Below are 115209 nucleotides of genomic sequence, written 5' to 3'. Positions count from 1 at the left end.
TAACGGGCTACATTCCATAGGGTTGCAAAGAGTCGGACAAGACTGAGTGAGTAACATACACAAAAGAAGGAAAGGTCATTGAAGATGGTGCTGAGTTGGGAATATCCCTTGGGAATTCACTTGTGAATCCCCGCACCCAGGCCCATTATGCCGCAGATCTTCTGTAAGGGTTTCCCAAGAAATGAACACCAATACCTGGAATTAGAAATCTTGAGACTCACAGTTAAGGAAACTGCCAGAGGAAGATCATCTTCAAAGCAGTGCACTTTTTCATCATTTCGTACTCTATCTTTGGCATTAGTATAACTTCATTGGAAAAGAAAAATGGTGAGTTATACAAATGAATACTTTTACATCAGCAAATAAGCAAATAAAAAAACCCAAAACTAAAGCTAGAGTTACCATTCCTTCTTCTCTTCATCCTTCTCCTCTAACTGTCCTTTACACCATAGCCCCCACTTTAAACAAAGCCTGTGAAAATGGTACACGGTAGGTCTCTTGAACTTTAGGCAGTTGCCATCGTTCCCTCTATGAAATAAAGTTCATATTTTATGGCAAGACAAGAAAACTACACATAAAAAATTTTCTCTGCCCTTTGGCCTCCTCTCTCCTATTCTGCATCATGTGCATTAGGCATCAACCGAACCTCCTCATCAGCAGAAATGTCTGCCCACCAAAAAGAGCAACATTCTCCTAACACCATCAAGACAATTCCTTAAAAGATAACATTTCTTCTTGATCTTATGAGGGGCCAAGATGATGCTTAGCTCAGATCAGGATTGTGTAAATTGTTGATACAACATTTAATGTAGGGCCCTCTGCCTCAAACAGAGAAGGCAATGGCAACCCACCCCCACACTCTTGCCTGGAAAACCCCATGGACGGAGGAGCCTTGTAGGCCGCAGTCCATGGGGTTGCACAGAATCGGACACAACTGAAGCGACTTAGCAGCAGCAGCAGCAGCCTCTGCCTCAAAAAGTTATTTGACTGTGCCTTAAGGCTATGGTTTTTCCTGTGGTCACGTATGGATGTGAGAGTTGGACTGTGAAGAAGGCTGAGCGCCGAAGAATTGATGCTTTTGAACTGTGGTATTGGAGAAGACTCTTGAGAGTCCCTTGGACTGCAAGGAGATCCAACCAGTCCATTCTGAAGGAGATCAGCCCTGGGATTTCTTTGGAAGGAATGATGCTAAAGCTGAAACTCCAGTACTTTGGCCACTTCATGCAAAGAGCTGACTCACTGGAAAAGACTCTGATGCTGGGAGGGATTGAGGGCAGGAGGAGAAGGGGACGACAGAGGATGAGATGGCTGGATGGCATCACTGACTCGATGGACGTGAGTCTGGGTGAACTCCAGGAGTTGGTAATGGACAGGGAGGCCTGGCGTGCTGCGATTCATGGGGTCGCAAAGAGTCGGACACGACTGAGCGACTGAACTGAACTGAACTAACTTCTAATGGGTATAAGCTTCTCAGAGCTTTCTGAGATGCTACCCCTGAGTTATAATCTTCAATTTGTCTCAAATAATATTTTCTGTTTCTTTCTTCAATTGACTGATTAATTTGCTGTTGACACCACTGACCCTCAGCCACAGATTCTATCTGTGCTAGCCTTATCCTAACCAATAATTTCCATGATATCACAGTTTGGTGGAGAAATCGTATTGTTTTAAAATTATACAGTCATTACATTTAAATCTACCGATGTATAGAGAAACACTGTCCTGTTCCACTGTTCACAAACGTATCACACTTTGGGAAATTGGGTTAGGGTATTGGGCTGGTGTTAGAAGACCAGAGGTCTAGAACTTACTCTGCCCCTCAAGGAGCTGTGCTTTTGGAAAGTATGTGTGCATGTGTGCTTCAGTTGTGTCTAACTCTGTGACCCTATGGACTGTCTGCCAGTCTCCCCTGTCCATGGGGATTCTCAGTGGGTTCCCAAGATCCAGGGGATCTTCCCAACCCAGGGATTGAACCTGCGTCTCTTACATCTCATGCATTTGCCTGGGGGTTCTTTACCACTAGCACCACCTGGGAAGCCTGGGAAGCCCTAATAAGCTGGGAAGCATAGGTAAATGTTTCCCTGAGCTCTGTGAGCCATTCTAGCAAATTACTAAATTCAGGGAAGCAGTCATGGGAACCCGTTTTAAGCCCATGAGTCAGAAGTACAGGTCACAACCAGGATTTCAGTTGGTGTCTAAAGTAGGGGTGGTCTTACAGGACTGAGCCCTAACCTGTGGGATCTGACCTATTGTTACCAAATTAGACAGCCTCTATCTTACAGTCCTAGCTGAACTGAAGCCTTCTGGCTTGGTCAGAAAGTTCTTATCTCCTCAGGATCATATTGCCAATAATAAAACAGTTTGGTGCAAGCAAGGCAGCCTTTTATTCGATGACCAGAGAATGGAGAAGGGGAGCTCATGCTCTAAAAGCACCTTCTCCTGAAGGGATGAAAGTGGGAGACTTTTAAGCAGTAAGTGGCAGACAGGTAATCAGGGCTATAGGAAAAGTGTGGAGATTTCCAGGGGCAGCTGCAGGCAGCCTGGGCTTTTGTAGTCTTCCAGGCTCCAGGCATTCCTGTAGAGAAATCAGGGCTGGTTGAGGGTGGTTTACCACTGTATATCTCTGAAAGCACACCTCTCTCAAAGACAAGTGCAAAGCATCTCTGCCAAACACCAGGTACATTTGAAATGAACACAGAGATGAATCAGGGCGTGTCGTTCAGTTCTTAGGGGTATAGAGACAGAAAGAAAATAAATGAAGGCAAGGGATATGCTGACAAAAAACAAGCAAAAAACCAAAAAGCAACCCACAGATCTGTTGCCCGGGCTGCACAGTACAGGTGATACCATCTCCGGGTGATACTATCTCTATTTCTCTGTTCATGAGACATGGTGGTGGGAAGCAAACCATGCACTGATTACTTTGCATCTCTCAACTGTTTTGTCTCTACCCTGTATCTCTAGAAGGAAGCAAGATGGCCTTTCACCTAGAAGGCTTGCTAAAAGCTGGGTGAGCCTTATTTCTGCTATGCTACTTTCCACTATCCAAAGTGGATAATGGCCAGTAATTCACAAGAGACGATCCTAAGAAAAATGAGCTAATTTTACAAAGCTGAAATGTGAACTCTCAGATACTGAATATTAAAAAGCCGATGCTTTCTGCAGGAGCCATTCAGCGGCACTCCAGGGGACACTTGATTTGTCTGAATAATAATAAACTATAATGATAATAGCCAAGCGCACCTCACAGGAGTACTAAGCTTTAATGATTCAATATTTGTGGAACCCTTTGAGCACCTCCAAAGTTATGTAAGCACAAATGAATAGGTAGGGACACTATATACCATTGTTATTTCTACATTAAATCTCTCGGTAATTTCCTATCTTATAATGTCTTGTAAGGTAGGTACTGTATGAGACTAATATATGAACAAAATTATGGAAGAAATAAAGTATAAAATAATATATAGTAGTGATTTCCAATGAAATTATTATAATTTCATATTAGTGAAAGAGAATGGAGTCGTTAATAGCATCTCTAAAAAGTCATTCCTAGGTTGTAAAATAGAAAAATGAAAATCTGGAATAGACCCTTAAGATTTAAATGTCTGAAAAGAGTTTGAAGACACACTTGCTAGTTTTTCTTATGAAGGAGACACCTAAGATTTTAGTTGGTTTTTTTTCCACACTGAAGAAATTATAATGATGTTTTCTCTGTTTATTTCCTAGCAGAAATTGTACACATTATTTTCATACATCTGTCTTTTCATCTTCTCCTCCATCACCAGCATAATTTATGCAATGTGATAGTACATTTAATATTCCTAGTTTAAAAAATATATCTTCACAGTTCAGTTATCCTCATATTTTCCAAAATGCACCATTGTGATTTTGATACTGTCCCTAACTTCCATGAGGTAGCTATGTACAAACTGCATTGACCCAAACAGTCTCCAACAAATTTTCCTCTGACACCAGATCTCCACCAACGAAAGACTCATTTCTTCCAGTGAGTACTGCCTATAAAAACTCCTCTCAGAGGACACTGTGAAAGACAGTGCTCTTCCTGTCCTGGCCTTTTCCCTTTCACCTAGCTGACATCACATTCTTTAAGACCCAGGGTGTTTCCAGGGGTGATGAGGAAAGGAAAAAAGAGCAAGGTTACCTCTTTGAGGAGTGTAATTCTGAGTAGGACAACACTGCACCAGGTTTTGAACAGGTTCCTCATCCTGAGAGAGGGAAGAAGGGACAAAGAGAGGTCGCCGCCGCTAAGTCGCTTCAGTCGTGTCCGACTCTGCGCGACCCCATAGATGGCAGCCCACCAGGCTCCCCCGTCCCTGGGATTCTCCAGGCAAGAACACTGGAGTGGGTTGCCATTTCCTTCTCCAATGCATGAGAGTGAAAAGTGAAAGGGAAGTCACTCAGTCGTGTCCGACTCCTAGAGACCCCATGGACTGCAGCCTACCAGGCTCCTCCGTCCATGGGCTTTTCCAGGCAAGAGTACTGGAGTGGGGTGCCATTGTCTTCTCCACAAAGACAGGTAGGAGGACATTAATACAAAACCCACATGCTTTGTGTTCTAAGACCATGTGATGGCCTGCAAGCATCGGTCATAGGATTATTTTCCATTCACTGAATATTCTTGTCAATGTTCTGCCTTTTCTTTACAGCACTGATGTTTTGTACACAGTTAATATTTTTACATCCTAATACCCTGTTGAACCTCCTAAGTTTTGTCATTCCAGTAGTACTTTTTTAAGATAGCCATTCTCTTATTTATTTATGTGTGCATTTATTTACTGGCCTGGACCGGGTCTTAGTTGCGGCACTCAGGATCTTCTATCTTTGCTGTGGCATGCAGGATCTTCTTAAACTACCTCATGTAGGATGGTTTTAGATGTGGAACGTGGGAGTTTTAGCTGGAGCCTGCGAACTTTTGGTTGCAGCCTGTGAATTCAGTGGCAGCATGTGGGATCTAGTTCCCTGACCAGGGACTGAATCTGGACTCCCTGCACTGGGGGCACGGTCATAGCCACTGGACCACCAGGGAAGTCCCAGTCCAGTAGTACTGGGATCAACACAACTCTTAGACTTGGACAAGAGGGGTGTCTATTCCAGCACATACAGAAGCTGCCATTTTCCATGTCACAGCCTGTAGGACCAAAGGTATGTGACCACTCAGAGACAGTGTTCCACCTTCTAAACCATACCATGGTACCTGGGACTCTGAATTGTCTGTTCTACAATCCCTGAGCCCATTCTTCATCCCTATGGGAGCTCTTTCCTGGAGTCTCTCTTCCTGTTGACCTGCTTACAGTGGGCATCTTCCTCCCTAGACACTAGGGGTAGAGAGACAGCTGTTAGCAAAGATGTCTTGGATCCTAGTTGTGAGGGTGCCTTGTGGGCATTGGAGACCCCTCAAGTGTGAAGTGATACTGGGGTGGGAAGAGACAAAGAGGAAAAATGGATGGTGGAGTTGGGAGAACTGGAGGCAGGGGACGTGCCATCATCATATTCAGTTGTAGAACACAGAAAATTCTGAAAAGTCTCAATGAAAACCTTGCCTCAGCCTCAGACTTTTTCCAAGAGTTTTTAAAAAGAGTCCTGGAGGTAGGATCTGAACTCATCATGTGGGCAGAAAATTCCAGGAATGTACCAGATAGCATGGGCTTCTCGGGTGGTGCTAGTGGTAAAGAACCCACCTGACAATACAGGAGATACAAGGGATGCAGTTTCGATCCCTGGGTCAGGAAGATCCTCTGGAGGAGGGCACAGCAATTCATTTCAGTTTAGAATTCCATGCACAGAGGAGCCTGGCGGGCTACAATCCACAGGGTAGCAAAGAGTCTGACACGACTGAAGTGACAGCACGCAGACAGCAGGTGGCATAAAGAGAAACCTCATTTCTTTTTCATTTCTTTTTTCTCCTTTCCTGCCTTTCTTCCTCTCTCTCTTTTTTCTTTTCTTCCAGACAAAGGAAAGCTTCCTCTTTTGATCAAAGAATGGAGACGCAAGCACCTGCTTTACAATATGTGCTCTCCCTGACAGGCTGCTGCGGGGATCCTTTACAGGGGTCTTGTCAGCAGGGTGATGCCATCCAACCATCTCATCCTCTGTCGTCCCCTTCTCCTCCTGCGCTCAATCTTTCCCAGCATCAGGGTCTTTTCTAATGAGTCGACACTTTGCATCAGGTGGCCAAAGTATTGGAGCTTCAGCTTCAGTCCTTCCAGTGAATATTCAGGGTTGATTTCCTTGAGGATTGACCGCTGTGATCTCCTTGTTAGCAGGGAGGGGCGGAGTTCTTGCAGATTGGCCCAGGTGTGCTGTTGGCTGCCGGAGGCTCCTGGCAGCGCAGGCGCAGCACCTCTGCGCACAGCCCACAGCGGCCATCTTGAACGTCAGGTGTCGCCTTTGCCCTCTGAGAACTCTGGACCGAAGTGCTGGGTGCGAGGCCTCTGTACACGACTTCCATTGAGCAGATCAAACAAGACTAAGCCAACAGGAAAAGAAAAACAGGTTAGACTTTATTTTCTCACCCACGTTCTATTTTTATTTTCTGGGTATTATTAATGGGCTGTGCTAGTGACAAATCCCCCTTCTGCCTTTTGCCCTGCCCCTCATTCTTGAGGGGCACTGAGGGGCACAGGTTGTTTTCTGTAAGTGCTTCCTGTTGAGTGTAGACGTTGTCATCACCCCAGTGGAGCAGCGGGACTTTCCCCCAGCTGCCTTCAGATATGTGTGATGATCCCAAGGCCTCAGCCAGAACTCTCTATCCCTGAGCGACCACCTTTTGTCTTACCTTTTGGAAACAAAGGGCATCAGACAATTTAAGATACTTGGCCCAAATAATAACAAGAGAATAATGGTCATATGTCATATTTTCCTTAAAGTGAAGGTATCTATGTCTTTTACCTGTAGGCAAGTGTCCCCTGACATTGAGACTCACTGCTGTGGCCAGAGTATCCCTGGTCACACTTGGGTTTTGTTCTAGAAGAGAAGCTTCAGGTCAGAAAGAGGTTCACATGCATACTCAAGGGGAGTCTGTTGCCCTAGGTTGTTTCGCTGGAGGTTGGGGCTCAGGAGCCTCTTCCCTTGAGTTTGATGGCCCCCAGAGTGATCCCCTGCAACTTTAGGACAGAGTGGGTGGTTAGCATCACCAGGTGGGGGCCTCCTGCCTGGTATCACTTGTGCCAATAGAATAAGACTGAGTGGTTCAAAAGCAAACAAAAGTTCTATGCTTTGATTAGAGAATGGAGAAGTGCAAGCTTGAGCTCTGGAGGACAAGCTTTCCTGACAGGTGCCCAGTCCAGCTGCTTCATATTGTTCCCTTCAGCGGGGACAGGGCCAGAGTTCTGGTGTGTGTGTGTTTGGGGGGGCGGGGGGCGGGGTGCGGTTTGCTGCTCAGTTCCAGGCTGCCTGTCTTCATCATGCTGTTTGTCAAGAAATAAAACTAATTTTGAAATTGTGCTATTAATTTTCCTGTTCCTTTACCCCATGAAAAAATCTTGTTGTAAAGCTATATCTGTTTTTTAACAAAAGTAGAAAATATTTAACAGTTTGTAGTTTTGGTTTTTGTATCTTTTATATTTGGACAAGCTGGATCTAATTATGTAACAGAGCCCTCACCTGTTTCCAGGGTACAGTTTTTTGTATAGGATTGAGAGGAAACTAGGGGGCTTCCCAGATGGCAATAATGGTAAAGAACCCACCTGTCAATGCAGGAGACATAAGAGAGGCAGGTTCGATCCCTAGGTCGGGAAGATCCCCTGGAGATGAGCATGGCAACCCACTCCAGTATTCTTGTCTGGAGAATCCCATGGACAGAGGAACCTGGTAGGCTACAGTCCATGAGTTGGACATGACTGAAGCGACTTAGCAGCAGCAGCAGCAGAGAAGAAATTACTGGTTTAGATGAGTAGTTTTATAACCAGACACAGTGTGCAGCAATGAGCATAATGTAGTCAGTCTCTATGCTAAAGAAAATATAGAATATTTTCATGCTACATATGAAAAAGGGAGAGAGAATGGAGAAATCTAATGCATACTATGATGTGTTCTTTTTCTTTCTTTTATTGGGAATGGGGGAACAGAAAACCACAATTTATTAAAGAGGTTTAAATTTGTTATGTAAGTTGTAACAGTGATCTATGACCACTGTAAGGCTGGATAGCATGCTCCCTAATATTTGGTGGCTTGATACAAGTCTAGGCCTAGGGACATGAAAGAGAAGTAATGAGGATTCCAGAGCTGCACTAGTAGTTTAAAGAGAAGCCCCAGAAGCTATGATGTTTTCTTAAAGTAGGGGGTGCGTGCATGCTCAGTCATGTCCAACTCTTTGTGACCCCATGGACTGTAGCCCAACAAGGCTCTTCTGTGTATGGAATTTTCCATGCAAGAATACTGAAGTGGGTTGCTATTTTCTACTCCAGGGGATCTTCCCAAACCAAGGATCAAACCTGCACCTCTTGCATCTCCTGCATTGGTAGGCGAATTCTTTACCACTGAGCCACTGCCGCATATAGCAAAATGGCTCTCTTTTCCTCATAGTTAGCAAAGAACTCATCTATGCATAAAATGAAAAGCTGATTAAATTTCTAATAAGTGCACCTATGTAAGTGACTGCTATGGAGAAATCATAATATGGTACATTAAGAAGTTATTGTGGAACTTTCTCTAAGCAATAGAATGGAATAACTTTAGAAATAACACTTTACTTTGTATGTAGAAGGAAGTTAAAGAGCACTTCAGCCAGTGCTCTGTAATTAAATAGTGTTGATGCCAGATTCGTAATATGAGGAGCTTTTGCTATAATCACTCCCAAATGGCTGATCCATCTTTATTTTTTTTAATTTTATTTTATTTTTAAACTTTACATAATTGTATTAGTTTTGCCAAATATCAAAATGAATCCATCATTATTAATACAAATCCCAAGATGAAAATTGATATTGTGTACATGTTGTATTTCTGTTAAACTAATGTAAACTTCCCCTTGTTCCATATCTCTAGATTCCTGGTTTGCTACACTATTGCTAAATTGTTTAGCTGGAATTGACTGACTAAGCAAATATTCTGCAAACTTAAGGAAAACTATATACAAAGGGTTAACTGGTAGTTATGATCTTTTGTTCTTAATTAAAGGACTTGTCACTAGTCAATGAGGGGACCACCAAATTAGACATTTTAGTTGGAGAACAATATTGCAATGGAAACTTCTATTCAAACTAGAAATGTGTTTGCTGTAAATCTTTGACTAGTGTCACACTGCCGCTTCTCAATATTTGACAAAAAAAAAAGAAAAAGTAAATAAATGGAGGAGATGGTTCTGTATAACTTGGCAGGAGGTAGATTCAGTTTTTTACAACATGAACAATCAAAAGGAAGCTTAATGTTATTATTATGAAAAATAATATTAGCATTTAAACTTTAAAGAAAAATATGCTTTGTATTTTGAAGATAATATTTCTATTTGGCCTATGCAGCAAGACAAAAAAATTGATTGTTTGAGGAGCAAAGATTTCAACCTTATATTTATTTCAGTTGATTGAAAGTGACAATGTATCTTTTTAAAAAAATTGGGATGTAACTTACCCAATATAAAGTGCTCAAATTGTAAAGATACAGTTGATATAGTTTTATACTTTGATTCATTCATGTAACCACTACCCTAATCAAGATACAAAACACTGTAGACTTCCTTGAAGATTCCCTCCTGTCACTAACCAGACAGTACTCCCCACCACACACGCACCACCATCCTGATTTTATCACCATTTTAGTTTCTTTTTGAACTTCCTGTAAATAGGCTCATACATCACATACTCCTGTGTCTGGCTCGACATTAAGTTTCTTAAATTCATACAGGTTGTTGGGTGTATCAGTAATAAGCTGTTTTTCATTGAAATCGGTAGGTTGAAGATTATGTGTGGCATTTGTTGGAAAAGGTAGATATTTTCCCAGATTGCTAATACCAGGAAAAGTTCTATTTGCTCCACACCTTCACCTGTTGTCTTTTGATATTTTTTAATTTACCTATTTTGGTGGATATAGAGTGGTTTTAACTTGTAGTCCTCTGAAAACTAATTTTTTGAGGATCTTTTTATATACATTTATTGGCCACTTTGATATTCTCTCTTTTAGGAAGTATTGTTAATGTCCCATTAACAGTTGAATGACCTCTTCCTCATTTAATAGGAATTCTTCATATGTTCTGGAAATGAGCTTGTTGATACCTATATATTGAGGTTATTTTCTTTCTGTTTTATCTTATCTTTCATTCTCTTAATAATTTATTTTAGTGAACCAAAGTTCTTAATTTTAGCAAATCTCGTTATTTTTAGAGCTACCATGGATATATTTTACTTTGTATTCATGTAGAGGCTTGTTTGTTTTAGCTTTCACATTTAAGTCTGTGACCCATATTGGAGTAATTTTGTATGTGATTTAAAATACAGCTCCAGGTTCTTTTAAATTTAAATATGCATTATTGAGAAGATTGTCATATGAAATTGTAGTAGAGACACATGAAAGAATCGAGTATAGACATAGTATTTCCTTTGGATGAGATTGAATCTCAAAAAAAAAAGAAAAAGGTAAAAGGGACATTCTGAGAAATGTCTCTTTATTTGATATTAGGGACATTTTAGATTTGGCTTAAGAGATAAATTCTGAAAAAGACATTAATGTTATAAAATAAAAATATTTATTTAAAGATGTATGCAGATTTCCAGTTTCAACTCTGACATGCAAGGAAATTAGAAGTCATCATTCTTACCCTTATAAGAAAAATGATGGGGAAAAAAATCTGAAAATCAATGACTTATCTTAGGCTTATCAAAGAATTGAGGTTACAGGGCAAAGTGAAAATTGAAAGTGTTAGTTGCTCAGTCATATGCAAATCTGCGACCCCATGGACTGTAGCCTGCCAGGCTCCTCTGTCCATGGGATTTCCCAGGCAAGAATACTAGAGTGGGTTGCCATTTCCTTCTTCAGGGGATCTTCCCAACACAGGGATGGAAACTTGCAAACCACTGACCAAAACCTGAGAGAAATGCAAACATAAAAAGTCATAGATAAGATAAAGTTTCCTGGGACAGAAGCTGCTGTAGCTACAAGCTGGTTTCAGAAACACTTAAATGTCACTTTTGATGAATTGTGGGAGGCAGACCTAGTGTGAAAAGGAGAAACTTCTGAAGGCCACAGTTTTAGAGAAGATCCCCCACACTTTTTTGGAGGGGTTAAAAGAGCTTCTTGATGAGGGTGAAAGATGAGAATGAAAAAGCTGGGTTAAAACTCAATGTTTAAAAAACTAATATCATGGCATCCAGTCCCATCACTTCATGGCAAATGAAAGGACCATAAGGGGAAGCAGTAACAGATTTTATTTTCTGGGGCTCCAAAATCACTGCAGAAGGTGACTGCAGCCCTGAGATTAAAAGACTGCAGCTCCTTGGAAGGAAAGCTATGCCAAACCTAGACAGCGTATCAAAAAACAGAGACATCACTTTGCCAACAAATGTCCAGATAGTCAAGAGGACAGTCACTCAGTCGTGTTTGACTCTTTGCTACCCCATGGACTATACAGGTCATGGAATTCTCCAGGCCAGAATATGGAGTGGGTAGCCATTCCCTTCTCCAGGGAATCTTCATAACCCAGGGATCAAATCCAGGTCTCCTGCATTGTAGGTGGATTCTTTACCATCTGAGCCACCAGGGAAGGCTCAACAGTGAAAGCTATGGTTTTACCAGTAGTCATGTACAGATGTGAGAGTTGGACAATAAGAAAGGCTGAGCACTGAAGAATTGATGCTTTCAAATTATAGTGCTGGAGAAGACTCTCGAGAGTCCCTTGGACTGCAAGGAGATCAAACCAATCAACCCTAAAGGAAATCAACCCTGAATACTCACTGGAACGACTGATGCTGAAGTTCCAGTACTTTGGCTTCTTGGTGCGAAGAGCCAACTCATTGGAAAAGACCCTGATGCTGTGGAAGATTGAAGGCAAAAAGAGAAGTGGGTGGCAGAAGATGAGATGGCTAGATAGCATCACTGAATCAGTGTACATGAATCTGAGCAAACTCTGGGAGATAGTGAAGGACAGGGGAGCCTGTCATGCTGCAGTCCACGGGATCCCAAAGAGTTGGCCATGACTTAGCATGACAACAGTCTCTATCTATACTCACTGATCTTGTCTTCTCTGTTCAGTGTGCTGTTAAAGTTATTCAATAAGTTATTAATCTCGGATACTATATTTTGGTGTTCTGTTGTTCTAAAATGTCCATTAAGATAATTTTATAGACTTTAATGTTCTAAAAAAGATCATTTTTCATTCCTCATTATTTTCTATTATCTTTAATATGTTACAGTAATTTTGAACTTGTTTTCTGCAACTCCATTTCCTTAATCATTACTGGGTTTGAACCTACATCTTGAATATGAGCAACTACCTGTTGTTTTTTGCTTGTTTAGTAATTTATAATTGTTTATAATAAACATTTGAATTATTTTATATGGGTGTTTATGGTTATATATATTCACCTATATTTTGTTATATTTTGCTCTGGCAAGGAGTAAATTACCAGCCTCTACTTTGAATGGCTTGATTGAAGAACTTATAGTCCTGGTCTATGCTAGTTATCCTTTTACTCCTAGCTTTTTGTCCTCAATTGCAAGGCTGACCTTTCTAGATGAAAAACCCTGTTTGGAAAAAATTTCTGTTCTAATGGGCCCAAAATCCAGTCTGTGAAGCTTCTAAAATCTCTACTCAAACTTTCAGTATCCCAACCGCTATTCTCTGCTAGATCTCCCAGTGTTTCATAATAAACATGAAAACTTTATGAGTTGGCCAAAGACCAGAAGAGTATGTTTTTTTAAACTTTTTATTTTGTATTGGGGTATAGATGATTAACAAACAATGTTGTAATAATTTCAGATGAACAGCAAAGGTACTTGGCCATACATATATATATATCCATTCTCCCCCAAACCCCCAGCCATCCAGGCTGCCACATAACATTGAGCAGAGTTCCAAGTGCTATATCGTAGGTTCTTGTTGTTATCCATTTTAAATATAGCAGTGTGTACGTGCCCATTTCAAACTGCCTAACGATCCCTTCTCCCTATGCTTCCCGCTAGCAACAATAGGCTTGTTCTTGAAGTCTCTGAGTCTGTTTTTGTTTTGTAACTTCATTTGCATCATTTCTTTTTAGATTCTGCATATGAGGGATGTCATACGATATTTCTCCTCCTCTGTCTGACTTACTTCACTCAATATGACACTCTCTAGGTCCATCCATGTTGTTGCAGTAGCATTATTTCATTCTTTTCAATGGCTGAGTAAAATTCCGTTGTATATGTGTACCACATTTTCTTTATCCATTCCTCTTTCAATGGATATTTAGATTGCTTCCATGTCTTAGCTATTGTAGACAGTACTGCAATGAACATTGGGGTGCATGTATTTTTTGGACCATACTTTTCTCCAGATATATACCCAGGAATGGGATTGCAGGGTCATATGGTAGCTCTATTTTTAGTTTTTTAAGGAACCTCTGTACTGTTCTCCATGATGGCAATGGCAGCCCACTCCAGTGTTCTTGCCTGGAGAATCCCAGGGACAGAGGAGCCTGTTGGGCTGCTGTCTATGGGATTGCACAGGGTCGGACATGACTAACGCAGCTTAGCAGTAGCAGCAGCATGCTGTTCTCCATAGTGGCTATACCAATTTACATGCCCACCAACATTGTAGGAGGGTTCCCTTCCCAGAGGGAAATTTTAATGCATATTTTTGGCCTCCTTGTGTTGGTCTTCTCTTTAGTATTCTGATCCTCTAATCCCAACCAGTTATGTAACCCAGAACTCTGATTTTTATTTTCTCCACCCAGTGAAACAGCACTCTCTGATTGTGTTCTATTTTCCTCGCTAACAGTTTGGAAAATGCCGCACTGAAAAAGCCAATGAGTGTAGGGCTCACCTCATCCTCCTCTCTTCTCTCAAGGATCATAAATAGCCCTGGGTGGTAGCTTTTCAAGGCTTACAAATTTTTTTTATATATATAAAATTTTCCAGTTTTATTGTGTTCATGATAGGAGTTTAAATTTGTTCCTAGTTACTCCATGGTAGCCAGAACTAGTCATTAAAATTTGAAAATGAATCTCCTACAAGAGAAAATTTATTTTAATATGTATTTTCAATCTGATAGTTATTTTAGGTATTTTTGAATCTTCTGTGTTTTAGTCAATGACCTTTTTCCTCCTAAAAAACTGTAAGATGAAATAGAGAACAGGAACTCAAATTTTCAACAATAATGCAGAGTGTTTGTTTCCTTTGAAATATAAAACAATTATAAGAAAATGTCATTTTAAAACTAGGTCTTCTTATGAAAGATTAATTTGTGAATACTTGGCCCCAAACCACTGAAGTTCTTGAGAAGATAAATGGGTGTTTGAGCTAGTCAGTGGCCTAGGAGGAAAATAATAAAGTAATACATCCAAACTGGGTAATTTGCCGAGTATTTAAAAAAAATGACTGTTTTTGAAAAGCATGTGGATAAAGTATAGGGAAAGCACAAGAAGTTGTACTGCACCTGAGACTGGTGAATCATGGCACTAATACCACCCTTAGGACAGAAGGAACAAAAAAACAAAAAGGGCTGTTTCAAGAGAAATTCCTCAATAGGAGCTGAGGTCTTTAGTCAAGGGGCTTGCCAACACATTTCACTCCACAAGAAAGAAGCCAGGAAGAAAAAGTACATTCAGATCTCATTTTCCTCCCTTCCCCTAAACTTCTGCTGGGCTTACCCAATTGAATAGAATGTCAGAGGACAAGGGAGCGTGTTGATGTAATCCACACAAGTTCAGTATTTCAGAATGTGGAGTAGGGTGGAGATAAGTAAGGAGTATCTCTAGTTGAGCAAACAAAGACTGTCCAACACAGCAATGACAGTGTTTTCTGCCTTAACAATAATTCCAGCTTGGATTTATTTTTCATCTCAAATGAGATAATAAATTTACAACACACCTGTGTAATATTTGTTACACCTCAGTTAAGTAATTAAAATGAAGTTTAATTTGGGAATATAATAGCTAATTATTTAAGAATTTATTAATTACCCACTGAACTAAACCGTTTTATAAACTGAAAATGAGAATTGCTGTTTATCCTATTTCAACTTTCTAGCTGATTTGAAGTTGTCAGAATAGTTAAATATTCTTTCACCTTACTTTTGACCTCTCTCTACTTTTCCCTTTTATTAAAATCTCAGAGATTTGAGGCCTGAGCCCAGTGGGTCTCTTCAATTATAATCTACTCAGAGTCTTAATACCTCAGGAAAAGACTTCCTATCCTATGAGGTCACTTAAAATACAGAATTACTTTCACAATACAAGTAATCTGTATAGAATATTTTGTACCTAAGAAAAAGATTTCACAGGAGGACAAATCCTTATAGCCAAGGAACCCATTTTAGTGGAGTTTAAATTGTTCTCCAAAGTGATCATAATTTGTCTTGAGACATCATATTAAAAAACAAATCACTCTGTGATTCTTTTGATTATATGGAAAGTTCCAGGTTTTTTTTTTTTTTTGTAGTTTTCAATACTTCTCAAACCATTTTTTAAAATTTTATTTTATTTTTAAACTTTACATAATTGTATTAGTTTTGCCAAATATCAAAATGAATCCACCACAGGTATACATGTGTTCCCCATCCTGAACCCTCCGCCCTCCTCCCTCCCCATACCATCCCCCTGGGTCGTCCCAGTGCACTAGCCCCAAGCATCCAGTATCGTGCATCGAACTTGGACTGGCAACTCGTTTCTTACATGATATTTTACATGTTTCAATGTCATTCTCCCAAATCTTCCCACCCTCTCCCTCTCCCACAGAGTCCATAAGACTGTTCTATACGTCAGTGTCTCTCTTGCTGTCTTGTACACTGGGTTATTGTTACCATCTTTTTAAATTCCATATATATGCATTAGTATACTGTATTGGTGTTTTTCCTTCTGGCTTACTTCACTCTGTATAATAGGCTCCAGTTTCATCCACCTCATTAGAACTGATTCAAATGTATTGTTTTTAATGGCTGAGTAATACTCCATTGTGTATATGTACCATAGCTTTCTTATCCATTCATCTGCTGATGGACATCTAGGTTGCTTCCATGTCCTGGCTATTTTTGATCTCCTCCTTTAAATAAGGAGAGAGTATTCTATTCAAGTTCAGAATCATCAGGGCCAAAGTCATTATCAAATGGACTCTATTAATTAATATGGTTATTTTGTTTTCTTATATTAATTTCTTTACAATTACAGTCTATTAAGAGCAAATTCCACCTGTTTAATATGCTTTGAACTGATTTCTCTCATATAGATTTAAGTAAAATAAGTCACTTTAAAGAAAATTATTAAGTTAATATAGTATAGACAGCATGAACATTTATGGCAAACATTATTAAGGTGATAATGAATGACTAAAGTTTCAGGGAAATGGACAGAGTCTTTGTTCTTGTTCACTGTTGAATTCACAAGTCTTTGAACAACCAACACATATTTTGGTGACTGAATCATTAATTGGAATTTAAGACAGAGCAGCAAGTAGGAATGTCCTTGGAGAAACAACCTCAAACTATATCATATAGACCAGTCTGTATTTTTTGTGTCCAGGAGATTGATCCTACTTGTTAAGAATGTATTGCTTATCTTCAAATTCTGTCTCACTATATAATTAAAAACATTTTTGAAATATAACAAATTTGAAATTTGTGCTATTACTAGGGACTTTTTAATACCCCTTAAAGTTTAATAAGTAATGTCTTACTTAACTGACTGTTTATCAGAGTAACAAAATATGAATTTTAACAATTTATGTTAAAAATAATGACTTTATAGATTATTTTGATCATTTGCAAGGTAAATCCCTACATATTTCCATTACATCTAAGCTTTTATTACTAAACCACAAAAATTAGCAGGCTGTTTGACTACAAAATTGAATTTTATTTCTGATAGTCATAAAATGATATGAAAATTAACTGCATGAGAGGGCCTTATTTTATCTTTAATTAGGCATCAAAATATGTTTAAATTAGGAAGACAAAGCCTTTGTAGGTCATTAAAGAGCAATGAATTTTCAGGGCTTTATACTAATTTATATATTAGTTAAAGGATTTTTTTAAAAAGAAAAAACCAAATGGCCAAATGTAACCTATCCTGTAAATATATATTTTACTGAGGATGCTGTCAGTGGAAGGATGGTTAAAACACACCTGTCTTTTGTTTCATTCCCTGTTTGATACAGCTAACATTTCATCAGTGGTTTGATGAATTGAACTCTTTCTAGTAGATGATATTAAATATGAGATATTTCTTACAGCATTCATGAGAAATTAACTTTTGATTGTGTTAGACTACTTAGATTTTACCATGGTTTATTCCGACAGCATTGCTAAGTCTACTTTGACTTATATAGTGTATGTAATATAATCTAATATATTTTAATAGTTATAGTAAAAGACTTGGCCCAAGAGAAACCTCATACCCATTAGCATTCACTTCCTATTCTTTACTCCCCTTGGCCCTTGGCAACCACTAATCTACTTTCTGGTAATATAGATTTTTTCTATTCTGGCCATTTCATGTAAACAGAATTATTCAGTATGTGACTGTGAATGACTTATTTTACTGAGAATAGTTTTTCAAGGTTCATTCATGTACTTCATTCCTCTTAGAGCTGAATAATATTCCATTTTATGCATATATTACATTTTGTTTATTCATTTATTTATGCACATTTGGATTGTTTCTATTGTATTTTTCAAGTTAATGCTTCTGTGAATATTTGAGTACAGTTTTTTATATGAACATGTATTTTCAGTTCTTTTGAATCTATACTGAAAATTGGAAGAGCTGGGTAATATAACTCTAAGTTTACTTTTTAAAAAAAAAAACAATGAAGCCATTTCCAAAGCATGTGCACCATTTTACATTCCCAGCAGTAATTTATGAAGATTCCTGTATTTCCACATTATCACTGACACTTGTTACTGTTCACCCTTTTAAATACAGACATTGTGGTAAGTGTAAAGTGGTATCTCCTTGTGGTTTTGACTTTGCATTTCTCTAATAACTAGTGATATTGATTATCATTTCATGTGCTTCTTGTATATCATCTTTGGAAAGATATCTCTTTTGATCTTGTGTCTACATTTTAATTGGTTCATTTACCTTTTAACCATTGAGTGGTATTTTTAAAATGTATTTTGGATACTAGTCCCTTATCAGAAATGTTCAATACAAATATTCTCTCCCTGTAATTTGATTTTAATTATAGAAAAACTTAAAAAGGTAGCGTGGGTGATGAAATGGGAGCGGTGAGGGAGGAAGAAGGAAAAACAATTATGACCTTACTGGAAAAGAGAGAAGTGACGAGGCAGTAGTGATACAAATGGAGAGGAAACGGGGGAAATTTTAGAGTTATTTTTCTATAGGATTTGATAATAACATGAGATAGATAAAAAGCTGGCTTTGTTGTGAGACAGTCTAAGTTGTAATCTTTGCTACTCTGCTTCCTAGCTGAATGATCATGGTGCTTATGGTGTTTGGAGAACATAAGTTGTACTCACAATTTTTATCTTAAAAATGGCTCATAAATATTACTTTATTGTTCAAATTTGCTCAAATAGTGAAGTTTGTGGGACATTTTAAGAAAAAAATTCTTAAGTGCTATGAGCAAATTTTAATGAAAACTATGCTTCTGGGAATTTTGAAATAAAAAGTGTATGTAACACCTATGTTCACCTCTGACTAGCTGTGTGATCTTGGGCAATTAATTAAATATCTTTGGAAATCAGTTCTCTCATCTGTGAAATTGGATATTTCTCCCATTTGGCATTAGAAAAAGAAAGTAATGTGGTAGTTAATAGCATCATTTTTGAACTCAAACTTAGGCCAGCTATGATCTGTGTTAACTTTGGGAAGTTAATAACTTACTGTACTTCAGTATCACCTGGAAAAGTGGAAATAGTGTTTAACATCAAAGTGATGTTATTAAAACTGAACAAATACAAGTTAAACTCAGTATGGTATATGATAAATGTAATTCCTGATGAATATTAGCTATTATTATAAATGTTACATAAAATAAGTAGAGTACTGATTTTAGAGTAATCAATACATGCTTGGTGCTATCCTTACAAAAACCATTATAACTAGATGTCAGAGAAAGAAAAATTGAGAGGTTGGGGATGAACATGGATTCTAGTTTGATAAAGATCATGCTGTCATTTGTTATTAAAGAAAAGTAGCAAGCTGAAAGGAAAATAAAGACAATGTTTGAGCATATTAATTCAGATAACTTAATAAAATGTCCAGTAGACAACTGATCATATTCATTTAAGGTATACTTAAAAGTAGAACTTTAAGATCACTTTAAATTTTTCCAAATTAGCAGATTTGTCATTCTAGGCTTTAGTTGGAGAGAGGGCTAATGTAATGGGAAAATACAGTATGTATGATCCTTGGTTCACTTGGAGGAAGCGGGGAGGATGAGAGAAGAGAAACACAAAAAAAGAAGTTCAAGGTAAACTGATAAAAGTGATATGAGGAAGTAGGGAAAAGGGTCTTTTGTTCAAAACTTTAGTCATCCATCCTGGATTTATAAGTGAAGGAGTGTGTGTCCAAGGAAGTTAACTGTAATAATTGTAAGTTATGAATTCAAAGCAGTTATTGGCCTTTATAACTTTTCTAGCTTTGGGGGCTTCCCTGGTGGCTCAGTGGTAAAGAATCCACCTGCCAAGTAGACGTGGGTTTGATCCCTGGATCGGGAATATCCCCTGGAGAAGGAAATGGCAGCCCATTCCAATATTCTAGTCTGGGAAATTCCATGGACAGAAGAGCCTGGCAGGCTACAGTCCATGGGGTTGCAAAGAGCTGGACCCAACTTAGCAACTAAATAACAACATGGTTTTTGTAATAGGGAAAATAAATATACTTAAAGTAATTACATTAGTCAGCGTCCTGGTAAGACACACATGTGGATTCAAGTTTAACAGTAAAGGAGAGCTTAGCAAAATGACTCTTTAGAATGGTGAAAAATCTTCAGAAAAATTTAGAAAATTTTTAGAATTTCTAAAATTTAGAAAATTTTAGAAAATTTTTAGACTCTTTAGAAAAATCAAGGTGGGGTGGGGGCGGCGTGTGCAACTAACAACCAGAGTGCCTTTACTAGCCATAGATTGAAAGAGGCAGGGGAAGTAGCAATGATCAGATCCTGGAGAAGGAGGTTTTAAAGAAGGTGATGTGTCTGCTGACCACAAACAACATGGGGGAATATGGAAGAATGAATATCTTCACACTAACCCCCGCGCTGCTCCCAGCTCTCTCTCATCTCCTGGCTTTGTCTCAATGCTGACGCCAAAGCCTGTGGGCAAGGAAATTGATGCCTACTAGGTTCAGCTCCCTGGGCCACAGAGAAAGATGGAGAAGGTATCTACAGAGATGTAAAAGTTAGTCAGCATAGCAATGGAAGCTAAACTTCAATATCTAAAACAAATTCCTGCCTCACACAGGAGAAAATCAGTTCAATGTATTAAAATATACAATAGTGGTTTAAATGAGGTTTCAAATTAGGCTTAATTTACTTTACCATACAACTCTGATGTGTCCCACAACTGAAAAATAAATTCATGGGAAGATTTAATCAGAAATACGAAAATTACTTTAGAAAAAAATCAATCTTCTTAATGGCTACATAATAAGCCAACAGACTTTAAAGTGTGGCTGCATAATAACCAACTTGCTGTGATTGTCCAAGCACTGCCGGGTTCAATATGAGTGCTATGAAGTGGAATGAAAGGATATGGTGAAACAGAATTGATTTTAATAACCTTTGAAATTAAAAATAGATGTTCTCTAACAAACAAATTTCTCAATTTTCTATTAAAGACTTATTACACTGTAGTTTTTCAAACAAGTTCTGGTATTAAAGAAAAGTGGATTTGTATATACAACTTATCTCATTTTTATTGTACAGTATCCATAACCCATTTTCTAATTTAGAAAATCATATTCCATAATGATAATGAATTATCATATAATCAGGTAAAGTAATAAGGATAACAATTAAATTTCTATACATTTTGATTGAATTTATAAATAGTTTTTCCTTAGTATCTTAAAATTGTTTTTATCAGTCTAGCATCACACTTTTCAGTTTTTCCCTTACCCATGTGATCACTGATTGTGCATGGTTTATTGTCCATTCACACTTACCACTGGAGATGAGGAGGCAGGAAGAGATACCCAACAGAACCATCTAAATTTCAGACCTGTTTTTCCCTGTGCCTGTCACTAGCACCAACCTTATCACTTTATGATAACCATGGCCCATTACTTTTCCCAGGATACTGACTTTCTCTTGCCTGCTTGTGTTTTGGTACCAGGAATCCAAAATGTCCAGGTGGCAACCAAAGCTGTAGATTTAGTGGCAAACCCTTGCTATGTCCCTTGATAGAAGCATTCCATCTCATACGCCTTCCCAAACCAGTGTCTGTAATCCAGTGGAGGCTAAAGTTGTGGGAGAGTTGAGCAAACATTCCCCAAGTGGGTTAGTAGCAGTGACGATGAGGGAGCTGATCGTTATGCCCATACCTTGGCCCCAACCCTAGGTATTAAGCTTTTGAGAAAATATCACCACACAGTGGCTTTTAGCTTAAAGTAAATACTGAATCTTGGGAATTCCCTGGTGGTCCGGTGAATCCATGCTTTCACTTAAGACTTAGGACTCCACTTAAGACTCCATGCTTTCACTTCTGAGGGCCCCAGGTTTGATCCCTGGTTGGGGAACTAAGATCCCACATGCTGTGTAGCTTGAAATGAAACTAGTATATATTGAATCTTGAAGAACAGTATCCCAACTTCCAACCACTCAGAGTGATTGGGCATCCCGGCTGAAGACTCAAGTTGGGCATTTAAGAGGCCATTGAAAATGTTACTAGCTTGGACGCTTTTAGGTGATAAGGTATATAGTAGGACCACTGGGGTCCATGGTCTTATGCTGTCTACTGTACCTCTTATGCCACAAAAAGGATCCTACGTATCAGTTACAGCTCAACCCTATAATTATTACTAACAGTCCTTGAAGAACTGCCATTTTCCACTTCTTTCCATGTGCATCTTTATGGATACTTGTCATGGATCCCTCTGGACAGACTGGGGAATATCTCCTATACCTGCTGTGGTGTGACAGAGTCCATCCTTAATGTTACCCACTATCCCTTTCAATTGGGAATGAGAAATGGCTTAGGTCTAGAAACTGAATAATGGATCAACAAGTTTTCCATCATTGCAGCTGACATTAGCCTTCTTGACACATGCTTTTGACATTTCTGGGGTATATATCAATAAATCAAGAAGTGCTATTACTAGTTGCTCCTCAATCTTGCTCCTAGAACTACCATAATATATAAGCCCTACTTCTTCTGATCATCAGCATGTACATTTATTTGCCAGAGGAATTTTTCTGGCTTCTTCACTTTGCCCATGCAGACTGGAATGCAGGTTAACTAGCGCTTGTCTCTCAGTCCCCCATAACATTCTTCAGACAATGACTACAGTAGTGGGAATTTGTAGATAAATACCACTGCCCCTTGGGCTTCCCTGGTGGTATAACGGTTAGAATCCACCTGCAGTACAGGAGATGCAGGAGTCATGGGATTGATCCCTGAGTCAGGAATATCCCCTGGAGAAGGGCATGGCAACCCACTCCAGTATTCTTGCCTAGAGAATCCCATTGCAGGTTACAGTCCAAAGGGTCACAAAGAGGCAGATATGACTGAGTGCATACTCACCCACCACTGCCCTCTCAGAGTCTCTTTTCCTTTTTTCTTCTCTCTCTCTCTCTTTTTTTCGTGGTGGCAGCATGCAAGGTCTTAGTTCCTCAACCAGGGATAGAACCCAAAACCCCTGCAGTGGAAACACAGAGTCTTAACCACTGGACTGCCAGGAAAATTCCTCATATTTTCAAAGAATAAGTTTGAACTGTGAATCCACTCTGTTAGATCAGGCTCCAGGTGACTGCAGTAGTAAATTTCTTAGTTAACTTTTCTTCGCTGTCTCATTTTTCCACTGAGCCTAAAGGTATTCATGGGTCCACCTCCCGGTAGACTACTAGCACTGAAATCCTTGTTTTAGGGTCTACTTGGGTTGAAGAAAAGTGAAATTAAATGCCAACAGAGTCCCATTGCTGGTGACAAATAGTGCCTGGGATTCTGTAGCATCACCAAGACTTTCATTTGTGGTGAACTGGGATGACATTCAGGTGGAAAGTGACGCGTGGGCTTATATAATATTACTAGCACTTGAGAGATACGAGATACATTATTATAAAGATTGGGCTGGTGCACTGGGACGGCCCAGAGGGATGGTATGGGGAGGGAGGAGGGAGGAGGGTTCGGGATGGGGAACACATGTATACCTGTGGCGGATTCATTTTTATATTTGGCAAAACTAATACAATTATGTAAAGTTTAAAAATAAAATAAAATTAGAGAAAAAAAAAAAAGAAAAAAAAAATTGTGAGGTTTGTTTGTGTTAATTGCCATTAAGTTATGGAAGGAAGAAAATGACAGCCTTACATCATCCAGTTCTTAAAGCAGTGCATAGTGGAACAACTCAAGAGTATTTAAAAGAACTTCACCTCCCATAATGGAGAAGCCAATGGCACCCTGCTCCAGCACTCTTGCCTGGAAAATCCCATGGATGGAAGAGCCTGGTGGGCTGCAGTCCATGGGGTCGCTAAGAGTCGGACATGACTGAGCAACTCCACTTTCACTTTTCACTTTAATGCATTAGAGAAGGAAATGGCAACCCACTCCAGTGTTCTTGCCTGGAGAATCCCAGGGACGGGAGCCTGGTGGGCTGCTGTCTATGGGGTCGCACAGAGTTAGACACGACTGAAACGACTTAGCAGCAGCAGCACCTCCTATGAATCTATTTTGTGTCATTTCTTTCCATCGTGGTACTGAAAAAGCTCTAAAAAATACCAGTGGACAACCACACTAAAACTGAAAAGTTGTGATGATGATATACACAAGCCACAATAATGTGAAAGAAAAGATCCCATGTCAATCAATATGGCTAGCACAACACTCTTAACTTTACATCACCCATTATGAAGATGTAAAATAATCATTTCCTCTTCTGATGTAGAGTGAACTGTGTACACATAAAAATTTTTTGCAGCTTCTTTTTGCAATTGTCTACTCTAGGGTACTTTAGAACCTAGAAACAGCTTTTAGTTTTTGTCATTGATAGATAACACTTTGTACCTAAAAATTGTTGGTATTTATATTTTGTCCCTCTAATAAATAGTTCCCAGTCCCAGGGAGAACAGAATTCTTATAAAGTGATTTGTAATTTGACCTCAGAGTCTTTGTGACAAAAATCCTACATGCTTGTCAGATTTTAGTATGATGACAATAAGCCAACAATTTGCACTGGGTACCTGAGAATCCTGCCTCTTTTAAAAACCTATAACAACATTTGAATGAATAAAAGTTAATATGAGAATCACCTATATTTTTTCTTGTAAAAATTACAGCTAGTTTCTAGAAGTTACATAATATGTTTTCTGAAAAAAGAATGTGATACTCTAAAGATTAGCATTAATTTATCATAATAACCAAGTGCTTATTTAAAAGTACTAATTTTAAAAAATCTTGTGTCGGTTTTAGTATAGTTAAAACGCTCTGCTGATTCCTTCATGAATCCGCGTGACATTTTCTGATCATCTCCTGTGTATGAGGCTAATGATTAAATAGAGTATGACACCACAGACATTGAAAATATGCACAAGGCTCTAGAAATGCAGATACTCAAGCTATCTGGAGGAGTAGTAAATTACTATTAAGAAAATAAAACTTGAGCCCAAATTAAAAGGCCTATAAAAGTTAGTCAGTGGTTTTTCAGTAGCTCAGCTGCAAGTATTAATAGTTCAGCCTGAGAGGATGGAGGAAGAGAGAAACCTGGAAAGGAAGGAGGACACCTGACTATTTGGACAAGATCTGAAGGAGGGCATACTACGTCAGAGAGCCTGCACTATCGGAGAGCCTTCATTCTCCTTTTCCTACTTTGGACAGTTCTGCCTGCCACGTCAGGAGTCTGGGCATTAGCCTTCCACAAGTTTCTAGGGCTTACCTGAAGATGTTTCATTCCCCCTATATTTGGATATTGAAATATGGGCAAACAGCTTCCACAAATTCCTGACTTTGATCCCAATGATTTCCTTATGATAACTGGCCTGAGAAATTCTTTCCTACCACTCCATTTTTTGGGCTACTTGCTAATAAAACCTAGCTTCTCTTCTACCCAAGGCATGATTTTGCCAACAGTTTTTCCCCCTCAAATGAAAATGGGTGAGAAATATATCATGTGTGATAGACACATTGTTCCTTTTGGTTTTATTCTCTTTTGAGTGGTTTAATAAATATATATATTAACTCCATTGTTTTGATTTAACTTAGAGTTATGTAATTAGCATTTTAGTTAATTGATTTTAAAAATGATATTAAAAGACTAGGTTTTAGCTTTTCCTCTTCCCTTCCATGAATAATTATAAATGTTAAAATAATTATAATGTTATAAATATGATATAGTTCATAATTATATATGGTATTCTATATTTATAATTAAATATTATTCCAGAGAAACTTATCCTTCTGCGATAATATTCAGTGCAAACAAAAATGTGAAAATAAGGCTATTCATATATTTCAAAACTAAATAGCAGTCACATTAGAATTTTTAACATGAAGATGCTACTCTGAAATGTGAAACTTAGCTGATTAGCAAAATGCAAGAAAACTTTTAAAGCTTAATAAAAAAGTCAACAAAAGCTCTTCTCAAATTAGAAAGCAAAGTGCAGATTAAAAAGAAAAAAGTCACAAGTTTCTGAAGAATTTTCTAGGACTTTGAAACTCAACTCATCAGATGGGACTTAAAAATACAGAACTTTGTATTAGAAGTAGATTTTTTTTTCCCCTGTAAATGGAAGGAACATCTGGGCAGACTCAAACAAAAACAGAATGCCACAATCAGCTTATAATACAAGCCAGTTCAAATGGAAAGAGACGATTCTCAAAAAAGAAAACCCATTTTGAGAATAAAGGAACATACTCAAAACCTACAATTTATTCTTAATGATGTTTCATTTTTCATTTGCTGTATAGCTGCCTTCTACCCAAGGGGCAAAGATTGACAGACTATTCCTTAGTCCCTTAATTTTAGCTGTCCCCTAACTATGACTCTGGGGCTGGAATGCACAAGCAGAACAATAAATCAAAGGAACAAAGAACCTTTAAAACTATAAGGCAGAGGGGAGAAGGAAAGTATGCTGAAAAATTCCCTTTACATGCATCCTTAATAATTGATAAAAAGTATCTAGTTTGCTGAGTCTAGTTATACATTTTTCAAGACAGATACATTTGTTCATTGTTTTCCCTGTCTAACTTTCAGCAACACAGAGAGTGCTGTTTCACATTTCCTCTTTCATGTTTTACTCTATCAAGTTATATAGAGTTGAAATATGTTGGGTTTGGTTTTATAAGTATTCATATTTGCCAAGTCCTCAGCACTTCAAGACATAAAGTGTACATCTTGTAGGTTAGAAGCAAACTTTCATTTAAATGTCATCTTTTATAAAGACATGTACACTGACGCTTTCCTCTTGAATTTAGGATTTCTCTTTAGATAAATGTAACACTCTCTGATTGCCAGGAGAAATATCAACAACCTCAGATATGCAGATGACACCACCCTTATGGCAGAAAGTGAAGAGGAACTCAAAAGCCTCTTGATGAAAGTGAAAGAGGAAAGTGAAAAAGTTGGCTCAAAGCTCAACATTCAGAAAACGAAGATCATGGCATCTGGTCCCATCACTTCATGGGAAATAGATGGGGAAAAGTGGAAACAGTGTCAGACTTTATTTTGGGGGGCTCCAAAATCACGGCAGATGGTGATTGCAGCCATGAAATTAAAAAACGCTCACTCCTTGGAAGGAAAGTTATGACCAACCTATATAGCATATTCAAAAGCAGAGACATTACTTTGCCAACAAAGGTCCGTCTAGTCAAGGCTATGGTTTTTCCAGTGGTCATGTATGGATGTGAGAGTTGGACTGTGAAGAAAGCTGAGCACCGAAGAATTGATGCTTTTGAACTATGGTGTTGGAGAAGACTCTTAAGAGTCCCTTGGACTGCAAGGAGATCCAACCAGTCCATCCTAAAGGAGATCAGTCCTGGGTGTTCATTGCAAGGACTGATGGTAAAGCTGAAACTCCAGCACTTTGGCCACCTCATGCGAAGAGTTGACTCATTGGAAAAGAGTCTGATGCTGGGAGGGATTGGGGGCAGGAGGAGAAGGGGAAGACAGAGGATGAGATGTCTGGATGGCATAAACTGACTCTATGAACATGAGTTTGAGTGAACTCTGGGAGTTGGTGATGGACAGGGAGGCCTGGCGTGCTGCGATTCATGAAGTCACAAAGAGTTAGACACGACTGAGCTACTGAACTGAACTGAACTGAACACTCTCTGAGGCCAGATTTGTTTGCCACCTCCAAAACATGAAAAACAGTGCTTTCTAGACTCTTGAATTGTTAGAGACCAGATCTCGTTAGACTTTTTCCTGATTTAAGTGTTTTATAATTTAGTAGTTGAGCCATGTTTTATATGTGCTGAAATATTATAGTTTCCTTTATACAGATAATAAAGTATCCTAGACCTAATAACTGCTGCTGCTGCTAAATCGCTTCAGTCGTGTCCGACTCTGTGCGACCCCATAGACGGCAGCCCACCAGGCTCCCCCATCCCTGGGATTCTCCAGGCAAGAACACTGGAGTGGGTTGCCATTTCCTTCTCCAGTGCATGAAAGTGAAAAGTGAAAGTAAAGTCGCTGAGTCGTGTCCGACTCTTAGTGACCCCATGGACTGCAACCTACCAGGCTCCTCTGCCCATGGGATTTTCCATGCAAGAGTACTGGAGTGGGGTGCCATTGCCTTCTCCAACCTAATAACTGGGTGCACAGATATCAAGACAAGCTGGTGTCATCCTAGTGTTCATAACTATTTTATTTCTGTCATTGTAGGATGGTTAAAAAGCACAGTTAGGTCAGATGGAATGCTCAAGAGTAAACTGTGGATGGTTGTTGATCTTTGGAAGCTCAAAAATTATTAGAGGTGCTTTGTAATGACCAAATTGACCTAGTTATTCACTGTTTCAAGAACCTTTGTTCAAGACTTTGACAGGTTAACATTAGTAAAATGATCATTGGATAGAACTGGGGAGTCTTGGTTAAGATTTCCTGCTACTAACTCAAAGTAGGGGTGTTGAGAATGAGAAAAGATGCTCTGGAAATGATATACACACGTGTCCACTGAACTTTTCAGGGAAACTGAAAATAAGTGTGGACTATGGCACTGCCCATTCTCAAGTTTATTATAAATTTAGCTGGTTAGGGAATAATTTTAAAATATAAATTGGGTGAAGAACTTTTGTGCCAATGCAGTGATTTTTGTGTACAGTATGTAAGTAGTTTCTTTAAGAATTGTTATTCTTAAATTTATAAGTTAACTCACAATCTCTCTATGTTATGTATGCCATTAATGTTGTAGTCAGATCAGATCAGATCAGATCGGTCTCTCAGTCATGTCTGACTCTTTGCGACCCCAGGAATCGCAGCACGCCAGGCCTCCCTGTCCATCACCAACTCCTGGAGTTCACCCAGACTCACGTCCATCGAGTCAGTAATGCCATCCAGCCATCTCATCCTCTGTTGTCCCCTTCTCCTCTTGCCCCCAATCCCTCCCATCATCAGAGTCTTTTCCAATGAGTCAACTCTTCGCATGAGGTGGCCAAGGTACTGGAGTTTCAGCTTTAGCATCATTCCTTCCAAAGAAATCCCAGGGCTGATCTCCTTCAGAATGGACTGGTTGGATCTCCTTGCAGTCCAAGGGACTCTCAAGAGTCTTCTCCAATACCACAGTTCAAAAGCATCAATTCTTCGGTGCTCAGCCTTCTTCACAGTCCAACTCTCACATCCATACATGACCACAGGAAAAACTATAGCCTTGACTAGATGAAACTTTGTTGGCAAAGTAATGTATCTGCTTTTGAATATGCTGTCTAGGTTGGTCATAACGTTCCTTCCAAGGAGTAAGCATCTTTTAATTTCATGGCTGCAGTCACCATCTGCAGTGATTTTGGAGCCCCCCAAAATAAAGTCTGACACTGTTTCCACTGTTTCCCCATCTATTTCCCATGAAGTGATGGGACCAGATGCCATGATCTTCGTTTTCTGAATGTTGAGCTTTAAGCCAACTTTTTTACTCTCCACTTTCACTTTCATCAAGAGGCTTTTTAGTTCCTCTTCACTTTCTGCCATAAGGGTGGTGTCATCTGCATATCTGAGGTTATTGATATTTCTCCCAGCAATCTTGAATGTTGTAGTAGTTGCATGTAAATAAGTAATAAAATATATGGAAAAGTAGCAAAGCATTTTTATGATTATCGTCTTTTATTTCAGATGGGAAAAAAAATCATGTTAGCTCATAAATTCCTTTTGGCAGTTTTTAGTTTTTCCTTTTCTGAAAGCTTTACATCACATTATGCCAAATCTCTAAACATTTTTTTTTTCTTTCTTGTAATCAGATTCTCCATCTTCATTCAACAATTCCCATTCTGTTACCAGATGTGATACATCTAAAGAGAATTGCTCTGCTTCTCTTCTTTAGATTGGAAAAGGATTTGCTTATTTATCTTTAACATTCTTGAAGCAATTTCACATAAAGTACTTAGTGATTATGGGCATGGTAATATTTAGATGATGCAAAATGATTTGTTTTTCCTGGTTATTTTGGAATTGTCATGATTCAGAAGAAAGCAGTTCAGTATTCGTTTAAGAAAAAATACCTTTTGTGCCTTTCATATACCAAGAATATATCCCAGCTTCATAACGAAGTAAAATGTTAACTCTCTCAAAATGAAAGTGTTATGATAACACAGGGAGACAAGAGGGGACTCAGTACCTGACATCTCCCTCCTCTTCCTCCTGAACTTAGGTCTGCTACTGATGGCTCCCCTTGTACTGGCTCCACCAGAAACTATAGGGAAGGAGCCTAGGTGGGACACTGTAAAGATCAAGTGCACTGTACAGAGTCAGGCACAGAATGCCTAATCAGCAACACTTGCAGATGAAATAGCAGATTAGACAAAACCTAAAAGATAATTAGTGATTCAGAGATAGATCTGCAAAATTACCCAGCAGCACATAGAAGCAAGGATTTGGAAAATAGGAAAGATTAGTTAATTGACATTTAGACTGGAATGGACAAGTGCTTTACATTCCTAATGGGTGTCCTAGAGGAAAGAATACAAGTAATGGCAGTGGTGGCGGGCAATATTAAGGAGAGGATAATAAAAGTTATCATTATTCAGTAACAATAAAACACAGACATGGTATCAATTATGTACAAAGTACTGTTCACAGCACTTGACTTTCATTAACTAAGTTAATGCTTGTAACAACCTTATGAGTAGGTATTGGATGATTCCATAGATACAATAAATATAATACTTACTGAGCAGTATAAATTAAAAATAAAATGACATTTTGACACCTTGTAGTCAAACTACAGAACAAATAAAAAAAGAAGAATAGGATAAGAACCAGAATAAAACAGAGTAACAATAATTAGGTTGATAAGATAAATTTTAGAAACAGTGAAATAATAGTTTCAGTGAATAGAAGGAAAATAACCATAAAACCAGAATTAAGTATCCAGCACAACTATTTTCAAGTAAGAGGGAATCATAATAGTACTTTAACATAAAAATAGAATATTTACCATCAATAGAAATTTACTAAAGGAACTTGTAAATGAATGTGCTTTGGGAGAAAAAAGTTGATTCCAAAATGAAGGTCAAGAGGCAAGAAAGAATGGAAAGCAAATTAGTAAACACTTAACTTAATCAAATGTTGTCTTTATAAAAGTAATAATTTCTAAATTAGAATATAAAGGAAGATAAAATTAAACAATAGCATGTAACTTGGAAAGAGACTGACAGGAATTAAACTGTTGAAAAAGTTAAATTTTTTGAAATGAGAGTGAAATTTTGTTTTTCAACTGCGAATTTCAAAGGCAATAATCATAAAGATCAAAATATATATTATGCCCAGGCCAGTTAAAGGGAAAAGAGGAAGCAAAATCCAAACAAATACAGCATCTCAATCAATCCAAAAGAAAGTATGAAAAGAGAAAAAATAGCAGAAGTGGAACACCTAGGAAAAACCAAAATGATAAGAAATAAGTCAAAATATTTGTAATTCATGATACACAATTTCTCCAATTAAAAGGCAAAATGACTAGTAGTAAAAAAAAAAAAAAATCAGCTTTGCATTGAATTCCAGAGGCACACATAAAACTTAAGGCTAGAGAAGCGTTGAAAGTACAGTAGAAAATGATTAGCCAGATAAATATATTTTTTCAGGAAAATTTAAATAAAGATGAGTAGCTTTCAAAATAATTTTTAGGTAACCTTTAATAACCATTCAGCAAAGAGCATTAGGGATAAATAAGTCACAACATATAGTGATTTACCAATAGTTCTATGTCAACTATTGCTGTCTGTGTAAAAGTATCAACTTGTTTAAACTACATTTAAATCCAACAGATAGATATTATTTATATTTCCTTTTTTTTTTTAGATGAGGAAATGAAGGGATGGAGGTTAAATAATTTGCTTCAGATCATGGCTTGTAAGGAATAAGATTAGGGTTCAAATGCAGAAGCCAGTTTGTCCCCAGAGTCCATCCACTTAACCAGTATGTTATGCCACCTAAGAAAAGGCCTGGTATACTAGAAACGTCTAGGCATCTAATTTAATGGCCTCAAGTATATAAAGGGAAATTTGATAAAATTACAAGAAGAACTAAGCCAATACAAAAAAGGAAAAAAAAAATTTCAGTACCTTTCTAAATTATAGAAGATTAGGCAGATAATAAATTCACAAGATGAAGAATAGAAAAAAAAAAACAGTTTAAAGTTTGGATTTAACAGAAATTAATAAACTTTTTGCTCTGTATCAAAACTTTATAAAGGTGAGGATAAACATTTGTTATCTAACAAGTTATTCCAAAAAATGGTGACTCAGAAAACATGATTTTCTTATATCACATTACCTGTGGGTCAGGAATTCAGGTGTGGTTTAAGTGCTTTGGCTCATGGTGTCTTTTGAGGTTTCAGTCAGGATGATGGTGTCATCTCAAGGTTTGACCTGGGGATGATCCACTCAAAAATCACTCTTGTGGTTTTTATCAAGATTCAGTTCCTCCTGGGTTGTTGGCCTCCGCTCTTCCTGGGTTGGCTGGAGGCTTCCCTCAGTTCATTGCTATATAGGCCTTCTTATGGGCAAACTGGTAGCATGGTAACTGGCTTTTCTCAGAGATGAAGAGAGGGAAAATGAGGAGAGTGGGAGAGAGAGAGAGAAGGGAAAGGGGATATGAAAGTAGGGAGAGAAGTTAGGTATCTTATAACCTAATTTTAGAAGTGATAGTCATTCCTTCTATCATATTCTGTTGGTTACAAATGAATCACTAAGTTCAGCATACCCTCAAAAGAAAGGGATCACATAAGGGTATTAGTATCAGGAAGTGGTGGTCATTGTCTTAAAGGTTGCCTGATATGGTGCTAGTGGTAAAGAACCCAGATGCCAATGCAGGAGACATAAGAGATGCAAGTTCAGTCCCTGAGTTGGGAAGATCCCCTGGAGGAGGGCATGGCAACCCACTCCAGAATTCTTACCTGGAGAATTCTATGGACAGAGGAGCCTGACAGGCTATAGTCCATGGAGTCTCAAAGAGTTGGACACGACTGAAGCGACTTAGCATGCATGTACAACACAGGTTATGAACACAAAATACAGGACAATAATTTGGAGTGGGGAGAAGCAAGATTATAAAAGGAGAACAGAAATAGGTGCAACTCTTTTGTCATTGGCATATTTCTGAATTGATTGAGTTGTAGGTGTCCATTTTGGTATTCTTTATCACTTCAGAGATACAGTGCCATTTTCTTTTGTATGTATCAAATATCACATATTTTTTCAAAAAGAAAGATAGTCGTCATTTTCTGTAACAAACTTATAAGTAGAAAATATACTTTGTGGATTTTTGGTCCCATGAATTTAAGCACATGTAAGCTTTTTACTTGAATTATTCAAGTAGTAAACTCAAGTGTTTGCTATAAATGTGATCTCTAAATGTTAGAACTATTGCAAACAAAAGAACTTGGTTCCATCGTTTTTATATGGAGGTTTTTTTTTTTTTTCTGCCCACCCACTTGCCTGGTATTATCAGAAGACAGTTTCATAACAAGAATCAAGCTAATAACATTAGCTTATGACTGATTAGCTGTCCAGTTTGGCCTCAGCTGAAAATTCTGAGCAATTCATTTTAATCTTATGATAATACTCAGAGGACTGTAAACCATTCTCCTTAATTTAAATACAACTGTTTACAACTTTAATCCATATGCAATAATGAGTTAGGAAAATTTTTTACTCTGAAAAAAGTACCACAACTGAAATTTTCTAAAATAACATATTAAATTTTTAATTAATTTTAATTGCCCCTTTTCAGTTAAGATAAACTGCAGTCATCCTTTGATTTTCAATTCATATTATTCTGAATGTCTCTTACTTGGTATTTCAAGAGAGCAGCATTGTTTGAAGCTAATTGAAGATTCTGCAAAAGTATACATTACAAAATTAAGATCACTAAAAAATTCTAAGCAGATGGTACAAATATATATAAGAAGTAATAAGTAACATCTATATAAATCATTCCTCAGCTCCTAATCATATTTTCTTAAGGTAACCAATTAAAAAAAAAAAGTATATGTCTTCATAGAAATTTTGTTATTAAAAACATATGTGCATGCAAACACATTTTAAAATGAGTGTAGTAGGATTGTCTGGAGAAGGCAATGGCACCCCACTCCAGTACTCTTGCCTGGAAAATCCCATGGATGGAGGAGCCTGGTAGGCTGCGGTCCATGGGGTTGCTAAGTGTCTGACACGAGTGAGCGACTTCACTTTCCCTTTTCACTTTCATGCATTGGAGAAGGAAATGGCAACCCACTCCAGTGTTCTTGCCTGGAGAATCCCAGGGACGGGGGAGCCTGGTGGGCTGCCGTCTATGGGGTCGCACAGAGTCAGACACGACTGAAGTGACTTAGCAGCAGCAGCAGTAGGATTGTCTAAAAGTTTGCCTTTTCATATTTTTCATTTAATATAACATAGCCATCTTTCAAAGATGTAAGATTAAGTTCTGCATGACTTACTGTTTCATATGGTCTATAGAAATTTCATAGCTGAATATGTAATAACTTTATTGATGTCACTTAAAATATTGTTATTCAAAGAGTAGTATATCAGAGGTTATTATTTAAAATTTTTATGTATTCTCTTAATTGGCTGTATCTCTCAAGATTTCCACTGACAGGTCCCGTTTTGTAGCACTGCTCTTAAAAGTGGATGTGATAATTCTTTAAATTTGGATCTCGATAAAATATTACAAATCTTGATTTTAATTTTCATTTAACTCAATTATAATTACATGTTGGCTAAAGTATTCATAACAATATGTCAATTTCAAGTCAAATGAACAGCTTAAAAATAACAGAGTTCGTCTTAAATATTTTATCTATTTTAGCATTAAAAATAATAATATGGTAGTGTTATAATGTTTACTCTTCTCTGACACTTTTGTGAATTATGATAAAGAATTTGCTTTTTGAAAAATAATGAGTAGCATCTTAATTAATTGCAATGTGGCTTTTACAAAGAGCTTGAGGCCTAATTAGTTAAAATCTCACATATGTATTTTCAGCACGAGAATTCTGTCAGAAGTTACAAACTGCTTATCCATCATGGTTTCAACCATGCTTGTCAGTTTAGTTTTCCCTGAGGAATGGGGAATGAAACAACTCCCTTTCTAGTCAGTTGTCTCACTAGGTTAGTTAGGGCTGAGTAATATAGACTGGCAGAGCCTGTTATCAACCTGCCTGTATGGGTTAATGAAGGAATTTTCTGTTTCAGTGGAAACTCAATAGATACTGGTTTGGAAGACTATCATGATGTTCAAACAATTAGAAACAGGACATTTCTCTTAATCATTTGGTTTAACAGCGACTGGAAGGTAAGGTCATCTAAGCAGAGCTGACAGGTAGTACAGTCTGGGATCCTTGTTTTCTCATTTCAGGAGAAAAACACCTCAGTGCATCTCCTGGCAGCCCCCTCCTTTTCAATGTAAATCTAATATTGGAAACATTTTAGAATATATTATGCTTCAGGACTTCATCATTACCCATAAACTGCCTTCTGTCTGCTTTAACTCATTGCCCTTCTTGACTCCAACCATATGGCTCTAGAAAAATCCCACTCTTGCTCTGCAGAGCCAAGCACACAGCCGTATGCCAACCCTCAAAATGAGCAATTCAAGTTTTATTTCTGGTAAGGTCAATTTCCATTTCCTACAGCTGTTTCTTCTTTTCTGGGGAGAAAAAGAAAACTAAAATATTTTTCTATCACTCATGTGAGACATGATACAAACGCTATGAGAAGGTGCCCCAGTTTTGGTTTTTTTTACGAAGTTCTGCTACTGCTTTATGTTTTTTTCTTGGTTTGAACCATTCTACTCTTCTTTGCAGGCCACTGTGTAGAAAATGAAGGGGTCAGACTATCCATAGCATTTCTGATGCTTTATTTATTTCACTTGTAATGCTGCAGGCAGGGTGCATTGATGATGACTTTACACTGAAAATGGCTTGAATCTTTAATATGGGGAGATAGATTTCAGGTCAGCTCCAAAGGAAGAATTGACTGTTGTCACAAAAAAGAATTTGAAAAAAAGTCCTGTTTATTTCTGGAGTCCTCAGAAATTGCAAGTTATCAGTGAGAGTGCATCAGCAGAGGACACTGATATGGCAACAAAGGGGTTGCTTCATAGATGAAGCACCTTGAAGCTGCCGTCTCCATAAACTAACGAAGGGGATATCATCAAGATCGTCCTTAGAAAAGAATGGCAGGTCTTTTTTTTTAATTTATGTATTTTAATTGGAGGCTAATTACTTTACAATATTGTAGTGGTTTTTGCCAAACATTGACAGGTCTTGATGGCTAAAAACACAACTTGGAGGCATGGAAACACAAACTCTAAGAATTTCCTTTGATTCATAATCAGAGCCCTCAACCAAGAGAGAACATCTCAGCTCAGGCAGAATTGAACCAAAGCAGTAAAGAAAATGCAGATGAAGATCTCGAGATCTTAGAATGAGAATCAAAACTAGATCCTAACAGTATCTCTTGGTCACATTAGCAAGGGCCACAGTTACTTGGTGAGCAAGATTTAAGTTTGATATCAGAGTCTACTATATATGTATGTATAGTATATGATCTATTTATCTTGCTGCCTGAGGGAGTTGGGAAATAAAGTGGAATTACTTTCACTGTACTGTTTTTGTCCAGTAAGTCTTAATACTTTTCTCAAGTTTCTAGTCTCTCAAGTCAAAGACTTTCCAGGTATTGTCATATGTAAGACATATAGCTGGGGGGAACCTGCTTACTTCAGATAAAATTATAGTGCCAAGAAGGAGTATATTCAGAAAACCATCATCCTTTACAAAGCCTTTTTTTCTCTCAGGGTGTACCACATATGGGACTTATGATTATTTGTCAATAATAGGAGAAAACATTATAACTTTGAAATACCTGAAAGTACTGACTGTTTGCATTTCTAGACTTTTCCAAGTTCAATGTACATATGAAAAACAAAGGTTTTCTGCTTACCCTAATAATTCTCACAGCAATTTAAATCTCATATAGATGGTCACTAAATCTTCAAATGCAATTCATCCTTTACTAGCACAATGGGAATTGTTAACTGCAGTCAGCCAAGTGGCTGAAATTATTGATTAATCACCAGGTGTAACAGATGATCTTTTCATAAGAAAGACCGATACTGTGTTAGCAAAGAAATTTATTTTTGAAAGATATCATGTCTGCATTAAATGTTTAATAAGCTGTCTTACCCAGTGGTCATCTTGCATTGCGTGTGTGGTATCTGGGAACTGAGGATCTAGCACCATCTGCAGGTGAAACTCTGCTAATTCCATCTGGCAGTTACAACATTTTTAAAAGATTGACAGCTGAGGTTAGTTGGTTTTCACATTGATGGACAAGACTGTCCTCAATTTTAAATAACTGTATGCCAGAGTTGATTGAAAATTTACATCCCCTTATTTTACCTTGCTTTTGACTCACATATTGTTTAATCAGTGCTTTTTAAAAGTAAACTCTTTAGTCAGAAACAAGAAACACCAATATACAATAATCATTGGAAAACCTAAAACCCAAATAGAGGAGTCTGTCATCTTTTCCTCAGCCTAGTGGTTCCACTAATTCGTTTTTAGCAACATATAATAACACTCATATATTGGGCATTTATTAGGTGACATTGTGAAAAATTATAATTATCTCATTTTAAATTAAAAATTATCCACTAATCTCTGAAATGAGAATTATTTATCCCTATCTTACAAATGAAGGAATTAAATATAGAAGCTCTTTGTGCAAGGCCACATAACTGGGAAAAGATGGCATGAAGATTTGGGGTTGAATTAAAACCCAGGTCTCCCCAATTCTAGAGGGTCAAAGAAAGGTTAAGAATATTTGATAATTCATATATTTCATTTAAATGTTAACACGAATAAACACAAAATAGCCAAGCATATTAAACAATGTTTAAGATCAGAATTCATTTTTAGAAGATAACATAAACACTGGAACTTACACATGTTGAAGTACTTTTGCCTAAATTCTCAAACACATTATCTTCAAAATATTCTCCAAATAGATTTTGGATAAAAGATTTTTCAAGTTAATAGATGTGAAAATATAACCAAGAAATAAGAAAAACTTAAATTACTTCTTCATAAATTTATCAAATTACTTGCTTTTCAAAGTTCACATTATATTTCTGAAAATTACTTCTATTTGCATGAGTCATTAGCTTTCATAAGGAATGCTTTTATATAAAATCTGTAAGCTGTAAACCATAGCATTTCTTCATTATTAGCCTATATAGGTCCATTAAATCTATTATAAATGCATAGTCTACTGATTAATATTTTAATTGCAGCTTGAGAGTCTTGGTGTGGATCTAGAAAATGTTTATAAAGATTTTAAAATCCTGGTTTAGACATTTCAGGATAAATACTTGAGCTATTATAACTTTTTAACTATAAAAAATATACATTGAAGATCAGCTTAGTAAGTTACTAATAAAATTGCAATACTGTATACTGAGCAAAGAAGGCAGAAGCAGATATAAAAATTATAGCTATTTCATTATGACAGCTTCTATAGGAATTTAATTCTAGTTATTAACTAAAAAATTATTCACTCTCATCTACTTTTTTCTTTCTAGCACTTATTTTCACAACAGATTACAAATTTAACCACATATAAATTATTAAAGGTTTATTTTGCATTTGTATTTCTATATTATTGGTAATAAAATAAGACATAGTAAAACATGTTATATTCTCTTAAATGATTCTTTATCTTTCAGCAAAGATGAAATGATAAAATCTCCTTAATTCTGACACTGAATGCATAGATTCTTATCAAAGTTAGGCAATAATTTTATTCTAACAATGTATTACTTTGTCTTGTAATTTTAGACATGGCCTAGGAATGCTTAGTCTTTCCATTTAAAAAAACAAAATGAGTTTTGTAAACTCATATGATTTAATAGGCATGTTCAAATTAAAATAAAATGTTTTTTAAAAAAGATAATGAAGTTTGAGGTCAAATATAATAGAGAAAAAGAAGTGTTATAACTCTAGTTAATGTATAATTATTTGCATCTCTGAAATAGAGCTTTCAGTTATTTATATATTCTTTGTTGACATTCCCACTTCTTTAACAATCATGTCAATCTAATTTTCTTTTATGAAGTATTCAAATCTCTTTTGATATTTATAGGCGGATTTGATTTTGTGACAGTTTCTTTCATTTCTGCATCAAAATAGATGATGGTACCGAAAAGAATGGATGAATAAAAGACCTTTTCACAGAAAACACAGTGACCAAATGAGTCTTTTAAAACTCCAAACTCCATTATTTCTTCCCCGCTCTCCAGAAATTGTACACGTCAGAGCAGCAGAAAGAGTAGAGATGAAAAATAAACAGACCAAACTAAACATGGTTTTTTATCACTGAAAAGTAATAACTTTACCTCCAGAATATAGTCCAAAGGAGTAAGATGCAGAGCTTTCAATATGTCCCGTGTGAGCTCACTTTTGTTCCCTTGGCATCACTGTCACTTCCTCCTAAGGATAGGAGCACATTTTCCAGAACCCCTTCTCTGCGTGGTTCTGGGTTAGAGTTCACCAATGAAAAGAGCCTTCCAGAGAGTTAGAAGCTGGGCATGAATAGGAAGCCATTATTTCTTCAAAGGTGTTTGCTGTTAGATGCTTGGAATTAAAGTGACATCTTCATTCTCAATTTCTCTGACCTTCAGCAGCTGCTTTCCTGACCTCTTCCCTAGCCTCCCCCATCCCCACTAAGGCTCTTCCAGCAGTCCTGAGAGTTCCTAATTTTGCATTAAGACTGTATATCTGGATACTTCAGATGCCTTCTGTGATGCTGACTGGTCCCACATGATAAAGACACTGTCACAGTAAAGACAGGGAAAACATTCAGTTTATTAAATATTGTGACTGTCAAAAACATCATTTCAATATGTTAATAACAAATCACGTCAAAGTAAAAATTTGATTATCTGGATTTCTCCTTTCCTTTTCTCTAACAATGACAACTAAGACCAGTCTGTTTTTATTAGTTTCTTCAACCTTTAAAAGAGCTTTAAGAATGATGTTCAAATAAACTTCAAGTATTAATAGTTAACTTCAACTTCTTCTGAATAAAAATGTCCATTCTTATACTTGATATTACTCAATGGTATTTGACCTGCAGTAGAAAGAGGGAAATCAAGTTTCAAAGAATATTAGAAAACTAGGTAATTCTGACTCATTATTTGCTGCCTTCTTCCTCCTGACATAAAGCATTAGAGACTAAGAACTGCTCTCATAAAATTGAGATCTAATCAAGATCATATTTAAATGTCAAAATACTTGTGACTTAATGGAGCTTGCATACAATTATATATGATTCCATCTTGGTAAAGGGTTATATTCAAGAAATATCCATGCTCCATAAAACCAAATAAGTATTTTTATATTCTCTAGGAAAAGACTTTTGACATTCATGTATTGCAAAATTTCCTCTCAGGTCTCTTTGTCCATCCTTTTCTTTCTCCACCTCTCTCTATTCCTCTATTCAGTGTAACCACCAACAAACTTACATAGTGTTTTCTACATGCCAGGCACTGTTCTAGGTACTTCACATATTTTAACATATTTAATCCTATGACAACCCCATATAAGCTCCATATTACAGATGAAAACAATTAAGGCTCAGGGTGGGGTGTAATACCTTGCCCAAGGTCACAGAGCAAACAAGTGGCAGGGATGTAAGAAATACACTTAGCAGTTAGGCAGCAGGTTATGAAATCTCTCAAAGCTGTTCATCAAACTACCCTCTCTAGCACCTCCCTTCCCCATTTCCTCTTTCTCCATGTCTTCTTTCTAGCTAGTAATTCTTTGTCTCTTTCATTGAAATTCTAGCAACCCATAAGAGCTTGGGAGAGCAGGTTACAACAGAGCAGGACATGTGGTCCTTGAGCTAACTCTTTTTGTTTCATTTGCCCCATGACCTCGTGTTTTTTCTTTCCTTAATATGGTTCGAGATGGATCTCAGAAACATAAATGGGGATGATGATCTGCTAGTAGTCATATGAGGAAGGATTTGGATAGTAAAGAAGTACATAAAAATAGAACATAGAGAAGTAGTTTAGTATGTCAAAGTGGACTTGAAAGCTTTTGAGGTCATAGGGTTTTCTGTGCCATAAAAAAATCTCAAATAAAGTATATTCAGACTGCCTTAACTCAAACTTTTATATTAAAATATTTATTTTTCTCAATAATAGCTGATCAAATACTCAGTAACTTTTGTTTTCTAGTTTTCAAACCATAATACTATTCCGATCTTGTTTTTCTCAAAACGGAGATGAGGAACACCATGATGAGGAACTTCCATAAGGAACACCAGTGCTAGGAGAAAGACATATATACATATCCACTTTGCCACCAAGCCAGTCTCATTCAGTATCTTCAGGAATAAAATTCCTTATCATTTTTCAAAATATAATATACTCCAGAGTACTCTGATATTCAAGACCCTTGGATTTTTTGAAGTGTTAAATAGCATATAATTGCTTTTTAAAAGGAAATCAAATAGATAGTAGCTCAGTTGATAAAAGAATCTGCCTGCAGTGCAGGAGACCCGGGTTCTATCCCTGGGTCGCGAAGATCCCCTGGAGAAGGAAATGGCAACCCACTCCAGTATTCTTGCTTGGAGAATCCCATGGACAGAGGAGCCTGGCAGGCTACAGTCTGTGGGGTCACAAGAGTCAGACACAACTTAGCAACTAAACCAATAGATTAAGAAATTTTTGGAGAGTTCTGCTGCAATTGTGATTGTGTAGGAATCAGGACTGAAAAAATACGTTGGCTGATGATATTTAGAAATTTAAAATTGGAGGCCTAAAAAATTCAATTTCATTTTACTAGTGCTGATACAATCATAGAAACTTTTAAAATAGATGTTTACATAGCACTGGCTTTATAGTTCACATGGGGGGGGTACAGCTTCAGAAACTGCAAGAAAGTCTTATTGCTTTCTTGATTTTCAAAATACAAATAAATCCTAATTCTAATGATATGAAGAGTTTTTAAAATTGTTTTCTCTGAAATAGTTTTTTGGCAACCTACTCCAGTTATTTTTGCCTGGAAAATCCCATGGACAGAGGAGCCTGGCAGGCTATAGTCCACAGAGTCACAAAGAGCAGGACACAACTGAACATACATCAAGTAAATGAAGAGAGGGGCTTCCCAGGTGGTGCTAGTTTTTCAGAACCTGCCTACCAATGCAGAAGACACAAGAGATGTGAGTTGCATCCCTGAGTTGGGAAGGTCCCCTGGAGGAGGGCACGGCGACCCACTCCAGTATTCTTGCCTGAGAAATCTCGTGGTCAGAGGAGCCTGGCAGGCTACAGTCCATGTTTGCAAAGAGCCAGACAGGACTGAAGTGACTTAGCATGCTTGCAGACAAATGAAGAGAGAGAACTATTATCAAGGAAAAGAATGAGGATATTCAATGCTTCAGTGGCATATGATCCGCTGAACATGTTTAGAAACACGCCTCCCCCCATCAATGAAGTAGTGATTCCCTGATGTAAAGGTGGTAAAATTTTTTTAAAGGGCGAAGGTGGTCTTTTTAACTAGTATTTGACCAAATATAAATTATTGGTGTCTTAAATCTATATTGTGAGATACTTGCTCTCTTTCAGCTCTGGTGTCATGAAATATTATATAATGTTTGATGGTTGTTATCTACACACTGAAATTCCATAAGCGCACATGAAAATTCTACAAGATAACTCTATAATGACACAAAAATGATACGATATCTAGTTTTAGAGGAAAACAGTAAAATCTTGTATATTTTCTATTTTAGAAGTAAAAGAACAAAAAGCATTAACAGGTATAAATTACTGTATCTATCAACTGAATATCCCAGTTGATGGCAGGTGTCAATATCTAATACAATCTTTGTTTAAACTGTAAAATACCTGTATTTTCTTTTCACATTTGACTCCAGAATATCCAGTGCGGCAAGAACATATGTTGGGGAGTACACATATGCCTCCATAAAGACATTTTGATTGCAAATTGCTGTAATACACAAGTTTTTACAGTTACTGTCTTTTAACACAAATGCTTCAGACAATTCCAAAGGCCTGAAGCCATTCAGCAACTTGGCTATAAAATAGTCGTAAGAATCAATGAATGACCAATTGCACTACTATATTTCTGCAACCAGTGTGCAACACAACACAACAGTTTTACTATTTCATAAAGATATCAATATTATTAAAGCAAACATTTTCATTGGCTATATTTTAAAGTATTTAAAACAGATCTTTTTGTTTTCTTTAGAGAGGAGATTCAAATCAGCATTCATAATTTGCTTTTTAGTAAAACTTTTTTAGCAAAAATTTAAAAGGGGCAACTCAGTACTGACCAACATATGGAAAAACAGACAATTTTATGTACTATTGATGGAAGTTTTATGTACTACTGATGGAAGGCTTCCCTGGTGGCTCAGAGATTTAAAGTGTCTGCCTCCAATGTGGGAGACCAGGGTTCGATCCCTGGGTCGGCAAGATCCCCTGGAGAAGGGAATGGCAACCCACTCCAGTATTCTTGCCTAGAGAATCCCATGGACAGAGGAGCCTGGTAGGCTACAGTCCATTGGGTCACAAAGAGTCGGACACAACTGAGCGACTTCACTTCACTTCAATGGAAGTTTAATGTGAAACCACTCTATTGGAAGCTTCCTAAAGATTTTCATATTATCTGTACTAGAAATTTCTTCTTTAAAATCTCTTCCTATGCAGCTTTAAAATACCTATATCTATTTCAATATCTGTTTATCTTTTGTCTTTTTTTTCCTCCATCATTTACCTACCTACCCACCTATAGAGAAAAATTCTTATAATAGTAGCAGTTTGTAAATAACAGAAATGTTCAACATGAGAGGAAAGGTCAAGTGAATTATAGTATTTATATTATGGAATTTAATATATCATTTAAAATTATGTTTCTAAGGACTCTGAAACACTTTTAAGTAATACTGACTAAATATAGGCATAATGTAAAATTATATACAATACAGTTATTTTTCACGGGAGAAGTATCTGTTTAAATAGCTCATATTTGAAGCTTGCATATATAAGAATAATACTCCCTCTAGTATAAATGCAACATTGAAAGATATGTTTTTATCAGAGCTATTGTGTACAGCTGAGCAGGTTGTGTAAAGGATGAGGTTCCACAGCTAACTAAACACTGTTCATATCACAGACATCATAGACTTAATATTTATTACAATTTTTCCAGAAGATGGCAGTAAAACAACTTGTATAAATAACATCATCAGTATTTAGACAGTTTCCAGACAGACAGAAGTAAAGCATTTTTGAGGAAGGGGACTTTTAAAAACTCACACAGAAGCTACAAGGTGCAAAAGCAGGGTGCACGTCTTCAGACTGTGCTCAAGTACCTGAGTTCACAAGCACTGGAGCGTATTTTCACATTCACGTGCTTTTAGCATCTCATCATTCTCTCATGGTCCACACAGCCCCTCCCAGAATGAGTAGGCCAAATCGAGGTTGAGTGTTCCTTTTTATAGCATTTTATCACATCTGACTTTCAATGTGAACTACTGACTTTTGAGCACATATTTCTTACATAAGTACTAGCACTTAATGATTTCTTTGAAAATATTTTACTAGATTGAGAAGTGAATAGTGATTAATAATAAAATAAACTCTAAGAGTCATAAAAATTATATGCAGAATCTCTGACAAATGGAAATGAGTGTGGTTCAAGCATACTGAAAAGCAGAGCAGGTATTTTTAGTAAAAAAATACAGTCATTTTACAATTGTATAATTTCAGTTTATAATACATTTGCATTACTAGTTTTTATATTATGTAGTTATTGAACATTTGAAAGTACTTTGAGGAGATTTTCTGTTTTTCCCATTAAGTCAATATTTGTTAATATTTTAAGATGTTATTTCAAGTTTACATAAATTTCAAAATTGCATAAAATTTGATTTTTCTCTTTAACATGAAATCCCATCTATATAAAAATTTATAACTAAAAGTGGAAATAGCTAAGATGAGAAAATCAAGGCATAAACTAGTTCTGGGTGAAGGAATTTGGAGAGATTTATTTTTAAAAAATTTTTCATATTTTCTCTGATTTCCATGATAGATATATATCTACCCTATAATATAGAAAAATATTTAAACTATATATTAAAACCTTCTTCATCTAATTCTCCCTTGGAGGAAAGCAGTCAAAAGTTACAAACTTCTAGTTAAATAACTACTGGGGATGAAATGTACAACATGATAAATATAATTACCACTGTACATTATATACAAAAGACATATACACAATGGAGTATTACTCAGCCATTAAAAAGAATACATTTGAATCAGTTCTAATGAGGTGGATGAAACTGGAGCCTATTATACAGAGTGAAGTAAGCCAGAAGGACAAACACCAATACAGTATACTAACGCATATATATAGAATTTAGAAAGATGGTAACAATAACCCTGTATACGAGACAGCAAAAGAGACACTGATGTATAGAACAGGCTTATGGACTCTGTGGGAGAGGGAGAGGGTGGGAAGATTTGGGAGAATGGCATTGAAACATGTGAAATGTCATGTATGAAACGAGATGCCAGTCCAGGTTCAATGCACAATGCTGGATGCTTGGGGCTGGTGCACTGGGACGACCCAGAGGGATGGTATGGGGATGGAGGAGGGAGGAGGGTTCAGGATGGGGAACACATGTATAATTTTTTAAATTAAAATTCAAAAAAAATAAATAAAATCAGGTTTTTGGTTTTTTATTTTAAAAAAAAAGAGAGTAAAAGTTCTCATCACAAGGGAAAGATACTTTTTAAAAAAATTCTTTAATGTACCTATATGAGATGAATATTCACTAAACATTGTGGTAATCATTTCATGATATATGTAAGTAAAATCATTATGTTGTACACCTTATACAGTGCAGAATGTCAATTATATTGCAATAAAACTAGAAGAAAAAGAAAGATCTTTTAAAATGAAAAACAAAAAATTCTTAAAAAATTCTTAAGTCCACCTAAGAGGAATTCACTGACACCCCACAGATTATACTTTGGATCTTTCTAAGTTACACAAAACATTAATATAACATACCCTACATTCCTTTTTAAATAGGTATAGAAATGGATAAGACATCCCTCCATTTCTAAAACTTTAATGAATCAGCATACTGGGATTTATTTTTCTATATATATTTCTCTTAAAGCTATACTTTATTTAATAATTAGAATAGATTCAAATTCAGAACACAGAGTAGAAAGTGAGTTGTGTAGGCTTAGGTGTTTGACACTGTGCTCCTGCCCGTGTGGTAGGACAATGGCATATGCAGGGAGCGATACATTCACCACCATTTTTACATTTCTGAAAGCAGATTGCTGCAAATGGAAATACAAATAAGTTTAAAACTTAATTTACTAGTCAAATCCTACCATAAGCCACAACAATTTTCATTAAAGAAAAAAGAGAAACAGTTAAAACATCAATGATTAAAGAATTTTTCCCCTTACCTTTTTCCCATTGTTAGACTTTTATGGAAAAAATGAAACATTTGAATGAGAACTGCCATCATCTCAAAAACTAGATTGAAAGCAATAAAACCTCTCAGGTTCTGAACTGGTCTGAGACAGGGCCAAGAAATCAGTAATTTTTTTAAAAACTTCCCCTGACTCCTACTTATAACTGAAACCAAGACTTAAATACATGTCATTTATCCTGGCAACTGTATTGGCTAGACTGGAAAATACAGGATACCCTGTACCTCTGCTAATTAGAAAGAAAGAGTTCAGAGGAACTGGCATTTTACTCTATTTTTAAAAGATATATATTTTTTTTAATTAAGTGATTTATTTTGATATAAGGCAGAGGAGTTTGATGTTAACATTCCAAGAGACATTTATGGAAAACAGTTTTAAAGTTGAAACACTGATGCAACTGATGCTAACTGAATTTCCTAGGAAGACTTATACATATTTTGTAATATGAAATTAGGACCTTTTTGATTTAGAAGTTTAGGCAAGTCCAGTAATAAACCAATGGAAGGAGGATTGCTTTGCACTGGGAAATGGAAGAAGAGTGAAATAAAAAGATTAATTCTAAAAAAAAAAAAAAAGATAAATTCTAAAGTAGGACTAAATAAGAAAAAATAAAAGCAAGGAAACAAAAAACAAGGAACATGCTCTTTGAAGTCCTGCTTTACGTTCCCATGTGGACTTTAGCGTTTTAAGGGCATTTCCCTTACATGTGTTGCACTGTTTCCCTGTCAGCCAGAAGGACAAGAGCAAAGGCTTGGTCCCACAAGCTTTCCTCCATTAATGCACATGGGAACACAGATACCTGGAGATAAAGGGATGAAGTATTAGTCCTTAAATATCAATAGCTTTGCTATTCATATGTTTGCTTTACCTGTAGCTGGCAAACATATTTAGTAGTGTCTTACTTTTTTGGCATCTCCTACCAGTGTATCCTTCAGGACAGACGAACACATTATTTCTCATGCAGTGACCACCATTCTTACAGGGAGGCTGGCAGATAGCTAAAAGAACATATGGCAGCAATCTGTGAATATCACATATTCACTTATTATATGTTGCATTATGTGTGTGTGATCTATGGGGACATAAGGCAGAGAAATGAGATAGTAAAATAAAAGATCACAACTGCAAGTTGTTAAAACCATCATTTCTAAGTCATAAAATACAGTGCTTATAGCCATACGTTGCTAGTGGGTTAGCAAACTTGGAAATATATTGGTGAAGTGTTCATAACCAATGGAGCCTTCAGTATGATAGTACAAATATTATGAATCTAATCTTATGTTTCACCAAACTCTAAAGTAAAGAGTGAAATCACCTGGGAAAAAAAAAACAAGAAAATAAGTCAAAACCAAGCTCAAAATAAGACCTGTTCCTATGGAAGTTAGAAAAATTGGTCATACAATTGGTCATATGTTTAGAAAAAACTTTAAAGTTACTTTTAGGTACCTACTGAGGTCATAGAGACAGAGCTTTATATGTGACTTATTCCTGTCAGGGCCTGGGAAAAAATCTTTTTAACAATAAATCATCAGCTTTTTCAAGAATAGTTATTGGATAATCCTGAATACAGTATACTAGTAACTTCTATGTATATGGTTCTGTTCCATGGAGTTCAGAAATAGATGTTTCTATCATTTATAGGATTTTTATTGTGTCATACTTCTTCCTGATGTGACAATTAAATTCAGTTATATAAAAATAGTAATACAAAGGCAAACTTGCCTATAAATTTTTAAATTTAATTTTCCTTAAGTGATGATTAAGTGGATTTTAGTTTTTGGTGTAAAAGTGAATGCCCAGTTGTTTTGTTTGGGTAATAACGTATTTGTGGACAGATTCCCCTTTTGAAAATTTCCAAACACTAAGAAAAATTCAGCTGATTTCAAGTAGATTCATAGGTGAAAATAATGTAACACTTTTTGTATAAAAACAATATAACTGAAAGATTTTAGCAAATGAATAATATCCATTATTTTAGACTGAGCCTTTTTTGGTTAATGATTGAGTTCCCTTTCTCTGGCATTTTTATTGGTACTTTTTATAATGGAGAAATGATCTTAAGTTTTCTGCGTTCTAATCCTTACACTGGAGAAGGAAATGGCAACCCACTCCAGTATTCTTGCTAGGAGAGTCCCATGGAGAGAGGAGCCTGGTGGGTTACAGTCCGTGGGGTCACAAAGAGTCAGACACGACTGAGCGACTGAACAACAACAATCCTTATTGAATTTAAGGTTATTTCTATTATTCATTACAAAAACACCACAAGAAATACCTGTGGTTAGGAATTTAACACTTAAAAATAAAAAGAATAAAAGACCTTTTTATAATGGGCAGTACTCATATACTCTATAAAACTTGATAAATACTACATCTATACAAAAAAGTATATATAATTAGAGTAATACAGGGAAATGGCATAAAACATGGACTTTATTGTGCCACCCCGAATCCCATTTTAAGAAAAGGAGGTTTAGGAGAATACCCATTCATGTGTACATATTTATGAGATTCTCCAGTCTCAGATGGATCTTCCATCAAACTCCAAAATGAGCCAAGTAATCTGGCCTTACTTTGTGTATAGAAAGAGCTCATGGCATTTAAGGGATGAAGGAAATTGGAAGATATGAGGCAGAAATATCAATAACCTCAGATATGCAGATGACACCACCCTTATGGCAGAAAGTGAAGAGGAACTAAAAAGCCTCTTGATGAAAGTGAAAGAGGAGAGTGAAAAAGTTGGCTTAAAGCTCAATAGTCAGAAAATGAAGATCATGGCATCCAGTCCCATCACTTCATGGGAAATAGATGGGGAAACAGTGTCAGACTTTATTTTTTTGGGCTCCAAAATCACTGCAGATGGTGACTGCAGCCATGAAATTAAAAGACGCTTACTCCTTGGAAGGAAATTTATGTCCAACCTAGATAGCATATTCAAAAGCAGAGACATTACTTTGCCAACAAAGGTCCGGCTAGTCAAGGCTGTGGTTTTTCCTGTGGTCATGTATGGATGTGAGAGTTGGACTGTGAAGAAAGCTGAGCGCCGAAGAATTGATGCTTTTGAACTGTGGTGTTGGAGAAGACTCTTGAGAGTCCCTTGGACTGCAAGGACATCCAACCAGTCCATTCTGAAGATCAGCCCTGGGATTTCTTTGGAAGGAATGATGCTAAAGCTGAAACTCCAGTACTTTGGCCACCTCATGTGAAGAGTTGACTCATTGGAAAAGACTCTGATGCTGGGAGGGATTGGGGGCAGGAGGAGAAGGGGACGACAGAGGATAAGATGGCTGGATGGCATCACTGACTCGATGGACATGAGTCTGGGTGAACTCCAGGAGTTGGTGATGGACAGGGAGGCCTGGTGTGCTGCGATTCATGGGGTCACAAAGAGTCAGACACGACTGAGCGACTGAACTGAACTGAACTGAGCCTCATGTTTTGGGCTTCCCTCATAGCTCAGTCTGCCTGCAATGCCAGAGACCTGGGTTTGATTCCTGAGTCGGGAAGATCCCCTGGAGAAGGAAATGGCAACCCACTCCAATATTCTTGCCTGGAGAATCCCATGGAGCCTGGCAGGCTACAGTCTATGGGGTCCCAAGAATTGGACACAACTGAGCAACTAACACACACACAGCCTCACATTTTAAGTCTTGCTTATTAATAGTTAACCTTTCGTGTTGTTTTCAGCTCAGTGTCTCTCTCCCTCTTTTGAAATGCTATAGAATACACAGTATATGCTCCTTATACTTATTTTAACCATATTCTGCCTAATTTATTCAGGGCTTTCAATATGTATACCATCTTCCCTTCCCTCTATTTGGGCTCAGAAGGGATGTGACTTAATAAAAATAAAGACCATATTTTTTCCTGCACTTTCTATAACGTATCATAACAATAATACCATTACTTAATGCCAAGTGCTGACTGTACTTGTATATGGTCTACTGTAGTCTCATTCACACTTGACAGCAACTGTCTAGCTCAAACTTGAAAGTAAAGGCCTGGAAACTATAAATTTGTCATATCCATGCCACTAAGAGATTATAAAGACTGATAACTCCAAAAATTTTAACATGACATGTTCATTAGACAATTTTTAGTTCAATTTAGTAATTTAGAGAGTCCCTGCTTAGTTATATAGTCAGCTTATACATTTTAGAGGATAAATTTTCTTAGTAAATCTTACACCTATTGCAAATAGCATTAGAAGCATAGCTTTTTATTTCCTTTCTCACATTCTCCACTCAAAATTCTACCTAAAACTCTTAAACATGCATTTAGTAATAATCTCCTAATTTTCAAGATCTGCCTTAACCTGGTCTTTGCATTCCATGTTCATACCCTAGCTTCTTAACAGAAATCTGAATTAGAAAAACTCATTTTGAATGCTTAATATATCTAGTATTAGAGTGATGGTTTCTTCTCCATCTCAGTGTCAATCTTAGAATCCTAACCTACCTCTAAGTGAAAAAACAAAACAAAACAGGATTGAAGTCAAACTGTAACATGACAAAGAAAGTATGTATTTTAGAAGTTAAATTATCACATCGTATACTAAAAATCCACTCTATATTCATATAGGCTCAAAACTACTAAGATGCAGAAAACAGATTTAAAACTTAATTTATTGACATTATTTCATGCCTGTGTGCTTAACTTCAGGTCATGCCCATTATTCTGAAAAAAAAAACAAAAACAGCTTATAGCATTAACTCAATGAGTGAAAGTGTTAAAGTCATAGGCCGTAAATGGGGTAAATGGTACATCTTTATGTCTCATATTACTGGGCACACTGCTGTGTGTAGCTGGCTCTTCATAAGTGTTTAATGAAACTAAAGTCAAGAGAGATCATGAGATAAAATTAGTAGTAGACATTAGATTGACTGTAAATAAAACATTTTTGCAGAGAAGGCAACAAAAATGACACCATTGCACATGAAAGACTGCAAGAGAGCTTGGCTTATTTGTTTCACACCTTGGTCCTACAAATGCACCAAGGCTGTGAGCCTAACATAAGTTGAATAAGTAAACATTTTACACAATAACTCATATATTTCTGTGAATTGGTAATTTGGTGACCAAAACTGCAATGTCACAAGAAATAGAGTAAATAAATAACATCTTCCCCTTTGAAAATTGTCTTATGTTTGTTTACTCAGAGCTCTGTTTGTGTCTAACTTTTCCTTTGCCTTTTTTGTTTGTTTGTTTTGTTTTGAACCAGTTTTTTATTTTATTTTTTTGTCACCCTGCTTATTTATTTATTTATTTTTTTTTTCTGAAAAATTTCACAATATAATGTTGATAGTTTACCATGAAGAAATTAAGAAAAGAGAATAGTTTCTAATGTTTATCCATGTATTGACTGTTCGTAGTGCTCTTTACTCCTTCCTGTATTTCCAAGTTTTGTTTTGATATTATCATCATTCATAAAGGACTTTATCATTTTTATAGCTCGTGCATGCTTCCTTAGCTTTCATTTCTCTGAAGGTGTTTTCACCCCATTTCAAAAGATACTTTCAATGAATATCTATTACAGAATTGACAGCTTTAATTTTTCAGCACTTTTTTTTTTTTTATTTGATAAATTTAACGCCTTTTATTGCCATACCTCATTTTACTGTGCTTTGCTTTAGTGAACTTTATAGATACATTTTTTTTTTTTCCTTGTTAATTTTCTGTTTAGTTGATCTATCCATAAGTGTGAGTGGGGTATTAAAGTCTCCCACTATTATTGTGTTATTGTTAATTTCTCCTTTCATACTTGTTAGAATTTGTCTTACATACTGCGGTGCTCCCATGTTGGGTGGATATATATTATATAATTGTTATATCTTCTTCTTGGATTGATCCTTTGATCATTATGTAGTGACCTTCTTTGTCTCTTTTCACAGCCTTTGTTTTAAAGTCTAATTTATCTGATATGAGTATTGTGACTCCTGCTTTCTTTTGGTCCCAATTTGCATGGAAAATCTTTTTCCAGCCCTTCACTTTCAGTCTGTATGTGTCCCCTGTTTTGAGGTGGGTCTCTTGTAGACAACATATGTAGGGTCTTGTTTTTGTATCCATTCAGCCAGTCTTTGTCTTTTGGTTGGGGCATTCAACCCATTTACATTTAAGGTAATTACTAATAAGTATGATCCCGTTGCCATTTACTTTATTGTTTTGGGTTCGAGTTTATACACCATTTTTGTGTTTCCTGTCTAGAGAATATCCTTTAGTATTTGTTGGAGAGCTGGTTTGGTGGTGCAGAATTCTCTCAGCTTTTGCTTGTCTGAAAAGCTTTTGATTTCTCCTTCATACTTGAATGAGATCCTTGCTGGCTACAATAATCTGGGCTGTAGGTTATTTTCTTTCATCATTTTAAGTATGTCTTGCCATTCCCTCCTGGCTTGAAGAGTTTCTATTGAAAGATCTCCTTTTAACAAGGACCTAGAAGAAATAAAAAGAGTCAATATATAATGAATAATGCAATAAATGAAATTAAAAACACTCTGGAGGCAACAAATAGTAGAATAACAGAGGCAGAAGATAGGATTAGTGAATTAGAAAATAGAATGGTAGAAATAAATGAATCAGAGAGGATAAAAGAAAAACGAATTAAAAGAAATGAGGACAATCTCAGAGACCTCCAGGACAATATTAAACGCCACAACATTCGAATCATAGGGGTTCCAGAAGAAGAAGACAAAAAGAAAGACCATGAGAAAATACTTGAGGAGATAATAGTTGAAAACTTCCCTAAAATGGGGAAGGAAATAATCACCCAAGTCCAAGAAACCCAGAGAGTCCCAAACAGGATAAACCCAAGGAGAAACACCCCAAGACACATATTAATCAAATTAACAAAGATCAAACACAAAGAACAAATATTAAAAGCAGCAAGGGAAAAACAACAAATAACACACAAGGGAATTCCCATAAGGATAACAGCTGATCCTTTGCCTTTTTATTTATAAAGAAAGAATAATTACCACTCTGACACTGTGTACCAAAGAATCCATTTGGACAGAAGTTGGTGATGGACAGGGAGGCCTAGCGTGCTGCAATTCATGGGGTCCCAAAGAGGCGGACACGACTGAGCGACTGAACTGAACTGAACTGAACTGAAAGTGTTTGGTTTATTACAGGAACCACCATTGAGGCAAACGGGGTCACACAAAGCTGGTAAACAGTAGGAGGGAGAAGGACCATAAAAGTTTTGTTATTTAAAAATGGAAGCTGCCCTGAAGTACAGAATGGTGCATAATGAAATATTTTATTTTTACTGCCATTTAAACCCATAACCTATAATTAATTAGACTTTTCCAAAATAAGAGGAGAGGAATAACCAGATAATAGCTTTGAAAGTTTGTTCATTAAGTTATTACCAAGCTAAGAATGTAGAGGCGGTTATTAGAATTCAGAATGCCCTTGGTAAGCATTGTTGGTAAAACAATTGGAAGTTAAGAGAAAGCAATTCAGCAACACAAACAGGATAGTCTGTAATCTGCTCAAATACATTCAGTCATGATTTTAAGTCATCTTCCCAATTCAAATAGGAACACTGCACTCAAGTCCTAGCACACTCAAAAACACACTTTGTTTTTGCTTCTTTCCCTTTGTTCCACTTTGAAAGTCACCCCAAATTCCATTTTTAATCCCGATTTTGCCAGTTCTCCAAAGTTTACAATTTTATTCCTAACTGCACCTGTCAGAATGAATTTCTCTTTCCTCTGCTTCCAGAAAGGTAAACATTTATTATGTCACTTGTTACCCAACTTGTAACATAGTGCTTTTTATAATTATAATCTGTATCTCCTTCACTAATGATATGCTACTTGTAATGGGAAAAAATCAAATTGATCTTTATTTCCCTTTGCATCATGCTTCACACATAGTTGTCAAGCTATAAACACTGAATTAAATTTATGTTGAGAAAAGTCCTTAGATCACAATGGATTAAACAGATAATGGCAAACACCACTGCCAAGGAATTAAGCCTGATACTGTAATAAATAGAATAACATTATGATGTCCAGTTAACTCAGAAGTGCTTGAATATTTAATGAAACAGAATGTCTGCATTGTGATTTTAAAAAATCTTCAAAGAGACCTGAATATGCAACACAAATATGTTTCTCTCCACCATAAGGCAGAGTATGAGGGAAAAATAAAAGCCAAAAAAGAAAGTATTGGTTGGGTTGGATAAGATTAAAGCTGGAATACATTCTATGGTTGTATACAAAGATAATGAATGAATATGAGAGACAGGGTTTTAAAATCTATCTGAAATAAAAACTCTATACCAATCTCATCTGATTAGTTTTATGTTTTGCAAGTCCTTATCCTTAAGCCATTGATGCACCTTAAACCACTGATGCACCTTGAATTTCTTTCAACTGACATATTTATTGAAAATATTTCTGATTTTACCTGGCTGTGCTACAGCCAGGCTTACACTCACAGACATCTGGTTTAAGACATTTGCTTCCATTTTCACAGTGCCTGTTACAGACAACTAAGATCATAGGATAAATTAAAAGAAAGGTAAGTTAGATTCGGTACTGGTCATATTACTGGCTATGACTTCAGTTCAGTTCAGTAGCTCAGTCGTGTCCAACTCTTTGCGACCCCATGAATCGAGAACCCCATGAACAGTATGAAAAGGCTATGACTTAGTGGCTCATAACTGCCGACCACAGTCTAATGAATAAGATTAAAGAGAAAGATAAAAAACATTTTATTTTTTGGCTTTAAATAGTTCGCAGTTTTCGTATTCAGTTACCTTTATTGTTTGCTGTTAATACAGATGGGGAAAGTAGAAAATCACTGAGATGAATAGTAAGCAAGAGTTGACTATTTGTGAAAACTGTTACTAATGAAAGCAATCATAGACATAGATTAAATGAGGTAAATTTGTATATAAGCCAACATATTAGAGGGGCTTCCCAGGTGGCACAAGTGCTAAAGAACCCAACCACCAATGCAGGAGATGCAAGAGACATGTTCAATCCGTGGGCTGGGAAGATCCCCTGGAGAAGGAAATGGAAACCTACTCCAGTATTTTTGCCTGGAGAATCCCACAGACAGAGGAGCCAGATGGGCTACAGATCATGGGGTCGCAGAGAGTTGGACGTGTCTGAGCAACTGTGCACACACAACAAATTAGAATTCTTATTATCTCAAAGTAATGGTCATGGACAGAGTCCAGAAAAGAGTTGTTTCTAAGAACAAGCTTCTTTATCTTACTTACTACTGGCACCCAGTGCTCTCAGTGGTATGCAGAATGGTAATCATCATAGCAAATCATGAAGGCATATATTTTGCATAGGGTTTGGGTTTATCTCAGTTAACATTAGAGCAATCAACTCTTCAAGGAGCAATTTCATTATACTAGACTGCAAGAGAGCTTTGCTTACTTGTTTCACACCTTATTCCTACAAAACCATACGGGCAAAAGCGGCGGTTTCCAGCTAAGTAGGTGCCACCATGTTGACAAGGTGGTCTCCAGCCTTCTGCAGACACAGATTGTGTTAAATCAGCTCCTAATTTGGAAACAGTCAGTTTATGTTTATGAAGCACAAGCACAATAAAACCTTCTGCTATGAGCAATTTATAGTAAACTTAGTTCTATTTTAGCATGAAATCTAGTTCTGTGGGATTGACTATGAGGTCACACTCTGTAGACACCTATAAATCATCAGCATGTTTTGGTTTATAAAACTTTTGGTTAACTGGATGGAAATACACAATCTAAGGTTTCTTCTGAAAAGTGAGACTTGGAGTTACACATTCTTGCCCTACAAAGAGAACACTTCTATATTTCTATAATTATTTTCATATGCTATTCATACTGTTTCTGTTAGTTCATTCTGTGTTTACTGTAATTTGTTAATTTGTGCCTTGCCTTGCCATGAAAACACAATAGGCTCTCAGTTTATTAATAATTATATATGTACAACTCACTAATATGTATTCTTTAAAAATATTACTTAAAAATTTAACAACTTTTTTTCTTTAAAGTATTATCCATTTTAGGAATGCCATTTCCTAAACTCTCCATTTAAGATTTCAACCAAGGCAATGAAATTATATGGCTATAAACATGTTTTTAAAAATGATTTTTTAGGTTTCTTTTTGCTACCTGATATCTTCTAATTATTTGGTAATAGCAGTTCCTTGGACCCATGTTTGCGAAATTATTCAATAGGCAGATATCCTTTGTTTGAAGCTAAAATATTTATAGGGATATGGTTCCATATAACTAAATATCAAAAAAAAATTTCTGCAGATACTTTTACCAAAGATATATGAGGTATTGTTTTTTGGTCCTCTGATTTGGCAAATTTAAATTTTTTAAATCTTCAATAAATTATTTTTAATAAACATTAACAAAACTTAGACTCCCTCACCAGCATTAATACATATTAATATGTACATATTAACATATACTGTGTACATATTAATATGTACACAGTAAAACTGAATTACCTTTAAAACACTTTTAAAAGATTGCATTATTTTGATTTTATTATTTGATTTTTAATTTGAATTATCACCTTCATCACAGATTGCTCCATGTCCTGGGGAACATTCACAAATGTTAGGCTTAATACATTTTCCATGGTTTTTGCAGTCAGGATGACATACAGCTGTAAAAAATAAAGCTCATGGCTTAGAAATATTAATTATCAATTAAATTCATTATGCAAACTAATAAAAGCTATACTTAATCAGTTTGGCAGTCAGAACCGGTGTAACCAGGTTTGCATTTGCATATGTTTGTGGCAACACACTCTCTGTTTCTTCCCCAAGGATGTTTACAAATGGCTGGAAAAATCAAGGCAAAAAGGCTGAATTGTAGATACAGTGTATACACATTGCCTGTAGACTTAATTCTGTAATAAAAGTAAAATTCTCTGAAATTGGAAAATTTGAAATTGCTATTAAACAATAATGACTGCAAACATTCACAAAATTATTTTTCCCCTTATATTTGTTTTACTACCAGGATGACTGAGGTAAATGATTAATAGGGTAAGAAAAACATACCATATGAGGAAATTAGTCCCATAGAAAATCTGCTGTTGGACATGGTGGCTGCTAACCATAAAAGGGATTACAGTCTTTCAGAGAGCAGTTTAGTGTCAGATACTAATTAGCTAAATGCTGGTGAATGGCAGGGAGAATCATAATGTCAAAGAGCAAAATGCCAGCAACACATCGTAAGCTTATATGTTCTTATTTCTTAAGCTTCTCTGACAACCCAATATACTCTATTAGGCATTTAACACTTTTTGAAGTAACTGAAATGATTGAGGTTGTTTTACTTGCTAATAAAAAGGAGTTTTATGTTATAAACATGTAAGAATTAAAGGTTATTATCATTATTCCTACAGAAAAAAAAAAAAAAACAATGAAGTTCCTCAAGGTAACTCAGAACAAAGGAACACCCTAACAGCTCTGTTTCTTAAGCTGGTCTCAAACAAATCAAAACACACACACACACAAAAGAAAATAATATGAACATTAAAATGTAACTTCTAAGCCAGAAGTTTTATTTGTATCAAAGAAAACTATGCTGATGATTGTGAAAAGAAGTAAACAATCCTTTCAAAATTAAAGTGATGCCTAACTTGTTTTATTGTTAAGAGCTGGAGGAATTACAGAGAAACTTAATTTATACAAATAATGCAGGATTAGTCATTTAAAGGCTAAATACCCTCTGTGAGCTGAAAAGAACCCAGACCACAGTGTTATTCATGCTGTTATTTTATACCTAGCTGCTTGCTACCAGGAGTGTCGGTTGGCCCTGTACGGTTGTGCTTTCTTTTCTGTATAACGGGAAAAATAATACCTAGTACATGGAGTCCTTGTGGATTATATGACATAATAGAAACGAAATATTTCCAAAGGCCCTAGAACAAGTAGGTACTTAATTCATATATTTGTAGTGTGTTATATAGTTATAATGTTTTTTAGTATCAACATTATTAAAAATTTGAGCAACACTTGTGTTAATTTTTTTGAAATGTGAAGAGAATATACCCAAATAATAAATAAAATGAGTAGAAGTTAGTGAACTAAATGGAGTAAACAAAATGTAATATATAGAAAGGTGTATCTTCTTAAGCACTTAACAGTGAGCTAGATAGTTTTCTTTGTGACATTTGAAGAGTTGTCACACTACCTCTGCAATTGCTACCATCTCTGTAATATCCAAAGGGGCAGCGTCCACGCTGGAAGTGACCATCTGTGGTTGGCACACAGGAAACACCAAGAAAGCAAGGGGATTCAGCCCAACTTGATCTTTTGGTCAATCCAGGCTTTTCTGGCAAAACAGTGATGGCTGTAATAAGTGATGATGTAAACCCATCCTTTTATACTGTGTATAACCTTGGGCAGACCTGTTAGTTTGAGAATTATACTCTCCTGCCTCTGTTTGGATGAGACTCTGGGTACTACTTCACCATGAGAACTGTTCAGGTGAATGCTTAAAGAACTATGGTTGTTTGTAGGAACTGCCAACTCCTCCAGGAAGAGGTTTGCACTAGGGGTATGAGCCACATATTCAAATCTGATATCTGATGGGAAATAGCCTTCTTTGAATGATTAATTTGAGTTGTAATTGATTTTAACGAGAAGTGTGAGAGGTAGTTGGTTGCAGCCAAGAACATTTTCGTAGTTGCAGGACTGTGGATTGAGCTCGCACCAAGTAGTGAATGTTCTGTTGACAGTTGATGCAAATTTAACAACCAAAAAAGAAAAAGATGTTAGTCACAGTTAGCATAATATTTATTAATGTTCTGCTCTACCTACAGAGGGCTTCTCTGGTGGCTCAGACGGTAAGGAATCTGCCTGCACTGCAGGAGACCTGGGTTTGATCCCTGGGTGGGGAAGATCCCCTGGAGAACAGAATGGCTACCCACACCAGTATTTTTGCCTGGAGAATTCTACGGACAGAGAAGCCTGGCCTGGTACAGTCCATGGAGGTGCAAAGGGTTGGACACGACTGAGTGACTAACACTTTCTGTAGTATTTAACATTAGGTATTTCATTCCTTCATTTAAAGTCTATTACATGTACATCACTCATTATTAGAGAAATGCAAATCAAAATTACAATGACATAGCACCTCAGTTCAGTTCAGTCGCTCAGTCGTGTCCGACTCTTTGTGACCCCATGAATCGCAGCACACCAGGCCTCCCTGTCCATCACCAACTCCCGGAGTTCACTCAGACTCACGTCCATCGAGTCAGTGATGCCATCCAGCCATCTCATCCTCTGTCGTCCCCTTCTCCTCCTGCCCCCAATCCCTCCCAGCATCAGAGTCGTTTCTAATGAGTCAACCCTTCTCATGAGGTGGCCAAAGTACTGGAGTTTCAGCTTTAGCATCATTCCTTCCAAAGAAATCCCAGGGCTGATCTCCTTCAGAATGGACTGGTTGGATCTCCTTGCAGTCCAAGGGACTCTCAAGAATCTTCTCCAACACCACAGTGCAAAAGCATCAATTCTTCAGTGCTCAGCCTTCTTCACAGTCCAACTCTCACATCCATACATGACCACTGGAAAAACCATAGCCTTGACTAGACGGACCTTTGTTGGCAAAGTAATGTCTCTGCTTTTGAATATGCTATCTAGGTTGGTCATAACTTTCCTTCCAAGGAGTAAGTGTCTTTTAGTTTCATGGATGCAGTCACCATCTGCAGTGATTTTGGAGCCCAAAAAGTCTGACACTGTTTCCACTGTTTCCCCATCTATTTCCCATGAAGTGATGGGACTGGATGCCATGATCTTCGTTTTCTGAATGTTGAGCTTTGAGCCAACTTTTTCACTCTCCTCTTTCACTTTCATCAAGAGGCTTTTGAGTTCCTCTCCACTTTTGCCATAAGGGTGGTGTCGTCTGCATGTCTGAGGTTATTGATATTTCTCCCGGCAATCTTGATTCCAGCTTGTGCTTCTTCCAGTCCAGCGTTTCTCATGATGTACTCTGCATATAAGTTAAATAAGCAGGGTGACAATATACAGCCTGGATGTACTCCTTTTCCTATTTGGAACCAGTCCGTTGTTCCATGTCCAGTTCTAACTGTTGCTTCCTGACTTGCATACAGATTTCTCAAGAGGCAGGTCCGATGGTCTGGTATTCCCATCTCTTTCAGAATTTTCCACAGTTTATTAAAAAGGAATGCATTTGAATCTGTTCTAATGAGGTGGACAAAACTAGTGCCTATTATACAGAGTGAAGTAAGTCAGAAAAAGAAATATAAATATCTTATACTGACACATTTATATGGAATCTGAAGAAATGGCACTGATAAATTTATTTTCAGGGAAGCAATGGATAAACAGACATAGAGAACAGACCTATGGACATGGTGGGAGGAGAGGAGGGAGAAGGTGAGATGTATGCAGAGAGTAACATAGAAATTTACAATACCATATGTAAAATAGATAGCCAATGGGAATTTGCTGTATGACTCAGAGAACTCTAACAGGGGCTCTGCGACAGGCTGAAGGGTGGGATGGGGTGGGGAGGTGGGGGGAGATGGGAGGGAGGTCTTGGAGGGAGGGGACATGGGTGTACCTGTGGCTGATTCTTGTTGATATATGACAGAAAACCACAAAATTCTGTAAAGCAATTATACTTCAATATCTAATCCCAAATTAAGCAACCTTCTCATTCAAGGCATTCATCCTCATATATAACCTAAATTCAGGATTCTTTGCAATGTTAGCATATTTTCTCTGCCTTTGGTTCTCTTGTTAGAGAATCATTCTAATGAGGTAACTAGTTTCTGTTTGGTAACATATTAGCAACCAATTCCAGATCATTTGTTTTCATCTAGATGTGAGGTCTTTCTTTTATTCCCGCAGTATTCAGGACACTGGTGTGAAACACATTTGGGGACTTGATTTGTATAAGAATACCATCTTTAATAAGATACTGCTCATCCTTTTATTTTGGAGAAGGAAATGGCAACCTACTCCAGTATTCTTGCCTAGAGAATCCTGTGGACAGAGGAGCCTGGGGGCTGCTGTCCATTCGCACAGAGTCTGACACGACTGAAGCGACTTCGCATGCATGCATATTTCAATTAAAAATTTTTTGTTTAAATCTATTACATGTATAAATGCTATTCTAGGAGTCTTACAGCATTAAAAGTCAACACATGATTCTTGCCCTCTGAGAACCTGTAATATATTTAGATACACAAGATAACACAGAATATAAAACAGTATAGAAGTATTTGTTTAAAGTTTTAATATTTCTGCATAAAAAGACAATATAGATAAGGCAGGCCATAGAGATAGAAAAGACACTTTCAAGTACACATTATGTAAAGGATCAGTGGCCAGAATAAACTCTTACAAAACAACAAAAAGTCAAAGAAAAGTTATAAACAGATAAACAACAGAAAAGCAAATTTCAATGATTATTTGAAAAAAAATAATTTGATGATTTTGGCAAGTTTTATCCAAAAACAAACAATGGAAAGATAAAACTAAACAACTCTGTAGATAAAACAGAAAAGATACATACATGAAAATAATTTTAAAGTATATAATAATACATATAATTTTAAACTAACAATTTGAAATCTCGATGAGTTTTTGCAAAATATAAATGAACTGAAGAAGATAGAGTAGATGACAGAAAAACTACATTGAAAGAAATAGAAAAACAATCTAAAATAACCTCCTAAAATGATGTCAGGACAGCTGATCTAATGGAAAAAAAATTTTACCAAATTTCAAGGAAAGACTATTTTGCAAAACTGTTGGAACATGCACAAAGAGATGAAACATCAACATTTTATCAGAGTGGCATAATCTTATAGTCAGCATTATTTTTGAAAATACACAAATTTAAAATGAAATACTACTATTTTATTTAAGATAAATCAAGTGAAGCTGTGTAGTTATATATTATCACATCAGGATGAAATAGACTTGTATCTCAACTAACATAATTTATTAAGATATAAGTGAAAAAATTAATATGTTAAAAAGTAATTTGATACATCCATTTTTGTTAAAAAAAAAAAAGTCTGAAAGGGCTTCCCTGGTGGCTCAGTGATAAAGAATCAGCCTGCCAATGCAGGAAACATGTGTTCAATCCCTGTTCCTGGAAGATCCCACATGCCATGGAGCAGCTAAGCCTGTGCACCACAAATATTGAGCCTATGCTCTAAAACCCACAAACCACAACTACTGAGTCCACACACCACAACTACTGAAACCTGATTGCCCTAGAGACTGTGCTCTGAATCAAGAGAAGACATTGCAATCAAGAGAAGCCTGGGCACCGTAACTAGAGAGGAGCCTCTACTCTCTACAACTAGAGAAAAGCCCTCACAGCAACAAAGACCCAGCACAGCCAAAACTAAATAAATAAAAAAGAAAATTATGAAAACATTCTGAAAAAGTTAATCCAGGGGATAGAAGTTATAGCACATAGTTAGTGATGATAAAAAGCATTTGATAAAATGTAAAACCCACTCCTGACTTAAAACCAGAGAATTCTGAGAAAGCAACCAATAAAAGGAAAATTCCAGCAGAAACCTGTAGTGATACCATACTTAGGGGCAAAACATGGAAGAATTCCCACTAAAACCATTAAGAAACAAAACTATTAAGAAACATTCCTGCACACTTTGCACCGGAGGTCCCAGCCGCTACAATCAGAACATAAATTTGAGACCTGGAAGAGGGCTGTTAGATTGCTCAAGTTCAAGTTTTGCCTCTGTAATTTAAGAACTCTGTAAACATATTGCTTAACCCATCAGTGCCTCTGTTTGCTGCTGCTGCTGCTAAGTCGCTTCAGTCGTGTCCGACTCTGTGTGACCCCATAGACGGCAGCCCACCAAGCTCCCTCGTCCTTGGGGATCTCCAGGCAAGAACACTGGAGTGGGTTGCCATTTCCTTCTCCAATGCATGAAAGTGAGAAGTGAAAGTGAAGTCCCTCAGTTGTGTCAGACTCTTAGCGACCCCATGGACTGCAGCCCACCAGGCTCCTCCGTCCATGGGGTTTTCCAGGCAAGAGTACTGGAGTGGGGTGTCATTGCCTTCTCCTGCCTCTGTTTACTCATTTGTAAAATGAAAATGAGTTACTATATATAGCTATTATGAGGATCAGATGAAATAATGTATTAAAAATATTTGCTTAGTGTCGGTACATCATAAAGTTAGACTAAATCTTAGTTACTATAAAAAAGTAAATGGAGACAAACTCACCATTTGCAAAAATATGTTTTACCAGCAAAATTAAGACAAGAATAAACCATAGAAGAGTGTAAATAGCGTTAAATAAGGCAACTGGGTGCATGAATAACTTTAAAATTAGGATACATTTCCTATATTGCAATAATCAACAATACCTTGCAAAATGAACAAATGCAATATCTTGGAAGATAAACAGCTGACATCATAGTATGCAAAGGCATAAAGAAAAGTAATTAGAAACATGCAAGAATAATAGTGTTACTGAATAAAACAAGAGTTATAAAGAAAGCACTGTGAAGAAGAAAAGGTCTTTTGAAACAGTGAGTTTCACATTTGAGTAGGGTTTGAGTAGATGATGAATGACCAGGAATTTATAGAATATAAGTTTGGAATGATCACTTCCAACCCTAAGTTTCTCTAAAATCACCTTAAATAATTATGCAATTTGTTCCTAACACAACATGACTCATTTATCTAGAATATAAACCAGAAAATTCAAAAGATTAGCAAGAAAAAGGATAATCTAAAATGCATTATATAATCTTAGAACTTTTTGAAAATAAAAATTCCTGAGGGGTAAATATGGGAATCTTCTGAAAAACAAATGAGAGATAATACTTGTCATTAGAGTTTAACTAAAATAATTACCTAATAAAGGCATTTCCATTCGTTGGCTTAACATTCCTCCGTCTCTGGCATATATACCATCCTTTTCCTTAGTTACACTGTTGTCAGACCTTGTGAGAACCACAGTATGTGCAATAAATTCATTTAAAAAGCGTGTTTCAACTATAAATGTATACACGAAAAACAGATCAGAGTTAAACTTATGAAACCAAAGCACTGTGAATAAGAACATATAAAAATGTCATGTGCATTAAACTCCTTGCAAATTAGATCAGAGAACTAGCTTACACATCACCTCTTCAGCAGATGCTTCTCTAAGGGACTGAATTGTGTTCCCCAGAATTCATTCGTGGAAGCCCTAAACCTGAATGTGGCTGTATTTGGAGATACTTTTAAGGAGGTGAATAAAATTGAATGAGGTCATAAGGCATGAATACTATAGGACTTGGAGAGAAGCCAGAAACCAACCCTGCTGGCAACTTCATCTCAAGCTTCCAGTTTCCAGAATTGTAAGAAAACAAATTTCTGCTGTTTAAGTCACCCAGTCTGTGGTATTCTGTTATGGCAGCAGAGCTAACAGATGTTCCTATGGTCACACTCACCCAATCAATGTCAACCACCTGTATTCCTTCCATGAACTTTGTTCTTCACACGTATGTGTCTCTTTCCTACACTACTTAGGAACTTTAAGAACTGCAATTTATTTGCTTTTATAGTTATTGATTTTTGTGTCTACCACAAACTAAGTAAACAACAACCAACAATAAAAGATCAAGTTTGTGTTAACAAGCATCTTGGAGTACAGAATGAAGCAGGGCAAAGGCTAACAGAGTTATGCCAAGAGAACGCACTGGTCATAGCAAACACCCTCTTCCAACAACACAAGAGAAGACTCTACCCATGGACATCACCAGATGGTCAACACCAAAATCAGATCGATTATATTCTTTGCAGCCAAAGATGGAGAAGCTCTGTACAGTCAGCAAAAACAAGGCTGGGAGCTGACTGTGGCTCAGATCATCAACTCCTTATTGCCAAATTCAAACTGAAGTTAAAGAAAGTGGAGAAAACCACTAGAACATTCAAGTATGACCTAAATCAAATCCCTTATGATTATACACTGATCTCAGTAGCATATTAGGCACCTACCAACCTAGAGAGTTCCTCTTTCAGTATCCTATCATTTTGCCTTTTCATATTGTTTCATACTGTTCATGGGGTTCTCAAGGCAAGAATACTGAAGTGGTTTGCCATTCCCTTCTCCAGTGGACCACATTCTGTCAGACCTCTCCACCATGACCCGCCCATCTTCAGTGGCCCCACGGGCATGGCTTAGTTTCACTGAGTTAGACAAGGCTGTGATCTGTGTGATTAGATTGACTAGTTTTCTGTGATTATGGTTTCAGTGTGTCTGCCCTGTGATGCCCTCTTGCAACACCTACCGTCTTACTTGGGTTTCTCTTACCTTGGACGTGGGGTATCTCTTCACAGCTGCTCCAGCAAAGCGCAGCCATTGTTCCTTTCCTTGGACGAGGGGTATCTCCTCACCGTCGCCCCTCCTGACCTTGAACGTGGAGTAGCTCCTCTCTGCCCTCCTGTGACCACGCAGCCACCACTCCTTGGATGTGGGATTGCTCCTTTCGGCCGCCGCCCCTGGCCTCAGGTTGGGGATAGCTCCTCTTGGCCGCTCCTGTGCTGTCGCAGCCTGGCACTCTCAGCTGTTGCCCCTGACCTTGGACGTGGGGTAGCTCCTCTTGGCCCCTCCTGCGCCGTCACAGCCGGGCACTCTCAGCTGTCGCCCCTGACCTCGGACTTGGGATAGGTCCTCTCGGCCGCCACCCCTGACCTCAGATTTGGTGTAGCTCCTCTCAGCCACGCTTCTGCCGGGTCCATCACAGCCGGCGCGCTTCTCCAATATGCTACTGGAGATCAGTGGAGAAATAACTCCAGAAAGAATGAAGGGATGGAGCCAAAGCAAAAACGCCACCAGGTGGTGGATGTGACTGGTGATAGAAGCAAGGTCTGATGTTGTAAAGAGCAATATTGCATAGAAACCTTGAATGTTAGGTCCATGAATCAAGGCAAACTGGAAGTGGACAAACAGGAGATAGCAAGAGTGAACGTCGACATTCTAGGAATCAGCAAACTAAGATGGACTGGAATGGGTGAATTTAACTCAGATGACCATTATATCTACTACTGCAGGCAGGAATCCCTTAGAAGAAATGGAGTAGCCATCATAGTCCACAAAAGAGTCTGGAATGCAATATTAGGATGCAATCTCAAAAATGACAGATTGATCTCTGTTCAGTATCACAGTAATCCAAGTCTATGCCCCAACCAGTAATGCTAAAGAAGCTGAAGTTGAACGGTTCTATGAAGACCTACAAGACCTTTTAGAACTAACACCCAAAAAAAGATGTCCTTTTCATTATAGGGGACTGGAATGCAAAAGTAGGAAGTCAAGAAACCTGGAGTAACAGGCAAATTTGGCCTTGGAATACTGAATGAAGCAGGGCAAAGACTAATAGAGTTTTGCCAAGGAAATGCACTGGTCATAGCAAACACCCTCTTCTAACAACACAAGAGAAGACTCTACACATGGACATCACCAGATTGTCAACACCAAAATCAGATCAATTATATTCTTTGCAGCCAAAAATGGAGAAGCTTTATAGAATTAGCAAAAACAAGACTATTTAAGGGCCTAGATCTGATAGATAGAGTGCCTGATGAACTATGGAATGAGGTTCATGACATTATACAGGAGACAGGGATCAAGACCATCCCCATGGAAAAGAAATGCAAAAAAGCAAAATGGCTGTCTGAGGAGGCCTTACAAATAGCTGTGAAAAGAAGAGAAGTGAAAAGCAAAGGAGAAAAGGAAAGATATAAGCATCTGAATGGAGAGTTCCAAAGAATAGCAAGAAGAGATAAGAAAGCCTTCCTCAGCGATCAATGCAAAGAAATAGAGGAAAACAACAGAATGGGAAAGACTAGAGATCTCTACAAGAAAATTAGAGATACTAAGGCAACATTTCATGCAAAGATGAGCTCGTTAAAGGACAGAAATGGTATGGACCAAACAGAAGCAGAAGATATTAAGAAGAGGTGGCAAAAATACACAGAAGAACTGTACAAAAAAAGATCTTCACGACCCAGATAATCATGATGGCATGATCACTGACCTAGAGCCAGACATCCTGGAATGTGAAGTCAACTGGGCCTTAGGAAGCATCACTATGAACAAAGCTAGTGGAGGTGATGGAATTCCAGTTGAGTTATTTCAAATCCTGAAAGATGATGCTATGAAAGTGCTGCACTCAATATGTCAGCAAATTTGGAAAACTCAGCAGTGTCCACAGGACTGGAAAAGGTCAGTTTTCATTCCAATCCCAAAGAAAGGCAATGCCAAAGAATGCTCAAACTACCACACAATTGCACTCATCTCACACGCTAGTAAAGTGATGCTCAAAATTCTCCAAGCCAGGCTACATCAGTATGTGAACTGTGAACTTCCTGATGTTCAAGCTGGTTTTAGAAAAGGCAGAGGAACCAGAGATCAAATCACCAACATCCTGGTGGATCACCAAAAAAGCAAGACAGTTCCAGAAAAACATCTATTTCTGATTTATTGACTATACCAAAGCCTTTGACTGTGTGGATCACAATAAACTGTAGAAAATTCTGAAAGAGATAGGAATACCAGACCACCTGACGTGCCTCTTGAGAAACTATGGACAGAGGTTCGTGACATTGTACAGGAGACAGGGATCAAGACCATCCCCATGGAAAAGAAATGCAAAAAAGCAAAATGGCCTTACAAATAGCTGTGAAAAGAAGAGAAGCGAAAAGCAAAGGAGAAATGGAAAGATATAAGCATCTGAATGAGAATTTCAAAGAATAGCAAAGAGAGATAAGAAAGCCTTCCTCAGCGATCAATGCAAAGAAATAGAGGAAAACAACAGAATGGGAAAGACTAGAGATCTCTTAAAGAAAATTAGGGATACCAAGGGAACATTTCATGCAAAGATGGGCTCAATAAAGGACAGAAATGGCATGGACCAAACACAAGCAGAAGATATTAAGAAGAGGTGAGGAAGCAACAGTTAGAACTGAACATGGAACAACATACTGTTTCCAAATAGGTAAAGGAGTACGTCAAGGCTGTATATTGTCACCCTGCTTATTTGAATTATATCCAGGGTACATCATAAGAAACACTGGGCTGGATGAGGCACAAGCTGGAATCAAGATTGCCAGGAGAAATATCAATAACCTTAGATAGGAAGATGACACCACTCTTATGGCAGAAAGGGAAGAAGAACTAAAGAGCCTCTTGATGGAAGTGAAAGAGGAGAGTGAAAAAGTTGGCTTAAAGCACAACATTCAGAAAACTAAGATCATAGCATCTGGTCCCATCACTTCATGGCAAATAGATGGGGAAACAGTGGCTGACTTTATTTTTTGGGGCTCCAAAATCACTGCAGATGGTGACTGCAGCCATGAAATGAAAAGACGCTTACTCCTTGGAAGGAAAGTTATGACCAACCTAGATAGCATATTCAAAAGCAGAGACATTACTTTGCCAACAAAGGTCCATCTAGTCAAGGCTATGGTTTTTCCTGTGGTCATGTATGGATGTGAGAGTTGGACTGTGAAGAAGGCTGAGAGCCGAAGAATTGATGCTTTTGAACTGTGGTGTTGGAGAAGACTCTTGAGAGTCCCTTGGACTGCAAGGAGATCCAACCAGTCCATTCTGAAGATCAGCCTTGGGATTTCTTTGAAAGGAATGTTGCTGAAGCTGAAACTCCAGTACTTTGGCCACCTCATGCGAAGAGTTGACTCATTGGAAAAGACTCTGATGCTGGGAGGGATTGGGCAGGAGGAGAAGGGGTTAACAGAGGATGAGATGGCTGGATGGCAGCACTGACTCGATGGACATGAGTCTGAGTGTGAACACCGGTAGTTGGTGTTGGACAGGGAGGCCTGGTGTGCTGCGATTCATGGGTCGCAAAGAGTCAGACATGACTGAGCGACTGAACTGAACTGAACTTGCCCCTGTATGTCCTTATAATACTGACTGATTTTAATTTCCCCACCTTTCAATATGGGGGTCTTGGAACAGATAATTCAATGCCCCTTATATCTTTGAACACTGTGAATTTATGATGAATCAGTCATAACAAGGCCATTAAAAAAAGACACCAATTCAGAAGTTACATTGTGTTTCTCTTATTTCTTGCACTAAATTCTTCCCCACATTTCTACTCTTCCCATAATATCCCAAGTCTTGCACCTGAGCAATGACTCATATGGTCTAACACAATAATGAAAATTGCACTTTCAATAACGTACATGGTGACATTACAAAGCACTATGTAAATATAACGCTTTATGACTCCTTAGATAAAATTACATGGGACCAGGGAGTAATTATATCTTGTTGTATTTTGTGATGCCTGGCCTTATTAAAAAAGAGAATGTGAGAAACACCTATATCGAATCATACATGGCTATATTTAAAGAAGTAAAGAAATTATATGGTACATGACTATAATTTGGGTAGTTTTTTTAGGTGGAACAAAGCATCCAGAAATCATCCATACCCAATATTATGCTCAGAATGTCACAGAATAATAGCGCTGGGTTTGTGTTCTTTATTACATATTAAAATAAAAATCCCATATCTATTGTACTGCAATCATAGAGATTATATATAATGAAAACATTTCATCTTATATTTCCTTGCAGCAAAATAAATTATGCAATTAAGAAAAATCCTAAATTACACAGTATTCATCTTAAAAAAACATTTATGTAACCCATGATTTTAAATTGTTTTTAAATATTTGGATTAAAAAGAATAACTTACTTTCTAAAAATGACCATGTAAATTTTGAAATTTTAGGTCTACAAATTGAACAAGGGCTGGTAGGATTTTTATCCCCTTCAATGTAGCAGAGTCCATTGATAATGCAAACATTTTCCTAATGGAGATTTTTTAAAAAGGAAAACACCAATCAAGATACAACTAGTTAGTATTTAGGGAAAAAAATACACAATACATAAAAGAAAGCAACATATATGTTGATGATTCCAACAAATGCAATTTATAAGTCTGTATTGATTAGCAAACATTTTTTTCACTTTAGAAAACATTTTTTTGTATATTCTGATCATAAATGCATCTTAGAAAACAAATAATTTCCTCTATGTGTTAATGGAACTGATCAATATGAAAGGAATAAGAAAATTTATAAATAACATGGGAATAAAGCATCACTTTTCTTTCTTTTTACTGCTAAACTCACACAGGAAGTGTTTTATTTACAAATAAAAACAGACTCTTTTCCCCTGCATATCTAGGAATTAGATTGGTTTATAGTTATTCTCCCTTCCTCCAGGAGCCCACTAGTCCTTTGAACATGGCAAGAGTAAACTAGATCCCTGGCATAGTCATCCATACTTGATAATGGATGCTATTACACAAATAGTGGAGAGAAATGCTGACATGCAAAGAAGTAATCATAAATGTAGAAATCATTTTTAACTTGGGAAGAAGATCAAATTTTGTCCAGGATATATAAACTTGCTCATTCTACCAAATCTCCTTGACATCACTTGGAACACTGCAGAAAAATGAGAACAAAATAGCCCCAAGAGGTTAAAACAACTGTGAATAACAACATTTGAAGAGTAATTATTTCAGGACATATGGAAATGTAATATTTGGAGGGAAAGAAAATCAAACAACTTCTCAAAAACAGAAATTTCTTATTGATGTGATCTGATTGTTAATCTCAAGAAGAAAATTTTAAAAATCTGAGGAAAGGGAGGCAGAGGATGAGATGGTTATAGTATTACCAACTCAATGGACATGAATTTGAGCAAACTCTGGGAGATAGTGAAGGACAGGAAAGCCTGGCGTGCTGCAGTCTATGGGGGCACAAAGAGTCAGACATGACTTAGTGACCGAACAACAGATACATGAAAACTATTTTATATGCTTCTTAGTTCTGAAGAGCCAGGTGATATTACACACATGGTATCACTTAAATCAGCAACTGACATAGAAAAGAAACCTGTTGATAAGCCTAGTGGACTGGATATAGATTAAAAAGGATATGGGTGAGAAGTTTCAGCCCAGGCTGTGCTGTTCTGTTATCCCTTAAATGGTAGATATTTGCATGGTTCAATGAGCTTAGTGGCCACAGGAAACTCCCTTTGAAAGTGTTACCTTCACATTTTACAAATTCTGTCTAAATGCATGTCATTTGCCACAAAGAAGATAAAGTAACCATAAGGCAGCATTTTATTGGAAAATCACTATTACTACTTTTAAAATGTGTGTAGGAAAGAAAATTCAACCTGAACCTCTTGTTTTGATGTTTCAGGAGTAAACCTGTCACTTCAAAATTTTTAAGGCAGAAACTCAGCCATTTTAACCGGAGTTATAGGCAGAAGAACAATTTTGATTTAATCTTGAATAACCTTGAAGAAGGCTTTTCTCTATTAGTATTTGTGATATGAAAGTGAAAACTTACATTAATATTCCAGCAGCACAGGAAATGAAAAAGCTATGATGCAAATGTGAAAATAATGGAAAAGTTACATACCTGGCGGCTGCAACGGGCGCGGCATAGCGCAGGCGGCTGCGACGGGCGCGCCACGTCCGAGGTCAGGGGCAGAAGCCGGGAGGACCCCATGCCCAAAGGGCGGCGGCCAAGAGGAGTTACCCCACGCCCGAGGTCAGGGGAGGCGACCGAGAGTACCAGACTGCGATGGCACGGGAACAGCCGAGAGGAGCTACTGCACGTCCGAGGTCAGGGGCGGCGGCCGGGAGGAGCTACCCCTCGCCCCTAAGCCTGAGGCCAGGGGCAGCAGACGGGAGGAGCTACCCTACGCCCCCACGCCCAAGACCAGGGGCAGCAACGAGAGGAGTGACTTGGAGCCATGGCTGCGCGGGCGCAGGAGGGCCTAGAGGAGCTATACCACATTGAAGGTCAGGAAGGGCAGCGGTGAGGAGATACCCCTCATCCAAGATAAGGAGCAATGGCTGCACTTTGCCGGAGCAGCCGTGAAGAGATACCGCACGCCCAAGGTAAGAGAAACCCAAATAAGACAGTAGGTGTTGCAAGAGGGCATCAGAGGTCAAACACACTGAAACCATACTCACAGAAAACTAGTCAATCTAATCACACTAGGACCACAGCCTTGTCTAACTCAATGAAACTAAACCATGCCCGTGGGGCAATCCAAGACGGGCGGGTCATGGTGAAGAGATTTGACAGAATGTGGTCCACTGGAGAAGGGAATGGCAAACCACTTGAGTATTCTTGCCTTGAGAACCCCATGAACAGTATGAAAAGGCAAAATCATAGGATACTGAAAGAGAAACTCCCCAGGTCAGTAGGTGCCCAATATGCTACTGGAGATCAGTGGAGAAATAACTCCAGAAAGAATGAAGGGATGGAGCCAAAGCAAAAACAATACCCAGCTGTGGATGTGACTGGTGATAGAAGCAAGGTCTGATGCTGTAAAGAGCAATATTGCATAGGAACATGGAATGTTAGGTCCATGAATCAAGGCAAATTGGAAGTGGTCAAACAAGAGATGGCAAGAGTGAATGTTGACATTCTAGGAATCAGCGAACTGAAATGGACTGGAATGGGTGAATTTAACTCATATGACCATTATATCTACCACTGTGGGCAGGAATCCCTCAGAAGAAATGGAGTGGCCATCATGGTCAACAAAAGAGTCCAAAATGCAGTACTTGGATGCAATCTCAAAAATGACAGTATGATCTCTGTTCGTTTCCAAGGCAAACCATTCAATATCACAGGAATCCAAGTCTATGCCCCAACCAGTAATGCTGAAGAAGCTGAAGTTGAACGGTTCTATGAAGACCTACAAGACCTTTTAGAACTAACACCCAAACAAGATGTCCTTTTCATTATAGGGGACTGGAATGCAAAAGTAGGAAGTCAAGAAACACCTGGAGTAACAGGCAAATTTGGCCTTGGAATACAGAATGAAGCAGGACAAAGACTAATAGAGTTTTGCCAAGAAAATACACTGGTCATAACAAACACCCTCTTCCAAAACACAAGAGAAGACTCTACACATGGACATCACCAGATGGTCAACACCGAAATCAGATTGATTATATTCTTTGCAGCCAAAGATGGAGAAGCTCTATACAGTCAGCAAAAACAAGACCAGGAGCTGACTGTGGCTCAGACCATGAACTCCTTATTGCCAAATTCAGACTGAAATTGAAGAAAGTAGGGGAAAACCACTAGACCATTCAGGTATGACCTAAATCAAATCCCTTATGATTATACAGTGGAAGTGAGAAATAGATTTAAGGGCCTAGATCTGATAGATAGAGTGCCTGATGAACTATGGACTGAGGTTCGTGACATTGTACAAGAGACAGGGATCAAGACCATTCCTATAGAAAAGAAATGCAACAAAGCAAAATGGCTGTCTGGGGAGGCCTTACAAATAGCTGTGAACAGAAGAGTAGCAAAAAGCAAAGGAGAAAAGGAAAGATATAAACATCTGAATGCAGAGTTCCAAAGAATAGCAAGAAAGCCTTCGTCAGCGATCAATGCAAAGAAATAGAAGAAAACAACAGACTGGGAAAGACTAGGGATCTCTTCAACAAAATCAGAGATACCAAAGGAATATTTCATGAAAAGATGAGCTCGTTAAAGGACAAAAATGGTATGGACCTAACAGAAGCAGAAGATATTAAGAAGAGATGGCAAGAATACACAGAAGAACTGTACAAAAAAGATCTTAACAACCCAGATAATCACGATGGTGTGATTACTGACCTAGAGCCAGACATCCTGGAATGTGAAGTCAAGTGGGCCTTAGAAAGCATCACTACGAACAAAGCTAGTAGAGGTGATGGAATTCCAGTTGAGCTATTCCAAATCCTGAAAGATGATGCTGTGAAAGTGCTGCATTCAATATGCCAGCAAATTTGGAAAACTCAGCAGTGGCCACAGGACTGGAAAAGGTCAGTTTTCATTCCAATCCCAAAGAAAGGCAATGCCAAAGAATACTCAAAACTACCGCACAATTGCACTCATCTCACACGCTAGTAAAGTAACGCTCAAAATTCTCCAAGCCAGGCTTCAGCAATATGTGAACTGTGAACTTCCTGATGTTCAAGCTGGTTTTAGAAATGGCAGAGGAACCAGAGATCAAATTGCCAACATCCACTGGATCATAGAAAAAGCAAGAGAGTTCCAGAAAAACATCTATTTCTGCTTTATTGACTATGCCAAAGCCTTTGACTGTGTAGATCACAATAAACTGTGGAAAATTCTGAAAGAGATGGGAATACCAGACCACCTGACCTGCCTCTTGAGAAATCTGTATGCAGGTCAGGAAGCAATAGTTAGAACTGGACATGGAACAACAGACTGGTTCCAAATAGGAAAAGGATTTCATCAAGGCTGTATGTTGTCACCCTGTTTATTTAACTTATATGCAGAGTACATCATGAGAAACACTGAGCTGGAAGAAACACAAACTGGAATCAAGATTGCCAGGAGAAATATCAATAACCTCAGATATGCAGATGACACCACCCTTATGGCAGAAAGTGAAGAGGAACTAAAAAGCCTCTTGATGAAAGTGAAAGAGGAGAGTGAAAAAATTGCCTTAAAGCTCAACATGCAGAAAATGAAGATCATGGCATCCGGTCCCACCGCTTCATGGGAAATAGATGGGGAAACAGTAGAAACAGTGTCAGACTTTATTTTTCTGGGCTCCAAAATCACTGCAGATGGTGACTGCAGCCATGAAATTAAAAGACGTTTACTCTTTGGAAGAAAAGTTATGACCAACCTAGATAGCATATTCAAAAGCAGAGACATTACTTTGCCAACAAAGGTTCGTCTAGTCAAGGCTATGGTTTTTCCTTTGGTCATGTATGGATGTGAGAGTTGGACTGTGAAGAAGGCTGAGTGCCAAAGAATTGATGCTTTTGAACTGTGGTGTTGGAGAAGACTCTTGAGAGTCCCTTGGACTGCAAGGAGATCCAACCAGTCCATTCTGAAGGAGATCAGCCCTGGGATTTCTTTGGAAGGAATGATGTTCAAGCTGAAACTCCAGTACTTTGGCCACCTCATGCGAAGAGTTGACTCATTGGAAAAGACTCTGATGCTGGGAGGGATTGGGGGCAAGAGGAGAAGGGGACGACAGAGGATGAGATGGCTGGATGGCATCACTGACTCGATGGACGTGAGTCTGAGTGAACTCCGGGAGTTGGTGATGGACAGGAAGGCCTGTCGTGCTGCGATTCATGGGGTCGCAAAGAGTCAGACATGACTGAGCGACTGATCTGATCTGATCTAGTACACAAGTCCTTTTCATAGAGACCACTAACTTGACAAGCTCCATCATATATGATCATTATTTTGGGATTACTGAACCTATAACTATTGTTAGATACCTGCAAGATATATGTAGTTCTATAATCAGATAATTTGTTCTAAGTATAATATTATAAATTCATTATGAAATTTTAATACATAAATATTTTATTTATAAATATGAGGATATCTTTTCTTTTTTACCTTTATTTGCCACTTCATGATTGGTTTATCACTCATTATATCTATGGTACTAGACTGCTGAACATCAGCAGGCAACTGACAATCAACAGTCCTGCTGTTTTGAAAAACAGTGTATGTGTAGAGGGCCTCTTCAGGGACCCATTTACTGCTATTAAACTGAAAGCGTAATGAAAAATCAATTAACCTCTGTTAGATCATGGAAATGCTTTGCCAGTGAGTCGCATATAACCAAAATATTAATTTTAAAATATGTGCCTGGTATAATGGAATGCATAATAAAGAAAGAAAACTGACATTGACAGTTTTATTCAGAATACATATGCATCCTAATTTGATATAAATTGCTTTTAATGACTCACACACTTCTTATGGGTTCAAATCAAATAACTTACCAATATTAGCCATAAATAATGGATCCCAAGTAATGACTTTTGTAGCAAGAAGAAACATTTTTGACTATGTAGTTGATACATAGCAGACTGGTTTTCTACCCAGAAAATCCTTCACTTCTCTTGACCCCATCTTCTACTTGAAACCGCCCTTTCTGCCTCCATATACATGGTTTTCAAAGGGCTTCTCATTTTCTTACATGACCCACCTCCCTTGACTACATCTGACTGGTCCGTAGGTAGACCAAAGCTATGCCAATGCTTATTTCAGATGTTTTAACTTCGTACCATAGAGGATGTTAAGCCAGCCTGGAGGCTTGAGTTACAAGATAAAAAGCTATGGAGCTGTTGATGGCCATGTTTATCACTCTTGGAGAAAGGTAATACCTAGTGAAAGGGAAAAATGAAGCTCACAAACAGAGACAAGCAGGACCATGACAGATACACACACACATACAAATGCAGACAAACTGAGTCTTCATGGTGTTTAAGTCCCAAGTTTAATTCTTTTTTTCCTGAGAATTCAGCAGTCAGGTTCCTATTGGGGTTTTGTGAAAAATGCATTTTCCTCATAATATCATTTTGCTCAAGCTAGTTCAATTTATGTAACTTAAAACTAAATATATTCTAACCAATTCACCACATTTAATAACTCAACGTCATATCATACTTAAACTTTAAATACTATTTTTCAGTATTGAATTGCATTTGGTATCTAAAGAAGTAAAGCAAGAATAATGTTCTGGCTACATAACAACACAGAACAAGGATATATTTTATTACTAAAATTTAGGTTCAGATATTTAAAAAGTTTATGCCTTGGAATGTTTTTAAGGGCTCAGAAATAGGAGTATACTGATGTTTCAATATTACAGGTCAGCAGGAAAAAAAAGCAAGAACATACTAGTCCATGGCTAGCAGAAGCTATCTTGCTGAAAGAGTGAGCCCCATAACACATCTCCATGTTTAAGGGACTGTGTACAGTCTGGCCTAGCAGATAAATCAGTGATTCCCTTCCAGCAGAGGGGGATGACAACAATCATCAGAGGGTAGTCATGATATTGACACTTAGATGGATGTATGGACTCTTGTTTTGGTTTTGGGTGTTGAAACAAGACTCCAGGCAATGACCAGGAATACAGGGGTTATTTCCACTCTTCTGTTTAGAAAGCCTACTCCAAATGAAGAATAAACAGGGTTCTCTTTCTTTTCCATTCAACAGTATTTTGTGAGTATCTGTATGGAATCCCTAGTGGCTCAGACGGTAAAGAGTCTGCCTGAATGCAGGAGACCTGGGTTGGATCCCTGGGGAAGGGAATGGCAACCCACTCCAGTATTCTTGCCTGGAAAATCCCATGGACCTGGTGGGCTACAGTCCATAGAGTCACAAAGAGTCAGACACAACTAAGTGACTAACACTCACTTTCTTTCATATGGAATGAGAATATTCTAAAAGAAAGAGATCACAGAGGAAAGAAAAACAAAATACTTTCTTATTGTTATAACCAAGATTCAAATAAGGTGTAATGAGAGAAAGAAGCCGCTAAGTCTAACTAGCGTGGTCAAGGAAGGCTTCAAAAAAGGAACAGCACTTCTCTTGAAAGTGAAAAAGGAGACTGCCTTTTGGATACTGGGAGCAGAAATAGATGAGTGCCATTTAGGAAGCCTGGAGGGGGATACCATGTGAAAAAACAGTAATGCAGGAAAAAGCATGGGATTTTCCTAGAGTACAGGAGTTCACACCTGGAAAAACAGACAATAGCTGGATCATGAAGGGTCATTTGTTTCTAGGATAGCAACTTAAGTTTAATCCTATCAGTAAGTGACGGGATTCTTAATTCTGGATCACTTAAGTGATCCAGTTCTTAAAAATTGGATTCTGTAAAGTCCTAGATGCTTTTAGGGTGAATGAAGAAAATGACTGGGTGGATGGAGCTCTAGACAAAAACTTGTTAAAAATGACTACTGCAAAAGTAAAACAGAACATCTGTATTATGCTACCATTCATAGGAAAAAAGAAATTTACATTCTCCTCTGTGCAAAAGAAATACAATAAGAATAAACTAAGAAAACAATGGATACTTTTGGAAAATGGATGGGAACAGGATGGAAAGAAGGAGCAATGGGGAGAGGAACACAAGGATGAGAAGAAAGTGACACTTCTCTGCAGTGTATACCTTTTGTATGGCATCAACTATTAGAACCACGATAATATATCACATACCTTCCAAATAAGTGTATAACTAAAATCAACCAGAGTGTGAAGGAAATTCAAAGTGGAATACAAATACTATAAAAAGAAATCCAACAGTATTACAAATAAAATACATAAATATTCTAAACAGTGTGAGAAAGAAAATAGTTAATGTATGTAATTTTGATTCTTGTTAATGAATATATATATATATATTATATATATATATTTTCCTATAGTTCTGTATAGAGTTAGAGAATTCCAGAGTATACTCTTTATCAGGTATTTGAAGGAGGGAAGTTGTATGAGAAGAAGTATCACAGTAAAAAGTATATCTGAAAGAACAAAATGTACTTTCCAAGAGAATATAAACCTATAAAATTCTCTCATCAGATCACTTAATTGGACTGTGATGATCACATTTGATGTGATGTGGTATGATGTGGTGATAACATGTGGTTTATTCTGCCAAGAACAATATAATGACAACTTTCGTGAGCAACACTAAAGTGAATGAAATAATATATATTACATTTTCTATTACATGTCTTATTATTTCACTGAGGTTAAAATATTTCATGGCTCATTTGGAAAGGCTCTACTCAAAATCTTGCAATAAGCATAACTCTTACGTATAACTATTTGACAAAGACACATACAAAAGTTATTTCCTCCTTAAATTCTCAATCTCAGAATGAATTGAGAGAAAAGTAAAAAAAAATGCTAAATTATGTTTTACTATTGTAAGCTTCTAGCTTACCCAACGTAATAAGTACTTTCTAAATTTAAAATGCTCCTTAAAATTCCACAAATAAAAGGAAGATCATATAAATATCATCAAAAATAAAGTATAATTTGATGCACTAATATTAAAACTGAGTGACCATGTCTGTCTTATGTGGCTTCAAGAAAGAAAAACACTTTTTTTTTGCAATTTTCCCATATGAAATCCATATTAAGGGAAATATAAAGGATGAGCACAATTATTCCTAACTTTTTGGTTTGCAAAAGGGAATTGTTCATATCTCTAAATCCTGTAATTTAAACAAAGTGTCTTCGATTAAAATGACCTCCATTCTTTGTGTTTTTACATTTCAATAAAGACGCCGATATCATTTGATATTATTTTAATTTTTTATTGAGACTGAAATAGTGAGCTAATGCCTCAATAAAAATGATAAAAAACAGGAGAAGCTTTATGGTTAAGCAACTTAACAGTTTTCCTGTTCAGCTCTCTGAGGATATGACATCCTTTGAGATTATGTTGCTAATTGATACTCCAAACTAAAGAAAATTAACCTGAATAACTCATGAACTTAATTGTTTTTGACATTATAATTAACATACCTTCAGTTTAGTAACTTCACATTTAATTGAAGGTGATTCTTTGAAACCTTGACCAAAAACTCTCACCATCACACAGTTATATTTTCAAATATTACAGAATCCAGCATTCTCAAGTTCTATAATCTCAGGAACCTTGTCTTCAGAAAAAAATGATTAAAAAAATAGAACATATTTTCTTTAACTCCAGAAAAAATTATTTTCAAGGCCAAAATTAAAAGCATATGTAAAATAATATTTTAAAGTCTATCCCCAATATTATTTAGCACATTAATTAAACAGTTACATGTTAACAGTAATCTAGTATTAAAAGAAGTACTACCTACTATTCAGCCAATAGAAATAGCATTACAGATATTATCAGTGCCCAATTATACAGGTTTAATTAATATTTTAATAATATTTGATACCAAATAATACAAGTATTAACAAATTACTGCCACCTTGTGTATGTTTTGCTTTTGCCATTTGGTTTATGTCATAGAGACACGTTACAGAAAAAATGCTCTTATAAAAATAGGTTATGAAAAAATGCCCTTGTAATAAGATAATGTATTTAGCAATGCAATGTATTAAATTAAAAAACAATTCTTACATAACTTTTAGGAAAGAATTATCAAATTTTGTGCATGCTGTTTTCCCAGTATTGTTGCTATTTTTATGTATTATTGCTATCGTACTTGATACCATAATCTTAGGTATACTTCTCAGTCGTAGGAGAAAATAATTTATCAGTCAGAGTCAGATGACCTTCTTATGGTATTTCTCTCCTTCTGGTCATGGTAAGATTATTCATTATCTCTATCAGTAAGATCTAGTGGTTAAAATAGATAAATGCATTATCTATTAAAATAGATAAATGCATAAAGTCATTGAATCCTTTAAGAACTGTCAAGATCTACGTGAATATAACTTTAAAAGCAATAGGATATAAAAATCCTGCTATTTGTATTTAGAGTTCTAAAATATTTATGAAAATTTAGAAAAATAATATTCTTTTATATATTCAGATGTTTACACAGCAACTTCTATTTTTCTGCTGTTATTCTACATGTTGGAGATATAATCATGAACAAAATAGTCTTGGCCTTCCTGATACTTACATTCTATTATGAGAGGACAAAAAAGAAAAAATAAATATGAAGTGTATCCCATAAGACAGTGGAGAAAAAGTATATTTTCAAGACAATGGAGAAAATGTATATTAACTATTAATGCATTAAGGGAGATAAATTCTATGGGGTTGTGTGAGAAAAACTATTTTATTTAGAATGACCATGGAAGGATTTTATATGATAATATGATATTTGAATAGAAAAGACAAGGAAGTCAGTCATGAAGATATGTGGAAGAATGTGTCAGTGAGAGGGAGTGATAAGTCCAAAGGTCCTGAGGGAGAAGCAGGCTGGCCTTTATTAGGAACAGTAAGCTTCCACTAGAGAACACTGGAAAGTAATGACCTATGGAGGAATGGTGGATGAGTTCAGTGAGAGAGGAGTCTCAGATTATACACAGTCTTCTAAGCTATATAGGGCCTGCCAATTTTACTCTGAAAGTGAAGAGCCAACAAAGGGATTTAAGCAGAGGAAAAGTACAGTCTGACTTAACATTTCAAAGGAATCACTGCATGAAGAATAAACTTTAAGAGAATCTAAAATAATTAAGGGAGAGATAATGGTGGCTTGGACTAAGTTGGTAGCAGGGAAAGAGATAAAATTCTTTGATACTATAGGTGAATTTGCTTCTGATGGATCAAACATGAGGCTTGATATAAAAAGAAAAGTCAAAGTGACTATGAGTTTTTAACATGAACAATTGAGGAAAGAAGTTTGCATTTACTGAGATGGAAAAGAGCAGGTTGGTGGTGGTAGGAGGAAAATCAGGAGTTATTGGTTTAATGATTATGAGAATCAAACTGACTTTCTAATGTCTTCCTCTAATTTACTGGGACAAAATAATGAGTACCATTTAGACAGATTAGAAAAAAAACTAAGCATATTAGTAAAATGAGCAAAATATAAAGTTTTATCTTTATATATTTTATATATTGAAGTTTAATCTCCATATTGATCCTTTCACTGAGATATTTTGTTTATGCTCCTTTTGTTAAATAATTTACACTAAAGCAAATATTTTATACAATTAAAACAGCTAGAAATGTTGAGGATAATGTTTCCAAAATAATATCTCTGATAATAATTATTTCATGTAGAGCTAGACTGCCGAGTAATTAATTTACACAGATAAATATAATTCCAGAAGAGAACAGATTCCTGTGGGTAATCAGTATTCTCTTGCAGTCAGTAGGTAAATAGAATAAGAAGCCAAATTATACCAGAAAGTTGCTTGGGCAACTGGGAATGGGAGCAAGGGGGTTTCTTGAATCATCTTAAAAGCCTATGTCATCCATGAGCCTCCTCACAGGAGGATCAGCCCTCTCCCAGGTCAGGCGCTTTGGTGTGTGTTGAAGATCACTGAAAACACACCACCTGTGTTTTGTTTGTCTGACTCTCCTTCCCTTTTAAACTTTTAAATTTAAAAACAGAGCTTTTCTCCTTTGTATGAAATCAGTTAAATGTTCACTGCAGAAAAATACAAAAGCAAACAAATTTTACAGTACTACTCAATCTGAGGTAGCTAGTATATCTTAATGCAAGTGCTTTGTAAACCTCTCCTACATTTCATTAATATCTTCTTCACCTGTCAATAAATCCACATTTACTCCAAAATTTTCATGAGTACAAAACGTTCTATTATGTGACAGCATTATATTTAGGGTTTTGGTTAAATGGTTTATTCATCACTGATTAATTGTACTTTTTCCCTCTTGGAAAAATATAATGAGTATCACTAGGGTTCTGCACATCCTTGATTATTTTACTTTGACAAATTTTCAGAACTAAAATTTCCTGAAAAAATGGCATGCACAGGTTCAGATCATAATATATGAATAATACATATGTTCTCTGGAAAGTCTGTAACTACATGGTCTACACTTGGTCTTGCATGAGAGGTGTTTGATCTTCATTTCTTTGATAAACTAATGAGGTTGACATTTTCATATTTTTGTTGATTACTTGTACTTCTGGGTATATTAGTTTTATTTCTTTGTGAATTGCCTATTTATATTGTTTTCTCATTTTAATTGGAGTGCTGACTATATTAGTGATGTATGAGTGCTTTCTATATTAACTATGCTTTATATGTAACAGTATTTTCCCTTTTTGATTTGCATTTTGGTTTTTAATGACAATTCAAATATATAAAGCTATGTTAAAAATTCTTACTCATCTCAATGCTATAAAAACATTTACTTAAACTTTCTGTTGCAGCCTGGCAGAGTAGAGACCAGAACCTGCCCCATGACTCAAGGGTGCGGCAAACCGCGCCCTCGTGATTGTCCTAGTAAGCATGCTAACCTGACATTCTTGGGTCAGGAAGAGCTCTCTCTTCCGCTTCACTGCCTACCCCTGTGTCCGTCTCCATGGAAACAAAACAAGTTATTCCTGTATTCCTGATCAACAGCAGAGCCTGCGCTAATCAAACTCCCCAGTATAGCTATTCCCTAATGATCTCATGTGACTTCTGCCAATAAAAGTGAGGGCTGGAAGGAGCCATTTTGTCTTCCTGCCATGGACAGCAGGATGGCCCCCTGACTCCCCACTTGCCAAATTATATGGGTCTGTTTTTTCATTATGGTGCTTGCCCCCGTTTCAGGTCTTTCTCACCTGCTGTGCTGGACCTGGCAACTTCTACTACTTTGATTTAAATTTTAAATTTCATTCACCTGGAATTTACTTTTTTGGAAGATGAAGGGAAGGTGACCTTAAAATACAAATAATCAGTTCACAGATATTAAGTAGTATTTTAAAATATATAACCTTAGGTCTATTTCTTGATTTTCTAATCTCTTTCATGTATCTATCAGTTTATTCCTGAAGCAGAATCATCTGTATTCATTTCAAAAATAGTTACTCATAAATATTTATTCTTAATTATGTATTTCATCTCTGCCTAATATACTGTTTACTGGATGTTATAAAAATATTTTTTATGAATAATCCATTGTTATCATACTGAAATCTTAAAATAAGGCACTTAGATTTGACAGTTTGAACTTTGTTGTGTCTATTTGTGTGGTAAGTGAAAAAAATGTATTCTGAGATCAGTGTTAATTGGTAAGTTATTTTCTTAAAAAAATTAACATTGGAAAATAATGGCACCTAATTTAATATAGATGAAATTCAGATTTGAATCCAAAATCAGTAGAAAAAAACAAAAAATACTTTTAACAGTGAAGAATCATACATACTATGACTTTTCTTCCTAAGATTCACTTATCTTGATATTGCTGATTACATCTTGGCTCTTTGCAAATAAATATGGCTGTGATTCATGTAGCTGACCACTGCACATATCGAAAGTAACTACATCACCTTCTTCTTTGGCAACAAAGCCACAGTTACATGACACAGGATAGTGAAAGCTTCCACAGTCCCACTGACGTACATGGACTTCAAAATCACGTGACATACTCTTATAAAGCATATCATTAACAGAAGTCAATTGCATTAAGAATTGGTATAAAATATCACAACAGTATGTTATAAACTAAATATACATATTAAATGTATTTATATGCATTCAATATATTTTGATGCAAGAATGGAAAATTTGTATTCTAATAGCTTTATACATCACAACAATTATTTGTAGATTACTAAATGAAACAAGGTAGTAATAAACACCCAAATCTCTCTCAGTGCATTTTTCTTCTGTGTCATCACTTCAGTCAGTCCCCACTTTCAGCCTTCTCTTTGTGACACTGCTTTCTTTCCCCTCAGATACACTACATACTTTGTCGTGTGTCTCTCTCCACCCATACAAACGTAAGCCTCAGGAGGCTAGGGGACGTTTGTCTGTTTGTGCACTGCCATACTCCAGCACTTAAGAGTGTGGTTTGCCACTTAGTTGTTACATGGTTAATATTGTTGAATGATAACAAATTAAATTAATAGCCACTATGCTTTCTCCAGGTTTTTCCACTAAAGCTTCTAAGTTTAGCTATAATCATAAAGAATTTAATTTAATTTAATTATAATCATAAAAGATTGTTGTATGTGGGTTACCGCCTACAACCTTTCAATACCTTTTCAGACTTTTGGAATTTCACTTGTTATTGGTGAGGGGCTCTACATGTTCTTGCTGATATTAAATAATTTTATTAACAATGATCACATTATAATTTTTTAAAGAAGAAATGACCTTCTATCACAAAGAATATTATGACTCAATGAAGAGGTATTCTTATTATTTCTTTAGCAACATCTTAAAATCATGTATTTCCCAAAACAGTATAACTGAGTTTAAATCCTTCTATTCAGGTATTAATAGCAAGCTAGTTTAGGTTACTGTTGGGTCATTTTGCTCAGTTTAAGTTCCAAAGGCAGACATCCAGATATTCACGATAGCTACAACAGTTTTTCCCCTGAGTATTCTTGCAATGAATTAGAAGTGGTTAATTTTTAAAATAATTATATGTGTTAGCTTAATCATCTTACCTAAACATTCAATATTATTACTTCAATATCATGTAGAAATGTGATACAGTACATATCTCTAGAATAGATAATTTAATCATTATGATAAGTAAATGGTCGAGCTAAAATTACTGTATTTATAAGAATCTTCACTTTTACAAACTCAGCTTCACAATTATTCTGTATATTTAAAAAGAACTAGATTTTAGGGCAAAAAACATTTCACATGAACAAATATTTAGAAACAAAACAGTGATGTCCATACATGCCTTCCTTTTTAATCCTTCAGTGAAGAGGACTAAGAAAAAGTATAATGTTTAAAACAAAGCAACAAAATCCAAGAAAAACACAAACTACCAAAGGAGAAAGCTTTCAGGAACCTACCTGCCATCAAAGGTGATTATATGTGGATCAGTAAATGAATAGCAGTAAGCAGTTGGGACATCTTTCACTCTGATCTTAAAAGCAAAGAAATTTTCCCTAAATATTACTATTAATTGTTATTTAGAGATATACAATACATTTTCTAACAAACAGTGAATTTTTAATTAGCTACTGTTTTATCATAGTTATTAAGGTAGGAATCATTTAAAAACTGAAATAGCTCATTAAATAATTTTGAGATGAAAAGTTTATAAGGTATAGTGATAAAATACATATATTTTTAAAGCTTAGTTTATAAAAAGGTTTTTATAATTTGTAAACCTGGATGCTGTCTGGAATATAGCTGTTCCACAGGAAATTCTCATGAACTATAGGTTCTACTACAATATTTGTGACTCTATTCCCATCTTGTGAAAAATGTGTAACTGCAGTATAGTAGACAAAAGCATGGCTGCAGGTTCCGTTAGCACAGGATGATGTCCGACGAAGGTCCACGCGACGGGAAGACAGTGCCAAATTTAAGCCTAGCTGTTCTGTACCTATTTTAGTTAAAAATACATAGAAAATTTTCCTAAGAGAAACTACCAACCAAAATCCATAATAACATAGAACAGTGAATTCAGAATTTATTCTTAAATTATTTCCTCTTACTTAAAAATATATTGGTAATTTCTGTCTGAATAAACCAAAGCTATTGAACTCTACCTGATCTTTACAAATAGTTAATCAACATGTGTGTAAACATATATACATACATATTACTATTTTTCATAGGTTATAAATTCATATGCTCTTGGAAATAATTTAGAAGCAATATAAAATTTATTTTTGTTTCTGTAAAGAAAACAATGTAATTCTAACACTATGAAACATCATTAATTTTTTCTTTCTAATTCTTTTAGGCCTTGGGTACAGATAAATCTTAGGGCTTGAACTTACATTCTATCTATCCATTGTTGAGGGATAGCAATGATTACTGAAATAGAGTTCACTAAGCAGATTTAATTATTGATACAGAGTTCATCATTTTTAAAAACAGAAAAATCAAAACTAAGTAATTCCACACCAGAAATAAATCCTCAATCTCTTTTCACCTTCTAAATGTCCCAGTATATTCAGAACCTTGAGGTGCTTTTTGCCTTGGAACAAAAAACACACACAGAAATAAGTTGGAAAGAAAAGAGGAGGAAGGAACTCTAGAAATTTGTATAACTAAACAAAATGGATAGAGTCCACCAAAAGTCCATCTGAGATAGGCTCACTTCATGGATTCTAAGTTCCTGAAAAGATTTTCTCTTCATACATTTTGTTTCCCTAGGAATATATACTTTTCCCATATACATAGTAACAGAAACATCTAAACTCTTAGCCATCTCCCTAAGGTGAATATGAAATATATCTTGCTTAGATAGAACCACAGACATAATTCCCCCTAGTCTATGATATGAGGGCCAAGTACTGTTCTTTTTAAGACTGTGAAAAAGCAGTGGGGTCTTTCTAGAAATACAGTGCATGTGTGTGCTCAGAGATGCAACCATGTTTGACTCTTTGCAACCCTATGGACTGTAGCCCACCAGGCTCCTCAGTCCATGGGATTCTCCAGGCAACAATACTAGAATGGGTTGCCACTTCCTCCTCCAGGGGATCCTCCTAACCCAGAGATTGAACCCAGCTCTCTTAAGTCTCCTGCATTGGCAGGCCAGTTCATTACCACTAGCTCTACCTGCAAAGCCCAGAAATATGGTAGGAGACACCAACTTCCGCTCTATAGGAGTAGAGATATAATGAAAATATACTTAAAGAAGATGAGATGAAGAATATCAGGATGAAATAAATTTTATCCAGAAAAAAAGAAAATTGTTTTTAATTGACAAATAACAGATAAACTTCTAAAATGTAGGAATATATTTAGGCTGTTTTTGTATTATTTTAGCAGTGCTTATCATGTTGAAAGAATTTAGAGCAAGCAAATATACTTTACACTTGGAAGGAAATCTTTGCCTAACACAATTTTGGAAGATGTCAATAACATCACCCTCTTCCTATTATTCCCCATAAACTTTAGTAAAATTTGCATATTATGCAAAAATACACAATAAGCAAATGGCTTGAGGTAGACATGTCAAACAGCCTGAGAGAGAGGGTTTAATTTCATATTCTGGGTTGTATTTAAAAATAAAGTATTGCTTACGTTGCTCCTGAAATCCGAGGGAATAGATGGGTGTTACCTAAGCCTGTTGAGTGTTAAGCATGTTGGGATAGCTTCTTTTGATTTTTTTTCTATCTCTGTAGTCATCTCTTTTTCTGGGTGAGTACTTCCTATAAGGCAATCTCTCTTAGCATTTTTATCCTTTTGTTTCTCTGATTTAATTAAGCGTAATACAGATGTGAAGACCTAGATACATAGCACTTGGTGTATTTACTGAATAAAATTTTATGCCCTATGGTGAAAAAGGTATTAATATATGAACAGAGTTGTAATCTCTCTTGAAAATTATTTTATTTATATTTTACTTGATTGGTCCCTATATCAGAGGCTTAAGGGAAAAACAAAGAACCCAATCAACCCAGTCACTGCTATAGACAGTTTGTCCTCTCCTAGTCTGTCTTGTTCTGAGGGGGAATTTCAGCTCTCTCTGTGGCTGTGACAGTGACATGCATGTGACCGTGTCATACAATCTCCATAACCAGTAATTCAAATGGAAGAATTTGAAAGCAAAACATCTCAAACATGAGCTTACATTAGAGAGCAGAGTGGGAAGAATGCATTATGAGATTTGTGTTACATAAGCTTGAACTTTTAGCATAACTTATCACACCTTCCTCATTAGGGATGACTTGGAAGATCTTAAAGACCAGTGCGTCCCTCAATCTCTGAAAACAAAACAAAGAGAAGAGTAAGTGGAAGGATGAGGAGAAGGAGAAAGAGAAAAAAGAGGAGGAAGAGAAAGATAACAATGTGGAGACTGTTTATTATTGTCTTTTTTTCCTAACTTGTGCTTTGAGCCCTGGAGGGATAAATGTGGACTGCAATATAGATTGCTTTGGCAATCATAAATTTGGCCCAGTATTATTAACATGATTGAGTTGTAAAATGATGTAAACATGCAATATAATTAATTATATGAGTGCACTCCAGTGACTTCCTGAAGGGAAAAAAGGACTGGTTAGTATTTGAAATATAATAATGAAATGGATTTAGCATATTACCTTGATCAACAGTTGTCAGTTTTAATGAGATTTTACACTCCTGATCAAGCTCACTGAATCCAGTAGGACAAACAATAGGAACTGTGCTCTCTATCCTCAACTGGTATTCATTCCCATCTTCAGATATAGTGCTCAGGTTGTAACTGGTGTAAGAAAACATGTAAAGCAATCATGTTAAAATATAATTTATTTCTAAGATATAATAATTTTGAAAGGGCATTCCCCTCTATAGCTCCTATTTTGCTGAGTGAGCTGATGATAGCAATAAACACTAGAATTTTTTAACTAAACAAGATCAATTAAAACCAAACCCTTAAATACATCAGCAATGCACAGAAGAGTTCATGGAGTTGCTGTAATGTTTAGAGTTTAGGCACAGTTTGGTTCCACAACACATTTTAGGCAGTCTGGTTGAAGCCTGCCTTCATGATTCTGGTTCAAGGCAGACAGAATTTTTTTCTGAAAGAAAAAAAAAAAGCAAGTATATTCCAACTGTAGTTCAGTAACAGGCCCTCAGAGCTCACTGGCACTAGAATTATTTGAGCTATTTCTCAAAAAATACAAACTCCTGGGTCTCAGCATGGAGTCTGTGATGTGGTTCTGGAACCAGCAGCCACAGATCACAATGTGGAAAACACAGTTCCAGAGGAATAATCTTTCAAATCTACACCCACTGCTACATACCTTAATGCCGGCAAAAAATTCTCGGCTTTCGATGGCTAAACTTTGTACATGTGGGTTCTCCAAGAAAAAGACAGAAGCACTACAAAATATCTATGAATACAGTTAACAAATAGTCATTTACCAACACAATTCTGGAAGACATATGGATAAATTATTAAAATACTTAACTCTAACTTTTGGTAGATTGTGCATAAGATATAATAGAAAAAAGTAATTTAAAAGCTTGCTTGAAAATTGAGAAAAAGTCCATTATAAAATATTAATTCTATAAACCTCAACATAAATCAGTGTTTTGTAGACTTTGTACTTAAGATGTTTTTAAAGGTGGATAATAAATGATATTATCATTGAAAAAATAGAAACTTTTTTCCAGAATAAAATTATATTTTAAAACAAGAAAGGGACATAAATTCATAAGGGTTCCTTGATAATAATCAGTGAATTACTAAAGCAGATACTCATATAAAGTCACTAAGATTACTGATTAATCCAGTTATCACCGGAGTTGGCACAACTTCCAAGAAAAAAATTAAAAGAAAAACATTGTGCTTTATATCCTGAGGATAAAGCTTATATTAGAATATATATATTTTTTAACATTTTTGTTTTTCATTTTTCTTGGAGTATAATTGCTTTACCATGCTGTGTTAGTTTCTGTTGCACAATGAAGTGAATCAGCTCTAAGTATACATATATCACCTCCCTCTTGGACCTCCCTGACCCTCCTCACCCATCTAGGTCATTCAGAGCACTGAGCTGAGCTCCCTGTGCTTTGTAGCAGGTTCCCACTAGCTATCTATTTTACATGACTATATATGTGTCAATGCTAATGTCCCAATTCATCCCCACTTCCAATTTTAAAATCCATTTTTAAAAATTAACACATTTATGAAAATAAAAGAAAATCCAACTTTTTGAACATACCCTGTCTCCAAGTCTGAGATTTATACCATCCAATTCTAAAAGAGAGAATGCCTGAACTGTGGTCTCTTGTTTCAGTTCTTCTTTGATTTCTTGAGAAGAAAGCCTAGACCAAGCTATGTGAAATCCCACCAAGTTGTTTGTAGGGAAAACATTAAAAGCACACCTACAGAAAAGCCTGGACTCAATAAGCTCCACCACAACCTCTGGCCTTCCTGGAGGTGGTGGTGGTAATGAGACAGACAGCTGACCTGGTGGGAGAAAATTTGTAGTTGGTCATCTTAAAGAGTTGTTATGGGAAAGCTCATGAAAACTGTAACTCAGGGATTTATATTAAGGAAAAGTAAAATACATTTAGAAAAATAATTATTCTCTGGCAATCAGCAAAGTACCATATTCTTACTTTGACTCATAATCTCATAGATATTAATAGCAGAGAAATATGTCAGCTTATCAAGCTTGTATTAATGCATGTTGAATATGACTACTCTTGAAAAGTCTAGCTCTTGAAAAGGAATTTACTTTCTGTTAAGCAATTATCTTTTCTAAAAAAAAGGAACAAATAAGATTTCTACTCTATAATTTCCTGATATAAATATAGTCATGATGATGCAAAATCAAATGCTTTACCCTTTTACTCCTATAAATTACTCTCATAACCCAATCCATCATTACTCTGGGTTGAAACAGATGTTCATTACAGAAGTGATTACACGATGTTAGTGGGAAATATTCAGAGAAGGAAATGGCAACCCACGCCAGTGTTCTTCCCTGGAGAATCCAAGGGACAGAGGAGCCTGGTGGGCTGCTGTCTATGGGGTCGTGCAGAGTCGGACACAATTGAAGCAACTGAGCAGCAGCAGGAGCAGTAGTGAAAAATATCAAGTGTTAAACAATAGTCATTCTTTTCATTTTTCTGAGGTTAAAAAAGTTTAAGGTTTCTCGAGGAACTCTGGAAGATTTTACAATTTTTAGCCCTGGGCATTTTTAAGATTAAATCGGGGGAATCTAAATGTTTCAAAATAGCTTTTGATTTTTTTTTTGTTCTATTTTAGAAAAGAGAAAAATATCTGACTGATAAATATTAAAAGTAAGATTTTTTTAAATGTCCTAAAAAATACAAATATTTTCTGTGATATGCACTGTAATTAATTTATGATAATCACAAAATAATTTTCTCAATTCTGTAATGTAGATTTTGGGAAATTCTGAGACCTTAGTCTAAATGTGAGGGGAAAAAAGTTATGTAATTTCAGATATTTTAAAGTATTATTTGTTAGACATCTAGTTACAAAATCCCAATAACAAATGAACCATCCCAAATTAATCTCAGTAATAATTATTTTGCCAAACATTTTAAACATTAGGCCAAATCATTATCTAGATTTTAAGGAAATAATAGACTACTTTGGAGTATATATGATTTTTGAAAAATTACATATCTGAATGAAAATTTTCTATTAAATAAACTAAAAAAAATGTTGAATTTATTTCCAAATAGGGAAGAACTATCTATGGAAATGATTCCTAGGAAGAGATAACAAATGACTGAAAAGAAAATAAATCATGAAATTAATTTTTGAATCACTTGGCATCCTCTATTTGGGTAAGCTAATCACTGCTTGCAAGAATGTAGATCAAAAAACATTTGGTAAAATATAAAGAAAAAGATTCCAAAAACAACAACAGATAAATTATTTCTGCTTGAAAGGCACAATTATCACTTTGTCAATTCTAACAAAGCACCTGCTGTAATGTATTTTCTATTTTATCCTGAAGCTATATCTGTTAATTTTTGACTCAATATTTTCATTCAAGCGTTACTTTCTCAAATTGTGTGTGACGTTGTACTGCAATTTTTACAATTACACAAATATTCTGAGTATCATAACAGGTGGCTTAAATTTATTGTTTATTCAAGAGGGAGAAGTGATTTTACTTTAATATAAGTGTATCACAAAGAAAATCCAAGTCTATAATGCAGAAAAAAAATTATGGTTAATGTTTCTATTATTAAGGATATTATTTTATTCTAACAGGGTCTAATCAAACTGAGACTTTGAGATACAACAATTGCTTGTTTAGAGAGCACTAGAAAAATGGGCTGGAAAATCCATTTGCAAATGAAATAGGGCATAGAAAAACAACACAGAGTGATTTACTTTGAGGATTATTCCAGTACCATTTTTAAAGAAAAAGAGCTGGTATCTAAATTTTATATTATTTATCCTGATTCATTTTATGTCAATATGGTTTCAGTTCAGTTCAATCGCTCAGTCGTGTCCGACTCTTTGTGACCCCATGAATTGCAGCACACCAGGCCTCCCTGTCCATCACCAACTCCCGGAGTTCACTCACGTCCATCGAGTCAATGATGCCATCCAGCCATCTCATCCTCTGTCGTCCCCTTCTCCTCCTGCCCCCAATCCCTCCCAGCATCAGAGTCTTTTCCAATGAGTCAACTCTTTGCATGAGGTGGCCAAAGTACTGGAGTTTCAGCTTTAGCATCATTCCTTCCAAAGAAATCCCAGGGCTGATCTCCTTCAGAATGGACTGGTTGGATCTCCTTGCAGTCCAAGGGACTCTCAAGAGTCTTCTCCAACACCAAGTTCAAAAGCATCAATTCTTCGGCGCTCAGCCTTCTTCACAGTCCAACTCTCACATCCATACATGACCACAGGAAAAACCATAGCCTTGACTAGACGAACCTTTGTTGGCAAAGTAATGTCTCTGCTTTTGAATATGCTATCTAGGTTGGTCATAACTTTTCTTCCAAGGAGTAAGCGTCTTTTAATTTCATGGCTGCAGTCACCTCTGCACTGATTTTGGAGCCCAGAAAAATTAAGTCTGACATTGTTTCCACTGTTTCCCCATCTATTTCCCATGAAGTGGTGGGACTGGATGCCATGATCTTCGTTTTCTGAATGTTGAGCTTTAAGCCAACTTTTTCACTCTCTACTTTCACTTTCATCAAGAGGCTTTTGAGTTCCTCTTCACTTTCTGCCATAAGGGTGGTGTCATCTGCATATCTGAGGTTATTGATATTTCTCCCGGCAATCTTGATTCCAGTTTGTGTTTCTTCCAGTCCAGCATTTCTCATGATGTACTCTGCATATATGTTAAATAAACAGGGTGACAATATACAGCCTTGACGTACTCCTTTTCCAGTTTGGAACCAGTCTGTTGTTCCATGTCCAGTTCTGACTGTTGCTTCCTGACCTGCATACAGATTTCTCAAGAGGCAGGTAAGGTGGTCTGGTATTCCCATCTCTTTCAGAATTTTCCACAGTTTATTGTGATCCACACAGTCAAAGGCTTTGGCATAGTCAATAAAGCAGAAATAGATGTTTTTCTGGAACTCTCTTGCTTTTTCCATGATCCAGCAGATGTTGGCAATTTGATCTCTGGTTCCTCTGCCTTTTCTAAAACCAACTTGAACATCAGGAAGTTCACGGTTCACATATTGCTGAAGCCTGGCTTGGAGAATTTTGAGCATTACTTTACTAGTGTGTGAGATGAGTGCAATTGTGCGGTAGTTTGAGCATTCTTTGGCATTGCCTTTCTTTGGGATTGGAATGAAAACTGACCTTTTCCAGTCCTGTGGCCACTGCTGAGTTTTCCAAATTTGCTGGCATATTGAATGCAGCACTTTCACAGCATCATCTTTAAGGATTTGGAATAGCTCAACTGGAATTCCATCACCTCCACTAGCTTTGTTCGTAGTGATGCTTTCTAAGGCCCACTTTACTTCACATTCCAGGATGTCTGGCTCTAGGTCAGTGACCACACCATCATGATTATCTGGGTCGTGAAGATCTTTTTTGTACAGTTCTTCTGTGTATTCTTGCCATCTCTTCTTAATATCTTCTGCTTCTGTTCAGTCCATACCATTTCTGTCCTTTATCGAGCTCATCTTTGCATGAAATGTTCCTTTGGTATCTCTGATTTTGTTGAAGAGATCCCTAGTCTTTCCCATTCTGTTGTTTTCCTCTATTTCTTTGCATTGATCACTGAAGAAGGCTTTCTTATCTCTTCTTGCTATTCTTTTGAACTGTGCATTCAGATGTTTATATCTTTCCTTTTCTCCTTTGCTTTTTGCTTCTCTTCTTTTCACAGCTTAATGTTTCAATAAATAATTTTAATTTCTGCCCCCTATTAGCTAGACATCATAAATTTTATTAGACAAACTATTTAGAGTTTTTTGTTGCAGGAAGGGGGCCTTAACATTTGAAATAACTTTTAAAAATTTAAATTAGAAAATGAAAAATATTGATTGGGAAGGGACCACCATGAACATTTTTGGGTTTATCTTTCAAGCTTATTTGGTACAAAGTACCAAGACTACTACTAAGGTCAAAGTATGTGTCCTTGAATTATAATATTGTTTACAGATATTTCATCATAATGCATGCATCAAAACTATTGAATTAACCAGCAGGAACTGGATATGTGCAATTTTTTTCATATTATTTGAAAAATGCTCCTATAACTAACTTTAAATATTTCTTTAGGTAGATTTTGAAAGTGGAATTCCTAGATATAAATACATGTGAATTTTTAAGGCTGTTGAGATGAACTGCCAGATTTTCTCATGAAAAGATTCTACCAATATACACATATATCTGTAGGATATGAATATACCCAACTCTCTATACCTCTGCCAGTTCCAAGACTATTTCTTAAAGGCATAATAGAGTGATTTTTATTTTTGATATCCACTAGACTATTTGTCGAATATTACTATAATTCAACACATAAAGTAAGTTACAGAAAATAAAAACCTTTTGAAATTATTGGTTTATAAATACATTGTTAAAAACAAACTGATACAAACACAGTCACCTTCAATTTCAGTTTCATCAGGGCCACATGGGTATAAATTTGCATCAGAAACAGCTGCAAAAGGTTAAGGTTTATAGATTTATCCAACTGATAAGATAAATAGGTGATATCTAAGAGGACAATTTTTTGAGAAGTATGTTTTAATATAGGTTAAGATTTACTAGTTCTCATTTTTCTTTTATAATACTTTTTTTCCCTTTTCAAGGTGAGATCAAATGAAGATAATTTAGAATCATATTTTGAAACAATTTTAGCATTCATATCTTGGATTCTAAATTTTAGTCTGCATTATTAAGTAATGAAACATTACAATCTCCAGAAATTTATAGCAGTCACCTGGACATCCCTTCCTTAGGAATTGCCTGCTCCATAGTCATGCACAGGATTATAAAACTGAGTCTACCGCCATCATGGTAGTACTCATACCCCAGTGCCAAATTCAGCACATTATGAACAAAGATAGGCTCATTAGATTGCTTCCCAGAAGAATTTAGAACTAAACAGAGATGAGGAGTTGAAAGCTGAGACAGGTTAATAATGGAGCTCTATAGGGATGTCTGTGTGCGTGCTTAGTTGATCAGTTGTGTCGGACTCTTTGTGACCCTCCCTATTCCCCATGTGCCTTCCACCCAATGGACTGTAGCCAGTCAGGCTCCTCTGTACATGGGGATTCTCCAGACAAGAATACTCGAATGGGTTGCCATGCCCTCCCCGAGGGCATCTTCCCAACCCAGGGATTGAACCCAGGTCTCCCACATTGCATGTGGATTCTTTACCGTCTGAGCCACCAGGCAGATTCCTACGGCTAAGATTATGGAGTTGCTCTCTTGCCCACACTTTCTGAGGGATTCCATTTAACTCTTCCTCAGATTCAATGACATATCCTAAAACCTTTTAGTGTTGATTTTCTTTTTACATTATTTCTACTTGTTTTCTGTTATTTGCAACCCAAATCACTACGTGGTTTTTTTCATGTGCAGTTTTTTTGGTCATATGTATTTATATTCATGAGGGATGTTGCTCCATACTTTTCTTGTAATGCCTGTATCTGATTTTACTTTTGGAATAATGCTGACATCACAGAAGTTTAATGGCACCCCACTCCAGTACTCTTGCCTGGAAAATACCATGGGTGGAGGAGCCTGGCAGGCTGCAATCCATGGGGTCACGAAGACTCAGACACGACTGGGTGACTTCACTTTCACTTTTCACTTTCATGCATTGGAGAAAGAAATGGCAACCCACTCCAGTGTTCTTGCCTGGAGAATCCCAGGGACGGGGGAGCCTGGTGGGCTGCCGTCTATGGGGTCACACAGAGTCAGACACCACTAAAGCGACTTAGCAGCAGCAGCAGCGCAGAAGGTTAGCTGTCCCTTTTCTATATTTTTTGGAAGAGTTGTGTAAAATTGGTATTTCCTCCCTACATGTTGGGAAGAATTCCTAAGTCATCTGGGCATGAGTTTTTTTTCCTTGTTTTGTGTGATAGATTTTAACTAGAAATACAGTTTATTGAATAGACATTAGGTCGTTGAAGTTATTTATTTTGAATGAGCTTTCATTTTGCATATTTCAAGAAATTTGTCTGTTTCATTTATGTTGAGTTCGTTGGCAGAGTTATTCATAGTAATCCTTTATTGTAATATATGTAGAATCTGTAGTTATATTATGTCTGTTATTCCTGATACTGGTAGTTTCTATCTTCTTTTTTATTGATTGAATTGGCTAGGAACTTATTAATTTTCTCGAATTTCTCAAAGAACTACCTTTTAATTTTCTTGAGTTTTCTGTTTTGTGTATTGTTTCAGTGACTTTCACTCTGATCATTATTTCCGTTTCCTGCTTACTCTGGGTCTCATCTGTACTTCTTCTAGGTCCAGTGTATAAGCTGAGGCCTTTAATTTGTGACTGTGTTTCTTTTCCAATATAAATGTGTAGTAGGTTTTTCTTTTAATTAACTTCAAACTTTTTCTAATATTCTAATTTCCTTAATTTAGAGCCCAGAATGTATTATATCTCAGTAAATGCTTCATGTACAATTTGTAAATAATACTGATTGCCTAGCCTCCTCCAATTTTGCAATTTGTAGATAATATGGGTTTTCTAGTCTCCTCCACTTTGCTGTTGTTTCTACATGCTCAGTTATTGACAGATGGGCATTAACCTCCAACATAGACTATAGATTTGTATATCTCTTCTTGAAGATGGGTAAGTTTGCTTCATGTATTTTGAATCTCTGTTATTAGGTACATTAAGGATTTAGATTTTTATGTTCTGTTGTTCAAGTGACTCTTTTATTGTTAGGAAATGAATGCTGCCTTTCCATGTAATATTCTTTGCTCTATAATCTTTGTCTATTAATTTAGCCACTCATATTCCTTGTGATTTGTGTTACCTAAGTAGATCTTTTTCTTTCTTACACTTTCAACCTCATTTTTAGAAATCTTTAAAGTTGGTTTTTCTAGGCACCCCATGGTTGTGTCTTACTTTTCTATCCAATTTGACAGTTTCTGACTTTGAGTTGAGATTTTAGACCATTTTTGTTTAATTGATTATTGATATTGTGGGGTTTAAATTTACCATGTTGTTGTTTTCTGTTTGTCTTATTGGTACTTTTCACATTTTTCTGCCTCAAACAAACAGTATATTTTATGATTCCATTTTATCTCCTTGTTGGTTGATTAGCTATGCTATTTTATTTTTTCATGGGTGCTGCAGGCTTTCTAGAACACAATCTTAATTTCTCATAGCCTATTTTCAATTGATATGTTGCCTCTTCATGTATAGCTTAAGGACTATTTTGCTAACTATGTAAAATGTGAAAAATATTTTTCCATGCATTATTCTAATAAAAGCATTCAATCTTTTTGTTTAAATGACACTCTTTACAATTATAATCTTAAATCAGTGTTTCTTATTTGGCTTCTAAAAATCACTAAGGGTAGATAAATTGTGTGAAAATGACATATGAATTATAAAAAACAAAACCTAGTCATGAGAATATACTATTAAAGTGAGATTTTTTTTTCCTTAATTTTTGCTTTTTTGATGGTTTTTAAGGTAAATATGACTGACTGTTGCCTACCCAATCACCATAGGTTTGGGGTAGAAATACATCCAAGTTAAAAAACATTTCATAGTCTCATTGAAGATGAGACTGAGAAAAGCCAGGGAAATCTGAAATAGTTGTGATAAGGTTTTTCCCAAATAAGCTCCTTAAAGGGGGGCAAGTTTCAGTTACCACCAGCCCTCTTTCAGCCTTTGGGTTTTTCATTTTATTCTGTCTAAAAGCAGATAAAAAGGCTAAACCTGGACTTTCACCCTGTCACCGTGCAGAAAGAGCCTTTCTAGGCTCACAGACACTGCAGCCTGACATTGTTAAGTGGCCAAATCACCATCATTATTGAACATTTGTCCCAGATTCTTGCTAAGCATGAAAAAGAAATTCTTAAGAGGATTAAGTTACATTTTTGTTTGCTATCTATGACGTTTAATTGAAGTCTAAATGGTACTTCAAGGTAGGCTTTTACTGGCATATCAAAGAGGATAATTATGTATATGTTTGACTAACTTGTATATTAAAAATAAAACATAACAATCATCTCCCTTTCCCTAAAACCAGTATGAGGACTTGAATATGGAGAATGAGAGAATTAATTCTGAATATTCAGGCTTGAGAAATTGAATGAGTAGTAATATCAATAAAACAGGAAATATTTCTTACATTTTAAGGGCATGTTGTGAAATGCAAATTTTAAATATTGAGTTTCTAAATTCAATGCAAACAATAACAAAATAAAATTTCTGTTGAAGTAATTATTTGTATGTTATTATGCTATTCTCTAGAGTAAAAGTTATTATTTTTTTTAATTTTAAACAGTTGCCACTATTTCTTAAACTGATGGGGCTTCTCTTATATAGCTCAGTCAGTAAAGAATCTGCCTGCAATGCAGGAAACCCAGTTCGATTCCTGGATTGGGAAGATCCCCTGGAGAAGGAAATGGCAACCTACCCCCGTATTCTTGCCTGGAGAATCCCATGGACAGAGGAGCCTGGCAATTTACAGTCCATGGGGTCACAAAAGTTGGACACAACTTAGTGACTACACCACCACCACCACCAGTGTTGGTCAATTGTTGGTTCTTTCCATTGAAACATCTGCAAAAAAAATATTTATTTACATAAATATTTGATAACATTATTTGAAATTTTATAAAAAGTATGTTAGTCACTCAGTCGTGTCCGACTCTGCAACCCCATCAACTGTAGCCTGCCAGGCTCCTCTGTCCATGGGATTCTCCAAGCAAGAATACTGAAGTGGGTAGCTAGTCCCTTCTCCATGGGATCTGCCTGACTCAAGGATCGAACCTGGGTCTCCGGCATTGCAGGCAGATTCTTTACAGTCTGAGGTACCATGTGTAAAGAGTGTTGAAAAAATATGGTGTAAAGAGTACTGAAAAATACTTAAAAAAGAAAACACACAATATTTTTCAAAATATCTCAGCTTGGCCACTGAGTGAAGCTAATGTGTCTCTCTGGATTTTCTCCTTTCCAGTGAAAGACACGAGCTTTACTAACTGAGCAGATGCTACCCTTCCCTACTGAACATACTGCCTGCAGCCAGGTTTAGTTGGCCAGCAGCTGTGTAAGGAATGTGAACATTTACGAACTAACTCTCCCAGGATAATTCTCCAAAGACTTTTCAGTGCACAGAGAATGAAATGCAGAGCTCCTTAAATATTAGGCCCCACTGCCCTTCCACAGAGAAGGCAATGGCACCCCACTCCAGTACTCTTGCCTGGAAAATCCCATGGACGGAGGAGCCTGGTAGGCGGCAGTCCATGGGGTCGCACAGAGTCGGACACGACTGAGCGACTTCACTTTCACTTTTCACTTTCATGCATTGGAGAAGGAAATGGCAACCCACTCCAGTGTTCTTGCCTGGAGAATCCCAGGGATGGGGAAGCCTGGTGGGCTGCTGTCTATGGGGTCACACAGAGTCATACACAACTGAAGTGACTTAGCAGCAGCAGCAGCAGCCCTTCCAAGTACATGTTTTATTATGCTCTCACTTGCTCACTGAGATCCAACATCTTTGTCCTGCCCTTACTTTTGTGAGTATACCCTATCCTAATAACATTAAGGCCATCCATGTATTACTGTTGCTATCTGGGAAGCTCCTTCCCTCACCCTTTTTCTGACCAAGAGCTATTCATTTTCAAACTCTCAGTGTCAGTGCCCTGTGCTCAGAAAAGCTTTCTTTGACGACACCACATCATAAATTTTATCCTCTCCTTACCTCCAGTATTTACAACTTTTAATCTTTTCGATTGTAATTTACTGAAATTAATTGTAATTTATAATGTATATTCTTTGCCATTGGTTTGGTGTATCTGTGTCATTTGGGGTTTTCTAATTTGGTGAGTATAGTAATCTCAGGATGAAAATGTTTGTAGATGTAACCCATGCATATGTGTGTGTGTGTGTGTGTGTGTGTGTGTGTGTGCATACTGTCACTTCAGTTGTGTCTGACTCTTTGTGACCCTACGGACTGTAGCCCATCAAGCTCCTCTTTCCACAGGATTCTCCAGGCAAAAATACTGGAGTGGGTTGCTGTGCCTACCTCTAAGAGATCTTTCCAACCCAGGGATCAAACCCTTGTCTCTTAAGTTTCCTGCATTGGTAGGTGGGTTCTTTACCACTAGTGCCAACCTGGGAAGCCCAGATGTTACCCATACAATTATTATTTGCTGAAGCAATGTTTGCCTACTGATCCACAGCAGTATTTCAGTCTCCTACATATGGATGAGATCAGATAATAAATCAGAAGGGGACTGGTTTTCCCCCATAACCTGGTCACGTATCAGCACACTACCCCCCATCTTCAACCAGGAATAAATCCCTCCTTTATCAGCTCCATACTTGTCTAAGCTCTCAAAGTAAAAAAAAAAAAAAAATGCCATTATGTAGTTTCTATTTTGAGTTCCTTGCAGCTGAGTTGGGCCACTAGTTCTATTAAACACTGCTATTGATGTAAAGAGTACATTGTCTATTTTCAAAGAATTCAAAGTCATAATTTAGCTATAAAAGGAAAGGAATGGAAAAAATTCATTAGATTCATTAGTTATCAATTCTGAGCTCCATGACAATATATTTTGGGGCTCCCTGTAAGTGTCCTTATTCTTCAATGTCCTTAGTCAATACCATGATCAGTGTCAAGGTCACAAGTCTGATATGTATTTTATGTCTGTATATCTCATGCCCCGTCTTAGATAACAGGCCAAAACATAATTCTTGATTCCTTTCTCTCTCCCCAGCCAGTGTGATTGTACTCTGTCCCATCCCAATTACTCAAGAAAAAAACCTAGATGTTGTTCTTGGTTTCTCTCTTTCCATCTTCTCCCATATCTAATACATGAGCTTCCATCTCTAAAAGACATCTCAACTCAATACCCTCTTTCCTTTTCCACTAGTCTAAGCCATTTCCACCTCCCCAACCCCTAAGCCACCACCATCTTTCTACTGAATTAATGCAATAGCCTCCTAGATAGAGTCTTCTACAGGGATAGTAGCCTTTTGAATACAATCTTCAGATCATGTTATTCACCTATTTAAAATCCCATTAGACTTTATTGCAGCTAGGACTAAATGTAAATTCTTACCATGGTCTACAGGCCCTATAGATTCCCCCTTCCAAATTCATCTCATCTGATCTCACCTCCTAGGGATCATCCACTCAGTGTTTCTGCCATATTGTTTCTCCTTCAGTTCCTCGAGTGTCCATCTTTACAACTGTCTAAGGACGTTCGCATTTGCTGTTCTTTTTACGTGGAATGCTTATTCCCACCTTTCTCTTTATTCAGAGCTCAGCTCAAGTTCATCACCTATTCAGAGAGACATTTCCCAGGTGCCCTTATAAGATAGCGTCCCTGTACCAGTCAATCTCTATTGCATTCACAGTTTTCTTTGCTTTCCAAAATAACTTTGGTTTGTTTTGTGATGAGCATTTTATTTTAAAATGATTTATATTCACACAAAGTATGCAAAATAACACACAGCTATCCCTTATAATCTTTATCCATGTTCCACTAATGTTCACTTATTAAAAAAACCATGATACATTTGTCAAAACTAAAAAATTGCCTTTAGGATTCTACTCATAAATAAACTGAAGTCTCTGTTTAGATTTTTACCAGTTTTTCATGAATGTTCTTTTCTAAAAAGTTCTAGTTACTCAGTCCAGGATATCTTCATAATGCCTTACTCATGCTTGCTTAGTCCTCTCCAATCTTTGACAATTTCTTACTCTTTCATGGTTTTCTTTGATTTTGACACTTCTAAATAGTACTATTTACATGTTTTGTAGAATGTTCCTCAATTTGGGTTTATGTGAACTTGCTAATGATTAGACTGGGGTTATGAGTTTGAGGAAGCTAAGCACTGAAGAATTGATACTTTTGAACTGTGGTGTAGGAGAAGACTCTTGAGAGTCTCTTGGACTGCAATGAGATCCAACCAGTCCATCCTAAAGGAAATCAGTCCTGAATATGCATTGGAAGGACGGACACTGAAGCTGAAACTCCAATACTTTGGCCACCTGATGCAAAGAACTGACTCATTGGAAAAGACCCTGATGATGGGAAAGGTTGAAGGCAGGAGGGGAAGGGAATGACAGAGGATGAGATGGTTGGATGGCATCACTGACTCAATGGACATCAGTTTGTGTAAATTCCGAGAGTTGGTTATGGACAGGGAAGCCTGGTGTACTGCAGTCCATGGGCTCGCAGAGAATCGGACACAACTGAGTGACTGAACTGAACTGAAGAATACCATAAAGGAGAAAGGTACTTCCTACTGAATGTTACTAGTAGATAAGTGGTATCAATTACCATTGCTGATATTAACTGTTCACACTTCCACATTAACAAATAATTTTGACAATTTAAACATCTTGGCAAAGAACCCTTAACAAATATGGCCAATTTAAACCAGAAATTTAGCCTCATTTTAGCAATAATAGTAAACCAAATGGCACCCCACTCCAGTACTCTTGCCTGGAAAACCCCATGGATGGAGAAGCCTGGTAGGCTACAGTCCATGGGGTTGCTAAGAGTCAGACACGACCGAGCAACTTCACTTTCACTTTTCACTTTCATGCACTGGAGAAGGAAATGGCAACCCACTGCAGTGTTCTTGCCTGGAGAATCCCAGGGATGGTGGAGCCTGGTGGGCTGCCGCCTATGGGGTCGCACAGAGTCAGACACGACTGAAGCGACTTAGCAGCAGCAGTAAACCAAATATCTTACTGAGATTTACATTAGCTCCATAAACCCCATCCAGAGGATGGCACAAACACACCAATACAGAGTTCCAACACTAGCAATTCATGTGCATTCCACATGTTTTATTACCTTCTGCACAATATCCCATGCATCCTTGAGTGGGTTGTAGGAAGTACACAAAAAACTTTCAACAGTTTCTTACAGACACCAGGATTTGAAAAAGACAGCAGTCTTTCACAGTGCTGAACAAAAATCACCATGTGGCACAAGCTGTCAGTTTCTTGAGTTCCCCAGGTGGAGGCAATGTTTCTGAATCTTTCAGAGACAGCCACATGGGGGCCTGTGTTCCACAGTGGTTCATCTTTTGAAGCAGAGAAAACAAAAGTGGAAACACCAATTTGTTTTCATACATGGTAGATACATCAATTTTATATCTTCTTTTAAACAACCTTTAAAATATTAAAGTTCAGTTGCTCAGTCGTGTCTGAGTCTCTGTGAACCCATGGACTACAGGACCCTAGGCTTCTCTGTCCATCAACTCATGTCCATCAAATCGGTGATGCCATCCATATTTAATATTTAAATATTTAATATTTAAAATATCAAAGTATCAATCACCAAAAAAATCTAATAACTTGTGCCTGTACCATAAAAGAAAAGATAAAGTCATTAATAGTAAATTTAAGGGTATGTGTTTGTGTCCTCAGTCATTTCTGATTCTTTGTGACTCCATGGACTGCAGCCTGCCGACTCCTCTGTCCATGGAATTTTCTAGGCAAGGATACTGGAGTGAGTTACCATTTCCTCCTCCAGGGGATCTTCCTGACCCAGAGATTGAACCTGCATCTCCTGCCTGCATCTCCTGCATTGGCATATGGATTCTTTACCACTTGAGCCACCTGAATAGCCATAAATTTAAGGGTAGCTTTCTCATAATTGATACAATCTTTTTTCAATTCAAATACTTTTTATTACATTTATTATTATTCATTTATATTGTGAACAAGATAAATTCATTATAAGTGAATTTACTGAATAGCTGATACATCTTAAGACAAGTCAACCTGAAGTTATCTTAATATATAGCACAAAGATAAACTGATCTTACAGATTTCTTGAAAATTTTCTGAAAATAGTATGTGTAAGATGTTAGTGCAGAGTGGAGAAGGCATCAAAAAATCAGGGGAGAAAGAAAGGATTGCTCAAAATCTGGTGATGGACCAACTGGTTAGCAATTAGGGGAAAAAAAATGAAGGCAAAGCCTCACTTGAAGCCAAATTAGGATATCTTTCCCAAGTTCTTTCTATATTACATACCTAAAAAAGGAAAATAATTCCCACTTTAAAAAAATTTTTAAATGTGGGTATAATAATTTAAAATGCTAGGTAACGATAAAGAAAGGACTTCCCAGGTGGCTCAGTGGTAAAGAATCCACCTGCCAATGCAGAAGACACAAGAGATGTGGGTTTGATCCTTGGGTTAGGAAGATCCCCTGGAGAACGGCATGGCAACCAACTGCAGTATTCTTGCCTGGAGCATCCTATGGACAGAGGAGCCTGGCAGGCTACAGTCTATAGGGTCACAAAGAGCTGGACATGACTGAAGCAACTCAGGCACTTAAAATAGGCAGGATTTTACTATTTGCAAGTTACTGAAGTTAAGTACACGAACCTTGGAGACTGACTGCCTGTGATCAAAACTTGGCTATCTGACCTGCTATCTTGGTGACTCTAGAAGTGTTAACCCCCCAAAATATATTTCCTGTATTATATGGTAAGAATAATGATGATAGACTGTCTTCTATAAACACTGTAAATAAAAACAATTGGTGGACTGTTGGGCATTACATTAACTATTATTATTGTCAGAATAGAGAAGTATGGTAATACTCCCTCAGATTAACTTAATCTTGATGAAAAAAATATTGCAGTGTGAGTTATAAATTGGTTGTAACAAGATTCAATACTTATAGCAAAAAAATACATAAGAAAAGCACATGGAGCTAACATTAATGAGTTGATACCTCAGCACATTTGGTCAGCATCTCAGCAGGTCTATCAAAGAGCAGAAATCGATAACATCCAGGAGAATGGAAATGGTCACATATCAGGTCTTGAATGGCTGACTACTGGAGGTGCAAGGAGTCAAAATGGACATTTTTATAGGGGCTCTGAAGAAACTGGTGTCCCCCAGGAAAGCAATCCCAAGCTAGATTGGAAAGATAGATGTCCTTATAAATTTTCTTCATTGACATAGTTCATTCCTCAATTAAAATTGATTCCCAAAACAAAAACAGAGCAAATAAACCTACAAGTGTACATAAGACCATCTGATATATCGCGATCGCTTGCTAAAACAAAAATGACTTAATATGCACTTTCCATAAATACAATCAGCTAATCAACAAATTCCATAGAATGTGTTTTTGAGATATTTGAGCTTCAAGGACTTTATTTTCATTAAATTCATTGTTCTGGGGTTTTTCTGGCCATGCAGCATATGGGATGAGATACCCCACATCCAAGGTAAGAGAAACCCAAATTAAGATGGTAGGCGCTGAGAGAGGGCATCAGAGGGCAGACAGACTGAAACCACAATCACAGACAACTAGCAAATCTCATCAAACAGACCACAGCTTGTCTAACTTAGTGAAATTAAGCCATGCCATGTGGGGCAACCCAAGACAGGTCCTGGTGGAGAGGTCTGACAGAATGTGGTCCACTGGAGAAGGGAATGTTAAACCACTTCAGTATTCTTGCCTTGAGAACCCCATGAACAGGATAAAAAGGCAAAAAGATATGACACTAAAAGATGAACTCCCCAGGTCGGTAGGTGCCCAATATGCTACTGGAGAGCAGTGGAGAAATAACTCCAGAAAGAATGAAGGGATGGAGCCAAAGCAACAACAACACCCAGTTGTGGATGTGACTGGTGATAGAAGCAAGGTTCGATGCTGTAAAGAGCAATACTGCATAGGAACCTGGAATGTTAGGTCCATGAATCAAGGCAAATTGGAAGTGGACAAACAGGAGATGGCAAGAGTGAACGTCGACATTCTAGGAATCAGCGAACTAAGATGGACTGGAATGAATGAATTCAACTCAGATGACCATTATATCTACTACTGTGGGCAGGAATCCCTTAGAAGAAATGGAGGAGCCATCATAGTCAACAAAAGAGTCCAAAATGCAGTACTTGGATGCAATCTCAAAAATGACAGAATGATCTCTGTTCACTTCCAAGGCAAACCATACAATATCATGGTAACCCAAGTCTATGCCCTGACCAAGTAACACTGAAAAAGCTGAAGTTGAACAGTTCTATAAAGACCTACAAGACCTTTTAGAACTAACACCAAAAAAAGATGTCCTTTTCATTATAAGGGATTGGAATGCAAAAGTGAGAAGTCAAGAAACACCTGGAATAACAGGCAAATTTGGCCTTGGAGTACAGAATGAAGCAGGGCAAGGCTAATAGAGTTCTGCCAAGAGACCGCACTGGTCATAGCAAACACCCTCTTCCAACAACACAAGAGAAGACTCTAAACATGGACATCACCAGATGGTCAACACCAAAATCAGATTGATTATATTCTTTGCAGCCAAAGATGGAGAAGCTCTATACAGTCAGCAAAAACAAGACCGGGAGCTGACTGTGGCTCAGATCATGAACTCAATACTGCCAAATTCAGACTTGAACAGTGTGGGGAAAACCACTAGACCATTCAGTTCAGTTCAGTTCAGTTGCTCAGTTGTGTCCAACTCTTTGCGACCCCATGAATCACAGCACGCCAGGCCTCCCTGTCCATCACCAACTCCCAGAGTTCACTCAGACTCACATCCATCGAGTCAGTGATGCCATCCAACCATCTCATCCTCTGTCGTCCCCTTCTCCTCCTGCCCCCAATCCCTCCCAGCATCAGGGTCTTTTCCAATGAGTCAACTCTTCGCATGAGGTGGCCAAAGTACTGGAGTTTCAGCTTTAGCATCATTCCTTCCAAAGAAATCCCAGGGCTGATCTCCTTCAGAATTCAGGTATGGCCTAAATCAAATCCCTTATGACTATACAGAGGAAGTGAGAAATAGATTTAAGGGACTAAATCTGATAGACAGAGTGCCTGATGAACTATGGACAGAGGTTCGTGACATTGAACAGGAGACAGGGATCAAGACCATCCCCAAGAAAAAGAAATGCAAAAAAGCAAACTGGCTGTCTGAGGAGGCCTTACAAATAGCTGTGATATGAAGGGAAGCGAAAAGCAAAGGAGAAAAGGAAAGATATAAGCATCTGAATGCAGAGTTCCAAAGAATAGCAAGGAGAGATAAGAAAGCCTTCCTCAGTGATCAATGCAAAGAAACAGAGGAAACCAATAGAATGGGAAAGACTAGAGATCTCTTCAAGAAAATTAGAGATACCAAGGGAACATTTCATGGAAAGATGGGCTCAATAAAGGACAGAAATGGAATGGACCTAACAGAAGCAGAAGATATTAAGAAGAGGTGGCAAGAATACACAGAAGAACTATACAAAAAAGATCTTCACGACTCAGATAATCACATTGGTGTGGTCACTCACCTAGAGCCAGATATCCTGGAATGTGAAGTCAAGTGGGCCTTAGAAAGCATCACTACGAACAAAGCTAGTGGAGGTGATGGAATTCCAGTTGAGCTATTTCAAATCCTTAAAGATGATGCTGTGAAAGTGCTGCACTCAATATGCCAGCAAATCTGGAAAACTTAGCAGTGGCCACAGGACTGGAAAAGGTCACTTTTCATTCCAATCCCAAAGAAAGGCAATGCCAAAGAATGCTCAAACTACCACATGGTTGCACTCATCTCACACGCTAGTAAAGTAATGCTCAAAAGTCTCTAATCCAGGCTTCAGCAATACATAAACCGTGAACTTCCAGATGTTCAAGCTGAACCAGAGATCAAATTGCCAGCATTTTCTGGATCATAGAAAAAGCAAGAGAGTTCCAGAAAAACATCTATTTCTGCTTTATAGACTATGCCAAAGCCTTTGACTGTGTGGATCACAATAAACTGTGAAAAATTCTGAAAGAGATAGGAATACCAGACCACCAGACCTGCATCTTGAGAAACTTGTATGCAGGTCAGGAAGCAACAGTTAGAACTGGACATGGAACAACAGATTGGTTCCAAATCGGAAAAGGAGTATGTCAAGTCTGTATATTGTCACCTAGCTTATTTAACTTATATGAAGAGTACATCATAAGAAACGCTCGGCTGGAAGATACACAAGCTGGAATCAAGATTGCTGGGAGAAATATCAATAACCTCAGATATGCAGATGACACCACCTTTATAGCAGAAAGTGAAGAGAACTAAAAAGCCTCTTGGTGAAAGTGAAAGAGGAGAGTGAAAAAGTTGGCTTAAAGCTCAACATTCAGAAAACGAAGATCATGGCATCTGGTCCCACCACTTCATGGGAAATAGATGGCGAAATAGTTGAAACAGTATCAGACTTTATTTTTCTGGGCTCCAAAATCACTGCAGATGGTGATTGCAGCCATGAAATTAAAAGATGCTTCCTCCTTGGAAGGAAAGTTATGACCAACCTAGACAGCATGTTAAAAAGCAGAGACATTACTTTATCAACAAAGGTCGTCTAGTCAAGGCTATGGTTTTTCCAGTAGTCATGTATGGATGTGAGAGTTGGACTATAAACAAAGCTGAGTGCAGAAGATTTGATGCTTTTGAACTGTGGTGTTAGAGAAGACTCTTGAGAGTCCCTTGGACTTTCATCCTAAAGGAAATCAGTCCTTGGTGTTCATTGGAAGGACTGATGTTGCAGCTGAAACTCCAATATTTTGGCCACCTGATGCAAAGAGCTGAATTTTTTGAAAAGACCCTGATGTTGGGAAAGATTTAAGGTGGAAGGAGAAGGGGACAACAGAGGATGCAATGTTTGGATGGCATCAGCGACTCAATGGACATGAGTTTGGGTAAAGTCCAGGAGTTGGTGATGGACAAGGAGGCCTGTTGTACTGCGGTTCATGAGGTCACAAAGAGTCGGACATGAGTGAGCGACTGAACTGCCTAACACAGATCAAACTCGTATCCCCTGCATTGGAAGCATGGATCTTAATCCCTGGACCTCCAAGGGAGTCCCTAATTTCATTTAATTTGGGCAAGGGCTTCCCTAGTGGCTCAGTGGTAGATAATTTGCCTGCAATCCAGGAGATACAGTTTCGAACCCTGGATCAGGAAGATCCCCTGGAGAAGAAAATGGCAACTCACTCTAGTATTCTTGCCAGAGGAGCTTCTCAGGCTATAGTCCCTGGGGGTGCAAAGAGTCGGGCACAACTTAGCCACTAAAGAACAAAATTGCTGATTGCTTTGTGTCAAGATTTGTTTATTCCTACAATTGGGTCTTCCGGGTTTGAATGCCATAACTGACACTCCATGACCTGCTTTCTGTCACAGTAGCCACGTTTGCCCCCAAATCCCATCTCTGCCAGGTCCTGAAATGCAGCAAACTAATCTAATCTTTTAACACTAGTATAATTTTTATAAAATGCCCTCATACTAAAGTTTCTTGCATTTTTTTTCTAGTGCAGAAAAAAATATAAAGTTTTAAAATTTTATTCATTTTTAAATATAAAAGTATTGAAGTTGATTTTCATTTCTAAGCACAGGAAAATGAATGAGGTGGGGGGGAACGGTTTCGAAGGAAATACAAGAGAAGAAAATGGAGGAAGAGCTAGTTCTGTAGCTTTTTAGGAAAGCCATTTTCTGAGCAGAGGTTGTCTTGGAAGATACTTTTTCTGTCAAATCCGCAGAGAGAGAACATAAAGTGCCTCTTCCCAGCAAGAAGAGAGAAGAGAAAGCAAAGAAAACAGTTATCCTGGAAATATAGCTCTAGTTTGAGGCTCTTGTCTCTTATATAACGAGAAACACATGAAACTGCCTTTATTTGGAGTATCTTATTTACACTGCTGCTGCTAAGTCACTTCAGTCGTGTCCGACTGTGCGACCCCATGGATGGCAGCCCACCAGGCTCCCCTGTCCCTGGGATTCTCCAGGCAAGAACACTGGAGTGGGTTGCTATTTCCTTCTCCAATGCGTGAAAGTGAAGTTGCTCAGTCGTGTCAGACACTTAGCGACCCCATGGACTGCAGCCCACCAGGCTCCTCCGTCCATGGGATTTTCCAGGCAAGAGTACTGGAGTGGGGTGCCATTGCCTTCTCCATCTTATTTACACAGAAGGCAGAAAATCTCCCAACGTTGGGTATTCTATTTGTTCAAGGAAAACACTACGGTAAAGACAGTATCTTTGAAATAGAAAAGGGGAGGAAAAATTTAACTATTATTAAAGTATCTCACTATGGCAAAAGTCTATCTAACTGAATAAAACTCTCAAATACTTACTACATAACCTAAGGTTAGAGTGTTGATAAATATCAGTTTCCAAACAAAACAAGGAGCACAATAAACTAGAGATATTAATTTGTATGTCAGTCTCACAAGTGTAGCTTATAAAATTTTTTGCTTTTATTTTGTTTGTAGTTATAGCAATTAAACTGGAAAAAAAAAAAGGTATTGTTTTGCAAGATAAAAGATCTCCCTAAAGAATTTTTTTCAGTAAAAGATTTTCGGAATGACCACAAAATGTTCTTTTTCCTTTTGTCTGTCGTTTCACCAGTTATAAATGTCCCCAAAGGCTCTAGTGACTTTGTCAATCTCAATTTGTCAACACTAGATACATATTTTATAAAATGTATGAGAGTAGAAGTCAGAGGATGTGCTGTCATTTGATTTAATTTTGAAATAATTCTAACTCCCTGTCATTATCAGAAGATTGCACATGGTTAGAAACCAAGGAAAATATTTAAAACGAGATTACTAGTGAGGTTTGTGTGAATTATTGAAATGTTTTCTCTGAGCTTATCTGGCAATAGAATTTTATCTTGGGGGAAAAGTCAGTAACTCCATATTTATTCTGTGCAATATTTCTTCTTGCTAAGGACTTCTGAAGTTCTCACATTTCCTTTGATTTTGCTGCTTAGAGTAACTGTTTCCTAATCCAAAACTAATGATGTCATAAATGTAGAAGCAATCACGTTATGACACTGACAGTACCAAAGAACCATATAATATTTGAACAGAAATTTTTTAATTTTCATTTGATATTTATTTTAGAGGAAAATTCTTAATTGTATAATTAATAATAGCTCATACTTTGTATTATTTATTTCACAATTTTCCCCTCCAAACCGACTTGTCACTCTTTAAATGTTCAAGGTCTCTGCAGAAAAAACTTAAGTCTTATTTGCAATGAACAAATGTCACTCTTAAAAACCTCATTGCAACCTTAACTCTAGAAGGGAGCATAGTTAACTGTGGCTGGTTCGGGCTGCCATTTGGGAATCAGAAAGTCTAGCTCCTCAAAGTACTAAAAGAATAACTCTACAAGCATATCTAACTCATAAGACAGTTTCATGACATGAATGATGTGTGAAGCTTTCTAGCAAATGTACAATATAACATTTTTCCCTTAAAACAAAAGTACATATAAATACACATTAAAACTTACATTTCTATCTATTTTGTCTTCTCAAAGGGATTTAAAGAAGCTAGGTAGTATATAATAGAATCTGCAATATTCGGGTTTCAAATACTTTGGGAAAACATGCCAAGTTATAAATAATAGATATATAATGATCCAATATATAAATAGTTTTCTAGTTTTGTTTGTAGATATAAGTAACCTGTATTATGTTAATATATTGGTTAATACAATGGCTAAGACTAGCTTACTTACTAATTCATAACTGGGTGACAGACAAATATGGTAAGAAATTAAATTATTTTATTTTTAATAGATAAATATATTTATATGCCTAAAGACAGGCATTTCATAATATCTGAATTTATAATTAGAAAAACTTTGGTATACTGGAGAAGAAAATGGCAACCCACTCCAGTATTCTTTGGAAATTCCATGGACAGAGGAGCCTGGTGGGCTATATACTCCATGGGGTTGCAAAGAGTAGGACATGACTTAGCGACTGAGCGTATTGCTCAACAGGAATTTCAAATATTTGTGAATTAAAAAAAAAAATTATATAGCTTTCCCAAGGATGTGGGAAAGAGAAAAACCACTGTTCAGCTTCAAATTCAATGAGAAATAAAAAGTTAATATTAAGTTAATAATATTAAAAGTTAATATTGCTTCTAATATTCAAAATTGTATTATGGATTCTACAATGACACAAAAGCATGAAAAGCAAGGTCAAATAGAGAGGTGATGAATCTGCTAAATCTCTTTACTTTGTCCTCCTTTATATATTAAAAGTTATATAATCTTTTAATTATGAAGATAATACAATAGATAATTTGTATGAAGATAATACAAATAGATTGAAAGTAAAAGAATGAAAAATAACATCAGGCAAACAGGAACCACAATAAAACTGGACTGGCATACTAATATAAGACAAAGCTATTTTAAAATTAAAAACAAGTTACTAGAGATACAGAGAGACATTTTATAACTATAAAAGTTTCAATTCACGAGAAAGATATTATAAACATACAGACACCTAATAACAGAGCAGAAAAATACATGAAGCAAAATCTGACAGAAACAAAGAAAAACAAATACTTACTTCAAAGGCAATAGTTGGGACTTTAATACCCCACTTTCAACATGAATAGAAAAATAGGCAGAAGATCATAAATGAAAAAGAGCCGGAACAACACGCTTTAAACCAGCGTGACCTAACAGACATCTATAGAACACTGTGCCCAACGATGGAAGAATATACATTTTTCTGAAAAGCACATGGAACGTTTTCCAGGATGGACAATACATTCGACCCTAAGACAAACCTCAATAAATTTGAAAAGACAAAATCATACCAAATATGTTGTCTAACTGTAATAGAATGAATATATGTCAACAGCTGAAAGAAATTTAAGTAGCTAACAAATATGTGGAAATTAAACAACTAGAAAATCAAGAGGTAAAAGAAATGAAAATGGGAATAAGAAAATACATTGAAAAGAATGAAAATAAAGATACAACACACCAAAATTTGTGAGATGCTGCTGAAGTAGTGCTTAGAGGAAAATTATATTAAAAAAGAAAAGATCCCAATATAATCAACTAACCTTTCACCTGAAGATTTTTTAAAAAGAGCACACTAAATCTAATGGAAAAAAGAAAGAAATTTGAAAGACTAAAGAAGAAATTAATGAAACAGAATAGAAAAACAATGGAGAAAATCAGTGAAAACAAAAGATGTTTAAAAAAAAATTCAAAGTTGATATAGTTCTAGAGTTGTCAAGGAAAAAGGAGAGAAAACTCACTTGCTAGAATTAGAAATGAAACAGGGCACACAACTACAAAGCTTATTAAGCAATACTATTACAGTTGCATGCTAATACATTATACAGCCTTTATATAATTAACAAATTTCTGAAAAGATACAAAGTATAAAACTGACTCAAGAAAATAGCAATCCATATAGATTTATATGATGTGAAAAGATTGAATTGGTAAAAAGAGAAGACTCAAATATCGAGAAAGAAAAGGCCAGGTCTAGATGGTATCAATGCTCAATTCTACCAAACATTCAAAAAATAATATCAATTCTTCATAAACATTTCCAAAAACTAGAAAGAGATGGAATACTTTCAGACTCATTCTATGAGCCCAGTATTACCCTGATATCAAAGCCAAAAAAAAAAAAAGATATCACAAGAAAAAAAGCACAAAATATGAGGACTCACATTTTCTCATTTCAAAATTCACTGCAAAGCTACCATAAACAGCACAGTGTAGTGGCGGCACAAGGAGAGGCACAGGCTGGTAAAGAAAACTAACAGTCCAGAAATAAACCCACGTACCTAAGGGACAGATGACAGTTTTTTCAACAAAACTGAAGAGCCACATGCCCAAAAGTGAAATTGGACTCTCTGGTTATACCACACGTGCTAAGTCACTTCAGTCATGTCCGACTCTCTGCGACCCCATAGACGGCAGCCCACCAGACTCCCCCGTCCCTGGGATTCTCCAGGCAAGAACACTGGAGTGGGTTACCATTTCCTTCTCCAATGCATGAAAGTGAAAAGTGAAAGTGAAGTCGCTCAGTCATGTCCCACTGGTTATACCATATACAAAAAATAATTCCAAATTAATCAAAGACCAAAATATAAGAACTGAATGTTAAGACTTAGGACAAAAATCTTAGGGTAAATCTTCATGACATTAGATTTGGCTATGGATTTCAAGATATGATAAAAAAGCACAGGAAACAAAGGACAGGCACACAAGGACTTGCATGCTTCAAAGGACATGAGCAAGAAAGTGAAAAGCCACAGAATGGGAGAAAACAACTGCAAATCCACATAACTACTAAGAAATCTGTACCTAGACTATACAAAAACTCACACAACTCAACAAAAAGGCCAACAACCCAATAAAAACATTGGTAGAGGATTTGAGTAGGTATTTCTCCAAAGAA

The 115209-nt window shown here is 36.9% G+C and overlaps 1 protein-coding gene across 1 annotated transcript; it reads right to left on the bottom strand.

Moving 5' to 3' along the window:
• Positions 1 to 6280: 6280 nt before the first annotated feature.
• VWDE (von Willebrand factor D and EGF domains) lies at positions 6281 to 105972 on the bottom strand. Its single transcript, XM_070368862.1, is given in 28 exon segments — positions 6281 to 6490; positions 42867 to 42958; positions 46236 to 46343; positions 47207 to 47230; positions 47233 to 47301; positions 47405 to 47500; positions 53471 to 53509; positions 53604 to 53717; positions 54925 to 54996; positions 55898 to 55993; positions 57038 to 57152; positions 57208 to 57308; positions 64354 to 64395; positions 64398 to 64527; positions 70154 to 70318; positions 75685 to 75807; positions 75932 to 76087; positions 79862 to 79996; positions 81469 to 81509; positions 84190 to 84405; positions 85748 to 85856; positions 86104 to 86321; positions 88993 to 89138; positions 89675 to 89766; positions 90601 to 90848; positions 95428 to 95493; positions 103848 to 104079; positions 105742 to 105972. Coding segments are annotated over 28 exon segments (3486 nt in total).
• Positions 105973 to 115209: the final 9237 nt, after the last annotated feature.

This window comes from Bos mutus, chromosome 4 (assembly GCF_027580195.1).
Source record: "Bos mutus isolate GX-2022 chromosome 4, NWIPB_WYAK_1.1, whole genome shotgun sequence".
Taxonomy (NCBI): domain Eukaryota; kingdom Metazoa; phylum Chordata; class Mammalia; order Artiodactyla; family Bovidae; genus Bos; species Bos mutus.
The sequence above is the reverse complement of the archived record's forward strand: the minus strand, read 5'-3'. Positions and strand labels throughout refer to the sequence as shown.